The sequence below is a fragment of the Nymphaea colorata genome, chromosome 1, assembly GCF_008831285.2.
Source record: "Nymphaea colorata isolate Beijing-Zhang1983 chromosome 1, ASM883128v2, whole genome shotgun sequence".
Classification (NCBI taxonomy): Eukaryota; Viridiplantae; Streptophyta; class Magnoliopsida; order Nymphaeales; family Nymphaeaceae; genus Nymphaea; species Nymphaea colorata.
This window is the reverse complement of record NC_045138.2, coordinates 9,195,357-9,339,535: the sequence shown is the minus strand read 5'-3', so window position 1 is coordinate 9,339,535 and position 144,179 is coordinate 9,195,357. Positions and strand designations below refer to the sequence as shown.

Here is a 144,179-nt window from a genome sequence, read left to right as displayed (position 1 = left end):
TCGTATTCGTAGGACTTTTTCTTCACAAGTAGGACCTGAGATTAGCCAGCTCAAGCTTGATTCAACTCAAAAAACTTGAGCTTGAGCTTGAGCTCGGCTCAAACTTGAGTCAAGCTCCTTATAATATGATGGAGCTTGACTCGACTACATAAAATCAAGCCCGAACTTGACTCGTTTAACCCATTTAACTCATTTAGGCGTTAACTCGTGTAAGCATTAACTCGTTTAATTCATGTAAGCGTTAACTCATTAAATCGTGTAAGCATTAACTCATATAAGATATGAAAATTTGTTTTTGCTCTCAAAGTTAAAACCAGTGATTCAGTGAACCGGTTTTGGCAAATATTATAGAGTACCAGTGTGAATCGAGTTTGAGTTTCAGGAACACAACTCATTTATACTCTACACAAATCGCACCTCGTGGTGGCGACGATTACAAATACACATATAAACAGACATATACCAATTATTGACAGCAGGACTATTGGAAAATATTGCAAAGCTAACATTAATATAGATATAAATTATGTAATTTATTTTGTGAAAATGGGAAGATGCATTACCCAATTATCTTGCATAATAAGTCCTTATGAAGTTAACAATTATAATCTTGGGTACTAAGTTCTTATGAATCTGATTTTTTTTCCTCATCCAAAACTGACCAAACTCAGATTTCATAATTTGAATCTGATCTAAATCTATTTTTTTCATCATAATCTGAACATGAAATCAGATGTCACAACAAGAATCCAACCCGAATCCTATTTTTATATTCATATATGAATTTGAATCTGAATCCATATTTTGAACTGAATCTGGCTGATTTACAAACTGTTAAGAGCATTGAATATAGAATTTTTATTTAAATTAAGTCCCGTCTGGTTCTGATCGCATACTTTCATGTATTGGAATGTGAATCTGAATTCGACTGGTTATTTTTATATAACTAAATCTGAATCTGGTCAGATATTTATGCATATTTGAATCTAAATCTAATCGGATGTCATTTCTTAATTTCAAATCCTATCTAATTTTTTAGTTGATTAGTAAATTTCTTTTCTTCATGCAAATGTTTTTGGAGCAGTTAGCTTGGACAGTCAATTCAAATCAGACATATCGACTTAGGTTGATATATCGACTTAGGTTCATGCTTTCCCACTCCAACTGACATGTCTCACCATTATAAACAGGGGACTAGTCCATTTGTGTGTGTCAAGTGGATAGAGCTGTAAAACGAGTTGAGCCAACTCAAGCTCGACACAAATTTGCTCTGTTAAGCTCAAGCTTAACTCAAAACTCACAATTATAAACCAGTCAAGTTTGGGTTTCATAAAATTGATTTCATTGAACTTGAGTAAACCATTTATCTATGCATTGAAGAACTGACCTCAGAATGGTGACAATTTGTCCCTGTGGAACTTGTCTTGCATAAGTTGTTCTTCCTCATGCTAAGTCAATAAATCAAATACCCAAGTTACCCCCAGCCAAATTACCCAAGTTTGAAAGAGGAAAAGATGCCCTTAAGATCTTCGATGAATCTCGACTTGGTGGTGTTCGTACGACGTGAACGGAGCAGGCTTCACCAATTTCTGCTTTGATAATAAGAATATCACCATCAAGCTCTCCTCAGATAAAACAGAGAAATAGCTCAAAGCGCACCCAAAAAAAAAAACCACCTCATTACAGTCCGACAGCCCCTAATTCTGCTTCCTCCCTCTTTCCTCCGCTGGAGACGCTCTTTTGCCATCTTAAATCACAGAAGAAGCCAAAGCCTTTGAACAGAAGCAAATATGACTGCCTGAGTTTGTGACTCAGTGAAGGGTTGAGAGAACCTGCTGTCCAGCTGAACCTGTAGGCTGAGAACAGGAGCTGCCGAGAGGAGATTTCTGGATATGATTTGTGAGGATCTGCAATGGGCTCGTCACTGACATCCGCAGCAGAGAAATTCAGTCGACCCTAAGGAATTTGCTGGAGACAAAAGTGTATCAGGCTGCAGAGAGGAAGGCCGGCACTGATTTGTTGTCTGAAGATTATTCCAATTCCAGGTGTCTGAAGAACCTCTCTACAAAAGACTGGACTTTTTGGAGTCAATGGAAGGAAAAGATTGGACTTTTTGGAGTCAATGGAAGGAAGCAGTCGATTTTCCTCTCTCGTTTTGCTCTGATACCATGAGAAAAGAGAAGAAAACCGAGAAAGAGTGAAAGATAAAGCTGGAGAGAACTTGTTTTTATTGATTCCTTTGACCAACATATATAGTAAAAAAAAAGGTTATGGTTTACAAGATTTTTGGTATACATGATCATGATAATACACAATTTCTAGCTCTAAAAAAGGTAAAGGCTGCTTCCCAATTACAATTTGGAAGAAATTAAATAAAGGCACAATGGATATTTCAATTTGTTTCTTTAAGTTGTCAGTGCCACACGACTTTCTTCCTCTTGCTATTATATGGTGAATGCCTCATCGATTTTAATTGGTCTAAAATTCTGTTTATGCTGAAATAGATAAATGTTCATTTTTTTTGGGTTCTCAAAAAAAATTTAGTCTGCATAACAATAACAGATTTTGACAAGAGATCTGATCCCTTTTTTCTTGACACTTGCTTTATCACCCACGATTTGCATGATTTTCTTACCTAAAATGGTCTGGCCTGTTCTCTATATATTGAGAGTCCATCTTCTGTCAAGAACATCAGAGAATGAATAAAGAGAAAGCTCCCTTTCCGGTGGATGTAGGCATCAAGATGCCCAACCACAACCAGGTACATGCTTCAGCTTTTTTTTTCCATGTTTTAACACTTCTTCCATAGGAGGCCGGTAGTGTGTGCATGCATTTGCTTAGTTATATCTGCACTAGCATATGTGATATGTGGTTCTAATAGTTCATTCTCACACCTATGTGGTTGCAGTTTGCACACGGGAAGGAGCTACGACTGGTGCCTCAAAGGAACAAGCCCAAGGTATGGTTTAAGAAAACACTGTTGTTACTAGGCCTACTGAAGCATGATAACCATTCATACTTCGCGACAAATTATGAAACTGGTGACGTTTTCAAAAAATTGATTCGTGCCTTCTGCATTTGGGCAGGTCAGCAGACCTAAGGTGAGCACTCAAGGATTAAGCACACCTGAAGGAGTGATGCCAAGCGAAGAGGAAAAGAAGATAATGCCTCAGACGGAGGAATTCGAGGCCATGGTGGATGCGGTTATCAATCCCAATGCTGATGTGGCCTGCAACAAGCGAAGGCTACCCGTCTTTGTGGCTCTAACGAATCCCACTCGAAGGAAGTTTTGGCTTAAAGGAGCGTCTAAGCCTTATCAGGAACATTAGCTTGACCAACATCACCTTACCAACTCGAACTCCTCTTTTGAGTCTCACCACTCCTTCCTCCCTTTCTCTTATACGTTTTCTGTATTCATTTATTGTTTTTGACAATTTTTGCAAAATCATTTACAATTTGCCACAAAATTATATGTTTTCTCTCTCTTTCTACCTCTTTATATCTAGATATCATGCCTTTCCATGTAACGTAAGCAAAAGAATTGGAACTGCCTCGTCATTCACTTGGTACGATGGATAGACTTTAAATGTCATTTTCCATCCTGATGGCATGTCTAATTGAACCATTAAAAAAAAAACATATATGGGAAAAAATTTAATCTCTGATTAAGAAATAACATCCAACTGGATTCAGATAAGATTCTGATGTATATAAATATCAGATCGGATACACATTTAGTTAAGTAATTACTCATATCCAAAAGGGCACAATCCAAATATGGAACCATTTCTCAATGTTCACAAGCTCCGGCATGCTGGTACGTACCCAATTTTGGGTATTGCTGGGCCGCTGGCAAAAGTTGAAGTTATTCGGCTACCTGCTCATTAAGAACAACGTGAACAGTTGTCACCCATACCCTTGGAGAAGTTGGGAGGACTCGAGAGAACGACCGACCTTGTTTTTTTTGGAAATCGATGGACCTAAATACAAAAATAAAAATGAAAAATATTTGAAATAAAATATATTATTAACCATCTGTCGGTTTCGAGCTCAGAAACAAGTGAAAAAAAAAGTCATATCCAAATTTGAATCTGAAATCAGGTTCCACAATCTGAATCTGATCTGAATGTATTTTTTTCCTCATCCAAAATCAGATTTCAAAATTTGAATCTGATCTAAATCCATTTTTTTCTCATCCTAATCTGATCAGAATCCGATCTGAATCCTATTTTTATATTTGAATCTGAATCCAAGATTTTGAACTGAATCTCACTAATTTACAAAATATAAGAGCATTGAATATAGAATATTATTTAAAACTAAGTCCGATCTGGGTCTGATTGGATATTTTTGTGTTCCTGAATCTGAATCAATTGGACATTTGTATAACTGAATCCATATCGGATTGGATATTTATGCATATTTAAATTCACTTTGGTTATCATGAGTTCAGTGTACCCTCCCAGATTTTGAGAAATGCAAATTAACTTACTCTTTGGCAGTCGAGAAAAAGAAAAAGAAAATCACTTTGTCCCTTTCAAAAATTTTTAAAAACAAAATGGCTTTAGGGACAGCTGTTGGAGTGTTGAGTCTGATCCATACTTGATAGCCTTCCCTAATTTCTGTAAGGGTATTTATGTAATTTTTTATTTTGTGGAAATAGCTTTGTTCAGCGTTTTAGCTTGTACTTTGTAATTTTTTTCTCATAGTGGAAATAGCTTTGTGTGGACGTAAAAAAACGTTGTTTTCAAACCACGTAAAATCTTTGTGTGTTCTTACTATGTCTTTCTTTTCTTCTGATTCTATTTTCTTACTATGTCTTTCTTTTCTTCTGATTCTATTTTCTTACTATGTCTTTCTTTTCTTCTGATTCTATTTTCTTGGTGTGTTAAGAAAGTGAGAGAGAAAGAGAGAGCCAAGTTTCTAACAACAGTTGGTCCTAGAGTGTTTGTTGGTCATCTTCTGAAGGAAAGCAATGGTACTGCAACTGAAAGATCAGCTGCTTGGAATGATCTGTTGGTGATGATCATGGAGATAGGGCTGTCATGTTCAAGGGAGTCTACAATTGTAAGAATGGACATGAAGGAGGTAGACGCCAGACTTAAAAGGATACGACAAAAGGCTTCTTCTTTTGAAAAATGACAAAAAATAAACAAATTCTTTTTCATTTTTCTAAAATAAATAGGGTTGTTTAAATATTTTTGCTCCTGGCTCATTTCTTTTCCCAATGCCTTGTCAGAAGAACTTTCTTTGTTTCATCCCCATCTTCATCCTCATCCAAAATTAGGTTTCATTATTTGAATCTGATCTAAATCCATTTTTTTCTCATCCTAATCTGAACCTGAAATTAGATGTCACAATCAGAATCTGACCCGAATCCTCTTTTTATATTTGAATCTGAATCCAAAATTTTGAACTCAATCTGGCTGATTTACAAAATATAAAAGCATGAATATAGAATTTTATTTAAAACTAAGTCTGCTCTGGGTCTGATTGGATATTTTTGTGTATCTGAATCTGAATCTGAATCTGAATTCAATTGGATATTTTTGTATAACTGAATCCGTATCGGATCAGATATTTATGCATATTTGAATCTGAATCTAATTGGATGTCATTTCTTAATTTCAAATCCTATCTGATTTTTTTTAATTGATTACTAAATTTCTTTTCTTCATCCCAATTTTTTGGAGCAGTTTGCTTGGATATCCATTACAAATCAGACATATTGACATCCTTAGGTCAAAGCTTCCCCACCCCAGCTGACATGTTCACCATTATAAATAGGGGACAAGTCCATTTGTGTGTGTGAAGTGGATAGAGTTGTAAAACGAGTCGAGCCAACTCAAGCTCGACTTGACTTTGCTCTGTTAAGCTCGAGCTTAACTCAAAACTCGTGATTATAAATACATCGAGTTCAAGTACATAAACTTGATTTTATTAAACTAGAGTAAACCATTTATCTAGGTTTTTTTTTGTAATTTCAAACTTAGAACCAAAGAAAGAAATCAAGTCAAATGATGAGTTGGTAAACAAGCTTAAACGAGTCGAGCTCGAGCTGTGGCTTGGTCTACCGAATCGAGTTAAAGCTAACTTTATATATCAAAACTCGAGCTCGAGCGAAGCTGAACGACATCATTTTTTACTCGGCTCATATATAACCCTGCAAGTGTATCAAGTGTGTGCAGAAGTGGTGTGAGGTGCCTGTATCGTGAAAGATCTCACGGCATGAGCAAGTGTTAATGATCCACTACTGTATAGAGAAATGTAAACTTAATCATTGGCATTTTAGAAAAAAAAATCAATTTGTCTTCTGTAAACATTTATAAAAACATTATGGCCTGTGACAATCGGTCCTTGGATTGTTTGTTTACACCGGATGTTCTAAAAACAAAATTTAGACTTGGTCGCGTGCTTGTTTGAGGAGATGTAATTGTATTTTCTGAACTTCATCCATTCCATCTATTATTTGTTTGGGTCGGATTGGGGGTTTATAACGCCCTATCTAGGACAAGGTATTAGCGTGCATAAGAACTTTGGTCTGATCCGTATTGGTATGTCAAAAATTGAATAAAGCGGAAACAAAATAAGAGAGTTTGAGTGTCACAGACGTTCATTTTGGCATCTGCTTACACCCTCATATGCTGGATAAAGGTGTCTCAAAAGGTGAATTTTGAGACCATTCATCCATGAATGCTATAATAGACTACCAAATTAAAGAGAAGACTTCCAATTGGGCTCTCATCCAGTGGCGGAGTAATGTTGTAGGCACACCGGCCCATCAAATTTACTTTTTTTGCATATAAGTGCCCCTTAAAGATTGAAATTTAAACTTTGAGTGTTCTTTAAAGGTTGAAGTTTAAAGACAAAAATTCTGACTCCACTCTGAGATGGAGTGCTAACTTGTAATCAATCCCCTTTAAGGCTGACTGGGAATGCGATCAATCCCCTATTGGCTTGGATTATGTTTTCATTCTTCATTCTTGGGTGGCTTCTTCCTACATCATGCCTATTGTTTCCATCGTCGAAATCGAAAGACTCAACCAGTACCAGGGCTTCCTGTGTTTTGGGGGTCTCTCTTACACAATTTGTTTGGATTATTGTTTTTATCCTCTGATGAACTTGTGTTCTTCCTCGTTGCCCTTATCGTCTCCTACTAGGAAACAACTAGGCCCATATATAGGAGACAAAAATTAAGAACTTTTGCATTGGAACATTTCAATCAGTCATTGATTTGAAAACTTTGGTCAATAAATTGGTTGTGACAATATTTTGCAAAAAAAAAGAAAAAAAGAAATTCTGGAAATTTCTGCAAATCCATGGAAAAGTCGAAATTTTGATCTTTTTCTATATGCTTAAGTTTTCCAAACGTCACATTACTAGCAATTGTTAAAAATTTTGGTTTTTTGAAAGTTTATTAAGTAAAAAGCTTAAATAATTATATTTATCTGTTCTAACTATGACTGGATTTCCAAATTGATTGGATTCCTTGAAACTTTTGGTGGCCTATCAATTCAGAGTTTTAGATTTACTGTCTTACCTCTTCTTATCACTTTGGAAAGTCCCTACATTATTTGCAGCAGTGAAGTCTTTTTTTTAGTGAAATAAAATGTGATCAGATTGAAGCTTTCAATCGTCAAATTTCTAGGTCATGTACATTTGGCATCGTCCAGACTCTGCATGACATCTAACAATAAGAGATGGCATGAATGAAGTTGACATTCTTATTGACTTTTGTCAAATTTCCGTTCCTTTGTTCGACTGTTTGAATTTACATGCTTTAACCAAGGTTCATCACTTGATTACTAAACCAAATAAGAAGTGAAACAGGATTTATAAAAAAGAACTAGCATTTCTACTGTTAACAGCCTCTGCCTGGAGTTCGTCAAAAATTTATAATCTGCTATTTTTTAAATACAAAATCACCCTCTATATATATATATATATATATATATATATATATATATATATATATATATATATATATATATATATATATATATATATCAAAGTTACAAATAATATCACGGAGTTTTAAACGGCAAGGTTATTCTCGGGTATAATACGGCGAGCTTGAAAAAAATAAAAAAATAAGAAAAATACGGTAAATTTTTAAAAAAATTTAAAAACTAAAAATGAGCAAAAAATAAAATAAGTTAGAAACTAGTAACACAAACATGAAAAGATAAACAGATTTGCAACAAATAAAAAATAGAAAATGAAAAAAAAAACAGTTTGGCATTAAAAAAAACTGAAAAAAATGAAGAAAGTGAAAAAAGTGACAAAATGAAAAAAAAACGTTAAAAATGGGTTAAAACGTATTTTTCCATTTTTAACGTTTTTTTCAAAAGAATGCTGTTTTAATGGTTTTAAAAGGCCACTTAATTTATTGCATTTTTTTCGAGTTTTCTTTTTAAAAACGTGTTTTCTATGACTGATATATATATATATATATATATATATATATATATATATATGTATGTATGTATGTATGTATGTATATACATATATGTATGTATGTATGTACATACATATATGTATATACATACATACATACATACATACATATATATATATATATATATATATATATATATATAGAGAGAGAGAGAGAGAGAGAGAGAGAGAGGGGAACAGACACACACACGTACATACACACATACGTATACGATAGTGATTTAAATTATGATTATCTAGGAAAGTTTCTTATTAGCTATCTCTATTGTATGACACTTGCAGAACAATAGGGAATAATTTGAGGGGTTTGTATCTTTTGTTATTTATTGTCTTTCTGGTGTCCAGGATTGGAGTTGGGAGAAGGGATATTAATGTATCAGATTCAAATAGGATACATCTTGAACTATATCTGTTTTTTAGATATTAACATATCCATATTCAAATTCTGATTCGAATACAAACAATGGATCTAAAATCCAATATCACAATCTGAGTTTGAATTTTGAATCAATTCTGGCTCATTTTCAAAATGTAAGAGCATTTGAATATAAGATTTTTATTTAAACTTAAATCCCATCCATATCTGAATCTGAATCCAAATCCAGTTGGATATATATGTACATCCAAATATGAATCAGGATCCAGTCAGATGTCATTTCTTAAACCCGAATCCGATCCAATTTCTTAATTGGCTTGCATCAGCTACTTATCTTCCATAGGTATATATGATTTTGATATTTTTAGAGTCTTATGTGAAATAATTGCTTATTTGTGTGCTTTAGCTTATGGATGCTGGATTTTTGTCATTCCAGTAACATAAGGATCCAAATACTGGAATCTGTATGTGATGGTCAGATCAACTCAGTGATTAATTATCATCTATAATCTCTATGACCAATCACCAGGTTTGATTACTTGCTTGAAGCAAGATATGAGCATCAGAAATATATTTGAAGCATACTAATTGCGTGATTGAATTTTTATACTCATGTACAGGCCTGAATGTGACAAACAACATTCAGGAAGCAGTTTGATAAAATTGAAATCCATTTAATTGATTAAAACATCAATAAAATTTGTTACTAAACATTGCCAAAAGAAAGCTCATTAGGTTCACGTTCTTTTGTTGCTATGATTTTCGATTGTTGGTTTTTTGGCTTTTGCCTAAATCTTTAAGCTATGTTAATGCTTTGAGATATGACCAGTGACTACTAAAATTCCACAATATCTAACAAGATATTGTATATCAAGCCAAGATTGTTAGTAGTAAGTTAGACAGACCCACAGTTACTACACACACCAGGGACGGAGGGAGGGGTGCCGGCAGGGGCCTTGGCCCCCCACCATCAAATTTTAAAAAAGTCAAACATTGATATGTAAATTTCATAAATTTTAGTCTAACTGATATAAAAAAATTGAAAAGTCCTATTTGGGCCCCTGTTAAAATTTTGAAACTATAGTTGGGTTCTGATACACATTCTAACATATACAGCACTCATATGCTTGTGCAAGTAATGTTGAGTACTGGTTATGCTATAAGTCGCCTAAGAAATGATTATCAAATAATATGCGTTTTGGCTCCTTCAGTCTTATGTCAGGTAATTCTGTGTGTTTTGGCTTGTTTCCTTTTGTGTGCTTTTATGGGTTGAGTCAATTCTAGGCAAAACATCATTGTGAATATCAACATTAATCTGCTGACCTTTCTCCGTTGCACAGATTGATTTTGCTTATCAAATGCAGGGGACTTAGTCCGCAGCATGCTGTTCATGCAACATAAATTCTGCTTTTGACTAACAAGGTAAGACAATAAAATGGCAGAGAGCATTTCTTTCACTTCTGTTTTAAATTTGGTGGTGATTCTGCGGTTGACTGTTGAATGTTTCTTTCTTGGTCCTGATCAAGCAGTAACAGGATGCATTACCTGCCTCAAATTAATCCCAAAGTTCTTTAATGAATTCAAAAGTTCCAGCATAACTAAGCAACCATTTCCAAACTTGGTTGCAGTGTTAAATTTCCATAGAATAGATGTTTGATCCATGCAAATGCCAACAAAATTCTGTTTTTATCTTAGTTTTTGAATTTTGGAGACACGTAAATGGTAGTCATGGCTATAACTAGCTGCTCAATATATGTGAACTCTGCCCAACTTCCAGGCCTGAGGGGTTGCAATTTGTCATCTGTATCTGCTTTATACAATCACCATGACGTGTGAGCTGTAGCCCTTTATCAATAAACAAGGAACCAAACTAAAGATTAGAGCTTCTTTAATGTGATGTTAGGTGTGGTAGTCTGGTCAAAGAACACCAAAGAACTCGATGGCCAATTAAATTCCTCAAAGCAAACCCCTTTTCTACTGTACCAGGGTTTCCTCTCTTACAGAATACGTTTGGATTGTTCTTTTTCTCCTCTGATGAATTTGTGTTCTTGATCCTTGCCCTTATCGTCTGATACTTGGAAACAACTAGGCCCATATATAGGAAATAAAAATTAAGAACCTTTGCATGGGAACATTTCAATCAGTCTTTCAGATTTGAAATTTTGATTGTTTTCCTACATTCTTAATTTTCCAAACGTCATTTCTGTAGTGAAATAAAATGTGATCAGATTGGAGCTTTCAATCGTAAATTTCAAGGTCATGTACATTTCGTATCATCGAGACTTTGCATAAGACATCTAACAATAAGAGATGACATGAATAAATCAGCTAATGAACTGCATATCTTAAAAATTGACCTGGCAAATTCTGCATAGCTAGAAGACATTCTTAGTGACTTCTGTCAAAATTTTGTTCCTTTTTTCGACTGTTTAAATTTACCTGCTTTGACCAATTGATCAGTTGATTACTAAGCCAAATAAGAAGTGAAACAGGATTTATAAAAAAGAACTAGCATTTATACTGTACTTTAAAAAAAATGATGCTGGTGCTCATGAAAAGCAAGTGATATCGCTTGTTGTTTTCCACACTCGGTGTCTACAGCACGGCCTCATATCACATCAATGGGACTTTTTCTAATTTGCAGGACTTATTATTTCCACATCCAGCAACTTAGTTGGCACTCAAGATTACATCAACAAGACTTTTTCTTCACAACCCTTTTCTTCACAACCCTTAAAAACATATTTCCTTGCCAGTTTTCAACATAGTCATATTTGTAGGACTTTTTCTTCACAAGTAGGACCTGAGATTAGCCAGCTCTAGCTTGATTCAACTAAAAAAACTTGAGCTTGAGCTCGGCCCTAACTTGCGTCAAGCTCCTTATAACATGATCGAGCTTGACTCGACTACATAAAATCAAGTCAAGTTACACGAGTGAATGCTTGATTTAAACAAGTCAAGTGAGTTAAACGAGTTGATGTTGAGCTTGATTTTGTGTAGTCGACTCAAGCTCGAGCTTGCTATAAGGAGTTTGACTCAAGCTCAACCTTGACCACAAAATGTTTGAGCCGAGTCTAGCGTCGTACAGCCCTACCAACAGGCCCGGTCTACTAAATGCAGTGCAGGCCATTCAATTGAAAAACCCAAAAGAAAAAAAGCTAAAAAACTGGCAAGAGGATAAGAGAAGGCAAGAAGAGAAGAACATGACATTGGAAATATGTGTTGGGATTTCTCCCCATAACGCATATACAAAACCAAACGCATATACCCTAAAACAGGATCATGCTCATGCTAAATCATTGAATCAAACATAACCTTAAACTTAAAGCGGAAGCGTACCTGAATCCATCTGATCTGGTGCACGGAAAGATCGCAGTAGGGTCTTCCAGGGTACGTGCGGCGCGCTTGAGGTCTCTCTCAGATGGGGAAGAGGAAAACCCTAGAAACCAATGTTTCAGGCAACCATTGCACGACCCCAGGGACCACTACCATTATATAATAAGGACAATTACGGATTCAACCCATCAAAGAGTCCGTAATTGCATACTGGTATCTATACATTCTAAAATTATCCCATACCATCTAAAATGACGTAATATCCCAAAATGCAATCACTTAAGCGGATATTTACGTTAAGACAGCCATAATGTCTGAAATTCCTCATAGACATATGTCGGCCCACCAAATGATCTTACAATCTCCCACTTGGGCCAAATATGTCTTAATACATTCAGACATTACACAAAACCTTAAGAGCTTATAACTGCTATCTTATTAAAAGTCATTTCACCAATCTCGTCCATGATCATATCAACACAGAACCAAAGCGGCTTTCGCTATATCAAAAGTTAGCTAAACCTTCAATGATCACAAATGTTAACATAACCAATGACATAGATCTGATATGGATGTATAGCATGAGAATTACATGCGATGTGATTACAACATGTCTATTCTCAACTGGTCCAACTTTAAAACAACCTTATGGAGATCAAAACATAAACACAGAATGGAACCGAAGAACTTTAAACTTTATTCTGCAGAAAACTGAATATGTGTCTATATATCAGAGCAAACAAAATACAAACTCCCACTAAACCAGCACATCATCCAAAGATAACACCCTGATACGAACAACATGTTCGTGAAAGACCTTATGTGTTAAACCCTTGGCAAGCGGATCCACAATCATAGAGTTTGTCCCAATATGCTCCAAAGACACCTGACCATTCTGTATCCCCTCTTTAACAGCCCAAAAACTTAATGTCGATGTGCTTCGACTTTGACAAACTGTGGCTGTTATAAGAGTACATGACTGCTGAATTATTGTCACACAACAACCTTAGTTGTCTTTTTATACCATACATAATATGCAGCCTCGTGACAAAAATTCTGCAATCACAAAACCTGATTGAATGCCATTATCTTGGTACCCAGCAAAGTCAGAATTTAAATACCCAATGATCTCCCACTGGTCTGACTTTCTGTATGTGAGCATAAAATTTTATGTTCTTTTTTAAGTACATCAAAACTCTTTTGGCTGCTTTCCAATGACTCATACCAGGATCACTTAAGTATCTGCCTAACATTCCAATGATAAATGCAATATCCAAACGAGTGCAAACCTGAACATACATAAGGCTTCCCACAACAGACAAATAGGGAATCATTTCCATTTCTTTAGATTCGATTTTACTTTTAGGGCACTGTTTGAGACTAAACTTGTCTCCTTTAGCAACTGGAGTCTTTCATGGTTTACAATCCTTCATGTCATATCGCTGAAGCACCTTATCAATGTAGACCTTTTGTAATAATCCAAGAATACCCCGAGAACGATCTCAAAATATTTTGGATCCCTAATACAAAAGATGAACAACCAAGATCTTTCATGTCAAATTGTGTTGACAAAAATTCTTAGTTTCATGCAATATGCCCACATCATTACTATTCAGCAATATATCATTGACATATAAAATCAGAAAGATAAATTTGCCCCACTGAAGTTTTGGTATACACATTCATCAACCATATTAGTTTCGAAACCAAATAAAACTATAATTTAATGAAATTTGTAATACCATTGACTGAAAAGTTTGCTTTAGTCCATATATGGATTTTCTTAGTGACATCTCTACTTAATTTTCTTGAAGTTGTTGAGTTTGTTCTTCAGTATGGAGATCGACATCATTGCCTTCTTCTGATTAGAGTGGACTCAGGTCCCTCTTCAAAAGCAATGCTTCTAACCTGATCACCTCCCCAAACTCAATATCCTCAAAGAAATGGGCATTTCCCTTTTAAAGAAAGACTTACTGAATGGATTATAAAACTTATAACCCCTTAATGTTTGTTCATTTTCCCTTTATACATACAATGCAAACATTAAAGTCTACAAAATCAAAGGGAATCAAGAATTCTATTCGCCATAAGCCTTTTATTCTCTTTTCAGAGATTTGTCCTAAACGCCAATGCCATAACATAGCAGAATTCTCTTTGACTAATTTCTTTTAGTACCACTAAACGTAACATGCAAGGTTTCATGATATGAAGCAACCGTATCAAGCAAATAGAGGTTATAGCAACTACACAAAGAACCAGTAGCAATCAAATTTGAATGCAGAAACAACTTAAATTTATTTCCTTTAAATGAACAATAATAACCAAATTTGTCCAGTAAAGAAATAAAAAACAAATTCCATCTAAAAGACGGTACTACATAAGTTTCTGTCAAATTCAAAAACAACCAGTCTTTAACAATAACCCAAAAAATCTGCTATGGCTTCAATCTTCGCATTCATGTCATCGCCCTCATAGATGAATCTTTCAGCATCAATTGACGTCTGACAATTTAGGCAGTCCTGCACAAAAGACACTTATGTGAGTAGTAGCTACCGAATCAACCCACAAGTGCCTTGGTACTGAAATTAAATTAACCTTAGAACAAACCCAACGTAAGAATCGTACCTTTCTTTTCACGCCATGCGTGATACTTAGTACAATCCTTCTTCATATGACCTTCATCCTTGCAAAAGAAGCAGCTTGATTTGCCTTCCTTATGCTTCTTTTGTTTCTTGATGGATGCGTGATCAACTGCAATTTCTTTAGCCGTCTTTCTTTTCTTACTTTTAGGCGTAGTAGCCAAGTGAGCACTTTCTATCCTATCATGCTTCAATATTTCCTCTTCTTCCACACAGTGCGAAATGAGCTCATTAAGAGTCCATTTCTCCTTCTGACAGTTATAACTAACTTTAAATTGTCCAAACTGTGGTGGAAGAAAAAGAAGAACCATATGCACTATAAAGTCTTCAGGTAACCTCAGACCTAGTGCCTGTAATTTTGAAGCAAGATGAGACATTTCCATAATGTGCTCCCGTATGTTCTCATTTCCTTTAAACCTCAGCGTCACAAGTTTACTCAAAAGAGTGCTTGTTTCAGCCTTTTCATTTTTAGCAAAACGTTTTTCAATCTCTTCAAGGAACGCCTTGGGACTAGCCTTTTCAGTAATAGAGCCCCTAAAATTTTCTGGGATTGATCTCTTCATGATCATTAGACACATGCGGTTTGAGCGTTTCCACCGTTCAAAGTACCGCTTATCCTCATGGGAACTTTGATCTGTTGGATGAGGTGGGCACGACTCCCTAAATGCAAGGTCAAGATCCATACAACCCAGAACAATCATGACAGTTTCTTTCCAGTCCTTAAAATTTGAACCATTTAACTCAGGAACCTTACTCAAATTTGCAGATACCATAGAAGCAGAACTCACTATACAAAGAACAACAAAAATACCAAACATGCTCACAATCAATACATGTACAAAGATGAAATAACAAATATAAATGAATTTAAACACAATGGCCCAAAACCCATCACAAGGTACCGGTGCAACGCTAATATCCAATCTTTAGATTGAAATACTAACTGCAAGTGGTATTCTTGGTCAACAATGAATATAAATAATTAACCCTGTCAAACAACGAGCCTATCTTTGGATTGACTCGCTATTCACATGGAAACCTGAAAAATTATCACATATTCATTGCCCTGTATACTTGAACCTGACCAAACAACAATCCTCCTTTGGGCTGATCATTGTTCGCATGGATCAAGTATACTATCATCTAATGTTTAAAACAAGCAATAATCCAAACATTCATCTAAAGTACACCCATGATTTTAATAACATGCAAAACATGATACATGAATTAAAATTTACATACAGAATTTGTCATTCATAAACCAAATTACCATACATGTATGCCTTACATTAAATTCAAAACCAAAATGATTCAATGAAATGGGCCCAAAAGAGTCCAAAATTTATAAACCGGTATCATAATCGTGCTTAAGAGGGGTCAAGAACTACTGAATCGGCCTTAAAATAGCCCGTATCGTTCTTAAACTACAACAAAAGCACCCACATGCTCCTAAATAGGGCTGAACTGGTCTAAAAATTGGACGAACCATTCAAAATTACACCGTATTGGTTCCAAAACCCAATGAACCAGTTAAAAAATGGCAAAAATAGGTTAAAAAACTGAATGAACCGGTCCTGAAAGCCCTGAATCGGTTCAAAAACTGAATGAACCGGTCCCAAAATGATCCGAATCGGATCTGAAAGGTCTGAACCGGTCTGAATCGGATCGAATCGGTTCTGAATCGTATTGAACCGGTCTAAAACCGAATGAACCGGTTCGAGTCTTTTCCAAAACCGGTTTAAAAAATGAACCGATTTACTTAAACCAAATGGATACGGGGCTCGGGTGCGAGGCGGCAAAATCTTTTTTTTTTTTTTTTTAAACACGGTGGATCCGGATCGGATCTGTCACGACCCGACCCGGGCCGACCCGCCCACTCGACCGCGCGAGCGGTCGCGGGCGTCGCCTCCGCCGCTTCGCCTGCCGAACGGCAGGCGGGCGGTGAATCTCCACCGGCAGGCCACCCAACACCGTGGGTGGCCACCGGCGGATGCCGCCAGCGTCGCCGGACGTCGGCCGCCACGATGGCGGATCGACGCCCGCCGGAAACAGACCGATTCTGGCCGGTTTCCCCCCATCGACTTTCTGCCCCTTTGCTCGTCTTGGGCGGCTGAAAACGGCAGCCAGAAAGTCGCCGGCAGGCCACCCAACAGCGTGGGTGGTTTCCGGCGGGTCGCGCTAGGACGCGGACGTCGAGCCATCGCCTAAGGGCCGGCCGACGCCTACCTGACCGCCGGAAAACGATGCCCTAGCCTGAATCCCCTTTGTCCGTTCCTGTTCCTTCGCCTTACGGTTGCATCTGAGGCATACAGGGCACCGCAGGCCACCCACAGCGTGGGTGTCCGCCGTTGGGGTTTCCTCACGACTGTCGGAAGCCTGCATCGCCTACCAGCGATGGACGCCCGCCGATCCGGCCATCCCCTTGCCCATGCCTCGTCCTCCTGATGCTGCAACGGAAGGCCGACGGCTTCCGGTGCACACCCTCAACCCAATTTTTTTTTTTTTTATGAAAACAATAATTGCAGCCGAAGAACAGGGATGAACCCAACGGGAAGACGCACAAAATCATCCAAAAATTCAACGATTTAACGAAGAACATAGGCTCTGATACCAAATGTTGGGATTTCTCCCCATAACGCATATACAAAACCAAACGTATATACCCTAAAACAGGATCATGCTCATGCTAAATCATTGAATCAAACATAACCTTAAACTTAAAGCGGAAGCGTACCTGAATCCATCTGATCTGGTGCACGGGAAGATCGCTGCAGGATCTTCCAGGGTACGTGCGGCGTGCTTGAGGTCTCTCTCAGATGGGGAAGAGGAAAACCCTAGAAACCAATGTTTCAGGCAACCATTGCACGACCCCAGGGACCACTACCATTATATAATAAGGACAATTACGGATTCAACCCATCAAAGAGTCCGTAATTGCATACTAGTATCTATACATTCTAAAATTACCCCATACCATCTAAAATGACGTAATATCTCAAAATGCAATCACTTAAGCGGATATTTACGTTAAGACAGCCATAATGTCTGAAATTCCTCATAGACATATGTCGGCCCACCAAATGATCCTACAATATGTTGTTAAGGGTTGTGAAGAAAAAGTCTTGTTGATGTAATCTTGTGTGCCAAGCAAGGTGCTGGATGTGGAATTAAAAAAAGTCCCATTGATGTGATCTGCGGCGATCTGTGGTCATGCCGTAGACAGTGAGTGTGGAAAACAACAAGCGATATCACTTACTTTTCATGAGCAGCAGGCTTAGGACTCTTCCAACAACTTGAATTTAACAAAAAAAAAAACGCAAATACTTCTGGAAGAGAAGATACAAAAGCAGCTTGATAATTGTTCAAGGCGATAAGATTATTTAAGTAAATACATTCCAGTTGCAAACCCTAAGTTCTCTTTCTTAGGGAGGGATGCTTTCCTTGTAAGGGTTCAAAGTGAGGACGAACTCAGGGTAGTTTTTAGAAGGGGAGAATGGAAATTGGGTGGAAGAGTGATGGTTGGCAGCAAATGGGATCCAAGATGCTCTTTTATCGATTGAGGAGAATATGGGAGTGCCAATCTGGATTAGGGTTCCTAAATTGCCAGTATTTTTATGGAATTGACGCACTTTCCAAGCTATTGCCAGAGCGCTATAGGGAGAACCTATGGCAGATGACATCCATACTCAATCGACGTCAAACTGAGGCAGGAAAAAGTGGACACAGAGTCCACTACTAGGCATCCAGTGTCGTCCTTCATTACGAACAACCACAACCCCTTTCCATTACAACAATAACGACTCTCACTCTTACATTCAAAATGTTAGTGTCTATTGTATGCCTGTGTTTAAAATCTGATAGTAGCAAAGGCAAGAAAGGTAGCGCAGAGTGGTGATTGAAGGAGTGACGGTCGAAAAAAGGGGGCAGCGAAAGAAGCTCTGCACTCCGGTTCTCAATGCATGGAATAAAATACATATAAAAATATATATTATATATATTTTTGTCAAATTTTGGAAAATTGAATGGAATAAAATATATAAAAATTAATGATGAATAAAAATTTTATTTAGCTTGAACCAGTCAAGCTCGGTAAATCTCTTCTCGAGATTGAAGCGCCATCCTCTTGTGAAACCCAAGAACTAGTCTCCATATATTCCAATACAAACAACGTACGCCCACATGTTCCCTACCTTATTTTTGAAGAAATCAAACATTCAATGCTGCCTGATGGTCTGATCGTTGTGTCATAAGAACCAGTTTCTAAATCAAGTCGACAATGTATGCTGCCAATTTGGTGAACCGGCCAATTCAATAATGTAAATGATTTCGATGCAAATCAGCAAAAAAAAAAGGGAAAAATGAATGGAAGAATATAAAAACTAATTAAGAATAAAAATATTTTTATATCTATTAAGAAGTGCATAAGGAAACACCAGGTCGAGTTGACCACGGAACAGAAGGTCGAGAAGGGTATAGACGAAATTGACGATGATATCTGGTTTTGTTCTGCTTCCTTGCAGACCGATTCCTTCATGGAAGATAGGATGGAAGAGCAAAGAGGTGATCATCGTTGCAGAAGTGAAAGTCCCTAGCCAGCAGTTAAAGTTTGGAGTCATATTCACATAAAAACGTTGCTTTTAGTAAATTATACACAATTCAGTTGCCAAATTAAGATCTCATGAATTTGATCATATCTAAACAAATATTCTGATCATAAGACTTTGTTCCATGATATTGTGATCCCGTGGATGGTAAGACTTTGTTCCTTTGGTTGTCTGTTTGCTCTTTGATCTCGAACGATCAGATCATCGCTCATCCTAGCCTTCACTTTACTTCTAACTTTTCTATTCTCAAGTGATCCAAGAAGCTCGGTGGGCAAACCTCTGATCAGATACCAAAGGTTGTTCAGTTTTGAAATCTCTCCTATCTTAGACGTAAGGTAGAAACCTTGAAACTCATCCTGGACAATTCCTTGGAAAGTGCTCAATTAATTAGTAAATCCAGATTAACTCAGCTCATCATTTGAAATATTCCTCCGCAAACCTCTCAGAAATGAAATAAGTTGTTGCCTTTGCCGACAACTGCAGGCATCTTTGTCGGCGCATGATTCATTCTTCCGTGCAGAAAACCTTGACCACACAATGCCCAAAAAGCCAACGCATAAACGATTGACCTGAAAAAGATCTGAACCGAAGCACAAATAACTCGCAAAGCTTGCTTGGCTTTGTGAGTGACAAAGTAAGGAAAGAGAATATGACGTTGGAATCTTCTAATATCTTCAAAGTGTTGACGTTCCAAACCCATGGGCTTCATATGCTGCACGCTTCAGTTGTCCCAATTGAAAGGCTAGCAGACAATGTTGAAGGCACATTTCACTTTATTATTTTAAAATATATTTTATATTAAAAAATTTATTTATCATTTAATTTTTTTTTTGTTATAAATAAGACCGGATGGGGCCGAACCACCGGGCCCGACTAGGCCCGGTACCAGGTACCTGGTGGTGACCCGGCCCGACGCCCAGGTCTACTATGAGGAGATAGCCTTTTAAAAGTCAAACAGATGGCATGTGTATAATAGACTGTAATAAGATACATTAAGATATGAACCAAACGTCTTAACACTGTGTTTCATGAATTTGTGACACATTTATAAACGGATAGGTATGAACCAACAGTTTACGTGCCCATCTTTTTCGAATGAGTCCAATATTAATGGGGATTTGTTAAGGTCAACATCTTATCAATGAAATTAGAAGTTGGTAGTCCGAACCTTTCGGGCACAAGCTGCGCCATCGATCGGCTTGTTCTCGGTTAAGGATTAGATGAGCTGCAAAGTGGGGGCCTTGCTAGCAGTAAATGACCTTGACTTGGTCTGGTCACTCGTTCTCATCAACAAACAGGAATGTGACAAATCGCACCTCGTGGTGGCAAGCGATGATTATAAATACACATATAAACAGACATATACCAATTATTGACAGCAGGACTATTGGAAAATATTGCAAAGCTAACATTAATATAGATATAAATTATGTAATTTATTTCGTGAAAATGGGAAGATGCATTACCCAATTATCTTGCATAATAAGTCCTTATGAAGTTAACAATTATAATCTTGGGTACTAAGTTCTTATGAATCTGATTTTTTCCCTCATCCAAAACTGACCAAACTCAGATTTCATAATTTGAATCTGATCTAAATCCATTTTTTTCATCATATCTGAATATGAAATCAGATGTCACAATAAGAATCCAACCCGAATCCTATTTTTATATTCATATATGAATTTGAATCTGAATCCATATTTTAAACTGAATCCGGCTGATTTACAATCTGTTAAGAGCATTGAATATAGAATTTTTATTTAAATTATGTCCCGTCTGGTTCTGATCGGATACTTTCGTGTATTGGAATGTGAATCTGAATTCGGCTGGATATTTTTATATAACTAAATCTGAATCCGTTCAGATATTTATGCATATTTGAGTCTAAATTTAATCGAATGTCATTTCTTAATTTCAAATCCTATCTGATTTTTTAGCTGATTAGTAATGTTCTTTTTTTCATGCAAATGTTTTTGGAGCAGTTAGCTTGGACAGTCAATTCAAATCAGACATATCGACTTAGGTTGAAGCTTCCCCACTCAACTGACATGTTTCACCATTACAAACAGGGGACGAGTCCATTTGTGTGTGTCAAGTGGATAGAGCTGTAAAACGAGTCAAGCCAACTCAAGCTCGACTCAAATTTGCTTTGTTAAGCTCAAGCTTAACTCAAAACTCACGATTATAAACAAGTCAAGTTTGGGTTTCATAAAATTGATTTGATTGAACTTGAGTAAACCATTTATCTATGCATTGAAGAACTGACCTCAGAATGGTGACAATTTGTCCCTGTGGAACTTGTCTTGCATAAGTTGTTCTTCGTCATGCTAAGTCAATAAATCGAATACCCAAGTTACCCCCAGCACTCAAGTCAATGGTCCGCGTGCCAAATTACCCAAGTTTGAAAGAGGAAAAGATGCCCTTAAGATCTTCGATGAATCTCAACTCGGTGGTGTTTGTACGACTCGAACAGAGCAGGCTTCACGAATTTCTGCTTTGATAATAAGAATATCACCATCAAGCACTCCTTAGAGAAAACAGAGAAACAGCTCAAAGCGTGCCCAAAAAAAAAAAACCACCTCATTACAGTCCGACAGCCCCTAATTCTGTTTCCTCCCTCTTTCCTCCGCTGGAGACACTCTTTTGCCGTCTTAAATCAGAGAAGAAGGTAAAGCCTTTGAACAGAAGCAAATATGACTGCCTGAGTTTGTGACTCAGTGAAGGGTTGAGAGAACCTGCTATCCAGCTGAACCTGTAAGCTGAGAACAGGAGCTGCCGAGAGGAGATTTCTGGATATGATTCGTGAGGATCTGCAATGGCTCGTCACTGACATCCGCAGCAGAGAAATTCAGTCGACCCTGAGAAATTTGCTGGAGACGAAGGTGTATCAGGCTGCAGAGAGGATGGCCGGCACTGATTTGTTGTCTGAAGATTATTCCAATTCCAGGTGTCTGAAGAACCTCTCTACAAAAGATTGGATTTTTTGGAGTCAACCGAAGGGAGCAGTCGATTTTCCTCTCCCGTTTTGCTCTGATACCATGGGAAAAGAGAAGAAAACAGAGAAAGCATGAAAGATAAAGCCGGAGAGAACTTGTTTTTATTGATTCCATTGACCAACATATATAGTAAAAAAAAAGGTTATGGCTTACAAGATCTTTTGGTATACATGATCATGATAATACACAATTTCTATCTCTAAAACAGCTAAAGGCTGCTTCCCAATTACAATTTGGAAGAAATTAAATAAAGGCACAATGAATATTTCAATTTGTTTCTTTAAGTTGTCAGTGCCACACCACTTTCTTCCTCTTGCTATTATATGGTGAATGTCTCATCGACTTTTTGGGTGCACCTGAGTCAAACCTACTTGGATTGCGTTTTGGAAATTGACTAAGTGAGTTTGACCAGCTTAGTTATTGCATTTCGGAAATTGACTCCTCTTTAAAGAGGATCTGGTTAAAGAAGAGAGAGAGACATCAATGTCTCTCTTTTCCTAGGTTTCTCATTCATTTCTCCTTGAAATAACTTTTCTTCATCTAATTAATAGAAAATATATTTTTCTTTTAAATGGGGGAGGGTGTGACCCCTGGAGGGCTCTTGACCTCACGGGCTAGGTGGAGCCCACATGTGGGTTCCAAGTAGCATTCTAGACTGAATTAGAGTCAATTCTTGGATTTAAGTCAAAATTTGAATTTTGCAATTGGATTTGGATTTCAAATGACATTTACAATTGGATTCGGATTTCAAATGACTTTTGCACATAGTTTGGACTCGTAATCCTGCATTGGGATTTGTGTCATGGGTTAAATTGAATCTACATTGTTCTTCTGATTCGAAATTAGCTTTGAAATTATAATTTTTCACAATTCTTTTGTAAAATTTTGATATCGCTTCAGTTCTGATGTAGAAAAACTTGGGGTGTTAACAAGTACAAAGCATTGATGCTACGAAAGGAGTTCATCATAGTCTTCATACGGATGTGATCAAGCTTTTTTGTAAATCGATTTCCTTTAATGCTGATTGGGAATGCATTCAACCCCCTGAGATTCTGTTTCAGGGTCGGCTTCGATTATGATTTCATTCCTCATTCTTTTGTATGCTCTCTTCTACTTCTTCCTACTTCATTCCTATTGTTTCCATTGTCGCAATCGAAAAACTCAACCTATACCAGGGCTTCTTGTGTTGTGGGGGTCTATCTTACTGAATATGTTTGGATTATTCTTTTTCTCCTCTGATGAACTTGTGTTCTTGATCATTGCCCTTATCGTCTCATACTTGGAAACAACTAGAACCACAAATATCAGAGACAAAGATTAAGAACTTTTGCATTGGAACATTTCAATCAGTCTTTGGGGTTTGAAAACTTTGTTCAATAATTTGGTTGTGACAATATTTTACAAAAAAAAAAAGAAAAGAAAAGAAATTCTGGAAATTTCTGCAAATCCATGGAAAAGTTGAAATTTTGATCTTTTTCCTGCATTCTTAAGTTTTCCAAACGTCACATTATTAGCAAGTGTTAAAAATTTTAGTTTGTTGAAAGTTTAGTAAGTAAAAAGTTTAATAATTATATTTTTCTGTTACAACTATGACTGCAATTCCAAATTGATGGGATTCCTTGAAACTTTTGGTGGCCTATCAATTCAGAGTTTTAGATTTAGTGTCTTAGCCCTTCTTATCACTTTCGAACAAATCCCTATATTATTTGCAGCAGTGAAGTCTTTTTTCTTTAGTGAAATAAAATGTGATCAGATTGGATCTTTCATTCGTCAAATTTCAAGATCATGTACGTTTTGCATCGTCCAGACTTACCGTATGACATCTAACAATAAGAGAAGGCATGAATACATCAGCTGATGAACTGCATATCTGAAAAATTCACCTGGCAAATGCATAGCTTGAAGACATTCTTATTGACTTCTGCCAAATTTTCCTTCCTTTCTTCGGCTGTTTAAATTTATGTGCTTTCACCATGGTTGATCAGTTGATTACTAAGCCAAATAAGAAGTGAAACAGGTTTTATAAAAAAGAACAAGCATTTCTACTGTTAACTTAAAAAAAGAAAGAAAAATCTTAAAAGTTAGAGGGAAATAAGATAAATGAGTAAGTGATAACGCAAGATAAGCAACAACTAAAAATTACAGAATGGTAACAAGCAATTTGACATTTAGAAAATATGAAAAATACCAAAAATGAAAAAGACAGGAAAACCACCTTTTTTATTTTAGCAATTTTTTCAAAAAAGATTATTTTTCTGCCGTTCTATTTAGCAGACTTATTTTTTGTGTTTTATTATTGTTTTTTCAAAAAAAAAAAGATGTGTTTTTTATATTATTTTTACTACCTAATTTTGGTTGTCATCTATCACAACCTATATGTAAGTGCCGGTTCTCATCATTCATGAAAACGTTGCTTGATTAGTGCAGTATGGGGAGCCATTAACAGAATCGGGCTGATTCTGGTAACACTAATATCGATGATCTGATCTTTGGTAATAGCTCTATTGTAAATGTCCAATAGGTAGGGCTGCATAATGATCCGAGCCGACTCGGGCTTGACATAAACTCGCTCAAAAAAGCTCAACTTGTGCTCAACTCCTTTATAAATGAGTCGAGTTCGATGTTACAATTATACTCGAAACGATAAATGACTCAAGTTCGAGTTTTTGGAACTTGGCTCATTTATACTAGATTTGACTGACTCGCACCGGTATTCTATATAATATTGCAAAAACCGGTTCACCAAATCACTGGTTTAAACTTTAAACTTTGAGGGTAAAAACAAATTTTCACAAGTTAACATGACCTTAACACTTACACGAGTTAATGCTTACATGAGTTAACGCCTAAACAAGTTAAATGGGTTAAACGAGTTGATGTTGAGCTCGATTTTGTGTGGTCGAGTCAAACTCGAGCTTGCTATAAGGAGTCCGACTTGAGTTTGAGCCGAGCTTGAACTTGAGCTCAAGTTTTTTGAGCCCAGTCGAGCGGTGATGTGCAGCCCTACCAACAGGACCGGTCTACTAAATGTAATGTAGGCCGTTCGATTGAAAAACCCAAAAGAAAAAGGTTAGAAAACTGGCAAGAAGATAAGAGAAGGCAAGAAGAGAAGGGAACATGACATTGGAAATATGTTGTTAAGGGCTGTGAAGAAAAGTCTTGTTGATGTAGTCTTGCGTGCCAACTAAGGTGCTGGATGTGGAAATAAGAAGTCCTATGAATTAGAAAAAGTCCCATTGATGTGATATGCAGCCGTGCCGTAGACACCGAATATGGAAAACAACAAGCGATATCACTTACTTTTCATGAGCACCAACTTAGGACCCTTCCAACAACATCAATTTAACAAAAAAAACCGTGAATATTTTATGGAAGAGAAGATACAAAAGCAGCTTGATAATTGTTCATGGCGATAACATTATTTAGGTAAATACATTCCTTAGCAATCTTAATTAAATTGTGTATCTTAATCAGTAAAACTGGTTTCTGAATCGAGTCAACAATATTTGTTTTCAATTTCGTGGACCAGTCAATTCAAGAAAAGCCCCCCTTGATGTTATCAGTTGTGCCAAAGGCGCTGAGTGTGGAAATAACAAACGATTTCCTTCTTTTTGCTCTTGGACTTTAGTCTTCCAACAATTTGAATTAAACAAAAAAAGACGAATTTTTCTGGAAGAGAATCTATAGAAGTGCAATTATTTGTAAAACACACAGGCTTGGGACAAAGAAGATCAGTGGAAGTAAATCAGCCTCTTCGATGTGTCGACCAATCCAGTGATCTAGACAATTTAGTTGTGAATCAGCACAAAATATTAAAAAAAGAATTTATTGGAAAATAAATAAACAATGTATAAAAGCTAATAAAAAACATTGTTTTAAAAAAAAAACATGTGAACTGGATCAAACTGATTTAGCATAGATTTGAATGAACCTGCTGACTCAAGCAAATATTTCAAGCTAATTGGATAACATAGTCTGATTGGCAAAAACGGTTGAGTGATAAAATCTTTGGTGTTGGAGTGTGGAGCATGATCCATACTTGATAAAAGCATAGATTTGAAGCCAATATTTCAAACTAATCTGATGAGATAGTTTGAGTATCAAGAACAGCGGGTTGAGTGATAAAATCCATGGTCCGTCCACTAAAAACAGCGTACTCAACACGATCCCATCCCTGCTTCAGAGTAGCTGCATTTTTCAAAAGAAAAAGCATTAAATGTGTGAAAAATAAGTCAGCCTAATAAGAAGACAAAAACTGCCGTTTCATTTTTGAAAAAAAAATGCCATAGCAAAAAAACGCGTTTTTCTGCATCATTCTCATTTTTCCTTTTTTTTCACTTTAGGCATTTTTTCACTCTTTTTTATTGTCAAACTGCTTGTTTCCACTTTCTAATTCTTATTTATTTATTATCTATTTTTTAAATGTTGCCTTATTAGTTTATCATTTATTTGATTTTTCTCGGACTTTTAAGTTTTTTTAATGTTTTCTAAAAATGTACCATATTTTTCCATTATTTTTATCTTTTTTCTAAGCTCGTCGTTGAGAAAAACCTCTCCATTTAAAAGGCAAAACCAATCTTTGTGAACATGGTCGAAGCCCAAGCTTTGGGAATCTTAAAAAAAAAAGTTCAAATTGACAACTTTGATTTGGGACTGAATGGAGTGGAAAACTGGTAAATGAAAATAAGATATGGGTGGCCAAGAAAAAGCCTCGTTGATGTAACCATTAGTCGTGCGGCTGGATTTGGAATTTGTGAAGCAATATGTTCCAAAGCAGTAGACCTGAGTCATCTTCAATTTCTAAAGAAACGCACAAATTTTCTAGAAGTGAATCCATACATAAATTAAAGACCTAGCTTCTTCTTCTGTTCATGCTTGTTTTGCATAGAAAATTGGACAGGCATGGCAACCACCGGCCAGTCACCTCAGCCGCTTGCATTTCTTTTGTGTTTATCCTCCTTCACCTTGATTATGGTTCTTGGCCAAGAGGAGGTGCCCTCAGCCCTTGTTTCTCTGAGCAATGTGACTGACCAATTCACATTGCTGTCTTTCAAATCCCTTGGCACTAAAGACACTTATAGTGTGTTATCAAATTGGAATTCCAATATCTCCTTCTGTGAGCGGAATGGAGTTTCATGCGGTCATGGTTCACACAGGGTCGTTGCTCTGAACCTCTCTGAAAAGGCACTCGAAGGTACTATCTCCCCATACATCAGCAATCTCTCCTTCTTACAGGTTATTGATCTCTCGAATGACAGTTTCCATGGTCACATTCTCGTTGATTTTAGCTGTCTCCATCTGTTAGAAAATCTTTCTATAAGAAAAAACAATTTTGAGGGGTTGATCCCACAAACACTATGCCATTGTCGAGGTCTCTAAAAACTCTCAGCTGGAGATAACCAATTCTATGGAAGTATCCCAAAGTTTCTAGGCAGTTTGTCAGAAATCAAGCTCTTAAACATTCAAGGTAATAGGCTCACCGGCACCATTCCAGTTGCTTTGCCTAATCTCACAAAAACTGGAGTTGTTTAGTACCGGGCGGAATCACATACAGGGGAACATTCCTCCTGAGTTGCGAAGCCTAACCCTTGATGGCCTTTAGCATGCAAATGAACAATCTCACTCGTACACTACCTGAGAGCTTGTTTAACCTATCTGTGCTTTTCAGTTCAATCAACTAACAGGGCATCTCCCTAAATATGCTGGCTGCTTCCTGCCCAATCTCCAAGGACTCTATATGGGTCAAAACAATTTTGATGGCCCTCTCCCAGCTTCTCTTTCTAATGCTACAAGACTTCAACATCTTACTGCAGAAGACAATAAATTGAGTGGTCTGATACCATTAGAATTAGGTAGTTTGTCACAACTCAGGCAGCTTTGCCTTTGGGGAAATATGTTGACCAATGTCCCTGGCAACCGTGAGCTCTCCATTCACACATCCTTCACCAACTGTCGACTGCTAGAGGAAGTTGATCTATCAAAAAACCTTTTGAACGACATTCTTCCTACCTCTATTGGAAACCTGACAACCATCTTGTGGAATCTTGAACTTAACTCTAATCACATTGATGGTACTATCCCATTAGCCCTGGACAACTTGACCAAGTTAATTGCCTTAGGTTTGAGTTCCAACAAAATAAAAGGGCTCATTCCACCAAATGTAGGACAGATGCACAGCTTACGGGTGTTATTTCTTGACAATAATGCATTAGAAGGCCCAATCCCACTATCAATCTACCAGCCGCATGTATGTTTTTTATATTCAACACAACATGCTAATTGGGTCAATTTCAAGCTCTATAAACAATCTCACTAGTTTGCAAAGGCTGGATCTAAGCTCAAACAATTTGTCATCAACACTACCACCTCACCTTTGTGAGTTGAAGGACTTGTTGGAGCTATACTTTCAAGGCAACTCTTTCACTGGTCACCTGCCTCTAGGTCTCGGGAATTTTGCCATGACGATCAACATGGATATCTCTGTGAATAAGTTGAGTGGAGAGCTTCCTTAATTATTATCAAAGATCCAAATGCTAAATTATTTGAACCTCTCTCACAACACATTTGATGGTTACATTCCTCAAGAACTTGATCACATGGTAAACATTGAAGTTATTGGCCTTTCCCACAACAAGCTTTGAGGTGAAATACCAAAATCATTGGAGAAACTTCAACACATCCACATCTTGAACTTGTCCTTCATTTGTTGGAAGGAGAGCTTCCAAGTGGTGGAAAGTTTGCAAACCTTTCTACTGAGTTGTTCCTAGAGAACTATACACTATGTGAAGCTCCCAAATTCGATGTGCCATTGTGCTTAGACAAAACAGAGAGGCAAAGTAAGAGCAATGCGGCTAGGGTCATTGCCGCTTGTGCAATTGGAGGATCAACACTTGAGGTCATTGTTTGCACACTCATTGGTATCTCATGCTATAGAAAGAAGGGGTTGTCAAAGCGTTCTGACGACATTGAAAGATTACGAGGAATTACACTCTCAGTGATTTCTTACAGAGAGTTATTGCATGTGACGAGCAACTTCAGTAATGCAAATTTTGTTGGGAATGGAACCTTTGGTTCAGTGTACAAAGGAATTCTAGGAGATGGAACGACAATGGCTGTTAAGGTCCTTAATTTGCTATTTGAGGGAGCATCTAAAAGTTTTGACATTGAGTGCACTGTCATGCGCCAAATCAGGCACTGAAATCTCATTAAAGTCATTACGACTTGCTCTAATAGAGATTTCAAGGGTTTAGTTCTCCAATACATGCCCCATGGAAGCCTAGAAGTCTGTCTACATTCAAGTGGCCATCACTTGAATCTCTTTCAGAGACTGGATACCATGATTGATGTGGCTTCTGCTCTAGAATATCTTCACCATGGTTACTCGGAGACTATAGTTCATTGTGATCTGAAGCCAAGTAATGTGCTACTAGAGCATACATCAGCGATTTTGGCATAGCAAAGATTCTAGCTGGTCAGAATTCTTATACTCTTACTGCCACTCATGGAACCACCAGATACATTGCGCCAGGTACATACTATCTCTTATTTTTTTTGTCTTTTTATAAATTTTGTCTCTCAAAGTGTCAGTAATTGCTTGAACCATTTCATGAATCAACGTGGCAAGGCTTTGAGTTCTGGTAAATACCTTTCTACCTAATGGCTAACAATCGACACTATTAAATGATTCACTCAATTTAGGAGCCATTTAGGAGAACCTTGGAATAGGTCACAGGAGAATTAGAAGCAAAATAAGTTTTATTAGGCATTTATGTTGTGAAATCACTGTGCCATACAATTAATGAGTCTCAACAAATCTCATGTGCCTCATAGAAAAAATCTGGATACATGTTTGAATTCTTTTAAGAGCACTTGAATATCACATACATAGGTAGGACTTCAGTTCTAAATCAAAATCTTGTATTCTTTTTTAGATGTATATATGAGAATAGAACAAGAGAAAGGCAGGATTGGATGTTCAATTGATCTTAACTCCATTTAAACTTTGGTAATTTTGTACCAATATATTTAAACTTGAACCTAATTCCTGAGCCTATCTTTTGATCATGACACCTTTTGACACTTTTCTTCCAACTTTTGTGTATTAAAAAGGGATAAACAATCAAACACTTTAATTGGCTGTTAAAGGCGTTTAAGGCTGGAAGCAAAACATATATATTTATCCTATGACGAAGTGAAGTGTAAGTTTCAAAATGAATTTGGCAAAATTACAAAAGGACAAAAACTGAAGAAGAACAACTAGTTAAAATGTTAAGTACTAAAGAAGAATGTCAAATTTATGGCGGACGAAATTTGATTTTACCCACAAATTTCTAAAGTTTAACCATACAACAATTATCTGCAATCTGGTAGCATTGACTTTTCCTATTTATATACTAGGCCACCTAATTAACAATAATCGTTTGAGTCCAAACCTTGATGTGGATGTTCCCTTTAGGTTTTAGCTTGAAGTTGGATCCTGTACTCTATCACAAGTTCTTCTTCCACATGCTAAGGCAACAGATCGTAAATGATCAGGTGCCAGATAACAGTAAGTGCGTCCACATGACAAAGTCGGAAGACAAAAGAATGCCCTGCCAAATTAAAATATGCTGCAGTCTTTATTTTAAAGAAGGTTTTGGAAACATTAAACTCTCTAAATCACTTTTCACCTTAATTCACCGTGAGCTAGCTTCAGGCCCCCTGATCTGCTTTTGCATTGAGCATCCCAGGACGGATTTTATATCTTCGTACATACATACATTATACATACTGTGAGACCATGATATGAACAACAATAATTGAACCTTTGGGTCACAAAAAGCAGGGTTATTTATTAATCCTCTTAAGTCTGTAATTATTTCTTTTCACGTAGATGAGCCCACTTCTAGTTGATTTGTTCATTACTTGGGATGGACATAAAAGAAGGTCAATCTCCTCGCAACTTATTTGGGTTTGCCTTTTTTTCAAGGAAACTTCAGAAGTGACTATTAAGCTGAACTTGAAGGGAAGTTACTAAGAAATTATCATTCCAGAAGTGTCGTTCCAATGCAAACTCTACTGGGGTGTAGGGTCCCCTCCCTTTTATTACGAAAGGAAAAATAAATAGAGCTACCATAAAGAAGCAAAAAAACGTAAGGAAACCCTCAAGTAGACTGCAGAAGGCAGTAGGAAGCCAAAACAATGAAAAAGAGAACTTTAAAGATTACCATCTTAAAGAATATACCGGAATAGGGGAAAAAAGCACATCCCTCAAAACAACCTTTCGTTCCAAACCCCATCCCTGGAAGGCTCCCATACCTTCTATTCTACGATGGCCAACTGTCTTTTTCAGCTTTTGCTCCTCCACCCATGCAGTAGGTGCTGAGATAAAGCAAACTCTCTGGCCTGGACAGAGAAATTTATTATAGACAACTCCCAAAAATTCCTCTGCAAACCATGCAAGATGACTCACTGCAATGTGGAGCGCCTTTCTCCTTATCCCCTTTTCTCTAGAACGCATAACAATGGCCACTTTCTTTAATCCATTCCGATAAAAGCATATGGATTCTACCACCATATCCACATTGGAGAGCACTTTTCCTTGATCTGGTCCAATACCTGACCAAGACCACGGTCCCATCTCTTGTTTATGCTTTTGCATTTATCCTGCATTTTCAGTCATCAAACAGGAATCCGTCCGGAGATTATAAAATATATCCCTTTCAGAATTAGTATGCACCCTCTCATTTCAAGAAATGGTCAGGCCGTCTACTTCTTCTTGATCTACTTATAGAAGACAAAAGCCCCCAACCCCAATTGTCCATCCCCTACATGCCATTGAATTTGATGAGTAATTGCCTGCTATCTATCCAGGATACCTTTCCAGCTCTATGACATATTTCAACTCTACAAAAGCAGATCATAAAGTGGTTCCTGACATAGAGCTTTTAGCAAGATATAGAAGACAGGCAGAATTAAATGACCACAAATTGACAAAATCTGCTCCCCCTTCAGCCACAGGACCACACAATTGATGCCAGCTGATGGCAAGAAGTCTCTTACTTCCTTCTCGGTCTCCCTAGAAAAAACATGCACATATTCTTGAGATATCTCCTACAACAGAATTTGGAATCATAAAACATATCACCCTAAAATATGACTGCTCTACCCGAGAGAGAGAGCAATCTGCTTTTCCATAGCGCCAGTTTCTTCAGGATGTTTCCCCTTAAATGATCACAAGATTGAACACCGAGAGGGCCCATGAACAATGGCGCCCCTAAATAGGAGATAGGTAAAGACGCCTCCTTGCAACCCAAAATATACTCACACTCAACAACCATTGATGCCTCCACATGAACAGCTACAAAACAAGACTTTGAGTGGTTTATTTCCAAACCTGCATTTATCACAAAATCAGCAAACACTGTTTTGATTGTTGGGACAGAATCCTTTTCAGCAGCTGAACACAACATTATATCATCAGCAAAGAAGGAAGCAGGGTAGATTAAATTCTGTCCAATAATTCTCGGTACCTTTGAAGATTGAAGATTTCTAGCAAGGATCTCCATCACAGAAATAAACAGAAAAGGAGAGATATGGTCACCTTGACAAGCTCCACGTTGGGCAGTGAACAATCATCCTCCCTACCATTTAACACAACTGCATATGATGGCGTCCTCACACATAAAAGAACACCATTTACCCAATGCTCTGAAAAGTTCAATCGAAGGAGAGAATGTCTCAAAAAATTCCACTTCGCTCTATCGTACGCCTTCTTTAAAAATCCAACTTCATCAGTAGGGAACCCTCTCTACCTCTTTCCATACTATCGACCAACTCATGAACATTCAAAATCTGGCTTTGAATGTGTCTTTTAGCAACAAAAGCTCCTTGCTCCTCATCTATAATCCTGCACATAATAGCCTACATACAAGACACCATCAATTTTGTAATAATCATATACAGAATATTACAAAGAGCTATATAGGCTGCATGTCGCGCAAGTTCTTAGCACCTGTGAATTTAGGAACCAGTGAAATATGGGTTTTTACTTATCCTGAAAACCATTTTCTCAGATTTGAAGAAATATGCAATGGCAAGATATATGTCGTCTCCAATTAATGACCAAAATTTTTCAAAAAAAAAAAAAAAGGAAATTGTGAACATTTCTTAAAATCCATGGGAATGTGGAAATTTAGGTCTTTGTCCTAGGTTCTTAAGTTTTCGAAACGTAACATTATTTCTTATATATATATATATATATGTATTGTACATTACATGTGGCTGAGGTAACCGACTGGTGGGGGCCATCCATGCATGAACTGGAATTAAAGGTCTTTAATTTATATATAAATTCTCTTTTAGAAAATCTGTCATTTACTTTCTCAAAATGTAGAAGACTCTGTTGGAGCTTTGCTAGAAATCTAGATAGCGCACAAACGAAAATGCAGAAATCGAAAGAGACATTTATGATTCATGTGTTTCATAAAGGGCAGAAGAAGAACCTGTAGAGGCGACTGCCGACTGAATGTCGGCGGCTGTGGGAAGAACGGCTACAGTCCCCATAGAGTCGTTTCCCAACGGCATTGGCGGCGGCAGTGGCGGCGGCGGCAATGGGTTTCTCTCCTCAGCCATAGCAGCGCAGTGATGGGGACAGGCAATTCACGTATGGCTAAGGGGACCGATTACCTAGACGGAAAAAACTTGATGTGTCTCACACCATCACAAGACACGAGTATTTATACTTAGGGTCCGAAACGGATATGGACCCGTATCGACGCAGGACTATCCAGATGGGGAAATCCCAACAATCTTCCACTAGTCCAAGTTGATATCAAGGGTAAACAAAATGAATGGATTAGCCTTAAAATTCATTCCAAGGTCCCACCTTGTTGTCTTACAAAACTTCTCAACAAACAAATGAGAATACAAAATAAATAGACAACAAACTTAATGAGAATTAACAAACTGTATGTGATCACATTCATAAATGTTTGCATAATAGTATGTTTACATTGAACTGCACAAACCCATCCTCTTAACATGTTCAAAGAACATACCAAATGCTAGCACTTTAATAAGAGGATCTGTCCTTTCCTTAACAACAAAATATTTAAGTTTCATATGCTTACAAGAAGTACTACTTTTGTTGTTGTTGGAAAATGACACTGCAGCTTCATTATCACAATGAACCTTAAGTGGTCTCTCAATAGATTCCACTATCTTGAGCTGTGAAATGAAATTTTTTATCCAAATTGCCTGTGATGTAGTCTCATATAATGCAATGAATTCTGCTTCCATGGTGTGAGCAGCAGTCACAGTATGCTTTTTGCTCCCCCATGAGATGGCACCTCCTGATAGAAGGAAAACAAAACCAGTAGTAGACTTTCTACTATCGGTACATCCTTCAAGATCGGCATTAGAATAGCCAATCACTTCTAAATGGTCCACCTTGCTCAATATGTAATTTTTTGTCCCTTGCAAGTACCGCATGACTCTCTTTACGGCCTTCCAATGTGCCATGCCTGGATTAGATTGAAATCTACAAAGCATGCCAACAGCAAAGGAAATTTCATGCCTAGTACAAATTTGCGCATACTGCAAGCTGCCAACCGCAGATGCATATGGAATGTTAATCATTTGTGCCTTTTCAAATTCGTCTTTTGGACAATGATTTAGACTCAATTTATCTCCTTTAGCTATGGGTGCCGAAATAGGAGAACAATTCTCCATCCCATATCTTTTAAGAACTTTATTGATGTATGCTGATTGGGAGAGACTTAAAACACATTTAGATCTGTCTCGACGAATCTCAATGCCGAGAACAAATGAAGCCTCACCCATGTCCTTCATCTCAAAATGAGATGTGAGAAAAAGTTTGGTTTCTGTTAGTAATTGAAGATCATTTGAAGCAAGCAAAATGTCATCCACATATAAAGTCAAAATTATGAACTTACTCTCACATGTCTTAAGATACACATTGATCAATAATGTTTTCTGTAAACCCAAAAGTCGTAATGACTTCGAAAAACTTAATGTACCATTGACGTGAGGCCTGTTTAAGTCCATAAATCGCTTTATTAAGCTTGCAAACCAAATGATCTTTACCACTTTCAGAAAACCCTTGAGGTTGATCCATATATACCTCTTCATCCAAATTACCATTCAAGAAAGCCGTTTTCACATCCATCTGATGTAGCTCTAAGTCAAAATGAGCTACAAGTGCAAGGACAATCTTCATTGACTCTTTAGCACATGTCTTATTATAGTCAACGCCCTCCATTTGTGTGAATCCTTTAGCAACCAATCTTGCATTGTATTTCTCTATGTTGCCTTTAGAGTCCCTCTTGGTCTTATAGACTCATTTACACCCTACGGGTTTTACTCCTTCAGACAATGACACAAGGCTCCATGTCTGGTTTTTAGCCATAGAGTCAAGTTCTTCTTTCATGGCATTAATCGAGTGCCTATATTGTTTGCTTTCAACGGCTTCAATGAATGTGAAAGGATCATCATTAACATCTATGAAATCACTAGGCTCTTGTAGGTATACTACATAGTCTGATGATATGGCAGATCTCCTGGCCCTTGTAGATCTACGAACAGGTAATTGATCATTTTCAATTTGTATGTCCACATCCTGTTCGTGTTCATCAGTATGATCTACACTTAATTCATTTGGATCTGATGCATTGCCTGTATGATTTACATTCATGTCATCCTGGTAGACAACATAATCATACACATTTGTATTCTCTTTATCAGGTCTACTTTCAGTATCATGTATTTCCTCAAAATTGAGGTTTTGTAATGCATCTAACCCAAATGAGCCATCTTCCAAGAACTTAGCCATATCTGTTTCCACAATATGTGGTGTATGAGATGGACAATAAAACCTATAGCCTTTCGATCTTTTTGGATAACCAATAAAGAAACCACTGGTTGTTTTAGGTTCAAAGGCTTTTATGTAGGGGTTATACAATTTAGCTTCAGCAGGACATCCCCATATGTGCATATAAGAAAGAGAATGTTTCCTACCTGTCCATAACTCGTAAGGAGTTGAGGGAACGGCCTTAGTAGAAACCCTATTCTGGATATGCATTGTTGTCCTGAGAGCTTCACCCCACAAGGTTAGAGGGAGAGTAGAGTAATTTAACATAACTCGAACCATTTCTTTAAGTGTACGATTTTTTCTTTCAGCAACACCATTTTGGTAGGCGCTGCCTGGCATAGTGTATTGAGGCACAATGCCTTCTTCCTTTAGAAATCGTGCTAATGGTCCCTTCCTTTGTCCCATCTCAGTGAACCTACCAAAATATTCACCACCTCTATCTGATCTAACTATCTTGATAACATCACCGGTTTGTTTCTCTACTTCTTTTTTATAGTCTTTGAAAACTTGACACACATCGAATTTTTCAAAGATTAAGTAGAGATACAAATACCAAGAATAGTCATCTATAAAGGTGACGAAATACTTTTCGCATGTGTAACAATGAAGGAAAGGTTCACAAACATCTGTGTGAACAATTCCTAACTTTTCAGTACATCGCTCGGCACCTTCTTTATATATGTTAGTTTGCTTTGCCTTTATGCAATCTACACATATGTCGTTATCTGTAAAATCAAGAGATCGTAAGATCCCTTCATTTATGAGTCTCCTTATTCTCTTTTTAGAGATATGACCCAAACGGTGGTGCCATAGCATGTATGAATCATCCTTTATGGTACTACGCTTATTGCTAATTATATTATGACTAGAAACCAACGATTCAGGAGATTGGATCTTCACATTCAACTTGTATAAACCATAACATAAAATAGCAGAACCAATTTCAACAAGATCTTTATAAATCAACATTTTTGAATTTTCAAACTTTAAACAGAAATCAAATTTGTCCAGTCTTGATACAGAAATTAAGTTTCTACTATATGATGGGACAAAGAAAACATCATGAAGATCCAAAACAAAGCCAGTATCAAGCCTAATCTGGCATTCTCCTACAGCTTTCACATGTGAGCGCATTTTGTTTCCTAAGAAAATGCTCCTCTCATGTAGTGTTGGTTCCCTTTTGCTCATAAAGCCCTGTAAATTATTGACAATATGCACAGTAGCACCAGAGTCAATCCACCAGCTATTAATAGGAACATGAAACTTATTATTTTCAAATAAAACAAATGACATGTTACATTTTTTCTCTAACCAATTCTTGTACTTGATGCAGTCTCACTTCTTATGCCCTTTTTTCTTACAAAAGAAACACTTTATAGGGGCTAAGTTAGTCTGCGCAGTTTGGGAAACAGTTTGTCCTGTTGACTTCTTTTTGACACTCCTTTTCATTGAACTTTCTTTATGCCAAGTTTACCAGCCTCAGAGTGAGAAACCATATGTGCACTTTGCAACTTCTTACCCTTTATTCTTTCATCCTATTCAACACACTTGGACATCAATTCATTGAATGTCCATTCAGTATTATGTGTGTTGTAACTGATCTTAAAAGGAGTATATTCAGTTGGTAAAGAGGTCAAAGTAAAGAATATCAAGAATGATTCAGAAATAGTCAACTTCATGTCATTCAATTGAGAAGCAATGTTCCTCATTTCTAACATATGTTGGCGAATGTTAGCCCCTCCTTGATATTTCATAGATATTAACTTTGACATTATGGTACTAGCTCTAGCTTTATGAGAATTGACAAACTGAGCCTCAACTGCATCCAAGAACTCTCTCACCGATCTACAAGGTGGGATAGCACCACGTATGTTCTTAGCGACCCTTGATTACAAAAGCAACAAGCTTAGTTGGTTAGAATGCTCCCACTTGTCAAAATACACTATTTCATTATGTGTACTTTCTTGTGTAAGAGGTGGTGGCTCAGGTCGCCTCAAAGCCATGTCCAGATCCATATACCCCAATGTAAACACAACATTTTCTTTCCATTCAGCATAATTTGAATCATCAAGTAAATAGATAGAATTTGAGCCATTAAAATAAATAGATCCAGGCACTGCAGATGACAAAAGACATCCATAAGTTGACATGCATTATATGAGACAAACCATATGGAACAGTAAATCAAATAAAAGGCTCTTTATGTTTACTATTTCCAAGACAAATACAAGGGGTCATTAGGATACTACTTTGGTAATATACCTAATACGTACATGTATTTCGTCTTAACTTTATTTAGTAAAACTAAGAAATGTAAATCCAAACTATAGTTAAGCATAACACATTTGAGTGCAAAATGACAGGACTATGTAAGGATCTATTTTCCTATTTTACTCTACTTATTCTCCTGAACATAACACACTACCTTTGAGTAATTATGCTACTTCAAATGAGAATAAGTACAACATGAAACACTAATATGCCTTTAAATCATGCGTAGTCACTTTATGCTACTTCAAATGAGAATAAGTACAACATGAAACACTAATGTGCCTTTAAATCATGCGTAGTCACTTTGGTGAGGTATAACATGATTTAATTAATCATAGGCTCCTTACATTAGCGTTATCGTACAACTTTATGATCATGCAATAAAATTTAACCTTAGCATAATCCTAAACAAAACATGATACAAAAATATAATATGTCACAATAACACATTTAAAATGAAATACACGAATCACATGAATCATTTCTGCATAATCAACTTAATACCATCTAAATTATTCATTAAAGCTCCATAAAACATAATGAATCGGTCCCGTATCGATCTAAAATGATCGAACCAATCCATTAATCACCTTAAATGGGCATAAAAATACATATACCAGCTTCCTCTAGCTTAGAACCGGTCTCGTATCAGTCCTAAATGGACCGAACCAGTGGAAAACTAGATGAACCGATACCAAAAGGAAAAGAACCGGTCTGAAACAACTCTGAATCGGTTCAAAAGGGCTCGAACCGGTTCTGAAACGGAATGAACCAGTCTTAAAATCAACTGAACCGGTCCATAAAAGATCTGAATCGGTTCCAAAATGTCTGAACCGATCCCAAGAGGTCCGAATCGGTTATGAAACGGATCGAATCGGTTCTAAAACGGACCGCTCGGTTCTGTTTATGGAATCAGATTGAATGGATAAGGATCGTGTCCAACCGGACCCGACCCGATCCGAAACATTGAAATCAAAGCGGGCGGAAGAGCTGGCGCAATGAGATTTTTTTTTTTTTTAAACTTTTATGGATCCGAGTCGGGTCAGGACTGACCCGATCCGGGTCCGACCCGCCTCCCCGCTTCCGCCCGACCGACTCCCGCTGGACCTAGCGAGTGGTTTCAGGCTACGCAAACCGCCGCTCGCCTGCAACGGCAGGGAACGGCGGAATCGCCTCCGACGAGCCTCCAAGGGCTATGGGTGGGAGCCGACGGGTGGGATGCCGTCGTCCGACGACAGGGAAGTTCCCAGAGGGAGAGAAGCGGAGGTGGGTGCCGGAATCAAACGAAATAAAAAAAAAAACCATTCTCTGTATGTCGGTGGTTGAAAACGGCAGCGAGGAGAAAATGGACAACCGGCAGGGCTTCGTACGACTTGGGTGGGAATCGATGGGTCGCACTGTGCCGTCCGGCGACGGCGAACCCGCCGGTGGCCTCCCTTCCAGCAGTCGTCCTTCAACAGAAGCCAACGCCTTCCGTCTTCCCTTCCTTTCCCTTTGTCGGGCGGCTGAAACAGCGCCGAAAAAAAAGCCCACCGACAAGCCACCCAACGGCGTGGGTGGCCACCGGCGGGTCGCACCAGGATGGGAAGGTTTGGCCGTCGCCTAATGGCCGGCCGACGCCTGCCTAACGGCCGGAAACGTCGCCCGGTGCCCTCTTCCATGTTTCTACCCTCTTCCTTTTTGAGTGAAAACAATATGGAAAGGGAAACACGCAGTGGAAGCGTGGTGTGGGCCCATAACCCATTGTTGGAACTTTGATAGAAATCTAGATAGCGCACAAACGAAAATGCAGAAATCGAAAGAGACATTCATGATTCATGTGTTTCATAAAGGGCGGAAGAAGAACCTGTAGAGGCGACCGCCGACTGAGTGGGAAGAACGGCTACAGTCCCCATAGAGTCGTTTACCAACGGCATTGGCGGCAGCGGTGGCGGCGACGGCAATGGGTTTCTCTCCTCAGCCATAGCAGCCCAATGATGGGGACAGACAATTCACGTATGGCTAAGGGGACCGATTACCCAGACGGTAAAAACTTGATGTGTCTCACACCATCAGAAGACACAAGTATTTATACTTAGGGTCCGAAACGGATATGGACCCATATCGACGTAGGACTATCCAGATGGGAAAATCCCAACAGACTCAACTACTCCTTGGAAACGTGACACATTGCTTCACATTCCCAAATCCAGTGGCACGGTTGTTCTTGGTAGCCCCTAACTTATTTCCCTATACCACTTTTCAAGTTTATTCAATCTCAAATCAAAAGCTGTCAATTGAACCTTTTTTTTCTATATGCCCAAATTAGGTTTCGACCATAGTCATGAATATCATATTTATTTTTTAAACAGCAAGGTTTTTTATATATAATACAGCAACCTTAAAAAAATAAAAATATGGTAATTTAAAAAAAAAAAAAATGTTTGGGGCAAATAAGATAAATGTGAAATTGAAAAGACAACAGAAAAAAGAGAGAGTAAATAAGCAACAAATGCAATTGAAAAATAGAAACAAACAATTTGACATTTAAAAACAGGAGAAAAAGAGAAAATGAGGAAAAACACGTTTTTTGTTTTGCCATTTTTTTAAAACTTATTTTTCATGTTTTTAACAAGGATTTTATAAAAAAAAAACCTTGTATTTTTTTAAACTTAACTAAGACTAATTTTTATATTTTTCGATTTATTTTTCTGGAAGAAAATTTGAGTTTTTAATTTTTTTTGTTTTTTGCTGATTTGCATCTAAATCTTTTGGATTATTGGATTGGCCGGTTCACCAAATTGGCAGCATTGTCGATTTGACCCAGAGAAACAATTTTTCCTAATTAAGATAGCCTCGGTGCTTCTCATTACACAAAATTAAAGGCCTATGAACTTAATAGCTTTATTTGAAGCTAGCTAGCTTTTCACAAACTAAAGAGCAATATCCAAAGATGCGATGATCAAAAGTGATCTGCGATTGGTCATGCAATGGCGAGAAAACTCATTCTAATTATATATGTGTCTTTTTTAGAGTAGCAGGGGTGGGGGTCTTAGCCCCACCTCAAAAAATATATATATATATATGTAAATTTTAAAAATTTCACTTGTTTTGTATAAAAATTAGAAAAATAATATTTCAGCCTAGTCAAAATTTAAAAACTTTAATTAAGCCTCCTCAACAATTTCTCGCTCTGCCTCTCCTTGGACGCACTCTGTCCAATCAGCGATTATTCATTGCAGGAACAAAGATATCTTTGTCCTTGTTGTGAACAACAAAAGGGTGAGGACATGAGGTTGTCAAAACAGAAAGACGTTTGGTCCGATCAGGACGTCGGTGGAAAGCTGAACAATTGCTTTATCGGGTTGACAAAATTGCTCCAAACTTTTTATGCTTCTTGGTAACCCCTTTTTGTTATTTTATTATTTTTTATGTGTCCCTATATATTCCTTCTCTCTATTTTTGGTTCAATAAAAGGGTCACACACAGAAATATTCAAGATGGTCCTGATCCCTTTGTTGTAAAAACTCATGTTTGAATCAAATAGACAATGCTGCCAATTGGGTGAACGGGCCAATCTAATAATCTAAATGATTTAAATCAGCAAAAAAACTTAATTAATTCAAATTTTAAGCAAAATGAATGGAAAAATATCTATGAAAATTAATTAAAAATAAAAATTTTATCTAGCCTATCTTTTTTTTTTCATACGTTTCAAACTTACAATGAAGGAAATAAATCAGATCAAATGGGGAGTTGGCAACATATGAGTCGGCAACATATGAGCCGCCTTGAGCTGAAGTTGACCGAGCTGAAGCTTGAGCTCGTCTCCCAGTGGGCAGCCCGAGAACTAGTACCCATATATTGTAATACAAACAAGCCCGATGGTCCCTACGTTATTTTTTGGAGCAATCAAACATTCAAGACTGCCTCATGGTCTGATCACTGTGTTGTAAGAACCGATATCTGAATCGAGTCTACAATGTATGCTGCCAATTTGGTGGATCGGCCAATTCAATAATGTAAATGATTTAGATGCCAATAAAAGAAAATTGGAGAAAATGAATGGAAGAATATAAAAACTAATTAAGAATATATTTTTTTTTGTATCTATTAAGAAATGCAGAAGGATACACCAGGTCGAGTTGATGTACCACCAAATGGAAGCATTTATTGGAAATGATTTCTCGGCCCAATCCAGCCGATTCAGGTGACATCGGTGGTAATGTATATAACTCAGTTGTAAATGTCCAGTAAATGTTCGTACATTTAACTATGTGTAGTCTCTTTCTAAGGTCCAAACAAAAAGACATAAAATTGAAGAACGTACAGCTAATTAAAATGACAAGTACTAAACAACAATGTCAATTTATGGTGGATGACAGTTTACTTTTAGCAACAAATTTCTACATTTTATTCATACCTAGCATCTGACAGCATTGACATTTCTTGTATGTGTGTGTATATATATGAGACCACGTAATTAAAAATAATAATTTGAGTTTAAACCATGATTTAGATATTCCCTTTAGGTTTGAGCTTGAACTTGGATCTTCTACTCTAGCATGTATTGACCAACAACATCTTCACCTTAGACACGGTGCCTTGAAAGAAAGGAATGAAGCTTTCACAAAAACAAGTTTGAGTATGATGAAATTACAAAAATACACTTTCCTTATTGGATCGCACTGGAACATTGGACTCCCATTCTGATTCACTTATGAATGCGCATGACCAATCTAAACCTGTTTGCTCCAAATTTTTGCACCAAAAATGAATCCAAAATCAGGTCAAGTGGTAGTTGAACTCAGTAAATCCATTTACATACCTAATCAAAGTGGATTCGCAAAACCAAATTAATGATGTTTCATGACGTTGGTCAGGTCAACAAAGGGATTTGGGTCGAAGTCCAACCAGACCGAGTCTGAGATCCAGAATGTTGAATTCCTAGTACCACCAGGAAGCATCTGACAACTTACAAAAATACACCTAACTTTTGTTATTATAAAAACAGCACCGTTGTTCCATGATAAATAAAATATATATAAACTTAGTACCCTTCAAACGAACATGTACGCTCACCTAATAATTATATAATTAAGTTAAAAGCAACATTAATTTTAATTTTTTATGATTTCATGCATTAATAACAGGGCATAATTGGTGGGGACATAGTTAACCACATACGTATGTTATTTGGTGTTGTCACAGTGGCCGATAATGGAAATTAATGAGCTAATTGATTTGTTTATATAGAAAGTACTTTTAGTCTTTTCATCTTAATAATTATACGTAAGCTATTATTCACTAGCAGAAGTTTACTTTTAATCATCAGTGCAAATATTTTGTATTTCTTCTCATCCCCATATATTTAGATAAATTTTGAAATGTTCCCATCAACTTATTTGAAAAAATAAGTGTCTTCACCGTTTATATTAACATAAAACCACGAGGATATACACCTTGCCATCTCACATTAAACAATAATAAATACACAAAATCATCTAACTACAAGAAGGTCCAAACATTGACAAGTTATGATATTTGGTAATCCATGGACAAGAATTTTGGAAGTGGAATGGAGGGAGGAAGGGTGTTCGAAAAGGGCGGACCTTCTCGGGTTTCTGATAATCGATATCTCCCTGGTAAATCCTCAACGACAAGATTGTGGGTGCAAATCTGTGGCTCTCATCATTAAGATTCAGAAGTGGATATTGAGGAACTCTCAATTCAAGATGGCTTCAAGAGTTTTGGAAAAGATGAAGCAGCCCTTTCGTTGGACTGTGATTGGCTGTTTCATTGGAGACATATAGAAGAAGATCATTGTTTATGCTAGCATTGCTAATGATCTGATAAGTCCATGAAGAGAATTTGCAAACCTTAAGTTCTCTTTCTTAGGAAGGGATGCTTTCTTGTAAGGGTTCACAGTGTGGACGAACTCAGGGTAGTTTTTAGAAGGGGAGAATGGAAACTGGGTGGAAGAGTGATGATTGCCAGCAGATGGGATCTAAGATGCTCCTTTCCTTATCGATTGAGGAGAATATAAGAGTGCCAATCTGGATTAGGGTTCCTAATTTGCCAGTATTTTATGGAATCGATGCACTTTGCAATCTATTGCCAGAGTGCTATGGGGAAAACCGATGGAAGATGACATCCATACTCAATCGATGTCAAGCATGGGCTTGCAGAATTTGTGTGTAGGTAGCAATGGATTTCAATCCAAAATCCGAGGTTGAATTGAAATTGGAAGAGGGAGAAATTGTTATTCAAGAAACCAACTATGTGAGTAATATTAAAATTTCCTCCCATTGCAAAGCAAATATATATTCATATGGCAAGTCGGTGTAGAGTTAATCAATTGGTGGTTTCTTTTCAAGAGGGTGTGGCAAAGAAAGATGGGTGGAAGGAATTGGAAATTATCATTATGTCAGGAGAGGTAAGGAGTGGCAGGGAGAGAATAAGAAAAAAAAATTGGGAAAAAATGAGGAGTTAATAAAGGAGAGACCCAGATCAAAAGGAGAACCAGAATTGGGGGATAACAAGTTTTGGTTTCTCCATAGGCAGATGGAAGTTGAAAAGGAACGTTAGACCCAGAAAGATTGGAATGCAGAGATTGATTGACAGGAGACCAGCAATTGCTGGGAAGATAGAGCAGGAGATGGAGAATCAATTGATAACAAAAAGAATCGAAGGCGAGAACCATGAGTCCTCATCAGGTTTGATTCTTTCTCCTCCATTAAAAAATAAATTTTAGCATTCTCGTTGTTTGGATGGAATGAAAACTATCAAAGAAATGATTGGTTTGGAGAGTGAGGTGATGGTGAACGACTCACCACCAGGTTTGTCAAAAAGAGAAAATGGGAGGACAGCTGGTAAGGAAGGGAAGGCGATTGTTGACACTTCCACATGGGGGAACATGATTCCAGAGTACTGAGGATACGGCCGAGGCAGGAAAAGGGGAAGACACTCGATTAGTGACACATCCAACACTGTGTGTTGGTTTGGCCTTTCATTAGGAACAACCACAATCCCTTTCCATTACAAACAACAACGACTCTCACTCTCTCCTTGTCGAAAATGACCCTTGTCTTTAAAATGTTAGTGTCTATTGTATGCCTGTGTTTAAAATCTGATAGTAGTAAAGGCAAGAGAAGTAGCGCAGAGTGGTGATTGAAGGAGTGACGGTCGAAAAAAGGAGGCAGCAAAAGAAGCTCTGCACTCTGGTTCTCAATGCATGGTAAGTTCACTAGAGTTCACACCATCGATCGCCTGTCTCTCTCTTGATCTCTCCATAGATTTCTTTCTGCCTCTCTCTCTCTCTCATTTACATTGCCTATGTCTCTCTTCATCTCTCCATCTCTGCTGCGTTGAATTGAACCAGAAAATCAAGTTTTTTCTTGCTGAAAGTCAAGAGTGGCAGCTGGAATTTTAGAAATTTAAACTGTGGGCAATATATTTAAATTTGGAAATTTAAACTGTGGGCATGATTTCATCAAAATCCAACCTAATGTGGATCAATTTCTGTTGAGTCTGGTTTCCAAATCATCCTAGACACAGCCTTAATATGTTTCTGCACAAAAGCTCCATTTTTTTAACAAAAAAGCTCATATTTTGCATCAAAAATCAGAAATTGCTACTGGAAAATGGGAAGAAAATGTCCAGCATAGATGGCAGTGAATTTGAACAGAATCTGATTGATTTCCAACTGTTTTTTTTGTAAAATTTGATTGACTTCTTTAAATCTATCATATAACCTTTATTGAACAATCAGATGGACAGAATCATGGTGCCTAGGTGGGTGAGAAGGAACCCCATAGATACATCTGCCATACCAGCATCTCCTGGATTGATTGTGGACTCATGAGTAGCTTGGGCAATAAGGTTCTCTCTCTCTCTCTCCCTCCCTCTGTGTGTGTGTGTGTGTGTGTGTGTGAGTGTGTGAGGAAGTTCTCCGTTGCTTTTCTTTTTTTTCTTTCAATAAACTATGAAACAGCTAGGCCTAATTTTTCCTTTCTTTTTAAAATTTGCTTTGCTTTTAACTGGCTTCCTGTGTTATACAAATTCTCTGAATTTGACCAACTACTAATAAAGCAATATTATCAGAACATTTGTTCCCTTGATCTTCTACTTTGTGCATGTCTTTTCTTATCCTTTCCTGTTCATTCATTTAATCCAAATTATGCTCCTGAAATGTTATCGAGCAAAGTATATTAACTTCCTGATTTCCAAGGCTTTAGTTTTCATCATTTTTTCAGGATCTCTCTCTTTCTAATGCAAAAGAGGAATGAAAATTTGTAGCCAACTGTAAATGTGGCTGATGGAATCTATCTTGATAAGGAGACCACCGACTATTGAACTTCCTTTTTCATTCTATGCTTGCGATGGACAAGAAACGTGTCTTCACAAAGTTGTTTCATAACAATGATATTTTTTGTTTTAACACAATTACATTGAGTTGTATATCCAACGTGATTTTTACTGATGCAAATGTAATTAAAGTTTACAATATTTACAAGCATATCATACAGGTCTGTATTAAATGCAATAGATATTATTTTAGAGCATGATCTAAGAAGCACAGTAATGTTACTATTGTTTGCTACTCTCTCTCTCTCCTTTTGTATACAATGGCCTAGAAACTGTCTTTCATATAATCAATCATCCTAAGAAGAAGGATGACCATTTTTTTTTATTGAACTGATGTTATGAACGCAACTTTGAACATTTGTGTTGTGCGCACCGGGTAGCTGTTTTAATTGCATGAAATTTTTAGTCATGGTTGGAAATTTCTCGTACTGATTTGAATAGGATCTTCTGAACCTGCAACTCTCTTTTGTGGCCTCGAAGTTGAGGCTTGCCCACTCCAGATTTGAATAGGATCTTCTGAACCTGCAACTCTCTTTCGTGGCCGCAAAGTTGAGGCTTGCCCACTCCAGTGCTGCCCAGCAAGCTTGTGGCTCCACTAGTGGCAAGAAGCCGGCTCTAGGGGCTTATCTCGACAGGAATGGATGCTCTCTAGGGCAGGACATATGCTATTGTGGACCATGTTTCATTTCAGCGTTTTTAGTACTTGCGGTGAAGGGAGAGCAGCGGCATCCTTGTCCCACTTATGTTTGGCCGAGGGCTGGCCGTGGTCCGGCATTTTCCTTGAAACTTTTGGCGGCCTATCAATTCAGAGTTTTAGATTTAGTGTCTTAGCTCTTCTTATCATTCTGAAAGTCCCTATATTACTTGCATCAGTGAAATCTTTTTTCCATATTGAAATAAAATGTGATAGATTGGAGCTTCCAATCATCAAATTTAAAGATCATGTACATTTCACATCATCCAGACTTTGCATATGACATCTAACAATAATAGATGCCATGAATAAACATGACTTTCTTAAGGACTTCTGTTCGACAGTTTAAATTTACATGCTTTGACCAAGGTTGATCAGTTGATTACTAAGCTAAATATGAAGTGAAACTGGATTTATTAAGAAGAACTAGCATTTACACTGTTAACAGCCTCTGCCATGAATTCGTAAAAATTCATAATCTGCTATTTTTTAATACAAAATCTGCCCTATATATAATATATATATATATAACAACATGGAGTTTTAAACGGCAAGGTTATTCTTGAGTATAATAGGGCGAGCTTGAAAAACATGGAAAAAATACAGTAAATTTTTAAAAGTTTAAAAGTTTTAAAAAACTAAAAATGAGTGAAAAATAAAATAAGAGAGAAACTAGTAACACAAACATGAAAAGATAAATAGATTTGCAACAAATAAAAAATACAAAATGAAAAAAAAAATGTAGCATTAAAAAATTTTGAAAAAAATGAAAAAAGTGAAAAAACACAAAAAAACGTTACAAACGGGTTAAACGTATTTTTTTCATTTTTAACGTTCTTTAAAAAAAAAATGCTGTCTTTCTGGAGTCATGTGATTGGAGTTGGGAGTAGGGATGTTATTGTATCAGATTCGAATGAGATAAATCTTGAACTATATCTGTTGTTTTTTATATTCACATATCCACATTCAAATTCTGATTCAAATACAAACAATGAATCTAAAATCGAATATCACAATCTGAATTTGAATTTTGAATCAACTCTGGCTGATTTTCAAATGTAAGAGCACTTGAATATAAGATTTTTATTTAAAATTAAATCTATTCTGGATCTGAATCTGAATCCAAATTCAATTGGATATATATGTACATCCAAATCTGAATCTGAATCCAGTCAGATGTCATTTCTTAATCTGAATCCAATCCAATTTCTTAATCGGATATTAAATTTTTTTCCATATCCGTTATTTCTTGAACTGGTTTGGTTAGATATCCAATTGAACTCACATACATTGACAGCCCTAATTTGGGGGGAATTGGCTCTATATGACTCTTTGGCTATCATTGACCATGTCGATTCAATGACAAATTCTAAAGTTCTCTTTGTTGAACTTTGAGAGGTTATTTTTCATTTTAATTTTCCATGCTTTCTAACTTGATTTTCTATATGCCAACGATAACAGTATGTAACTGTTCTATATAGCAGTCCCAAAAATTAGGCAGATTTATGTAATATTATGTTACAACATTCCATGAATCTGTCCTAAATATCGTGGCAGATACATATAACAGTAATGTCCTGTTGTGATTACCAGACGACCCCCAGTTCCTGCTTTGTTCCTAGAGCTTCTAGCCTGAATCTTTGATCATGGATTCTTTCACTTAGATAACACGTTTAAGATGCCTATTTTGATGTTGGTGGTTGTTGGCTTGCATCATCTACTTATCTTCCACAAGTATATATGATTGTGATAGTTTTACAGTGTTACGTGAAATAGTTGCTTATTTGTGTGCTTTAACGTATTGATGCTGGATTTTTGTGATTGTATTCTGTATGACCAATCACCAGGTTTGATTACTCCCTTGAAGCAAGATATGAGCATCAGAAATATATGTGAAGCATACTAATTGTGCGATTGAATTTTTATACTTATGTACAGGCCTGAATGTGACAAACAACATTTAGGAAGCACTTTGATAAAATTGAAATCCATTTAATTGATTAAACATCAATAAAATATGTTACAAAACATTGCAAAAAAAAAGCTCAGTAAGTTCATGTTCTTTTGTTGCTATGGTTTTTCGGGTTTTGCCTAAACCATTAAGGTATGTTAATGCTTCAAGACATGACACCAGTGACTTTTAAAATTCCACAATATCTAACAAGACATTATATATCAAGCCAAAATTGTTAGTAGTAAGTTAGACAGACCCACAATTACTACACACCAGGAATGGAGGCAGGGGTGTCAAATTTTAAAAACTTCAAACGTTGATATGTAAATTTCATAATTTTAGTTTAACTTATAAAAAAATTTTGAAAAATCCTATTTTGGCCTCTGTTAAAATTTTGAAACTATAGTTGGGTTCTGACACACATTCTAACATATACAGCACTGATATGCTTGTGCAAGTAATGTTGATCTTATTTTTCTTGTGAATTTAAATATTTGAGTACTGGTTATGCTATAAGTCGCCTAAGAAATGATTGTCAAATAACATGCTTTTTGGCTTCTTCAGTCTTACGTAGAAACTAATCTATCTTTTTATCCACTTTAACCGCTAACGTGTTTCTGTGTGTTTTGGCTTGTTTCCTTTTGTGTGCTTTTGAAGGATTGGGTCAATTCTTCGGAAACATCAGTGCGAATACTAGCATTAATCTGCTGATCTTTCTGCATTGCACGGATTGATTTTGCTTAACAAATGCAGGGGACCTAATCCCCAGCAACATAAATTCTGCTTTTGACTAACAAGGTAACACAATAAAGTGACAGAGAGCATTTCTTTCACTTCTGTTTTGAGAAATTTGGTGGTGGTTCTGTCGTCCACTGCTGAATGTTTGTTTCTTGGTCCTGATCAAGCAGCAACTGGATGCTTTACATGCCTCAAATTAATCCCGAAGTTCTTTCATGAACTCAAAAGTTCCATCATAACCGAGAAACCATTTCTACACTAGGTATTATGCATAACCAACAACTTGGTTGAACTGTTAAATTTCCACGGAATTGATGTTTATCCATGCAAATGCCAACGAAATTCTGTTTCTATCTAAGTTTTTGAATTTTTGAGATACGTGAATGGTAGTCATGGCTATAACTAGCTGCTTAATATATATATATATATATATGTATATATATATATATATAAAGATAAAGATAGCAACTTTTTAAGAAAATATTAAAAACACGGGAAAACCACGTTTTTTGTTTTGATATTCTTTTCAAAAAAATTATCTTTTTGCCGTTATATACGGCGGACTTATTTTTCGTGTTTTATCACTGTTTTTTAAAAGAAAAAATATGCATTTTTTATGATTATATTTACTACCTAATTTTGGTTGTCATCTCTCACAACCTATATGTAAGTGGTGGTTCTCGTCAGTCATGAAAATGTTTTCAACTACTACGTTGAATAGTCATCGATGAACTGCCAACCTACACCATGAAAGGAGGCCCCACAATATAATAATACTACTACTATTATTATTATAAATTCAAAATGAACGGTGGTAGTCTAGGGAGATGATTTCATATTTTTAAAGGTATAATTAATTAAAAATATTCGATTGATATGATTTAAAAGTAACACAAATTGACAAAATAAAATACAATAAATCAAACCTGTTTCAGTGCTGCTCAGTTGATGAAAGTAGAATTGTGACGGTAACCACAATATTTGCGCCAATAATGAAATATTGTCTCAGACTTTCTTTTGAAGAAATCACCACCTTGAGCTAAGAGACTTTGTCACACATTTGAGGAAATTTGAATTCCAACAACTGGGATTGTTGAATAGTTGAGCAAGGACTGGATCAGATTAGCTAGAAATATTATTGGCTTGAATTGGCTGGTTGCTTCAAGTCTTCGCTAAGTCAATTTGATCCAGTCTACCTGTTTCTTTTTGTAAAAAAATTGTTTTAGTTAGCTTTTTATACTGTTTAAGAGAATATAATTTTTCATATTTTATGCTGATTCACAAAGAAGTCATTGAAATCATCGGATCGGCCCACAACATGGAAGTTGCTTGGCAACTTCATACACTCGTTTCAAAAGCGCATTTTCACAATGTCACAATCTGACCATGAAGCCTAGCTGTGTTGAGTGTCCATTGATTCAAAAATCAGATAGGAAGTTAATCGTTGATGAATGAGATCGAAGGTGGTCAACTCGGCGTGTTGTTTCATTATGCATTTCTTACTAGTTATAAAAGCTTTTTTCTTTATTATTAATCAATTTTAAAATTCTTTAGTTCATTTTTCTGAAAGAAAATTTGAATTTTTAAATTTTGTTCTTTTGCTGATTTGCGTCTAAATCCTTTAGATTATATATTATATATACAAAATTATATTATACATTGTGCGGGATCTTATTTTACTGTAACGCTGAAACTTAGATGATATTTAAAATTACAATAACTTTAAAGTTTGTAAGTCATGTTTTTCATATTATTCTTTTTGCAATTTCATGTTCACCTATTTCCTTTTTTAAAACCATATAAAAACTAACGAAAAATCTGGATTATAAAACGCCCCTTAGAGCTATTTTCTTTTTCATTAAATACGAAATGATGTTTTATTGTATTTTGGTACTTCTTATTTGTTAGGGAAGGAGCTGAGGTAATTATAAGGAACAACTATTGGACAGGCAGAGTCATGGTAGTGAAAAAAATTGAGGGCTATAATGGAGGCTGTGAAGGCTGAAAGGCTGTAGGATGCTATACAAGCAGCCGTCATTTACACGACAGCAACGATAGTTGGGCGTGGGATGTGGAGGGCATGTGGGGGCACAAAATGTTGGGCATTTGATAATCATATTAATAACTCTCATTCTCTCTCTCTCTCGCTATATATATATATATATATATATATATATATATATATATATATATATATATATATATATATATATATATATATATATATATATATATATATATATATATATATATATATATATATATATATACACAAGTGGGACATGAGCGTAATTAACTATGACCCAATCAGAACGCGTGACTTTATGGAGTTAGCGCTGTCAACGGGTTGGATCTGGCCCAGATCATTAAATCTGAATATTGAAAAATAAAAAAGATATAAGTTAGATTGGGTCTCGATTTGGATTAACACAAATAAATCAGATCCAACTCGGATATCAGAAAATTTGGACTCCTTAAAAACCAAGAACTGGCCATCGTGGACCGTGTGTTTGCGACCTTTGAAAATTCAGCTTTTGAAACGAGTGGATGAAGTTACTGACCAACTTCCATGTGCTGGTTGATCTGGTGATATAAATGTTTTGATTGTGAATCAGCACAAAATATAAAAATTAAATTCTTTTAAAAAATAAATAAACAACCTATAAAAGATAATAAAAAACACTAGTTTTTTTTAAAACAGATGGACTAGATCAAATTGATTTAGGATAGATTTGAACGAACCAGCCAATTTAAGCAAATTTTTGGAGAAAAGAAATGCCACGCCAAAGAAACGCTTCTTACCTTTTTTTTGTTTTTTCCCTTTTTTTCATTTTAGATATTTTTTCATACTTTTTTATTGCTAATCTGCTCGTTTCCAACTTATAATTTTTATTTGTTTCCCATCTATTTATTTTTTTTAATTTCACGCCATTCATCTTATTTTCCCTTAACTTTAAAGTTTCACTCAATTTTTTTTAACATTTACCACACTTTTCTTGTTTTCTCCTTGCTAACCATATTATATGATAGAAAAACCTCACCATTTAAAAGATAGACAGCATACCTATGACCATGGTTGCAACCAGTTCGGGATATCTAGGGAAAAAAGAAGTTCAATTGGCAACTTTGATTTGGGACTGAATAGACTTGAAAGTGGTAAAGGGAAACAAGAAAGAGTCTCATTGATGTAATCATTAGCCGTGCCCTCAATTTGGAAATATGAAGCAATGCATTCCAAAGTAGTTAAGACCCGAGCCTTCTACCACTTGGAAAAAGAAAAGGACAATTTTTCTAGAAGAGAATCTGTACATAAATTGAGGACCTTGAATTCCTGCACATGCATGTACTGCTTAACAAGTTGGACGGGCATGGCTACCACCGGTCGGTCACCTCAACTGCTCGTCTTTCTATTGTGTTTCTCCTCCTTCACCTTGGTTGTGGTTCTTGGCCAAAGGGAGGTGACCTCAGCCCTTGTTTCTCTGAGCAACGTGACAGATCAATTTGCATTGCTGTCTTTCAAATCCCTTGTCATTAAAGACCCTTATAACGTGTTATCAAATTGGAATTCCAACATCTCTTTCTGCGACTGGAATGGAGTTTCATGCAGTCATGGTTCACAAAGGGTAGTTGCTCTGAACCTCTTTGGAAAGGCACTTGAAGGTACCCTCTCTCCATATATCAACAATCTCTCCTTCTTACAGTTTCTTGATCTTACAAATGACAGTTTCCATGGTCATCTTCCCATTGATTTTAGTCTCCTCCCTCAGTTAGAAAATCTTTCTATAGGAAAAAACAATCTTGAGGGGTTGATCCCACAAACACTGAGCCATTGTCAAGGTCTCCAAATACTGTCAGCACAAGATAACCAATTCTATGGAAGCATCCCGGAGTTCATAGGCAGTTTGCTGGAACTCAAGCGCATAAACATTTATGGTAACAGGCTCATAGGAACCATTCCAGTCACTTTTCCCAACCTTTCAGAACTGGAGTACCTTAATATTGGTCAAAATCATATGCACGGGAACATTCCTTCCGAGTTGGGAAGCATAACCCGCTTGACATTGTTTAGTGTGGAAATGAACAATCTCACTGGTACATTACCTGAGAGCTTGTTTAACCTATCCGCTCTTCAGACTATGAGTTTCTTGTCCAATCATCTAACAGGGCATCTCCCTAAAGATCTTGGATGCTGCCTGCCTAATCTCCAACAACTCTACTTGGGTGCAAACAACTTCGATGGCCCTTTTTCACTTTCTTTTTCGAATGCTACTAGTCTCCAAACTCTTACTGTAGAAGACAATGAATTTATTGGTCCTATACCATTAGAATTAGGTAGTTTGACACAACTTTGTAGGCTCTCTCTTTGGGGAAATATGTTCACCAATACCCCTGGCAGCCGTGAGCTTTCCATTCTCACATCCTTGACCAAGTGTCGAATGTTAGAAGAAATTAATCTCGAATGAAACCTTCTAAACGGTATTCTTCCGGCCTCCATTGGAAACCTCACAACCACCTTGTGGTGCGTTGTCCTTCCCTTTAATGAGATTGAAGGTACTATACCATTAGCATTAACCAATTTAACCAAGTTAATTTCCTTAGATTTGAGATTCAACAAAATAGAAGGGCTCATTCCACAAAATATAGGATCAATGAACAGGTTACAGGCCTTAGGTCTTTATGGCAATGCATTGGAAGGCTCAATTCCAGACTCACTTTACCAGTTGGTCCACATGTATATTTTTCAAATTCAATACAACATGCTAATTAGGTCAATTTCAAGCTCTATAAACAATCTCACCAGTTTGCAAGGGCTGGATCTAAGCTCAAACAATTTTTCATCAACTCTACCGCCTGGTCTTTGTGAGTTGAAGGACTTGATGATTCTACACTTGCATGACAACTCTTTTGGTGGTCACCTCCATCTGAATCTCGGAAATTTAGCCATGATGGACAACATTGATATCTCTGCAAAAAAGCTGAGTGGAGAGTTGCCTGCATCATTATCAAAGCTCTAAGTTCTTGAATATTTGAATCTCTCTTGCAACACATTTGATGGTCACATTCCTGAACAACTTGATCACATGCTAAGCCTTGACACTATTGACCTTTCCCACAACAAGCTTTCCGGTGAGATACCAAAATCATTGGAGAAACTTCAACACATCCAGGCCTTGGACTTGTCCTTCAATCTATTGGAAGGAGAGATAACAAGAGGTGGAAAGTTTGCAAACCTTTCTGCTGAGTCGTTCCTAGGGAACCATGCACTATGTGGAGCTCCCAAATTCCATGTCCCATTGTGCTTAGACAAAACATAGAGGCAAAGTAAGAGCAATGCGGCTAGAGTCATTGCTGCTTGCGTAATTGGAGGCTCAGCACTTTGGTCACTGTTTGCACACTCATTGGTATCTCATGCTATAGAAAGAGGGAGTTGTCAAAACGTCCTGATGACATTGAAAGATTATGAGGAATTACACTCCCAACGATTTTTTACAGAGAGCTATTGCATGCAATGAGCAATGCAAACTTTCTTGGGAGTGGAAGCTTTGGTTCAGTGTACAATGGAATTCTAACAGATGGAACGACAGTGGCTGTTAAGATCCTTAATTTGTTATTTGGGGGAGCATCTAAAAGGTTTGACATCGAGTGCACAGTCATGTGCCAAATCAAGCACTGAAACCTCGTGAAAGTCATTACGTCTTGCTCTAGTAGAGATTTCAAGGCTTTAGTTCTCCAATACAAAGCCCCTTGGCGGCCTAGAAGTTTGTCTACATTCAGGTGACTATCACTTGAATCTCTTTCAGAGATTGGATATCATGATTGATGTGGCTTGTGCTCCAGAATGTCTTCACCTTGGTTACTCAGACACTATAGTACATTGTGATCTGATGCCAAGTAATGTGCTTCTAGATCAGAAGATGACAGCATACGTCAGTGATTTTGGCATTGCAAAGATTCTAGTTGGGCAGAATTCTTCCACTCTTACAGCCACTCTCGGAACCACCCGATACATTGCACCAGGTACGTACTATCTCTTTTTTTTTCTTTTTATAAATTTTGTGTCCCTCAAAGTGTGAGTATAATTGCTTGAGCTGTTTCTTGAGTCAATGTGGCCTGGCTTTGAGTTCTCACATGTGTGTGTGCATATGTGAATACTCTCTCTTTCTCTTCAATAATGCTCTCATGGAAGAAGAGGAAGAGAAGGTGGGATCGCATGGGAGGGGCTGGAGAGGTCATGAGGTAAAGAGACGTAAAGAGAGAGTGGGTGGGTTTGCCAGTCCTAGTGGACTCTCCGTCCCTCTCTCTCTCTTTCTATATATATATATACATATATATATATATATATATATATATATATATATATATATATATATATATATATATATATATATATATTCATTTATTTATAAATCAGCTGACTAAGCTTTTTTTAATTTTGTATTGTTTAAAACACTGAAAAAAAATGCATTGATGATAGTCACTGCTTTGGTTACAGTTTTTAGTGTTAAGACTCGTTTTAGGGTAAATAAGAAAAAGAGTCATCAGTAACATAGGTAGCCGACTGATTTCAATTATATATATATATAATTTGGTCCTGACTTACGTGCTTTAGCTAACTATACTCTTATGTGATTTGCAATATAATTTCAATAAATATACTAATTGATGTGCAAACACCCATGATCTATCTAATCATCTTGATTTGGTAGTTCACACATAAAGACATGCACAAATGGTTCCTAGCTCAATAATGTAAAGGTCATTGATCAACTATTTTACATGCATACATGTTTGAATTCTTTTAAGAATAGGACTTCAGTTCTAAATCAAAATCTTGTATTCTTTTTTAGATGTATATATGAGAACACAACAAGAGAAAGGCAGGATTGGAGGTTCAATTGCTCTTTGTATGTAAATCTTGGTCCATGTGGGACTAACTTTTAACATGTTACGATGGAAATACTTGTGCATGAAAAAAACCTCATAACCAATATGAAATATATTGAATACTTGAAAGATTGCGATGAAAAACCATTGAAAGGAAAACCTCGCTGCAAACCTTGAACAAAAATTCAAGTTACAATGGACAAACCAATTATAGAAAACCTCGTAACTAAAGATCAAGAAAAACCACATATAGTGGAAGCAAACTGACGGTCTCATAACGAAGTGGGAGATGTTGGATATGGATAGTGGCCCTGAGCCCTATCATTCATCTCGTAACTGCAAGGGGGCTCACTTGCAGTTACGAGCTTTAATTTTCTCCTAAAATCTCTCACTCACTGTAACCGCTTGCTGGGCTAAGGGAAAACTTATGAGGTGGCACTATATATGCCCAGCTATTCTTTGATCTACGGTTACATGTCGATCGCCCTAAATCAGAGCCTCATAGAAGCAAACCCGAAAATCAATTGCTCTCTTGCTTTTTTCCTCTCTTGCTCACAGGTCTTGTGCATGCTTCAGTCGCTGCTGGTGGTGAACCTGCTGCACAGAAGAGAGTCGATCGGCAAACGTCAGACACCATTCCGCTGCAAAGAAACCAACAGTTTTCCTTCTCACTTTGTCGCTCACCACCACTTGTAGGGCCACCTGCTCAAGCTTCATGTGCACATATTGGGTTGTATATTACAACCACGAGGAGCCATTAACTGGTTTACTTTTTATTGGTAATAACTAATAAGAGTGAAGATGCAATGACACTAACTAGTTGTGCTCTAGGCAAGCCACTATTGGACATGAACCCAATCTATTGGACACAAACCCGGTCTACGAACACAGTCTTCACGCATGTAAGCAGTCGAGAAACTGTGTCCCTCTTGAGATCACCGCATGTTGCCCTCATTTGACCATTTCACGTGATCATGCTTATTTCTGTCATACTTTTCATTTTATGATCGCATGTACATCCGATTGCTTTGACATTTAATGTGTGAAGCTAAGGTAGACTACCATTAAATGAAGATGGAGCTCCAATATACGTCAGTAAAGTATGTCCGCATATGATTCGTTCAATTGTCGATTGCAGGTTTACATCATCACTCCTCACGGTTCACCATCTTGATGAGAGAAGGCATGATAGTTTTGAATGCAAAACATTGGTTTTTACGTTGTTTATAATTAATGTCGTATGTTTCACAAAGTTCATCTCTATTGTGGACGGACGAGGTTGTTTTTTCTACTGGTGCGATGGCAAAGCAGACTGCCATTAATTGAAATAGAAAAGGTTCGATCAGACTTTATTAAGGGATCAGATACAACAAATTGAAATGAGCTGAGCCCCAACAAATGGATCAGTAATGTTGTACACATTCTCAAAATTGTTCGTCCTCAACTTCTTCCAACACTTAAAACTTCTTACAGGTTGTACACAATGCATTAGAGTTGATACAACAATAATTTGAGAATTATATGTGCTGCTACTCAGTCTATTCATCATGGTATGTGGCTTCTGAATTTGTCTGTTATTCACATATATATCATCTGCTATGTTCATGTATATATCATGTGTTGTTGTATTGTATAAAGTGCAGTCTGCCCGTCGCCCTTTGGCTCTAGTTTTCCACTTATTAAAATGATGATTCGCTGCAGCCCAAACCTTTTCAGGACATTTGAATTTGTCTGTGGCCATGTGATTGATAAACATAACAACTAAATTATGTATGTGGTCACTATAACATTGTTTTACTTTATTTTCTATGGATCATCCTCCCTACCTTGTGTTAGAGTCAAACAATTGGGTATAGTGGAACAAAACACTATTATGTTGTCTCTTGATAGGATTATGTACCGCATTTTCAAAAGCAGATTTGTTTGGATATTGTGGCTTATGTGAAATCAAAGGCGGTTAAGGAACAGGAGAAAACATGAATGTACATGAAGAAAGGATCATAGGGTAAATGTGAGAAAAGTATATATTTATATCAGCAGAATGAACAATATCTAATGTGAATATAGCATTTATTTGTACGGTACTATGTATGCATCCATTATACAATCAAAAGCAATTGATTATGTTGTGGTTCTTTGAGCAACACTGTGTGACACCAATATGCATGACAAATCTTTTTATTTTGGTTGTTTGCAAACAACTAATAACTATAAAAATAGCACAATGCAAAGTGCGGTCTGTATGCATCTATTGCACTATTCAATGCTATTGATTTTGTTGTGGTTCTTTGTGTGATACTATGTGTGACACCAATATGCACGCCAAACCCGTTTATTTTGGTGTGGTTCTTTGTGTGACAAACAACTAACTCATTAAACAATCTTGAAGTTTTTTGAATTGGTTATAAAAATTTTAAACATTTTGATTTTGTATGAATTGTCGAGCGATCTCTGTGTGACGCCAAATAATCGCAACTCTTTGATTCTTTAGTGAATCGTCGAGCGATACTATATGTGACACTACCATGCACGCGAGTCCCATTGATTATAGACTGATTCGTTGGGCGATCCTATGTGTGGCACCACTATACATGTCAATTTGATTGCATGCTATTTGATCTTCTTCATGTTGATGTGTGGGATCCCAATCGAATTACTAGTAAGTCTAGATTTTGATATTGTTTTGTCATATGTACTCTCTATACTTGGGTTTTTCTCTTAAAAAAAAGTTGAAGTCATATGTACTCTCTATAACATTATTATTGAAATAAAACCCAATCCATATTTTTATTAAAAAAATTCATCCACCTTAATGAAATTTTACTTTAAAAATGACATTTCTCCACAGTTTACATGCCCCCATACATAAAATAAAATGAGTGAAAATATCACCAATTTTTAAATGTGGCTTGTTCTCTAATACTTCATACTAATTTAGGTGCATATTTTTTGAGATATGTGATTGTCACTGTTTGTTACTTTGTCAAATATTAACTCTCACTTTCTATTGACAACCAGGTTCCTATTAAACTTATATACCCTTATCGACCCTTGTTTTCAGTTGCTCTTAAAGTGCTTGGATGCACGTGCTTTGTTTACATTTTTGGACCTACACATGATAAATTGGCTGCTCAAGCAATTTAGTATATCTCTATTGACTATTCTAAAAATCGTAAAGGTTACATATGTTTTGGTCCATCAACTCAAAAAGAATATTCTTTGAGTCTCAATTTTATTACAATTCCTCTCCTACTTCTACTAATAGTACAATCATTTGACGCATTACCTATCTCTGCAATCCCATTGGAGTCATTCTCATGTGAGTCTTCTTCTCGTGTCACCAATTTTCTTGATCCTCTACAACTCTACACATGTCGACAGGACCCCTCTCATGATCATCCTCTAACCTATTCTCAAGAGATAAGTACATCTAAGGTGACTGTGCCTAGTCTACCTAAGCCCACTACACATATTTTGAATATCTGTCAAGACTTATTGCTCTTCACAAAGGCAATCAATAATTTGCTTTGCATCTCATATCTCAATTTGTATCTATTGACTATGTTGTTATAGTATGCAATAGTTTTTTCATGCCCTAACAACCAATACAGTTCTCACTTGTTATCAACAGGCTGTATTAGATACTAAGTGGAGACGAACTATGCAAGATGAGATGGATGTCTTCATCCAATGAGGCACCTAGGAACTAGTTGATACTACTGTTGATTGTAATATTGTTAACTCTAAATGAGTATTCAAAGTGAAATATTATTATTATGGTTTTATGAAAGGATACAGAGCTAAGTCAATTACCAAGGGCTACACTTAAACATATGGTTTTGATTCCTTTGCAACATTTTTTTCCTATAGTACAGTTGGAAACAATTCATTTTTCCATCTCAATGGTTATATATCATGACTAGCACATGTATCGCAAATAATGCATTTTTTTATGATGATCTCAATAAAATTGTCTATATGCATAGCCACCTAATGTTAAACAATAGGTGGAACGTGGAATAGTGTGCAAACTAATGAATGTTATATATGAACTCAAGCAAAGTCATCGTGTGTGGTTCCACAATTTTTTTTGAAGTGGTCTTAAAGTGTGGATTTAAGAGATCCCCTCTTGATAATTTTTTGTTTATCAAGAAGAATTCTGAGGTATAACCATTTTAGCAGTCTATGTTGGCAACTTTCATAAAAAATTTCTAATACAATGTTCTTCAACTATGATATTTCTTGGTAACTATCCTAATGAAAATATGTTATTGATTTGTTGTAGGATAACGAGATGCTAAAAGCTAAACCGCTCATTATGTCTATGAATTTACACACACATCTTCATAATGACCTATAATGACCTATCAAAATTAATAGATCCACAGTCATACAGATCTCTCATTGGTAAGCTCCACTAAATGACCATGATAAGACCAAACATTAGCTCTACAATAGATAGAAGTTAAGTTCATGAAAAAGCCCAAGAAAGTTCACTAAAATATAGCATTAATGATAATCAAATATTTGAAATCATCTGCACGTAGAGGACTTTTGTTTACAAATAGTAATTCATTGGAAGTGGAAGTCTACAATGATGCAAACTATGCAAGATTCGAACAATAAGTATACCACGTTTATTTGTGAAAGACAACATTATATCCTCCAAAATAAAAAAACAATGCATGGTGCCTAGATCTGATACACAGTCTTGAGTATAAAGCTATGGTTCAAGTGGTTGCCTAAATGATTTGAACTAACTCCATGCTAATTAGCTTAAGTGTGTCATTTTCTCTTCTTATGATGATGTACTGTATCAATAGAACCACCTACATTACAAACAATATCATTTTTCATGAAAAAACAACACATATTAAAGTGGACTGCCACTACATGTAAAACCTTATTTAAAAAAAACCAGACACCATCCATGTATCATGTAAGATCAAAGCTGCCCTTAAACTTTTTGTTATTTTACATTCATGTTACTTATAAGGCTTTACCGCAGCCTTTATCTCTTCATTGTAAAAATTACGGTTGATTGATGCTAATCTTTCTCTCACAAAGACTGCCAGCTGTAAAGGTTTTCAAAAGGAAAAAAAAAAAAAAGGTCATGTGACAGACGATAAAAGATTTATTTGTTAAAAGCACATAAATATAGAAAGAGGGAGAGAGAGAGAAAGCCTTGTGAGGAAGCATTCGTCAACTTAGTGAGAAACCAAACTCCATCCCTAAAGTGCCGCCCAGTACTAGAGGGTAAGCACTGAGTAACAATGGGCATTTCAACAGTAATATGTGCAAATACACATCAGAAAGAGGATCATCAAACTCATCAATCCACTTAAACGTAGACGTTTGAATTTTTAAATCCTCGTATAATGATATAAGTTGTGAAACAATTTACAAGAAAGGTCGTGGTTTCCGTACTAGAACAATTCACCTTGAGCTTGTAAAATTTTACATATAGTTTCTGGTGTAAACATAGAAAATAAAAATATCAGCTAAGAAACAGGAAATCAACTTACTGGTGTAAACATAGAAAATAAAAATATCAGTTGCAAATTTACATTTTTTAATCCTTCAACGGAGTCATATACCCCTCTTGCATTTTGACCTCATTTCTCTGTAGTCTGTAGATGTTTGCTAGGCATTCGATGACAGACTCAGTCAACATCTCCGCAATTGTCCATATCAACTCCTTTTCAGGTAACCGGTCAAGACTGGAGAAAACAAAACTTCCATAAGAAAAAGACAAACTAAAAAGCCCCTATCTCTCTCTCTCTCTCTCAACAGAGACACTTCCTCACACCCTTTAAAATTGCTTATCAGAGGCTCAACTAGGCCCATACTAATGTTTGAGGCCAGCCTGATATTTTTCAGGTTGGCCTTCCCAAACGTGATCTCAGCATGGGAAGGAATCTAAGAAAACAGTCCATTTAGCTGCTTATGGGTGAATGCATGACTAAACAATTCATTGAGTTTAATACCGTTGCTTCTTACAATGAAGGATTCAGCATCCACGGCTCTGCAGCCATCAGAGCCATTGGTCGTAGACCCAACACTTGGAACCTTCACATGATACACTAAACTTCTACATGCACCTAAGCTAGACAAAATCGGAGATCTGATTCACAAGCATATAACAAAGAACGATGGTTAGGAAGACACAAAGAGCATCATAGATCATAATAATTCTCATGCTTCTATGGAAAATAATTTGAATCCTATCCTAAGACTAATTACTGGAGGAGGTAGGAATGCATTCCATAAAAAAGACATGACCAATTTACCATGATAAAATAGGCATACCTCTTAAAATGAGCAGGCATAGGTGAATGAGATAATCAAGAAAAAATAAGGACCACAGACGTAATCACACGGGGTGCTCCTGAACTCAAAGCGGTAAAACCCTGTCAAGGACCAGTGGCACTCTCAACATATTCCATGGCCTTCCTCTTCACATATTCTACCCGTTCTTCATCGCCGCAAGATTTCTCATAGCAAAGGTACTTCTTAAAAAGAGACTGCAATCATCAGAACAGAGAAAAAAGTCAATAAGTTAATAATGACGAGTACATACTTCTTTGTACTCCCAAGACTACATATTAAAGACCTTCATCTTCTTTGGAGGAAGACTCAAACTGGTTGCTCTCTCAAACAGTGCCCGTATTAGTTCTTGATCTTTCAAGCGTATCTCCTAGTAGAAAAACAAAGGCAGAAGAAGTAATAATGCCATCAAAATGGACATAGATAGCGCATGACATAGCTTATGAAACAAAAATTATTTACGTACATGATCAAGATATACATTCCACAGGTCAATTCGCTTTGGATATGTTCTCAAAATTTTCTCAAACATTGAACGGCCTCTATCAGGTAAACCATGCTTGAATTCAAGCATAGCAGCCTGCGAGATAAATTTGATGTGCTTCCACTGGCCAAGACTTAAAATTGCACGATTTACAACAGCCTGAGCTTCACCTTTGCCCTGCTTCAAGAGGGTCTCTATATATCTCAACCAGACCTAATGGTTCACCAAAAGATTAGGCCCTTCACACATACATTGATGAGAAGAGGAAAGAAGAGAATTTAAGACTACCTTGCATGAAGTCCGGAATTTCTTTGTCATTCCATTTAGAAGCTCATTTGCCAACTCTTGTTGCCCAGTTCTTTCATATGTCCCTAACAAAGCCAAATGCAACTTTTTGGAATCACAAGACTGGCATGCCCTCTCAAAAATCTTCTCAACAGCTTCCTGAATAAAAGACAATGCATAAGAAAGTATACTTAAGGCAGGAAAACGGAAAAAGATAAGGTGTATGCACATCTCATACTTTGCGAGGAATGCCATATTCATTCTCTAAATTGAGATATGCGATCCATACGTTCAGCTTTTCTCCTTCCACTCTCATGTTTATTGTTGCCAAAGCACTTGCAAGAGGGAAGACAAATAAAAGAAAGAAATAAGGATGAACCCAGCGAAGATAAAATGAGGCTAAACTTACTAAACCTTAAGTCGAGAGAGGTGTTGCTAAATGAGCCTTAAATCACGGATGCATTAACTTATCCTAATAGATGATGCATGTTTTTCTGTTTTTTCAGAATAACAATTAGTAATTTCGGTTTTTATATTGAAATAGCCACATCATATATATATATATATATATATATATATATATATATATATATATATATATATATATATATACACACACACACACATATAAAATCAGCCTATTCAAATCATATTGCACCAGCACCCTTAAAAGTTTAAACTGACAGGGTGTGATAAGATACCATAAACCTACAACATACCGCTCTGCAACAGATCTAGCCTTTGGGACATCACGAAGTGATAGCATAAAAGCCATGTACTTAATCCATAAGTAACTGCTATTAGGAGAGCTCCTAACTAGTTTTTCAAAGTCATCAACACTTGTAGGAGCTGCATCTTCATTAAGAAGCTTATCCTCAGCAGCCTTAATTTGAAGCTCTCTGAAAAAGATAGAAATATCATTTAGTTAAAAAGAAAAGTGACCATAGGTTGATACATGCAGCTAACATTATGTTTTAAATTATTCAAATACAGAAAATAAGGCAACCTCTCTACTTTGGCTTTTCTCTTCAAACGTCTCTTTTCAGCTGCACAGCTTTCTGCAACTGTTTTGGTGATGCCGGAGTCATCAAAGTCAACTACTTGATGCCCCAAGCCAAGTTCCTCATCATCAAAAGTGACTTCAAGTGGGAGAACCGAAGCCCTTGACTTGATTTGAGAAGGAATCAACAGATCATTGGTTACATTGTCATCTACAGCCACTTCATCAGCAGTCATACTGCCATTCTTTTCCATAAAGATATTAGAAACATCATTAGCTGCAGCATTATCAGCAATCTTTTTTCCAATGCCATTAGCTTTCGGTGTAATGGTATGATGGCCACCTAGGCAAGAAGTCTTCATTCCAAGAGATACTCTGCCTTGTTCAACATTTATCTGGTTGTAAGGTAGGACAAGCTCACATATCAGGAAACAAAATAAGATGCACATAAGGAAAAAACCTTACCAACATTTTTTTTCATAAATAAGAATTCAAGCCGATCACAGTTAGATTCGGCTGTATTGGACCTGAAACAGCATGACAGGCCAGATGGGGAGAAGTGAAGACAAAACAATGGTGGTTCTGGCCCACCGGGTCCACCAAACCAGCAGTAGGTTTGTTATCATCAGCCTTAAAAAACCTGAGACAGCTAATTTGAACTGGTAAACCATTGGTTATTTCAAAGCCAAGCCATATGCAGTACTGGTACATGACCATAGGGTTCTTTCAGTGAAAGCATTACCAATGGACACAACTATCTTGACTCAAGGAAATACAACTGAAAACTTTTACCTTCAAAATTTTTGCCATAACTTTCTCTCCTGCACAATATCTGGCCTCTAGACTATCTCTATGTTCATCAGGAACCTCAGATACATGGCACAGACCAACCTAATCAAGAATGTGGAATGTGAATTGCTGGTAAAAGAAATAAGAGAGAAAGAGAGAGAGACTAGAACAAAACATACCGTATTGGTATGGTCAATTGTGATGAATAAACCATATGGTTCAACCCTCCTTATCTTGCCAGAGATGATATTTCCAGCCTTAAAACTTTGCATGTCAATAATATTAATATCTGGTGTTACCCTTGGTAGTTTTGTTCTCAAAGATACATCAACCCTCTTGGACAATGGCTCCACAGAAAGGACCCTAGTAAACCGAAATTAACATTACTGTCAGAAACTTTTTTTTATCAAGTCATCAGACTATTGAGAAACTTACCTTCCATGTACTAATTTCCCAACAGGAAATCCTTTTTCAGGGGCTTCAATATATTCATCCGATAAATTAGACAGAAGGATCCTTGCATCAATCTTCCGCGATAGTGTAATGAAGCATCCCTTTTCCGTTACAACTTTTACGTAACCCTAGTACAAAAGAAATGTGACATAGAAAAAGATCATTGAACAGTCTCAAGGCAAGGATGATCATACATATTTTCGTCCTATAGGTGATACAGACTAAAACAACAGATAACCTACTAAAGTTACATAAGAACTATAACTGTGAACAACAGATATCACAATTCAATATCTTCCTAACTCCTAACTGGAAACCTAAAGAATATACTGAGCAATCTAGTCACAGAACTGACATGGTGATTATAATGTTTAATCTACCTAAACTCAAATTCATCATCTGCCCTGGCCTCTGTTAGGCGCATCATGTATAGATGGATGAATGTGGAACATTGAAATCTACAATTTCAAAAAGGAAAAAAAGAGAACCAAAATCTGATGAACTGATCAGATTCAATAAAGGTTTTAAGGCTAATGTCTTAACTTTGTCAGCATAAAATATGATGTAAACACTAGATTTCCATGATTTGTTTTATTCCATCATGTTTAACATTCTCCATTCATCCATGCAGTTAGGTTTTTTAAAAGATAAACTATTTGGAGTATGATGGATAACCAAATCAATATATAGGACACACATGTGCATGTGCACTTTCTCACACACACACACATGAATATATACGTGGATTTGTGTGCCCTTGGTGCTCCAAATGAAAACATAAATCGATGCATGGCATTTTGAGTCCTACACAAATAAGAACCTTGAAGCACATCATATCAAGGTGTTAAAAATCAAAGGCATCAAAAACCACGACTAGCACACGATGCATCAACACTTGATGGGTTGAAAGATCATTATGATTTGGTCTCGCAAAAATATGACCACAAGAATTAACTGGAAGAAGAAAACTTTTCTAAACCAATCTACAGGAGGCACAAAAAAAAAAACTGGGGGAACACCATTCAGTTTCTATATGGATCTAATAATCTAAGCATGAAATAAAATATATTTCTGCTTTGTCACTATGTCCGTATAAAATAGTTCAGTCACAGAATAAGGTTATACTTCTAATCACCAATGTAATAGATACATGCAATGCATAATATGAATAAATAATCATCTTCACATAATAGTTTTACACCTTCAAAAAGCAGACAAAAAAAATCAACTACTAAAGAAATGTTTCACACCTTTACTTCCATGTTAGGATACAAGTCATCAGACTTTGTAAAGCGCTTAGAGGAGGAGCTGCACATCAGATAAAACCAAATTATGCATTCTAATAACTACCACTGGTTGAAGTTTGAAGGAATAAAAGTGTGTGTTGTACAAAAAAAAAAGGTGAGGATTCCAACATGACCCACACATAGTAGTAACAGCGTTTCACAACCTAAATGTCCAAAACACTTCAAAAAACCAGCAGCCTTTTTTGTACTAACCACAGAAAATCAAAGTCCTTATCAGACCAATTTCATTAGAAAAATATATATATTTATATAAAAATGGTTCATACCTCCAGCATGACACACATGGTAATATACTTTGGCAGACCAATTCAACTGGAGAAGGTACACATTTACATAAAAGGATGGTCATACTTCTGGTATGATGCACACATGGAAATAGTAGAGTTTCATAACCTGAGTGACCAAGATGGTTTAGAAAACATCACTGCAGGATTTTTTCTTTTGCACTAACTATAAACTGGCATTATGGTAAGCATTGTCACAAATATCGTTCTCGGGTTTTTATCGGCGACGTTTTTTCTCGGGTATTTTTTGACAAAGCTGTTCCGACAAAAATGCAGGTCATCACTCATCACTTCTCAAACGCTCACACGCCAAACACAGCTTCCTCACTTATCAAACCCTCGCTTCTCACACGAAAGGTAAAGTTAATAATAAACCCTATTCACTAAAAGTTATAATCAAGTACCCTTTTTGCCATTAAAATAAATCAGTTCCAAAAATACCCTTTGTTTTTTTGCTTTTAACATGTTGTGGCCTTTTTTAGCAAAAGAATTCATAACGTGCAGTTTTTAGAAATTAAAAAAGTGGAAGAACATATAAACAGCACAGAAATTAAGTGGCGAAAAAAATGTGATTTTATTACGATAAATATTTTTGGCGGATATTTTCAAAATATCACAATTTTTTTGTGCTTTTTTCATTTCTCCCCTTTCTAACGTTTATGTCACGATATTTTTGAAAATACCATGATATCTGTGACACTGACGGTAAGCAATATATATCCATTATGGGTTTGGAATGCACAAAACAAAAACGATTGTTTAAAGCTATGTTGTTAGGGACTTGTCTAGGCGTGGACTAAGCATGAGTCCACACCTGTCGCCTAAGTCCACCATTTAGGCAACGGTATATGTGTTGGCGCATAAGCTGGCCTAGGCGCCAACACGCCTAATCCATGGGAAAGTGAAAAGTCACTTCCCTTTCAATTAAAGTTTCTTAATGAGTATATATTGTTATCTACTTTATTTGTATTGATTACACATTTTTATGTATTGTTATATGTATACATTAGTATGGTTATATTACATAGTTATATCATATAATAATATGTATTATTGTAATACATATATATATTATAATACATGTTATGTGCTATGTCACATAGGTATGGGTACCGGTGCCGGTGCCGGTGCGGGTACGAGTACGAATCATTTACAAAAAACTTGGGTACGGGGGTACGGCCGTACACACACATATATATATGTCAAGATTTTACAGAATCACTGAATCAGTCACTATTAGCCACCCTTTTGTTTTGAAAGTCAAAACAAAGGCATTATCTAATTCCACAGGAACAACATGAATTTACAGTGAAAACTCACTAAACATCCCCAAAGTCCCAAACAGTGACGATTTTTACAGAATAACTTTGGCAAAATTTCCCAAAATTGAACACGTTGTAAATAACACACAAAAGGAAACAAAATTTGTATTGGACATGTTGTAAATAACACACATAAAAGAACCGCCTCAACCGATGAGAAAACAAGCAATACCAAAATGTCAGATAAATATAAAAACAAATCTTATACAGGAAAAAACAGGAACGGAGGCGGCATTTATAGCATCTCCAAGACAGATGAGGAAATGACGAAAAACTGAACTACGTGCTTTAAGAAGTGAAGATCTCGACGGTGGAAAGACGTCTGCCGGCACCAGACAAATGGAAAGAAGAGCGCATTAACAGAAAATAGAAGAAATCGGCAAACGAAAGCAAATACCGTCCGACGTCACCGCCGTTCGTCCACCCAACTCGATGGTCGCTACCGTTCGTCCACCCAAGTCGCCGGTCGCCCCAGATGCTTCCTCTCGTTCGTGAAATGGGTAGAAGGAAGATGTCAAGGGGTTTAGGGTTTTCTTCGACCAATTTAACGTTAGGTAATTTTTAAAAGTTAAAAACTTAAAATCGTTAAAATAAAAAATGGACATCTTTGGACTCGCTCAAAGTTGACTGAGTCCAAAAGTGGACCGATTTAAACCCGGGTACGTTGACCATACCCGATACGCGTTGACCGAATTATTGGCGTACCCACGAGCGTACCGGTACCCGTACCATGCAGGTACTCGTGTGACATAGGTTATATATATATATATATATATATATATTGTTATGTACAGTCTGTTATACTTGTTATATAGTGTTGCATCAACCTATTATATGTATATAATTATATATTGTTAACCTGTTATATAATATGTAATATTGTGCATTTAATGAGTAATGTTAAACTTGTTCTATTGATTTAGCATATCCAATGAAGTCAACAATTAATTTTTTATTGTTTAAGTTGATTATACTTGTTATAATACTACTCTCCACATTTCAAACATTAGTAATAGTTAGTCAAAATAACTTGACAAATTAACATAACTAAAAAAATTTAAAAAAAAAAATTGATCACCCTTTTTGCCTAGGCTCGCCTAGGTGCTAGGCTCTGTGTAGCACCCAGGCCAGGCCCGGGCACCTTGACAACATAGGTTTAAAGCCACATAGGATGACTTAGAATTCTCACACACACACACATTGTACTTACAGATCAACAGTTCCTCCTCCCAAGTTAATTGCCTGACTGTTGATAAAGGAATCCCGTAAAGAAAGATCAACATAAAAAGCTCCATTTGCAGAACGTCCAACCTCTAAGACCCTACATCTGACAAACTGTCCTTTACTGTAGCCATCTATGGGGTTAGACACCCATGAATCTGTGACTTCTGTAAAATGCACTTTCCCAAATACATGAGGACTGATTTGAATGACCAAACCTCCAACACCAGGAAGTACTTCAGTTATCTTCCCACCAATGATATCGCCTTCTCGAATACGCCCAAACAAATCCTGATTCATATCTGATCCACCTCTTTTATCATCCAGCTGCCTGACCACATCTGTTAATCCTAACCGCAACCTGCGCTTATCTTTGTTTATACTCAGAATGTAGCAAGATAATGGCTGTCCTGGTCTAAACCGCTTCTGAAACTCTTGAAGCTCAGAGGGATCAGTAGAAGTATCCAGTACAAACAAATCACCCTTTACAAGCCGCGAGATTGCTAAACGAGCCCATTCATCACCGACGTTAATGACATAACCAATCACATGTTGGCCATTAGAAAAGTCAAAATCTTCACGTGAGTTCTCATCAGATGTCTCCACCTTTCCTGCAAGTAAACAAGAAAGAATAAGTCAAAAAACAGGTGAAGAAGACTATACCAGATGACTAAGTACCACCTCAAAAAAGCAAAATCAAATACAGAAGTAATGAAGCATTTACATTGATTAAGCACCACACAAGGTTCTACAACCATGTGGCAGGAATAGAGCATTCAGATAAAAATTTATCTATAAGAAATGCCATTATGATGACAAAGAGCTTTTTCAAAAAAATCAAAATAAAGGGATTAAAACAATATGCCGAATACATTTCTAACCCTAAATGGTGTACACAAGGCTATCAAAACAATCTTATCTCACAAAATGATCACTACAACTTTTGGATGAACAAATAGAAGGCAAAACTAAAGAAAGTGAAGAATGAGTTTCTCATCAGATCATGAAGGCAAAGTCAAATAATGAGAGAGGAAACACATACATGCAAGTTTCTATAGAGAAAAGAAAACACATAATGCAACAGAAAATGCAAGTGCATGACTGTACACATAATATATGCACACATACTATATCAGGAAAGGCCATCAGTAAAAGGAATATAAACAGATGCATAAAAATAAAAAACATTTACCAGAAAGCACGGAAGGTCTAACAGATAGTTCCCAGGTATAACTCTTTGCAGTATCCTTGGGTTTTGAAGCCTTTGCAATAATCTTGGCCATCAATGTTTGCCCAATTCTAAATTTACTAAATGGATTTAAGTCAAATGGCTGATGATCATCATGATCACATACCTGTCACCAAGAAGTCAGTACACAGGGTGAAGATGAGTAGACTGCAACAAAGCAATCCCAACAATATATAAGGACCCATTGAAGAGAAAATGCACTCACTTCTGTGATATATATTCTCCCATGAAGACCAAGACTGAATTTTGTAAGTATTTCAGAAGCTCTTATATCAGTAATCTGCAGACACATGACAGAAGTAAAAAATACTACTTTCACTGATAAAAATTGTATCTAGAATTACTTCAATACCTAAGACAAACAATCAGGAAAAATTTCCAAGGGAAATTTTCCTTTTGTATAAAGCTTTAATTTCCTGAAACAATACTAAGAAAAAAGCAACCTCCTGATTAAGGAGATATATGATTTATACCAGTCGGAGCATGAAAAATTGTTAAACGAATACTAATCTAAGAAACTAAGTTGATACAGCAACACAAACCTCAGCTCCAACAATCGAACCAACCGAAAGCAAAGTTCTTTTTCTATCCTTCTTAGAGGAAGAACATTTCACTTGTTCGCTCAATGATTTTAGCAGCAAGAGCAGCCTGCCAGATGGTGGACTTGGAAGCATGCCAATTGTAGCAACAACCCTGGAACAAGTAAATTAACTTTAATATAGCATGATTTCTTAGAAGAGAATCGTCAGCACATCTATAGGAATTTCCAAAATCACAATTATCAAGAATCGGTCGTCTACCATTTTCGTAATGAAACCAACATAGTGTTTAGGAAAAAATATCTAAAGATAGACATGACACCATGATCCAGAGTTCTGAACAAATTTACCATCTTCTAACACAAAAACTTTCACAAGTTAAATCATGTGCTGGCATGAATATCAAAATAAAAGCTTTTCTTTGATATTAGTACAGAAAAAATAGGGGAAGAAGATAAAATAGGTCAAAAAATGGGCCTCAGATCATGGATAATTAAAGAAATTTTACCAATCATAAAAAGAAGATTAGCTACAATATTGGAACCAGAAATTTTGACCCTCTCAATATCATTCTGTACCATTTCTACTAAAAGATCAACATAACAGCTAGAAAGCCGGTGATTATGTTCTGAAGCCTGGATGTTGTTGCCAATTTCATTGAAGAAATTTAGGAAAACCATACCCCATAAATACCTAGACGTTTGGCCTAATTAAGAGCTTATTTCTTCCTTTCTTTTGGTGATTGCTTCCGTTTCTTAATGTTCATCAATACAATAGGATGTCATAGGTAATAAAGAATGGACTTTTATGAAGAGTGTTGAATTAGAAGAGTTTATGTTTCTAGGTGGTTCTTTGCAATATTTAATAGTTAGGTCTCTTTAAACATTCCTCTATTTTCTATTGATGTCTTTGTAAATCTCTCTTCAACCCTAATCTCTTTATTTTAGGGGGTTAGTGAATGAAGTTACGTTTTCTCTCTCTATGGCTGCCGGCTGAAACATGGTATCAGAGCCGGCGATCTCCACCCTTCTCCACCGGCGGCTGTCGTGATTTTCCGGCGACCCTTCTCATCTTCCTCTTCCATCTCTTCCCACTTCTTCTCTTCCTCTATCATTCCTTTCTATCTTCTCTCTGCTGATCGAAAGATAGTGAAGCGGCGTGAAAGGGGAACCTAATCACATGTGAAAGGTATTTGTGATTAGGTCCCCAACGTGGATGTAGTCGAGCGTAAGCAACTGCGTGGGAGTTGCAGTGGAAAGTTGTAAGTCAGATCTAGCTTCGTGGATGAATAGCAGCACATGGACTCCATTATTATTCAGATCTAAGCTCATGGGAAGCGTAGCTGCATGTGGATTCAGTTTAGATCTGGGCTCGTGGAAGATTAAATGCACGTGGACCATATTCTTATCATATTTTTGATAACTGTGGAAAAGTGGCTGCAAGTGGAGTGTTGCACATTGGGTATATTTTTTTATCAGATTGAATGTCTGTTTTATAATCTGGTGAACTGATTTGGAACAACAAAGTTTTTTTTATATGCATATGTGGATACGTAGAAGCCTGGTGGACTGTCTTGAACAGCAAGTTCATATATTCCTGTTCATTTATTGATTGTTGTGATTGGTGGACTGATTTGAACAACAAAAATTTTTTTTATATGCATATGTGGATACTTAGAAGCCTGGTGGCCTGTTTTGAACAAGAAGTTCGTATATTCTTGTTCATTTATTGATTGTTGTGATTGGTGGACTGATTTACTGAGCAGCAAGTTCACAGAAATTCTTTTTAAGGACTGCTTTTGGTGCAAGAATATATATATATATATATATATATATATATATATATATATATCTGCTGTCTAAGTTTTCTCAAGTTGATTGTTGCACGCTATTCTCTTGATTGTATCATAGTGCAACCAGATTAAGATCACATTGTCAAGTCGTGCACTATGGCCGCTGAAGGCAAGACAGAGACACAATATAAGCATAAGAACACAGCAATCTCTTTTCTTATGGCTCTACTGTAAAGTTATATATATATATATATATATATATATATATATATATATATATATATATATATATATATATATATATATCTGCTGTCTAAGTTTTCTCAAGTTGATTGCTGCACGCTATTCTCTTGATTGTATCATAGTGCAACCAGATTAAGATCACATTGTCAAGTCGTGCACTATGGCCGCTGAAGGCAAGACAGAGACACAATATGAGCATAAGAACACAGCAATCTCTTTTCTTATGGCTCTACTGTAAAGTTAGATGCTCCTAAGTTGGAAGACAGATGTTGTGATAAGCTTGGTCGTCCTTCCGCTATACCCCTAGGAAAAGGTGTTGCATCTAAGCAGGGCAAGTATTCATTACAGTCTCCTATTGGATCTATCCAGGTAGCTTCATCAATAGTAGAGGGGTCTTTACCTTCTTTCAATCCTGAGACTCTGGCTGTGAGTATCAACAAGTCAGAGTATGAGGAGTTCTTAGCACACACATCTACTCAACTAGCGGCCTCTATAGTTATGATAGACAATGCTATGTCCGTTGATACTACTCCACATGATACATGTACTACTTGGATTATTGAGTCAGGAGCATCGAGACACTTTTGTAGTAAGCCTTCTATGTTTATCGTGCTACACTCATTACCTCAGACACGTCATGTGAAACTTGCAGATGGTAGATGGTCTCCTATTATGGGTTATGGAGATATTAAGATTTCTCAGTCTATGACAATTCCTAATGTGTTATATGCTCCTAAGTTTCCCACTAATCTTTTATCAGTTGGACAATTGATTAATGATTTACATTGTCGTGTTACATTTGACTCTGGTGTATGTTCATTTCAGGACTTGCAAACTGGGAAGTCGATTGGTGGAGGCTATGAGAAAGGAGGCATCTACTGTCTGTCTGATTCTGTGGGTATTGCAGTCATCTCGACTTCTTCATTGTCCTCCTCCTTCTAGTGGCATCTCAGACTTGGTCATCCATCTGTCTCCAAGCTCCATCACCTACTTCCTCATCAATCAGTTCCACAGTCGTTCCAGTGTGAGGCCTATCAACTTGGCAAGCAAACCCGTAGCAGTTTTTCATTGAGTCTTAATCCGTCCAATTGTAGACTATTTGATCTTCTTCATTCATATGTACTCTCAAGAATCTTATTATTGAAATAAAGACCCAGTTTGGTATTCTTGTTAAAAGCGTTCGTACTGATAATGCTCTTGAGTTCAAGGCATCTATCTTAATGAAATTTTACTCTAATAATGGCATTTCTCCTCAGTTTACTTGTCCCCATACCTCCCAACAAAATGGAGTAGGTGAGCGGAAACATCGCCAACTTTTAAATGTGGCACGCTCCCTAATGCTTCATACTAATCTACCTGCATATTTTTTGGGAGATGCTATCCCCACTGCCTGTTACTTGACCAACCGTTTACCCTCATCCTCCATTGACAACAAGGTTCCCATTAAAGTTGTGTACCCACAACGATCCTTGTTTCCAATAGCTCCCAAAGTATTGGTTGTACATGCTTCGTTCACATACTTTGACCCACACGTGATAAATTGGGTGCCCAAGCCATTAAGTGTATCTTTATTGGCTACTCCAGAAATCATAAAGGTTACAAATGCTTTGACGCCTTGACTCAAAAGGATTATATTAGTGCGGATGTGACATTCTTTGAGTCTCAACCTTATTATAGTTCTCCACCTACCTCTACTGAGATGCCATTGTCATCTTACCCACTACCTATTCCTCCTATTCCTTAGGAGCTATGTCACACGGATACGGGTACGGGTATCCTATGGATACGGGTACGGGTACGGGGACACGGCATTTTCCAAATTTTAGGATACGCGGATACGACGAATATTATATTCAAAAAAATTAAAAATGATAATAAAGAAAGTCTCAAACAAAACATTGTTCATCACCAATCTCAAAAGTGATAACTGCTAAGACATAAGCAAGAAAGTCTCAAACAAAGTGGCTGTGCAATAGACGCAGCTGATCCAGAACCTCCAGAACCACAACTTGTAGGTTGAGACTGAGACACTGTTTTTCCTTTCCTCGCCATACTACATTAAACATATAATGAACATAAACATGCAGTTACAAAACATATAATGAACATAAAACGTCTGAAATAAAACAGCCGAGGAAATATGCATACTATCATGTTATAAACTTCTAAAATTAACATTTTATATGTTAATGCCATCTAGATTGCATGCTAGAAGCCAATAGAATCATTAATTTCCCAACAACAGCCGAGTTCATCTATAATATCTAGCTGCGATCGACTATGTAGCTGAACCTGCTACATATCTAGCATCATCAACAACAACGAAGGCTACATATCTAGCATCATCAACAACAACGAAGGCTACATATCTAGCATCATCAACAACAACGAAGGCAAAATCCCCAAATCGGCAAAATCCCCAAATCCCAAAATCAAACAAAAAAAAGAAAATATCGCACATAGCAGTGAAGAATAGGATCCTTAACCATCCAATCTTCAAACCAAAACATCCCAAAATCGGTAAGAAATACCCAATCTAAAAAATCCCCAAATGAAAGTTGAAACCCTAACTTCTAATGTCGAAAATAATAGATAAAACACTTACCTGTCTGTCGCCGGCTGCCGCCGGACGCCACCAGATGTCGCCGTCGCCGTCGCCCGCCATTGCCGAACTGTGCTGCCGTGGAAGTCGTCGAGGTAAGGAAAGTCGACTGTCGGAGGGTAAAGTCGCGTAAAGAGAAAACGACGGTTTAAAAGAAAATCGGGTTGGTTTGGATCGGGTCTGACCCAGACCCGATCCAAAACGTATCCTGCGGTGTCCCCGTGTCGGGATCCCCGTGTCGGCGTGTCGACGCCGGTACTTGACCTTCCCAGCCGTATCCGTGTGACATAGCTTAGGAGTCATTCCCTTACGAGTCTCCTTCTGGGCACTCTCCCAATGTAGTGTCAAAGTTTCGTGATCCTCCGCTGGTCTACACACGTCGACAAGACCCTTCTCATGATCCTTCCCCAACTGCTTCTCAGAAGGTAAGTACATCTGAAGTGAGTATACCTAGTCCATCTGATCTCTGTCAGGACTTACCTATTGCTCTTCGTACAGGCAAGCGACAATGTACTCTGCATCCTATATCTCATTTTGTTTCTACTGACAGTGTTGGTAAAAGTATGCAACAGTTTATTCAAGCTCTGGCGGCCCATGCAGTTCCTACTTGTCACCAACAGGCCTTATTAGATACCGAATTGAGACAAACTATGCAAGAAGAGATGGATGCATTAGTTCAGCGAGACACTTGGGAACTTGTTGATCCTCCTCCTGGTTGTGAGATTGTTGGCTCCAAGTGGGTATTAACAGTGAAATATAATTCTGATGGTTCTACGGAAAGATACAAAGCTCGGTTGGTTGCCAAGGGCTACACGCAGACTTACGGGATTGATTTCTTCGAGACTTTCTCTCCTGTTGCTCGGTTGGTGACCATTCGTCTTATCATCTCTGTGGTTGTACACCATGACTAGCACATGTATCAGCTTGATGTCAAAAATGCTTTTTTGTACGGTGATCTCGATGAGACAGAGGGAGTGTGGAAAAGTGTGCAAACTGAAGAAAGCTATTTATAGACTTAAGCAGAGTCCTCGTGCTTGGTTTCACAAGTTCTCTGAGGTAGTCTCAAACTGTGGCTTTGCGAGATCCCCTCTTGATCATTCTCTATTTATCAAGAAGAATTCCAGGGGTATGACCGTTCTAGTGGTTTATGTTAATGATATTATCCTGACAGGTGACTCCGATCAAGAAATTTCTGATACAAAGTTGTTCCTTCAAAAACACTTTGTGACGAAAGATCTTGGTCAACTACGATATTTCTTGGGAATAGAGGTGGCTCGCAACAGGGAAGGTGTAGTTCTCGCTCAACGAAAGTATGTTCTGGATTTATTGCAAGACACCGGGATGCTATGAGCTAAACCAGCCAATCTACCTATGAATCCACGCATACATCTTTATGATGACCAATCAGAATTAGTCGATGCTCGATAATACAGGTCTCTTATTGGAAAGCTCCTCTATGTTACTGTGACCAAACCAGACATTAGTTTTGCAGTGGGGAAACTAAATCAATTTATGGAAAGATCCAGGAAAGTTCATTGAGATGTTGCTTTAATGGTGGTCAAATATCTGAAATCATCTCCTGACAAAGGACTTTTGTTCACAAAATGCAAGACCCTGGAAGTGGAAGCCTATAGTGATGCTGACTATGTTGGCTCAGTCGAAGACAGGAAATCTACCACAGGATTCTGTGTATTTGTGGGAAGCAACCTTATATCCTGGAGAAGCAAAAAGCAAGGTGTGGTGTCAAGATCTAGTGCACAATCTGAATACAGAGCTATGGCTCAAACTGTCGCTAAAATGACTTGGGCTAAATCCATGTTATCTAGCCTAAGTGTGTCGATTCTGCTTCCCATGAAGATGTATTGTGACAATCGAGCAGCCACATACATTGCGAATAATCCAGTTTTCCATGAGAGAACTAAACATATTGAACTGGACTGCCATTACATTCGGGATCTCGTTCAAGGAGGAACCATAACCACCATTCATGTATCATCGGAAGATCAAGCTGCAGATGTCTTCACTAAGGCTCTTCCTATTGGTGACTCTTCTAGATGTTGTGACAAGCTATGCTCCAGCTTGAGGGGGAGTGTTGAATTAGAAGAGTTTATGTTTCTAGGTGGTTCTTTGCAATATTTAATAATTAGGAGGTCTCTTTAAACATTCCTCTATTTTCTATTGATGTCTTTGTAAATCTCTCTTCAACCCTAAACTCTTTATTATGGAGATTAGGGTTAGTGAATGAAGTTACGTTTTCTCTCTCTAAGGCTGCCGGCTGTAACAAAGAGGAAGAAGGGATTGATGCTATATAAAGAGAACAGATGACTCATAGGTAACAGTATGGACTTTTATGAAGAGGAAGAGGAGGATTAATGTTATAAATGAGAACAGGTGCCTTAAGACAATGAATTATACATTAATCTACTTTTCACACTTACCTTCTTTTCCAACGTTTTTCTAGAGAAAAAACGAACTTCCATTCAATATCCCAAAAAGGTTCAATTATAAAAACCAGATAACTACGTTTATGAAAATGAGAATATATATATATATGTATATATATATATATATATATATATATATATATTATCTTATGATAGTTCTAAATTATTGTGTATTTCTCAATTAGTACTAGAAAGCAATAGGTAGTTGCGCCATCAACTATATCAACAGAATATGGATCTATTGGTTGTTGTCACGACAGAAGTGACATGGATACAGTTATAGATTATTGTGTATTTCGAAAAATGCCACGCTGCACCCACACTTGCAAAAGAGTAAATTACACAATTCCTAGTTTAGTATCATTAAAAGAAAAAAACTCACCAGCAAGCATGTGGAAGATCTAATTTTGTGCTCCAATTTTACATAGAGGACAAACTCATGGTTATAAGTATTACATTTTTTCGTTAGATAAGAGTTGTAATTTCTGTAGTTTACACCAAAATTGCATAATATAATGTGTATCATTGTTAGCATTGTCATTTTTCATTTTTTTGTGTTCTTTTGCATGACAGCTGTGATCCATCAAATTTTTTGTGATGTGAACCTAGAGGACCTCGATTTACAAGGGATTAGTTGGTCCAATCATTCCTTCTTTCGAGGGACTTTATGATAATGAAAATGGCAATGATGCTGGTGATCGATTGTATCCATTAATTATTACAACGATAGCTCATTTACATAAAAAGTTTTAACTTATGAATTGTGATGATATTCTCTCATAAACAATCCTTTGCCATACATTCATGTGTGTCTTATTCTGGATTTTGCTTGGCATTTGAATACAAGGTTCAGTCATTTGGTCATGTATTCAGTGGCATTATTTTTTCTTAATTCATTAAATTGACATTCAGCAATGTTTTTTCATGAGCATAATATCATTTACTTCTTGTTGCTTGTTCTCAATTGCTTTCAACTTAATTATGTACATATAGTTTCTCCCCCTATCCATGACCATCCTCACAACACTAGGATTAGGGAAAGGCAGAGACCTGAAAAGCCAGTCTCAAAATTGGACTAATTTTGCTCATTTCCCATAGATGCATACACACACCCAGTTGGACCAGAACCTTCACCCTTGTGACATAAATCCGCTTTGTCTTAAAACTGCTGCTCTTGGCAGAGATAAATAAGAGTGACTAGCAGAGGAGTATGATATTTCACGATTGAAGCAATCCATTTCACAAACACTCATGCATACCCTGCCCTAACTTCACAAAAAGTTCTGGAGCACTATCAGAATCTATTTTTACTTCAACAAGGAAAATTTGTAGGGTATGATATGCTTGTAGGAGGTACAGAAAAATAGATATATTTATTAGGTGAATATTATCAAATAGATTTATTTGGTGAATATCATGCACAGGAAAATTTGTTACCAGCATGGGATCTGAGGGTCTTTGCTTTCCCATCCTGAGGTTGCCAAGAGATCCAAAGAACAGAGAACAAAGACAGCCTCGAGAGAGGCCGCATTTGTGTTAAGAAGGAACAAACACTCCACCAAACATGGAGCACCGTTTCAGGATTCCATGGGATGCATGGAATGCATGTGAGACAATTCTATTTATCCATTATCAGACAACCTCCTAGGCTGTGTTTGAGTGGGAGAGGAAACAGTCTTGACTTCTGAGAAACACATGCCCCCTACAGCAAAAATGCATCCTTCAATGGATATCCAACTTTTTCTGTTGTGCCCATGGGAGTGCTGCAGAAAATGCAGAGGAGATATTGTGTGATGCCTGCCCCCACCTATCCCCACACCCTTGTAGTCAGAAATTTTTAGTTTATTTTCTAGTAAATGACAGAAAGCAAACATAAGCATTTTTTTATTTCTGTAGAAAGTAGGAAAAAACTGGATGAAATGATCTTAACGTGGAAAACCCTCGACTCGAGGGATAAGAAACCACGATAGGGAATACCTAGCGCTCACTAGCAGCCAGACACTCTCTTACTAAAATTTTATTCACACTGAAAACTAACCACGATAGGGAATACCTGGCGCTCACTAGCAGCCAGACACTCTTACTAAAATTTTATTCACACACTGAAAATTGAGAGTTACAAAGACTTAAGTAAGGTCCAACTAGGGCTACAACCTGGACCGGGTCCAGGTCCAGACCCAGTTCCAAGACCCTTCAATAAATACTTCAACACTCACCCTCAAGTTGGGCATACATATCAAACATGACCAACTTGGATACGTTTTTCTCAAACAGGGTCGAAGGTAAGGCCTTAGTCAGAACATCAACAGTTTGGTCCTCAGACTTAATGTATGGCAGAACCAACTCTTTCGCATCAATTCTCTCTCGGATGAAGTAACGATCAATCTCAACATGTTTTATTTGGTCATGTAACACAGGGTTGTTGGCCAAGTTGATCGCTGACTTGTTATCACAATACATGTTCATTGACCCTTCAATCTATATCAATATCAGTCAACAACACTTTCAGGCTTTCAGCCACAGTAGTTCAGACACTCCCACAACAAAAGCTCTGTATTCAGCTTCTGCACTAGAGCGGGAACAAACATCTTGCCTCTTACTCCTCCATACCATGAGATTCCCCCTCATGGTAAATATAGTACCCTGAGGTTGATCTCCTAGTATCAACACAGTCTGCTCAATCAGCATCAGAATACCTTCGATCTCGAGAGGCCCTTGCTTCACATATAGGAGCCCCTTGTCAGGGCTCCTCTTCAAGTAACATAAGATCCTGTCAACTGCCTTCAGGTGAGCATCAGTTGGAGCATGCATGAACTTACTCATAACGTTCACAGCAAAGGTGATATCAGGTCTATTAAGAGCGAGATAGATCAACTTCCCTACCAGATGTTGATACCTCACCTTGGCCTCTTCACAAAGAGGTTCTCCAACTTTAATACAGAGTTTGTGCCTAGTATCTAGAGGAGTAGAAGCCGGTCTACATCCTAGTTTTCCAATCTCCTTCAGTAAGTCTAAAGTTTACTTTCGTTGATTTAACACAAGGCTCGTACCAGATCTAGCGATTTCAATACCAAGAAAATATCTCAGCTTGCCAAGGTCCTTGAGATCAAGCTCAACGGCCAATAACTTCTTTAATCTTGCTATTTAGTCTTCATCATCTCCTGTAACAATCAGATCATCAACAAAGACTAACAACAGAGTAACTCTCTGTTCTTCTCTCCACAAAGAGTGTATGATCTTCATTACCTTGATTATACTCATGTCGTCTCATAACTTGTCTAAGACGTTCAAACCATGCTCGAGGAGATTGTTTAAGTCCATACAAAGCCTTTCTCAGATTGCAACATCTTCCTGGTTCCTCATATCTTGGGGGCATACACAACACATATACACATCTTCCTCAAGGTCGCCATTCAAAAAGGCATTCTTGACATCAAATTGATACATCTTCCATTCTCTTATCACAGCCAAAGAGATAATAACTCTGATGGTCTTCATCTTAGGAACAGGAGCAAAAGTCTCTAAATAGTCGATTCCATATTTCTGATTGAATCCTTTGGCAACGAGGTGAGCTTTGTACCTATCCACACTCACGCCTGTCTTGTACTTAATGGTGTAAACCCATTTGGATCCGACCAGATGAGCTCCTTCGGGGACCTTTACCACTTCCCATGTTTCATTCATATTCAAAGCTTCCATCTCTTTTCGCATTGCATGGGTCCACTTAGAATCACTCTGAGCCTCAGCAACAGTCCGGGGAATTACAGCCAAAGAAAGAGATGATATAAAACATTTGTAATCCTTGCTCAGTTTAGAATATGATATGAAGTTACCAATAGGGTGTTGAGTACATGACCTCACAACCTTCCTTAAGGCAATGGGTAGCTCTTCATTAGAAACTTTTGTCTGGAACTCCTTTTCAACTAACTCCTCCAAGGCATGACTTGGGTCATCCAGGGAAGATGTAACATTGGGATTGGGAGTAGCGTTCTTTCCACCCATAGGTAGTCTTTGGCGAGAGTAAACCTGCCCAAACAAATGTTTACGTTCCTCCACAATCCTAGCACCACAGTCTTCATCCTTTTCATGTTCCAGAACATCTGTGACTTAACTCTCTTCACGTTTGTAATCCAGAAAATCTGTTATTTGAATTTCTTGACTTGAAGAATACTCTTCCCTTGTCATATACTTCTCCCCCTGAAGAGGATTCTCACCAAAATAACAGACATGTTCAAAAGTAACATCATTGGTGACATATACACAACCAGTAGAGGGATCAAGACACTTATACTCTATGTCACATAGGTACGGGTACGGGTGCGGGTGCGAGTACGGGCACAGACCATTTTCAAAAAACTTGGGTGCAGGGGTACGGCCGTACACACACATGCACATATATATATGTGTCAAAAAATTTCAAACAAAATAATACATTCACACATATATATATCAAAAAATTACAAACAGAATAACATATTTATAAATCATGATCCAAAATTTATCAGCCTTGATTCTCAAATACATCAACTTTCTTGATTCTCATTCTCTTCAGTCACATAATTAACATACAAAATACATCAACTTTCTTGAATCTCATCCTCCTCAGTTACATCATCAAGATTAGAAGGAGAAACAGGTTCTGTAAGGTCCATATTAAGAGCATGCAAATCATGTTCCCCTTCAAGGTCCACGTCAATGTCCTTTGGATTAACATCCCAATACTTGGATGATCTTGAACTACAAGTTGCAACAAAATCAAAATATAATTTAACTTTTAAGTTAATATTATCTTTAAACAACCAACATAATATACAAATGTAATTATGTATACATACCGAAGATACAAAAAGAAAGAAATACCTGTAAGCATCTGAAGTACGTGAAAGTAGGCGTAGGTTGGAGTGGACATAAACTAAATCTTCTGTTCGCTTACTGGTTAGCTTATTTCTCTTGATATTGTGAATTTGAGAATAAGTGCTCCAATTTCTTTCACAACATGAAGAGGTTGCAGGTTGAGATAATAACTTCAATGCAAGTTGCTGGAGATTTGGTGTCGCTGCTCCAAAACATAACCACCAATTAACAGGATCTTCTTCATATCTTGCCATTGCAGCTTGTACTGAATCACTTCTTCCACCAGAGAAGCTCGCAAACTCACTATTTATTATCTTCAACCGATGAGAATCAGAATATAGTCTTCCCAAACATATCTCCCTATTTTTTGATATTTTTGGATCTCGATTAGGAGGAACACGACCAGTGCCTCCTGCCAACCATGTTTGTCCATAATATTTGGGATTTAAGGAGTGTGTCATACAATGCAAAAGGTTATTGCTTCTATTCCATCTTCTTACTAAAATTTTATGCACATGAACGAAAAACTTAAAATCATCAAGTGCAACATTCTTCTTCTCCTGTCTAAAAATGATGTTTTGAATTTTTTCAATCATGTTATCCCACATATCATAAACTCTATGAAGCATGGGCCCTTCTTTGTCAACTTCTCTCAACATCTGCCAAATAGGCTCTGTAAACTGCAGAAAATATGAAATCTTATCCCACCATTCATCTTCTAAAATACATTTTTTAATTTGTTGAGCCTTCACAATGTCATCACTCCGATAGGGAATACCTGGCGCTCACTAGCAGCCAGACACTCTCTTACTAAAATTTTATTCACACACTGAAAACTGAGAGTTACAAAGACTTAAATAAAGCCCAATGAGGGCTACAACCTGGACCGGGTCCAGGTCCAGACCCGGTTCCAAGACCCGTCAATAGATACTTCAACTCTATAGTAGCAAATGTAGAAGTACTGGCAGTCTGGTTCCTCTTTGCCATGTTGAAGGGTCATGCATGAAGTCCTAGTTGTGATCGCCAAAGTTTTTTGTAATTTCATCTCTCATATGGATGGCTACACCAAACTGACACTGTTTGCTTAACTAAGGCAGCACATATCTTACAGTATGATTCAAAAAGGATGCCACCCCAAGTCTTGTCAAGTGCAGCTTGAGTGCAGCATCAGACAACTCGTTTTACTTTGTATTGGATCATGGATGAAATCATAGTTTGTTAATCATTAATTGCTATTTTCTATACTAGTGAAACATTTATTGCTAGTTTTACTCTTTTTAGACAACTCATATATATATATATATATATATATATATATATATATAGTCACACTACACACACGCCCAACCTCACTGCATCTGCCCCTACATTCTTTTTTCTTCTTTTTTTTTTTTGGAAAAATGTTGCACTTGCAATGATACCTGTTTGACGCAGATTCTATGTCATCCCGTAGTGCTGAAACGACAACTACTCATGCTTTGTCAAGATCAAAAAACAAGAAAATACAGGAGATCACCACTCAGAAATACAAAAGAATATCCCATGAAGGCATTGAACCCTATACTTCATACCATGCTCAGCATCCTGAGATGGTTCAAAAGGGGGGAAAACATCTGTGGTAGAACCTTGTGCAAGATTACATGCATTTACTTTCACAAGTGATACTGGAAAACCACAGGGCCAACATTTTTTTTGTTTTGTTTAGGTATCTTGTGATGAGGAATCATGGGAACGTATAACAGGATCACTTTGTAAGTCACTCTAATAGCAAACAAGATTATAGATGATTGACATAAAAATTTAGAGAAGATGGCTCCATTTTTTTTAGGTCCTGAACAGCGGTACCTACCTTGCACCTTCAACATATTTTTTCCGTGAAAATTTCTGTGTGTTATAATCACTTGAAAGTGCATATCCTATAGCATGTCCATGTTCAGGCAAAGAAAGAACCTGTATGAGAAGCATAAAAATGTAAGAATTTAATCTATTGAATAATCTTCAAAATACTAAATCAGATCCAGAATGCAGGAAAAAGAAAAGGAGAAGCGGTACTTGCCAAATAATTATCTTTGATTAACTCCACAACTGCATTAACTGTGTCACCGAATATAACATCCTTACCTAGGCCTCTTGGACGTTTCTGATTTCACAAGTACAATCAGCCATAGAATGAGCAAAGGAATTACTGATACAGTCAATATGTGTGCATGAGCAACTGGTGAAACATTGTTGACAACTAATGCAACTAATGCCTCCTCAAGGCAGCAGTCTAGACAAACCACTCATCCTCAATTCATAAAAGCAAATGATATGGCCCTTACATTATACAGTCTTTAGTAAGAACTTCAACACTCTGCGGACTAAAGGACTAACCTTGGAACGTGAGTGCCCAAATGCTTTTCTTTGGTATTCTTCAATTAAACTATGCTTCAATGACAGGTCAACAATGTTATCAACCTTTGAAATATCAATAACCAAAGCTTTCACAGTAGAGCCAACTCCCACATTATTACCATCTACTGCAAGACACAGGTTTCGTATCTATTAGAAGAAGAAATTACATTATTCAAGGCCACTAAATCAAACAAGAACTTACATTGATAGTTTGTGATAAACCCAACTAAATCAGGATATTTTTTGAAGCTTACAACTACACCAAATTCTTTTAGCCCCTGCACTTCAGCCTCAACCATGCTTCCCACCACAAAAGAATCCATCCACTTCATATCAGAACCTTCAGGTTCTGACTGTTGTAGCATTGCAATCTAGCCAAAAAGTTAACAATGTCAAATACATGATACACCAGGGTGATAATCGCAATTAAAAAAAAGTGTGCTCAATTAAAAGTTGAATCGAAAAGAAACAACTACGTTTTACGGAATCTTCATTTTCAAAGATACATTCTGCATGCAGCAGCTTCTGAGTACCACATTTTTCAATCAAGAAGAGCTGAACAATATCAATATATGCAACTACAATATTTACAAAACCTTACTTTTGGTAAGCTACCATCCTCTATTTCTAAAGTATTCAAGAATGCTATACATCAAATTATACTGATGTAAGAACCAAAACTTTATCTTGGCCTCTTGGGAACATTCTATGCAAAAAATACTACCAAAACTGTTCAAAGAGTTTGATGGTAATGAACAGAGATGCAGAAATCAAAGTAACACAGTTAATTGTACAATAATAGTAGTATTAACAAAACAATGTGGTTCTCATGCTCTTCACAATTTGAACTATTGATCCACAGATCATCAACAATTCTCCAATGGTGCTAGCAATTTTTATGTCCTTGAGACAAGTAATTGCAGAGATGCCCACTGAATCTACCATCTGCTGAATTTTGAATCAATAGAGTGGTTGACTAAGACCACCAATACAGTATCATGGGAGGAACTCAGCAGATTTTGTGCCACTTATGTTGATTGAACCCAAAAATTTCGACGACCAAGAGATGAAGATTATACCTAGCATGCTTTTGAAGGCTAACAAATAGAATCACAATGCTGGTCCGCATGGTAATCAAATGTCCAATCCACCTTGGATGATTAGAGGAAAAAAAAACATCTTCATTGCCACTTACCAGCCCACCTATTGGCATGGCAAGTAGGAAAGATTTTTTCATACAAATGACTTTTCATTTGCAAATGCTATTCATACTTCTCAGCACTCACAACTCAAAAGGCAATGGAACTTCCCATTTTGAATTCAAGTCATTAGTTTAAGATCTATGTCACATGGGCAGACACTGTTGTGGGGCATTTTAACAAATACATATATTCATTCTTATATTCATAAAATGTAAATTAGTAAACAAAAAAATACCAAAAAGACCCAAGAAAGAAAATACGTCTGTCATGTCTAAGCCATGTTGTGCACATGCGTGTCAACACTGGTGCAGGGCCGTTTGAAGGCATGATCATATTACATAGTTCAGGATCATGATCATTACCAAACTTCCAGCACTCTCCACCAGCATGCTTATAAGTTAGAACATTATAAGTATTTTATAAAGGAGCTTTGTGTTGGGAAGTGTACACACAGACACCACACATTATGACAATCTTCAAATAGCCAACAGTCCAGGAACAGAAATAAATAAAACCTTCCACAATACAAATTGAAAGAACATAAATACTGACAAGGGACTCTAAACTAGGCGCTAGATAATGAAAAGAAAGAGATATATCCCCTTTAACATTCCGAAGAAACACCAAGCCAACACTGATGTGTACTACCCTTAGTACAACTCTAAAAAAGCAGAGACAGGGATCTTGAGATTCCATCTTGCATTTCTTTTCGTATCAGACAATGGTAATGGCACATATCTTCTATGACAACAGTGCAATCATAAGAAAAAAAATTGCACCAAGAACGCTCTTGGTTTTTGAGTAAGCTGTAAGGTTTCTTCATCGTTTGAATAAACTTGAGATCAGTAGGAAACACATGTAAAGCTAATTATTTCAATGAAAACTGATTCTGGAGAAAATGCAGTGACCGTAGTGGCGTAGTCACAAAACATAGTTCTCAATTCTTATTGGTAAGGTTGCTCTCAGGCATTAATGATAAATTTTCTTCTTAGGAAAATCTTGGGAATTTAAAAAATTTTGAAATATACATATAATAGCAAACTTAGCAAATTATAAGCTTTCAAAGAATTTTCTCAAAAAAATGATACATTTTATTATTAAAATATTAAAAAACTAAAAAAACGTTTAGAATATACTCAATAAACGTTTTTTAAAAGATATCTACAAAAAAATTGCAAGACAGTGAGACACTAACATTGCAACGACTTCTGTTTTTTCTTTGTTGGTGGCATTTTCCTTAAGTTTCATTAACTGTTTTTTTAAACTGTCCTATGCTTCTAAGTTGCCCCATCATCAACATATATCAATCACCCAACTGTCATTCCAAGTTCACCAAAAAAAGAAAACAACTGCAGTATGAACAATACTACTATAGAAGACATAATGGACTGTCATACAATATCAAACAGTAAAGAAGAGAAACCAAATGAATTGGATTACTAGAACTGCATTGAAAGAACAAATGTCAACCTCATCCTCCATATGAAAGTATTCCTCCATGAATGATGCATCTGATGAATAACATGATGATTGTTTCAGTGAGACTTTTACTCTCCTAGATTCAGCATTAACCTGAAATATGAATTAACTATGAGCACATGAGACAGAGGCGCTGACAAATCTGGAAAAAAAAAAGTAACCTCAAGAACATGACTTCGAACTGATTGTCCAATGCAAAAGCATTCAGTCACGCTGCCACCATGGTCATCAAGTGCCTTCAAGGCAAAGACAAGTTAATCCTCAATCTGAAAGAGGAACAGAGAGAAAAAAAAATCAAAATGATCGTAGATACTTACATTCTTTTTCGAAGCAAATCCAGTCATGTGACCAAGATAGCGGACAAAGCAACCATTCTCAATTACATTGCAAATGTAGCCCTAGTTTCACAGACCAATAGATAATAACAACAACAGTGATAATCAATCATGAATTTACACCATTGCAAAACAAAAGCCACATAATTATTGAAAACATAAAAGAAAGTATATCTACTACATTCTCACATGTATGACAGAACCAGATTGAACTTGAGAGATGTCAGATGGAATTTGATCAGCAGATGAAATCAGGGAACGCTTTGCGGAAAGAAGCATTCTCTTTGAGTCCTTATCTGAATAAAACAAGAGAAGATTTTAGTAAAAAAGAAAAGATTAGATGGATATCTCAGAGTAAAAGGCAATTGTTATGTGCCGATACTATCATTTGTCACACTCTGTGGTTTCAAAATGATCAATCTGTGATTCATTGATAAAATCTCAGAAATTAATCAATAGAAAAAAAAGACTACGAAATCATGAGTTTCCCACTATCTATTTACAAAAAACATTATCAAATATTTGCAATTTTTTAAAAAAATTAACATTCGCAAGTTTCTAAAATTTTAAAAGAAAAACACTACATGTTATATATATATATATATATATATATATATATATATATATATATATATATATATATATATATATATATATATATATTCTTTCAAAGGAAAAACAATCAAGAAAGGAGGAGCAGAGTAAGAAAAAAAGAAGGAAAACAATTTTGAGTATGCGGTGCGGCATTTAACATTACTGAAACATGGAGAAGAGGAAAGAAGAAAGGAAGAGATTAATGAAGGACAAAAATAAGAGGGAAAAACAAATTCGGCATCCAGTGCCAAGCGCAGCTGACTGTTATAGAGAAAAGAGGAAGTAAGAAGGGAAGAAAGGGAGGAAAAGAGAAGAAGGAAAAAGGAGCAGCAAAGAGAAGGAATGCAAAGAAAAAAAAAAGAATGAAGGAGAAAAAAAGGAAAAGGAAAAAGCTAGAGGGAAACAAGATGTTTCTGCAGAAAAGGACACAAAAATACCGAAAGAACATATTACGTTTATTTCTTGGATCTTCTAATGAAGATTCTTTAAATTTTCCATTTGATAAAGATGAAAAAAGCAAAAATAGAAGAACCTTGCACAAAAACCCAAGAAACCGCATTCATGAAAATGGTCACCCTAGTCAACAACTAGCATGAGACTTTGATGAAAGCTAGTTGGTTGAAAACTAACTAGCGCAACCAGTTAGATACATTGATCGAATAGTCTCGATTTTAACTAGATGAGCAAATAATGCAGCAATTATCATTGATCAAGAAGCAAATCCGTAAGGCACACAAGTCCTGGTTTGATTGCTCATGCATTGAAACAGTTAAAGCCTCATAAGCTCCTAGAATTATTGGTTCCAGAAGGAAAAGACTTTTGTGTATGCAGTAGGAAGATGCAGCAACTGACTGCAACATGGAGGAAGGGGAAAGAAGAAAGGAAAAAAGAAGAAGAAAAAATGTGCATCAGTGCCAGGTGCAGCTGACTGTAATAGAGAGAGGAGAAAGGAAGGAAAACAGGAGATGGAAGAGAAAACAGGAGCAAGAAAGAAAGCAAAAGTAAGGAAAGGAAGAAAGAAAGAAGAAATCCAGAGGAAATGAAGAATATTTTATATTTATTTTATTTTCTCTAGTTATTAAGATTAAGTTTTCGTTCTGAAAATTATCAGATTTTTTGAGAAAAAGAAAACTTCAAATAAGAAAATCTGTGAACAGCCAAGAACAAAGATTTGTGACAATCTATGTTACATAGGAGCAGTGGCGGCCGTACGGGTTCCAGAACAACCATGGGTGCATGGCACTTTGAAAAAATTGGGGAACAAAGACACTGACATACACATATCCACACATGCGTATATATATTAACAAAAAATATGCTTTTAAGCAAACAAAAAAATATAACAAGTTCTATTAAAGAAAACTAAAATCACCAGAAAATCCTGCTGAAGAGTGAGCTACACCACAGTGAACATGAACAGCCCTTTAGTGTTTGTTAATGGCTCTTCATTCTATTGTATATACATGATGGTTTAAAAGAAAACTTAATTAGTGGACAAAAATGGACTTCGTCAACTTTGACCAAGTCTAAAAAACGATGGATACAGTCGTGGCTGCATTGACTGCAACCGACACAGGTTTGACTTTGTCCAGGCCATGTCAAAGGGAGTACCCGTACCCATGTTGTACCCGTGTCAACACAGGTACTTCACCTAAACAAAGGAACCCATGTGACAGAGGTGACAATGGCAAAGAACTAGTCAGGTTAGTCAACAACTAACCTCTAGCTTTAATACCCAGCTATTTGGCCTACAGACCAGTCGGCCGAGAACCAACTACCATGGCTACTTAGACACAATAACGAACCAGTCAAGTCTTTTACTAGAAACAAGAAAAATGAATGCAGCAGTTGCCACTGATCAAAAAGGAAATCTAAGGCACCAAATTTTTGACTTCTTTGCTTGTAGGAAGCAAAAGCTACTCCCTCCCATTCCAGGTGAATTGAAACAGTTCAGACTTGTAAGTTCCAGTATGTATTATTGGCAATTTGGCATCTGTTAAGTTTCTATATATGGATCGGGTCACCCAAACCCGACCCATTTGATCCACACGCCCAACAAATCATGGGCGGTGGCATACTTGTAAATCTTATTGTTATTTTGTGTATTTTATAATGTACCATAAATCGTGCTTAGTATATAATGATAACAAGAGGCAAACGTCATTTGTTGTTGCTCTCTTTCATCTCTCTCTCTTGCTTGGACGTGCAGCCCACTTCTCTCTTCCTCCTCTTGCATCTAACTTCATTTGATGGTTTGGTATTAGATATCAAAATCTTACATGGTATCAGAGCAGGTTTTGCCACTAAGAATGTTCGGTACGAATCTCTAATTTCTGCCCTAATCTTTGTTTCTTTTATGCCCTAATCCTCAAATCTCTATTTTCTTCCCTAATCCCCAAATTCTGCCCTAACCCTAATCCCCAAATTTCTGCCCTAACCCTACCATCTGCCCTAATTTATGCGAGAGGTGAAGAATGCTGCAGGGCAAGCTCAAGAGACCATTGCAGAAATCAATCCTGAATATGAGATGTGGATGGCTCATGATCAATCTCTTGTTGCTTATATCACCTCCACACTATCAAAGGAAGTTTTGGCGGGTGTTGATGATGATCTTTCAGCACTTGAGTTGTGGAATGTACTTGCTACCACGTATTCTCAAGTATCAGAAGCGAGATTTCTACAACTCAAGAGCCAATTTCAGGATATTAAGCGACGCACACGTTCAGTCTTGGAATATATACAAAAGATCAAAAATGTCAGCGATCAGCTTGCCATCATAGAGCATCCAGTCAGTGACAAGGACAAGGTACAGCATGCTTTGAGTGGATTGGGGCCAGAAACTGTCACTACTTGTCCACGTAGATCAGAACGTGAGCGGCAGCCTATTGATAGATGGGTAAGTTATGGTAATTTCTCTTTCGATTTTCAGCTTTTCATGACAAAATTGAACAAAAAGGTGGAGCCATAATGCTATGAGCAAACGTGCAAAAGCAAACATTGGATCGAGGCCATGAATGAAGAAATGGCTGCCTTAAATGAATGTCAAACATGGGAGATTGTTCCTCGTCCAAATGGTAAGAATGTGGTGGGCTCAAAATGGGTTTACAAACTCAAGTATAAACCTGATGGAAGCATTGATAAATATAAGGCTCGACTCGTGGCTAGAGGCTTCACTCAGCAGTACAGGGAAGATTATGATGAGACCTTCAGTCCAGTCATCAAGATGGGAACGATCCGAGTTATCATCTCTCTTGTTGTCTCATATGGTTGGAATTTATATCAGTTGGATGTTAAAAAGGTTTTTCTAAATGGGTTTCTAAAGAAAGAAGTTTATATGGAACAACCTCCAGGATATGTTTCCAATGATCTAACCAAATGGGTGTGCAAATTACAAAAATCAATGTATGGGCTTAAGCAAGCATCTCGTTCATGGTTCGCTAGATTTTCCCTCCATATACAACAGGCTGGTTTCTTCAAAAGTTCACTTATCATTCCTTATTCATCTATCATTCAGGTGAAGTTACCACTTGGCTACTTATATATGTAGATGACATAGTTCAAACTGGAAACTCTTCATGTCATATATCCCATGTTAAGGAGGTATTGCAACAAGAATTTAAGATGAAGGATCTCAGCGAGCTACGGTATTTCTTGGGTGTTGAGCTTGATAGAAAAGGTAGCACAGCATAAATACACTCTTGATATTTTGGATAGGGCAGGTATGACAAGTTGCAAGCCCATAAATACACCTAATGTTCTCAACACAAAATTATATGCATCTGATGGGATTGATGCCTACCCAAATCCTAGTTTCTATCGGAGTATAGTTGGCAAGTTGCAATATCTCACTTTTACACGCCCAGACATAGTATAGGTTGTGAATCAAGTCTCTCGGTTTATGCATGCACCCAAAGAAGGGCATATGGATGTTACCAAACGTATTTTGCGTTATCTTAAGGCTACTCTTGGGGATGGACTCATCTACACAAGACAGTCAACTGTTTGGCCACAACATTTCCACTTATACTGATGCAGATTGGGCATGTGATCCAAACGATAGACGACCAGTTTCGATTATTGTCTCTTCCTTGATTCCAACCTTATTTGTTGGAGTAGCAGGAAACAGCGTGCAGTTGTCAGATCTAGCATCGAGGCAAAATATAGGGCAATGGCTATAGGCAATGTTATAAAAGGCGTAGCGTATCGCGTATCGGTCGGGCCGACCTATACTTGTATCGTAACATATTATAAACGTAGCGTAGCGTATCGTAAAATTAATTTTTTAATTTTAAAACATATTTAAAAATCAGAAAAAATAGAGAAAAATTATTAAAAATCTGAAAAAATTAACAAAAAATCATAATCAAGAAAAATGTATTCAAATATAAAAAAGATCTTCATACATAAGGAACATTCATGTGTATCAACAACACATTCAAAAATAAGAAATTAGATATTCAAAATAACATAATAAGCATTCATCACAATTTTAAACTTGAAAATTTTATAGAATCTTAAGACTTAGAGTCTTAGGACTTGGAGTTTTAGGACTTAGATTACAACACAATTTTATAAGTTCAAAACATATAGCTATCATCTTTCATGATTTAACGATAATATCTCCCAAATCGATGAATCCTTGGTTACTTTTTATAAAAATGTGCAAAACCTCTCCCTCATACGTCTCTTCAAGTCTTTAGATACAAGAAGAGAGAGAGGGAGGAGTGTTTAAACTTTAAAAAATAAAAAATTTTGTGTTTTAACCAGTATCGTAATATCGAATACGTATCGTATAGGTCAAAGTGATCTATACGATACGTATCGTACGATACGGATAACATTGGCTACAGGCACAGCTAAAGCTTCATGGTTACGTCATCTGCTTGGGGAACTTTCTCTTCCCATTGCTCAGTCATCTCTATTTTGTGACAACCAAAGCGCGATCAAGATTGCCTTCAATTCTGTTCTACATAATCGCACTAAGGATATAGAGATTGATCAACACTTCATTCGCCAAAAGGTTGCGAAAGACAAGATTGTTCCCACTTATATATCCACGTCTGAACAAGTGGTTGATCTTTTTACCATGGGACTCACAGGGCACCATTTCTGGGAATTGAAGAACAAGTTGCGCATGATCAAACCCTATGCACAACTTGAGGGGGGCGGTTAAGTTTGTACATATGGATCAGGTAACCCAGACCCGACCCATTTGATCCACACGCCCAACACATCAATGAGTGATGGCATACTTGTAAATCTTATTGCTATTTTGTGTATTTTATGACGTACCGTAAATCGTGATTAGTATATAATGATAACAAGAGGCATACGTCATTTGTTGCTGCTCTCTTTCATCTCTCTCTTGCTTGGACATGCAGCCCACTTCTCTCTTCCTCCTCTTGCATCTAAACTTCATGCGGTGGTTTGGTATTAGAAATCAAAATCTTACAGCATCTTCTTCATTTGTTGGCTTTTCACAGCCAAAGAAAGCACCAAAAAAGTCATGCAACAATAAAAGAGCATAACCTGAACTTCTCGTTCCAGGATGACTATGCACCTTCACTTGTACTATCATATATGTACAAGGTCACCGATAATTTCCACATATAAAAAATACAGCAACAAATAGAATAGCCTTTTAGCCTCAATTAAGTTAATTTTTCAACCTCTATATTAAGATAAGAAACTGAAAGTCTGAGAAAGCTAAAAGCAGGCAACAGACTCATAATGAAAGACAGCTGTCACGTGATTCAAAAGTTTAGATTGACAGGAAACATAGAAAAATGCTTTGCTGACTCATTTTGCAGCAAAAGTGGCCTTTTTTCTGGAAAAAGAAAAAGCATAATCAAGTGAAACTTTTGCATGCATTTAAAAATTGACTTTTCCTTTAGTAAAGCAAGCAGGGGAATAGAACAGGAACATAAGAAGACAAACTTAAGAAACCTCCTGAGAAAAATCTTAATTTTGAAAGAAACCTCCTGAGAAAAATCTTAATTTTGAAAGACCAATCTCATTTCTGCTGGGAGAATAAGGTTAGCATACCTAAAACAAGAAGCTTCTTGAATTCATATCCAGGTTTTATGAGAGCCTTCAGTCGACTGCCATGGCCTATACATATACAAGAAGAAAAGCACAAAACATAAGCACAAGAATAGTCTACAACATTTTCCAGTTTTCACAAGTTAAGAAACATCTTTAACCAGCTAGTACATACTAAGGTGATCAGCTAAGTGTTCCATTGCAATGGTTCCTTTTAGATCTGATTTTCCATTCACATGTACTATAATAGCAGAAGGAGATAATTGCCCAACAACTCCAGAGACAATGCTACCCAACTCAGGAATATCAACCATAATTCTCCTGCAACAATACCACCAAAATTAAAATTATCCAGAACTAAGTAGTACACAGAAGAATGACTGACTTGAGAAGTTCTCTAGCTAGTGGAAGCCTCCACCATGTACAAACAACTCTTGCAAACACACCAATGCAATGGAACCCTGAATATTTCCCATTTACTTAGGAAAACGAACAGCGGTACATGAGAATGAGATCAGATTTTCTACTGACCATTTATAAGTAGTTTTTACTTTTAGTACAGTGCAATTTTTGTTGGTAACCACCATAAGGACACTGTCATCTAGGGCCATAGAGGATAACTGGGGACATACACCCATTCCTGGACCACATTTTTCAAACATTGTAAAGACAAAATAAAACGTATGCCATACTCCTGATATTCATCACTTCCCCAGTCATATGCCTATCATATCTTCAACTTCATGGACCTCTAACACCAGTGATCCTTTTCAAAAATTACCAAGTAAATCTCGTATTATGTCAAAGCAAAGGTGCCTCAAAGGGACTGAAGCCACATTACTATTGGTCGCATTGGAAAAGTAAACAACAGAGAGTTTGAAGCCTTCCAGTAATTACAGAAAATAACGACATTATACTGGACAAGTATTTAGAGAAGGTAAAACTTCATCCCCAAAGGTTGCAAGAACTACACATGCAACGGCTAATAATTTTTATTTTTTACAATACGTGACAAAGTTGTAATTTTGATTCCCATAAAAATTATTTATGAAGTCAAACTATAATAGAACAAGAAGGCAAAAATGTGAGGCCTTGCTCCAAAAGATCCAACAATATTTCAAGTAGATAAAATCCTAGACTTCCAAACCTTTCAGAAGACATTTTAAAGCTGAGGTTGATTCTTCGAGAAGCAGGGTTAGCACTTAATATTCTGCACTTTACAACTTGACCAACATGATAACAAGAGTCAATCTCGCTTTGATTGATCCCAAGCTCAGATCTGATAGAGAACAAAAATTTTAAAGGATATCAATTCAACTAAGCAAACATAGTGAATCAAAACAAAAGCATAGAAAAACATAACAGAGAAGCATTAAATGTTAAACCTCAGAAAAAAGTGAACAAGCATTCACATACACAAATACATAAGTACATACATACACAAATAAATTATATATATGGGTGTTTCAGTGTGGATTCTTAGGTTATGTAATCTCCAAATGCAACATCCACTGCATCCAGCACCTCAAGCACTTTTTTAAAATATAATCAGTTAGACTATAATATCTGAACTTTTTTTTTGTCTGATTGAATTTTATGAGTTCATGAAGCTAAATTGATTCTAAAGTAACTCCAGAATCTGGCCTGTCCATCAGATATTTTATTATCTAGAAACTTACACTTCTGGATATGAAAAATGCATTCATACAGTTGGATTCACAAAAGAAAAATTTAAAAAGAACTTCAAAAATTCTGAAAACAGTTGTGTGTGTGTATATTTTGCTTGATCTGATTCATAATAGCTGTTGATAATTTAAGGAAAAGAAAAGTTAGACTTGATTCAACGTTGTTGCATATGATCAGATTGACATTGAGGAGGCATCTATAGCTATAGTCATTGATTGTGATTGCATAGATTTGCTTATCAATTCAGAGATCATATTGTTACGGAAAACTACTTTCCACAAAAACTATTGATGACAAAGTATGAGATTTTTGTGGAAACATACTCCTCAGTAACAGCTTCAGTCAGGGTTGTATGATCATACAATATGTATTATATTGATGAAGGAAATTAACACCGATAGACCACCGTATCTAGATGAAGTGCTTTTTTACACATATACTGAATTGCTAATATGCTTCAGTTATTTGTTCATCATTATAGCTTGCAACTTAAGGAATCTTATTGTCCTGTGTCTATCTCTAGCTCTACTTGATAAACACTGATTTTGTAATAAATAAGAAATGCTTTTAAATGTTTACATTTGTTCGCTCAATGATAACCTAGCTTGGGATCGTACAAAATGTCACATGGTTACATGCTTAAACTTTAGAACAACAAAACTAATCCAAGTTGTCCAATAAATATTACCAACTATGAGCATGTATATAGACTATCCCTACATGAAATTTGGCAGAAAAGCAATTAAAATAATTCAACAGATGCATTTTTTATTTCCTTACATATGGGTAAAACCTTGAACTCCATTATAAAATCTCACAAGGCATCCATGTTTTTCAATTTTTGCGATCCATCCATGTGTAACCATGCCTTCAGTAGCATCAATGTACGAGGCAACAATACTAAGTTTTGATTTAACCTGAAACAAAGATTACTGACCACTAAATAGCAGGAGAAAGTTTATCAACAAAAGAACTAATGTTACCAAAAAGACAATGTTAAAGTGAAAATGTATGACTGCAAAAACAAACACATAAATAAGTGCTTCGATCTAAAAACAGATAGCTTAAAGAAATTTAATATGTAGATTTTAAACCAGGTACACCCATCGGATTCCACAAAGGGTTTCGAAGTGCTCAGAAGAAATTATCAAACAGCTAAATATCTCATAGAGAATATCCTACCATTGAAACATGAAAATATCAGAAGACAGTAGCGCGTGAATTGTCCTTTTCTTTAATAGAGATACAACTTCTGCGAACTGATTACAAAATTATTCATTAGCCTTTTTTAAGGTTTCATGAGGAGAAGAAGATATCCTGATTAAATTATGGTTGCACTTTTATACGGGTGAGAGAATGTGCTAAAAGACAAAACAGTTTACTAAAGCCCTAATGGCTGGTCACAGAAATACCTCCGAATATATGTTTATGCATACAGGTTAAAACAAGCATTTTGTGATGCACTATTACACTTATTGTACAAGAATAAACTCATTCTAGCTACATGACATAAAAACTCAGGAGCATTAGCTACAATAATGACTGCAATTCATGGTTGCAAGTACTTTTGCGTCTAGGTGATCATGAGGGATGAGCACAACCAGTAGGGCTCCAGAATCCAAACTTTTAACCAAAGAGATGAAGGAAGACATTAATTTAGTTTGTCAAATATTCATAACCATTGGTTCGTAAAATATGTGCTTCTAAAGCTATGTCACACGGGTACTCCTCTTAAGGAGGAGTGGTACGGGCACCGGTACGCCCGTGGGTGCGCCTCTAATGCGGTCAACGCGGTACCGAGTACGGTCAACGTACCCGGGTTCAATTTCGGTCGTCAAGACTCCACCAAACAGCCACTCTTGGCTCATGAGTGCCGCCAAGCCTGCTATAGATACACTTAGAACAGAAAAATAGCATTATAGGCCACAATGCTATGTTTCTGTTCTAACTGTTATGTTTTTTTTATCATTAAAATGATTAAATCAGTAATTTTTGGCTGCAGCCTGCACCGAATTTTACTGTTTTACAGTTTGACTTGTTTAGCATGTTCTATTTACCTGTTTAGCATTTCCTCTTTAACCATGGCTTGAGTTGGGACTTGTTTATCAAGAAAGCTGAAATATTTGTATGTTAATTACTTCCACACTGTGTTTTGGATCATGATTTATGAACCGTGCCGTACCCCTGCACCTAAATTTTTTGAAAATGGTCTGTACCCGTACCCGCACCGGTACCCATACCGGCACCCATACCTGTACCTATGTGACATAGTTCTAAAGGGATTATAGTTTATACATTTCCAATTTCAGCTCTATAAAGTTGGCACCAATTTGTGTATGACATCACCACTCTACTTTGGCATGATTCACTTTAGCAACATAATTTTCAGAAGACAGAAATAGACAGGCAAAAATAGCATCTGTCCAGGGCTGCTGGCAGCAGGTAATTTCCTTACAATCATTTTGATAAATCATAAATACATATGCTTGAACCCTATAAACTCTTGACCAACGCATTTTTTAAGCTATACAGACCCCTCCAATGTTATCTGTATCGTACGATACGCGAAAACGATACGATACATGTTTTGTACACGATACGCATGCGTATCGCACGCGTATCACCCATATCGTGCGATACGGGAAACGTATCGTACGATACGGGCGATACACACGCGTATCGTACGATACGGGGTTAAAATGAAGTGGTCACTTCGTGTGCTTCGAGTATCTACGTAGAGGCACCTCATCTCGACTATGCTCCAGATCTGCAGGGGATTCCACAGTTGAAGACTCATGATCTGTACTGAAGCATGGAGGTGGAACCTGAGGCAGGAACATGACGGGTTTGGTCCTGCTCGGTATCAGATAGATAGTGGGTCATATGATTATGGCATCTAGGTAGATGTAGGAGGGACTATAATAAAACTGAAACTTAAAAAATGTGACATCTGCATTGATATACTGCTTTTGAGTCAAGTGGTCAAAGCATTTATAACCTTTATGTTTCTGGAGTAGCCAATAAAGATACACTTAATTATTTGAGCAGCCAATTTATCACGTGTAAGTCCAAGGATGTGAACAAAGCATATGCAACCAAATATTTTGGGAGCTATTGAAAACAACAGTCGTTGTGGGTGCACAGGTTTAATGGGAACATGGTTGTCAATGGAGGATGAGGGTAAACGGTTGGTCAAGTAACAGCCAGTGAGGATGACATCTCCCCAAAAAATATGAAGATAAATGAATATGAAGCATTAGGAAACACGTCACATTAAAAGTTGTCGATGTTTTCGCTCAACTACTCCATTTTGCTGGGAGGAATGGAAACAAGTAAACTGAGGCGGAATGCCATTATCAGGCTAAAATTTCAATAAGATAGACGCCTTGAACTCAAGAGTGTTATCAATGCGAATGCTTTTGCCAAAAATACCAAACTAGATCTTTATTTCAATAATAAGGTTCTTGAGAATACATACGACTTCAGACCTTTATTTCAAAAGGAAAAGCCAAGTGACTCGAGAATAATCATCAACAATAACAAGGAAATAACAAAATCTATACCTACTAGCAACTCTGCTACGACCCCACACATCAACAAGAAGAAGATCAAATAGTCCAGAACTAATACGGGCGTCCTTGCCAAGTTGACAGATTTCACACTGGAACGATTCTTGTACTGATAGATGAAGAAGTAGGTGATGGAGCTTGGAGACAGATGAATAACCTAGTCTGAGATGCCACTGGAAGGAGGACAATGAAGAAATCGAGGAGACTGCAATACCCACAAAATTAGACAGGATGTAGATGCTCCCTTTCAAAAAATCTCATATGTGTTTCACAGAGGTATAATTTGCAAAAGTAGAGATAATTTGTGGTTGCACACTATTCATGATTCATGACATTACAATATTATTTTCCTTCGATGAACTATATTTTCCACTATTTACCACAGGCTCATTTTCTTCTATAACATGTTCTTTCTTATGCCCAATCCCAGACATCATAAACACACGGGACTAAATCTCATAATTAGATTCATCTACCTTTCCAGTAGAGCCATAAGAAAAGGGATTGTTTGTGTTCTTATGCTCATACTACATCGTTGTCTTGCCTTCATCAGCCATAGTGCGAGAATAGACAATATGACCTTGATCTTGTTGCACTTTGATAAAATCAATAGTATAGCGCACAGCAATCAACTTGAGAGAACTTAGGCAGCAGAATTTTTTTCCAGCATCAATAACAGTCCTTAAAATAATATCTATTAACTTGTTGTTCAGTAAATCAGTCCACCAATCACAGCAATCAACTTTAGAGGATCTAAGCAGCAAACTTTTTTTTTAGCATCAATAAATGTACCCAAAAATATATATATTTAAACTTGTTGTTCCAATCAGTCCACGAAATTTCCACGTAGTAGGCTTACTAGAATCTACGTATGCATATAAGACGTTCAATATGATAAGAATATACCCAACTTGCAGCCACTTTTCCACAGTCAGCCAAAAAAAAATCTGATAAGAATATGGTCCACGTGCAGCTACTCTTCCACGAGCCCAGTTCTGACTTAGAACTTTCATATGCAACTCACACAGTTCCTCACGCTCCACTACATCCACGTTGGGAACCTAATCACACATACCTCTCACGTGTGATTAGGTTCCCCTTCCACGCTACTCCCCATCTCCCGATCAATAGAGAGAAGAGAGAAAGGAAGGGTAGAGGAATAAAAAAGGTGGGAAGAGATGGGAGAGAGAAGAGGAGAAGAGGTAGCCAGAAAGTCACGTCACCCGCTAGCAAAGAAGGGTGGAGATCGCCGGCTCTAATACCACATTACAGCCGGCAGTCTTAGAGAGAGAAAAACATCTTATTTGCTAACCTTAATCTCAATAAAAAATAGATTAGGGCAGAGATAGAGACTTACAAATAACATCAACCAAAAATAGAGAAATGTTTAAAGAGAACTCCTAACTATTAAATATTGCAAAGGACCACCTAGAAACTTAAAGTCTTCTAATTCAACAGTATTGTTACTATTGTATACTTATATATATACTTATTATGTATACTATTATGTATTGTTAGTCTTTTTTATTACATTATGTCATCCTTTTAAGTACAGATGGACTAAAGCTTTCTTGAGGATTTACATTGCCTCTTCTAGAGATTAGAATTTTTTTTTTTTGTAGTAGATTACATTTAATGAGTAATGTTAAACTTCTTCTATTGATTTTGCATATTCAATGAAGTCAACAATTAATTTTTTATTGTTTAAGTTGATTATGCTTGTTATATGACTACTCTCCGCATTTCAAATATTAGAAATAGTTAATCAAAATAACTTGCCATATTAACGTAACTAAAAAATATATTTTAGTCGCCCTTTTTGCCTAGGCGCCAGGCGCTGCGTGAGGGCCTTGACAACATAGGATATACATAAATAAACTACCCAATACTTTTTTTATGCAAAAGAAAATTGGTAGCCTTAATGATGTCAATGAAAGGAAAACAGAAAACTGAAGATATAATTTTCAGGAAGGCCATTTACTGGGCATGACAAGAATACCAACAGAGGACTCTGCAATTTTAACATATAAACCAGAAAGAAATAACCCAATCTTGTTTTCCTTAACTGATTAAGCTCCTAAAATTATTAAAAAGAAAAAACCACAAAAAGAATACTAGGAAAAAATGATTCAGTAATGACTTAACCCAAAGGAAGAATAACAAAATGAAAATATTTCTGAAAGAAACAAACGAAATTGTGTATTTTCTGTGCTTATGGAATAATTGTAATTTAGTACAATAATCCTTCATTTATTATAAAGACCTGCTCTTTCTGAGATAAAATATATTTTTTCTCAATTAGCACAACAATGTTAGTAATTCATGACATAAACTATGTACAAACAATGTTATCCAACATTTCAAGTAGAGAAGAACCTTGTATTGGAACAAAATCCAAATACCCATGCACAAAAACCTCCATTATATTTAAATAGAGAAGAATTTTATCTACAGATAACAGTTTTCCATATCCATAGTAATAAAACATCAGAGGAAAAAAAATTAAGCAGCAGATGTAGTGGTCACATACAAGAGTTCTTTTATGTGTAACCGTAATGCGCTTTGATTTGCCTCCGAGGACCCGGAATACTAGATCCACCCCAACCTAAACATAAGGGACAATTCACTCAGATACATTAGCAAAGAGACAGACCATCATAAGGGTCAGAAAATAATGTTTGACAGGTCAATACCAAAAACAAATATTGAACAACTCATAGTCAAATTGAATAGACCACCTTAAATTTCTTGGGGGGCTTTGCAAGACTATGTTCTGACATATGTTGGAGAGGACAAAGTGCCTTTAAACCTCCTAAAAACTGAATTACCGCAGCATCCACTTCAATCTTAATGACCTTTCCCCTGACCACCATACCAGGTTTGACATCAGCATGGGTGAAATAAGACTCTTCAAATGCAGATGCCTGCCAGACAGTCAAATCAGCAAGTTAATGTGGCAGCAACACGAGAACATGGTTTCTAGCACATGAAAAACAAAATAACAGTGAAGTCAAGCACAGAAAATTATGGTACAACCAAAGTATGATGCAAACTTCATATCAAGGCAATTTGCAGCACCTTCGATAAATCGTCCATTATACATGTTAGAGAGGTATGACAAACCAAGGTGAAATCAGCTCCAACAAAGAAGGTAAGGATAAACAATAAAGGAATCAACCTTAACAGCACATATGGCTAACCCTTCCATCTGTCTGAAATCAAGAACACGAACACGAACCACATTCCCTTCCTTGAATTTCGTCTCCAACTTAAAACCTTCCTCATCAGTTGCATCGGATGTCTACAAAGTGCAAAGGCAGCTTTTGTTCATGTGCAATCGATTAAACGAAAGAAGAGGGAGAACGTAATAATTTGATGAATGATGATGCAAAGTAGGACCATCGATGCATAACTCTCCATCTCTGACCACTGAGAGTCTTAGAAACCAAATGCAGCATAACGTACTTCTATCATTGAATAAAAAGGATATGTTCCTAAATAACTAATTTTCAAGTTTACATGTGTTTTTCTCGACAGACCAGAAATTAACAGTTCAGAATGTTCTATATTGTAAAAGTTTAGATGCTTTCACATTCTAAAGTGCAAGTACAAGCATTGAAATACCAGAGTGTAAAATGTATTTCCACTAAGTATACAATAATTATATGGACATTATGATCCCTAAAACATTAATAATCTAACCCCTTTTCATAGAAACAGTAAAATTGATATGATAATGATCCTGAAAACTAAGTTATCAGAATCAAAGTAGGACACAAGTCATTCAAGGCCCTAAAAAGACAGGGAACAGACAATCTGAGTCAGTCCAAGTCGAATGATTATGCACACACAAATATATATATATATATATATATATATATATATATATATATATATATATATATATATATTTGTGTGTGTGCATAATCATATATAAAAATAAGTACAGAAACACATACATTTATTCAAAGAATGTGCATACATAGTCATACATAAGGGATTAGTTGACTGATGAACAACTCTGACTAAGTTAGTAGTCTGACCAATTAACCACTGGTCAGTGTAAACTAGTGTACACAGACAGGACGCAGACAGGACGCACACAGACATGCAGACACTCATACTCAAATAAATGCATACCTTGACATACGCAGGTGTATGAATAGGACTAGAAGAAACCTCAAGCAAAAGCCCGGATCTCCCATCAATCCTTATAATGCGTGCATCTTCATAAACATCTCCAGCTCTAACATGCTGATTAAATAGAGAATGCACTCTAGATCAGGGATAACAATCAAAGGACTTGTAATTTTAACCAATAGATCATGAAACATCATTATAAATGCCAAAAAAGCATAGGAAAATGATTTACATCCAGCAACCATATGCCGGAGAATTCTTAACAAGTCCATGAACCAAACAATATGTAAACTAGATTCTAGCAAAGAAGCTTACTGAAGGGGGAAGATGGCCTTGTAAAAGGTGTGGATTCATGGTAAGTCCAACAGCTCTAGTGATGGGGTCAATGAACAAAATCCGAGCTCTCACCTACAGCAAACCAAATTTTGTGGTTTAGGACCACCAGTGAGCACTTCAGGATGAAGGTCGTAGAAGTAATCAAATAAAAATTTCGACAGAATATGTAAACAATCACTACGGAAAAAAGAGTACTCAGATGCAACAGATGTTACAGCAGATACCACTCAAGTAACTGATGAACCCAAATTCAGATCTCTGTACAAAAATATTTGTTGACGCATTAATAAACAGTGTATATATCTCAAAACAAAATGAATCATCTAAGTTGTTTAGATAAAATTGCTGATACAATTTTATCTGATTTGCAATAAAACAGTGCATCCAAACTTCTCATGCTCGCTTGTCTTTGAAACTTGTGCTTAGTAAAAAATAAAATATGACAATGCAATGCATTAATTTATAGCACAAAATGGATACAAAATTTTGATTTGTGTATCTCTGTACGCAAAAGTCGAATTGCAAAGTGCAAACCATATCCATTACACATGGCTATATACATCTAAGTTGCATAGGCAATGCATGTTCAATTAACACCTTCCACCATGTTCTTTCCAAATATTCCTGATACTAAACCTTCGGAAATGGCTTTAATAGTTAAAAGCTCGTCCAAATTATCCAAGATTCAAGAGTAAAGCAAATACAGGCTTTCTCATGATAGTCTATGCACTAGGGCAAACTTACTTGCATCTCTAAATAGCCTGACTGCCATGCTTGTGCATGCGCTTGTAAGTATCCTTTGTAAAACAATCAATCCATGAGAAATTTCCTCCATAATAAATGGATATTCATATAACTAAGAGTTATAGAATTTGTCATGTCATCCATATAGGAATTAATAGGCAAACATAAAAGTTTCTTTCATACCCCTCTTCGTGTCAACTTCACATGGCCAACAAAGTGGAACAATCAAGTACTTACATCCAAAGATACAAATTTACACCCTTATTGGATTAGAAAGTACATTGATATAAAACACAAACTAGATTAATCTACTCATAATGTCAGATTAGAAAATGGGTCTACCCAATTATGCTCTGAATCATCACTTGATTCATGACTCAATCAACTTTCTTGGACAAAATAAACCAGTCTCAATCAGGAGAAAAGGATTTTTAATTTTTTATATGACAAAATCCATCTGCACAGTATCTGTTAACCTAAAGTGCATATTGTTCTCCAAGATTCAGAAAAGTTGTTTTTGAAAGTGTTGAAATTAGAGGAGTTTATGTTTCTACGTGGTTCTTTGTAATATTAAAGAATTATAAGATCTCTTTAATATTTTCTTTATTTTAGATTGATGTACTCTGTAAATGTCCTTTCTACTAATCTCTTTATAATAGAGATTAGGGTTAGTGAATAAATTAGGTTTTCTCTCCCCAACTCTCACGTCTTCAACGCTTTCTCTCTCTCTCCACGTCTTAAGGCTGCAACATGGTATCAGAGCCACGGACGTGACTGCCGACGTGAAGCAAACAGCCGATGACAGGCAGGGGACGTCCATGCATCTGGCGACGTGAAGCAAACAGCCGGCGACCCTCCTTTTCCTTTCAGGCTTTATCTCTTCTACCTCCTCCATCTCCTTCCCCTTCCTCTGTCTCTTTCTCCTTCACCTCTCGCCTGTTATAGTTGACAGATTTCCAGCAACGGAACAGTGTGGAGGAGTCTATTCACGCTAGGAGATATGCGTGAATAGACTCCAGCCGTGGATTTTCAGAAGTATATATATTATCGCAGCTGTGTGGGAGTCTGCACTGATTACTCGCTTATGGTTTGATATGTTCTATGATCAAAGCAGCCAAGCGGAGGACTGCTCTCTAGGATTTCTGTGGCAGTTTATGTTGACTATTTTATCTGTTGTCGTTATTCATGATTTGTGAAAGATAATCTGTGGTACAGGAGCGTTAGATGCATAAATAGACAAGTTGTTGGTCGGAGCAAATAATACAAGCAGTGGGGATTCGTTTTCAGTTGTGGGCTTGCTGTTAGCAGCATTTTTTGTCTTCCGATTGCTGTTTTCTTTGTCGTGGGGTTGCTGTCAACTGTTGGACAGCAGTTTGGTTGTTGCTGGGCATCTAACGTTGCCGTGTGGAACATTTGTTCTTGTTGATCAGTCTCTTTTTCAATAGATATATATATATATTATCTTGCTGGTGGTGGTTGATCTCTTGTGGACAGATTTATGATGGCAGAAAATCCAAAAATTGACTTTTGCCATGAGGTTAAGAGTGGAGGAAATCCATTCTCTTATGGTTCTACTGTAAAGTTAAATAGATCTAACTATGAGATTTGGTCTCGTGTGTTTATGATGTCTGTGATTGGACATCAGAAGGAGCATGTTATAGAAGAAAATGAGTCTGTTGAAAAGAGTGGAAAATATGGTTTATGGAATGAAGATAATAATATTGTCATGTCGTGGATCATGAATAGTGTGCTACCATAGATTGCATCAACTATTGCATACTATACCTCGGCCAAACAAATGTGGGATTTCTTGAAACAAACTTACTCAAATGACAAGAATGTTAGCAAGATATTGCAGGTGGAGGAAGAATTACTTAATTTGCAACAAGGTGACCAAAGTCTTGCTCAGTACTTCGCTTCCCTCAAGTCCATCCATGAACGACTTAAAGCATTACGTCCCCCATGTCCAACATGTCATAAGACTCATGGTGAACAGTCTATGGTTGTGAAGTTTCTACAAGGCCTCTCCCCTGAATATGCAGTAGCAAATGCTCAGATGCTGACTGGAGTAGAAATCCCTGACTAAGCTGAAGCCTACAACAGACTCAGTCGTCTTGCTGTGACCCTTTCTCAGTCATCTAGTGATATCCATGTCTCTGCCTTGGTAGCCTCAGGAGGTCGTGGACGCAGTTCATTCAGGGGGAGAGGCATAGGTCGAGGGTCAAGAGCAGGTCGGGGGAGATTTTTGTGCACCTATTGTGGAAAAATAGGACATTTAGAAGACAGATGTTGGGATAAACATGGTCGTCCTTCGCCTGCATCCCTAGGAAGAAATGTTGCATCTAAGCAGGGCAAGAATTCTTTACAGTCTCCTATTGGGTCTGTTCAGGTAGCTTCAGCCTTCATCAGTTGTAGATGGGTCTTTATCTCCTTCTCACCCTGAGACAGTGACTATGAGTATCAACAAGTCAGAGTATGAGGACTTCCTAGCACACAGATCTATTCAGTCTTCGGCCTCTACAGTCATGATAGACAGTGCTATGTCTGTTGATACTGTCCCACATGATACAGGTACAATTTGGATTATTGATTCAGGAGCATCGAGACACTTTTGTAGTAGACCTTCCATGTTTACTGTGCTACACTCATTACCTCAGTCACATCATGTGAAACTTGCATATGATAGATGGTCACCTATTATGGGTTATGGTGATATCAAGATTTCTCAGTCCATCACTATTCCTAATGTGTTATATACTCCTAAGTTTCCAACAAATTTGTTATCGGTTGGACAATTGATTAATGACTTACATTATCATGTTACGTTTGACGTTTATGTTCATTTTAGGACTTGCAAACTTGGAAGACGATTGGTGGAGACTCTGATAATGGCATTTGTCCTCAGTTTACTTGTCCTCATACCTCCCAACAAAATGGAGTAGCTGAGCATAAACATCACCAACTCTTAAATGTGGTTCGTTCTCTAATGCTTCATACTAATTTACTTGCATACTTTTGGGAGATGTCATACTCACTGCCTGTTATTTAACCAACCGTTTACCCTCATCCTCCATTGACAACAAGGTAACCATTAAACTTGTGCATCCCCAACGACCCTTATTTCCAATGGCTCCCAAAGTATTTGGTTGCACATGCTTTGTTCATATACTTGGACCCACACGTGATAAATTGGGTGTCGAAGCCATTAAGTGTATCTTTATAGGCTTCTCCAGAAACCATAAAGGCTACAAATGCTTTGATCCATTGACTCAAAAGGAGTATATCAATGCGGATGTCATACTCTTCGAGTCTCAGCCTTATTATAGCTCATCTCCCATTCTTACTGAGATGCCACAATCACCAGACCCACTACCTATTCCTCCTATTCCTTTGGAGTCATTCTCGTTTGAATCTCCTTCTACAGACTCTCCGGCTGTAGTGTCCAAGTTTCGTGATCCTCCGCTGGTCTACACACGACGACAGGACCCTTCTCATGATCCTTCGCCAACCGCTTCTCAGGAGGTAAGTTCATCTGAAGTAAGTATCCCTAGTCCATCTGATCCCTGTGAAGACTTACCCATCGCTCTTCGCAAAGGCAGGCGACAATGTACTTTGCATCTTATATCTCATTTTGTGTCTACTGACGGTGTTGGCAAAAGTATACAACAGTTCATTCAAGCTCTGGCTGCTCATACAGTTCCTACAAGTCACCAGCAGGCTTTATTAGATACCCAATGGAGACAAGCTACGCAAGATGAGATTGATGCTTTAGTTCAACGAGGCACCTAGGAACTTGTTGATCCTCCTTCTCATTGTGACATTGTTGTTCTTGTTGAAGGTTATTCGTATACAGGTCTAGATCTGGACCCGATCCAGTATGTCCTTATTAGGGCATACTTATAGCATTGTAACCCTAATCTTTAATGTTAATGAAATCTTAGAGAGAGAGAGTCTGGCGGCTAGTGGGCACCGGCTCTTCCTCATCCGTGGTTTTTTTCCCTCTAGTTGAGGGTTTTTTCCACGTTACATCGTGATCGTTGTTTCCTTCCTCTCCTTGTTCGTGTTTCTACATGGTATCAGAGCCGTGAAGTTCCGGTGTTACTGGTTGGTCATTTGTCTTTTGTTCGTGTTGGAGGAGGATTCGCCCGACACTGTTCATCGCCTGGCACTGTTCATCGACTCGCCCAGCACTGTTCATCGTCTCGCCTGGCGCTGTTCATCGCACGCGCCTGACACCTGCGCCCGGTGCTTGTGCCCGACGCTCGTGCCCGAACTTCGTCTGTCGCTCCCGACGCCTCAGCCCAGCGACGACCTGCTCAACGCCGCTCAAGTTCCGGCCGCCTTAGCCCAGTGACGACCCTCTCTTCCGTTTTCTGTCAACCGACGCATCGCCCAGCGCCACCCGTTTTCCGGCGATCTAGCGCCGCCCTCTGCTTCCGCCTGGATCTGCAACCCACCCAGCGCCGCTCTTCCTCTTCCTCTGCCTCTGCCTCCGCCTGGTTCCGACGGTCTGTCTCCGCCTGGTTCTGTCAACCCGCCCAGCACCGCTCTCTCGGTGTTCCGGCACCGCCCTCTTGCTGTCTCTACCGCCGGTGAGGTTTCCACGTTCTCCTCTGGTTTGTCCGTTGCCTGCTCCTTGCCTATCTGCTATTTTTTGTGATGTGTTGTGCTGCTGCTTCCTGTCTCCTTTGTTGCCGAGACTTGCTTCCTGTCGCTGCCCTTGCTGTCGACCGGACATCGCCCTTTGGTATTCCGCCGGTGCCTCTCGTGTTTTACCGCCACCCGTGCCCGTTGCTAGACTGGTCTGTGATTATGGCAGCTTCTTCCTCGTCAACCGTCAACACAAATCAAACTGAAATCGGGGCTTTTAGAACTGAGAATGTTCCCATGCAAGTTATCACTCTTCGCCTTACAAAGGAGAACTATTTCTCGTGGTCGCCTGCTATGACTATGGGGATTGTTGGTCGTGGTCGGATGGCCTATATCGACGGGAGCAACCGCGAACCAGCAAGAACAAGTGGTGTGTGACATACTTGGTTTCTTGAGGATAATCAAGTGAAAACTTGGATTGTCAACTCCGTCTCCGCCGATATTTAGCCCCTTATCCTTCGGAAGAAGACTGCTAGAGACATGTGGGTGGTCCTAAAGCAAATGTATGGCCAAAAGAAAACGGCAATTTGTACTTACCAAGTAATGAAGACAGTCTATGGCATTCGACATGGGAACTCTTCTGTTGCAAAGTACTATGGGGCTTTGAAAGCCAAGTGGGAAGAGCTTGACTATCATTCTGATATTCCTTGGCATTGTCCCCAAGACAGGGTGTTCCTCTTTTTAGCAGGTTTATGTTGCTCATGAATGGGAAAACAGGGTGTTCCTCTTTTTAGTAGGTTTAAATGATGAGTTTGAAGGTGTTAGAAGCCAGATTCTGAATTCAGGAGAGGTGTCCAGTATTGAAGATGTGTACTGTGTTGAAGCGGAAGAACAGAGAAAGCTTGTTACAAATGAGGGGAACAGAGAACTTGTGCCCTATCATGAGAGATCCGCTCTTGTGAGTCGTGGTTCTGGCGACCCGTCTAGATCCCTTCGCCGGTGCACTCACTGCAAGAAGACTGGTCACACCGTGGATTATTGTTGGGATCTTCATCCAGAGAAGAAGGGAAACAAAGGGAGGTCTTCTATTGAGAGGACGCCTGTGTCTGAGGTGCAAACATCCAGTGGAGAAAAAGTCTCCATTTCTGCTGACCAGCTTCGTGAACTGAGGGCCTACTTGGGTCGAATCGATGTCAACCAGGCCGCGACACCTGATGAGACAAAGGCTAATCAAGCTCTTGCAGTTATTGGCGATACAGGTAATTCTTCTGTGGGGGAATGGATTGTCGATAGTGGTGCCAATCACCACATGACAGGTAACCGAAAATTGTTTCATGAATATAAGTTATCTTCGAAAAGAGAACGAGTTTCTCTCGCAGATGGTTCATCTACTGTTGTGGCAGGCGAAGGGACTCTGTCCTTGTTGGATAAATTTCATGTGCGGGGAGCATTACATGTTCCCCAGTTTCCCTTAAATCTCTTGTCAGTTAGTAAACTTACTAAAGAGCTGAACTGTGAACTTATTTTTTGTGTCGACCGTTGTGTTTTGTAGAACTTGGTGACAGGGAAGAGGATTGGGATTGGTTTGGCGTCTGATGGCCTATACCGTCTTCCCATACATGTGGCTACAGCTCTTATGACAGCGATTAGCAAGATAGAAAAACAAGAGAAGATTGTCTTCAGTCTTTTTTGTACTGGCATGAACGTTTTGGGCATTTACTTTTTGGGATTTTGAAACAGTTGTTTCCCGATTTGTGTTCTTCTTTGAACTTGTCGTTGATTTCTTGTGATGTGTGTCAGTTTGCCAAACATGTGAGGGCTTTGTACCATGTTTCTACTAGTTGTGTTAATGAAGCTTTTTCTTTGATTCACTCGGATGTGTGGGGGCCTTTAGGAATTCATACCCGTCAAGGTTTTCAGTATTTTATCACTTTTATTGATGATTATTCTCGGGCTACCTTTGTGTACTTGTTAAAAGATCGCAGTGAGGTTCCTCATATCATAGAGACTTTCATCCTTCTTGTACACACTCAATATGGTGGCAATATTAAAACCTTCAGGTCCGATAATGCCCGTGAGTATATGTGTCAGTCTGTTGAGGATTTTCTTCGACAAAGGGAGATTGTTCATGAGACTTCTTGTAGTTATACCCCTCCACAAAATGGAGTGGCTGAAGGAAAAATCGCCAGCTCCTTAATGTCACCAGGGCCCTTCTGTTTCAGACAAATCTTCCCAAACACTATTGGGGTGATGTTGTCCTCACTAGTGCGTATCTCATCAATCGCATGCCAAGTCGTGTTCTGAATGGTCGGACTCCCCATTCATTACTTCCTGGCAGTCGTCCACCATTTCTACTTCATCGTGTTTTTGGCTGTGTGTGTTTTATACATAATCACAACCCCAATATAAAAAAACTTGATCCCAGGTCTATCAAAGGTGTATTTGTTGGGTATTCTCCTACTCAAAAAGGATACAGGTGTATTGTGTATTGACCCCCTCACTGGTAGAGTTTATGTTACGAGGGATGTTACCTTCTTGGAACATGCCACTTACTTTGGCGAGAATCCTCTTCAGGGGGAGAAGTCTGTGGTTAGGGAAGAGTATTCTCAGAGTCAGGAACTCCAATTTACAGATTTTTTGGACTACAGGAAAGCAGAACCTCTCACTGTTGTTGATGTGGCTGAGAAGGAGGAAGGTTGTGACACTGGTATTGAGAAGGAAGGCAATCGTTTGGTTGCACAGGTCTACTCTAGACGAGGTGCTCGGACAGAGGATGTGACTTGTGGTGCGAGATCTACTACCAATCCCAATGTCACTCCTTCCTTGGATGAACCAAGTCCTACCTTGAAGACTCAAGATGAAGGTGAGAAGAAAAATGAAGATCTTCCCATTGCCCTGAGAAAGGGTGTCAGGTCATGTACTCAACACCCTATTGGTAATTTTGTATCTTATTCCAGACTTGGCAAGGATTACAAGTGTTTTGTTTCTTCTCTTTCCTTGGTTTTGATTCTCAGGACCGTTGCTGAAGCTCAAAGTGATTCCAAGTGGGCTGATGTTATGGAAGAAGAAATGGAAGCCTTGAGAAGAAACATGACATGGGAAGTTGTGAAGATTCCTGAGACGGCTCACCTAGTTGGATCCAAATGGGTGTCTACCATCAAGTACAAACCAGATGGAAGTGTTGAAAGGTATAAAGCTCGCCTTGTGGCCAAGGGGTTTAGCCAAAAATATGGGATTGACTACTTGGAGACCTTTGCTCCTGTTGCGAAAATGAAGACAGTTAGAGTTGTTATATCCCTAGCCGTGATGAAGGAGTGGAAAATGTACCAACTAGATGTTAAGAATGCCTTCCTCAATGGTGACCTCGAAGAAGAAGTCTATATGCATATGCCTCCAGGATATGAAGAACCGAAGAAGTGCTGTAAGCTGAAAAAGGCCTTATATGGCCTCAAGCAGTCACCCAGAGCATGGTTCGAACGACTGAGACGAGTAATGCAACATCATGGGTACAAACAAGGGAATGGAGATCACTCTATTTGTGAAGAAAAAAGAGGGCAGGGTCACTCTTCTACTTGTTTATGTGGATGACATGATAGTCACAGGAAATGAAGAGGAGGAGATCATCAAGTTAAAAGGGTTACCAGCTACCGAATTTGACCTCAAGGATCTTGGCAAGCTGAGGTATTTCCTTGGTATTGAGATTGCTAGATCTAGCAATGGCCTTGTGCTAAACCAAAGGAAATACACATTAGACCTGTTGGAAGAGACTGGTAAATTGGGGTGTAGACCTGCTTCTACCCCACTTGACACAGGACACAAGTTGAGACTTAGAGATGGAGAGCTGCTCGGTTAAGAAGTTAAGGGAAGATATCAACGTCTGGTTGGGAAGTTGATCTATCTTACTCTCACGAGACCAGATATTAACTTTGCAGTGAATGTATTGAGTCAATTTATGCATGCACCTACTGATGCACATCTAAAGGTTGTGGACAGAGTTTTATGTTATTTGAAGAGAAATCCTGGCAAGGGACTCTTGTATGTGAAACAAGAGACTGTTGAGATCGAGGGGTATTCTGATGCAGACTGGGCAGGTTGTGCTGATACTAGACGGTCTACTACAGGGTACTGTGTCTACTTATGAGGAAACCTTGTAGTATGGAGGAGTAAGAGACAGGATGTATGTTCTCGGTCTAGTGCAGAGGCAGAATATAGAGCCGTTGCTATGGGAGTGTCAGAGTTACTATGGTTGACAATATTGTTGATTGATATTGGAATAGAGATTGAAGGACCTATGAAGATGTACTGTGACAACAAGTCTGCCATCAACTTAGCCAACAACTCTGTTCTACATCACAGAACAAAGCATGTTGAAATTGATCGTCACTTCATCCGTGAAAGGATTGATGCTAAAGAGTTGATCTTACCTTACATGAAGTCTGAAGACCAAACCGCTGACGTTCTGACGAAAGCTCTATCTTCAACTTCATTTGAGAGAAATGTATCCAAGTTGGGCATCTTTGATATGTATGCCCAACTTGAGGGGGAGTGTTGAAGGTTATTGGTATACGGGTCCAGATCTGGACCCGATCCAGTATGTCCTTATTAGGGCATACTTATAGCATTGTAACCCTAATCTTTAATGTTAATGAAATCTTAGAGAGAGAGAGTCTGGCGGCTAGTGGGCACCGGCTCCTCCTCATCCGCAGTTTTTTTCCCTCTGGTTGAGGGTTTTTTCCACGTTACATCGTGATCGTTGTTTCCTTCCTCTCCTTGTTCGTGTTTCTACAGTTCTAAGTGGGTATTCACAGTGAAATATAATTCTAATGGTTCTATGGAACGATACAAAGCTCAGTTGGTTGCTGAGGGCTACACGCAGACCTACGGTGTGGATTTCTTTGAGACCTTCTCTCCGGTTGCTTAGTTTTGGAACCATTTGTCTTATCATTTCTGTGGCTGTACACCATGACTGGCACATGTATCAGCTTGATGTCAAAAATGTCTTTTTGTATGGTGATCTCAATGAGACTGTCTATATGCAACAACCACTAGGGTTTGAACGACAGGAGGAGTGTGGCAAAGTGTGCAAGCTGAAGAAAGCTTTTTATGGACTCAAGCAGAGTCCTCGTGCATGGTTTCACAAGTTCTCTGAGGTAGTCTCGAAGTGTGTGGCTTTGTGAGATCTCTTCTTGATCATTCTCTATTTATCAAGAAGGCTTTCAGGGGTATAACAGTTCTAGTGGTTTATGTTGATGATATTATCCTAACAGGTGACTCTGATCAAGAAATTTCTCATGCAAAGTTGTTTCTTCAAAAACACTTTGTGACGAAAGATCTTGGTCCATTACGATATTTCTTGGGAATAGAAGTTGCTCGCAATAGGGATGGTGTGGTTCTCTCTCAACGGAAGTATGTTCTTGATTTATTGCAGGACACAGGGATGCTAGGAGCTAAACCAGCTAATTTACCTATGAATCCACGTATACACCTTCATGATGACCAAACAGAATTAGTGGATTCTCGAACCTACAGGTCCCTTATTGGAAAACTACTCTATGTTACTGTGACAAGACCATACATTAGATTTGCAGTGGGAAAGCTAAGTCAATTTATGGAAAAACCCAAGAAAGTTCATTGGGATGTTGCCTTGATGGTGGTTAAATATCTGAAATCGTCTCCTGGCAAAGGCCTTTTTGTTCACAAAAGGCAAGACCCTGAAAGTGGAAGCCTATAGTGATGCCGACTATGCTGGCTCAATCGAAGACAGGAAGTCTACCACAGGATTTTGTGTATTTGTGGGAGGCAACGTCATATCATGGAGAAGCAAAAAACAAGGCGTAGTGTCAAGATCTAGTGCAGAATCCGAATACAGAACTATGGCTCAAACTGCAGCAGAAATGACTTGGGCTAGATCCATGTTATCTAGCCTAAGTGTGTCGATTCCACTTCCTATGAAGATGTATTGTGACAATCGAGCAGCCACATACATTGCAAACAATCTAGTTTTCCACGAGAGAACCAAACATATTGAAGTTAACTGCCATTACATTCGGGATCTCGTTCAAGCAGGAACCATTGCCAGTATTCATGTTCCTTTAGAAGATCAAGTTGCGGATGTTTTCACCAAAGCTCTCCCTATTGGTGATTTCTCTAAATGTTGTGGCAAGCTTGAGGGGGAGTGTTGAAATTAGAGGAGTTTATGTTTCTAGGTGGTTCTTTGTAATATTAAAGAGTTATAAGATCTCTTTAATATTTTCTTTATTTTAGATTGATGTACTCTGTAAATCTCCTTTCTACCCTAATCTCTTTATAATAGAGATTAGGGTTAGTGAATAGATTACGTTTTCTCTCCCCAACTCTCACGTCTTCAACGCTTTCTCTCTCTCTCCACGTCGCAAGGCTGCAACAGAAAGAATATTGGGCATCATTTGCATGTCAGCAAGCCAAATTTATGTTCCTCCACAGGGATATATTATTGGCCAAACATTCATAAATTGGAGAAAGTGAATTGTGTAAAGCAACATACCTCAACCGAACTTTTCCCCATTTGCAACACAGTATTACCAGGATGATTTGAACAAGACAAAAAAGCTAATTATTATACATGAAGCACTACCAGAATCAACACACATGAGTTTTTTTTTAATATTCCAACTTAAAATGTTATTGTATTTTCAGGAGTCCTGTCTAACACGGGCACTGCTATTTAAGAGCAGTAGTACAAACTCGGGTGTGTCCCAGTACGTGTTTAACCGTACCGGATATGGTCAACGTACCTGAGTACGTATCGTTATTTTTCAGACTCTGTCAAAGTTAACAGTGTCCAAAATCATTCTTAAATTAGGTTTTTTCTTTATGTTTAAACAGAACACAAGGCCCGTCGAGGGCCCTTCGTATTGCCCTCAACAGCAGCGCCAGAAGAAAACTGGTGACTTGTGCTGCTCCATCCATCCATGTCCAGCACCCGTTCGAGTTTTCCAACGAAAAGAGACGTCTAGGGCGAAGGGCCACACAGCTATTGTGGTATTCCAACTTCTCCGACTTCTCCAAAGCCTGATTTGGGCTTTTTTTTTTTCTGTTGAAGCTTCAGCTTTTAAGCTTCCTGTTTATCCGGCAGCCACTCCCATCGTCTGACAGTGTATCCCATCATCTAACGGCAGGTTTTTTCCGGCAACCTCTCTTTTACATTTTATCATGTTTTCATAAAATAACTGAGCATCTGTCCCTTTCCTCGTCTCAAGTTTGAACTGCTCCGTCCAAGTTCAAACAACAATTATGAGAACAGCTGCCGATTTGGGCTTTTTTTGCCCTTCATACTAGTGCTGGTCTGCTGGAGATGACTGACTGGGAATCATTGGTGAAGCCTGAATGCTTACACCAATGATTCCTTACCGTGGTTTATTCCTTGTGCTAAGTTTGCAAATATATTTATAGTCGTTAGTACACATATATTTTATAGTCTAACGTACATACATATATTTGATATTAGTTTCATTTAATTGTGTTTGATATTAGACGCATGTGGTGTTTACTTGTTTATGTTGAATCATTGATATTATACATTTTCATTGTTTTTCCGTACCCCCACACCCAAGGTTTTTGAAAAAATGGTTCGTACTCATACACCTGCACCCACACCCATACCCGTACCTATGTGACATAACACTAACCTGAGGCCCTAGAACCACACCAGACTTTCATTATCTTACACTAAAAATTAAACTTTTGCTTTTTTAGTTTTTTTTTCCTTTTTTTCTAAGCTCATGGTATCCAGCAATGTTGCAATAAAATACTACAGCCTAGTTATATGTTCATACATGAAGACAAGTGAGAGAGAGAGGGAGAGACTCACCCTCATACCAATGTGATACATATCTTTCCAGGAAGATTTGAGGAAGAGATTTTCCAAGTTAAAAATATCAACCTGCGAATATTCAATAGATAAGAACTAATAGCCATGTCTACATAATTCAACCAGAATTGATACCAGAGGACACAATTTTTTATACTTAGAAACATAGTGCAAATAATTGAAATAATTGAACGACATACTGGTTTGTCCACTCACAGTTCCTGTAAAATACGTTAGAAATGATACAAGAACCCCATTTGCCAGAACTGATTTCAAATGAGCCTCAACCAACATGCCAGGAAATAATAGATCGACTGAGAGGCCTCTATACTCCTTAGTCTGTAGGAAAAGAATCGAATAAAGCAATCAACCAACAGAAGTAACAATCTTCAAAACTGTGACTCAAAAAGAGAGTAAACTAAGTATAGCATCTAAATAAGGGCAACAGTTAGCCCATAATACTACATGCACATAGAACATATAGATGCAGAGCTGATACTCCTGACAGAAATTGATAAACAGCCACCAGCGAAGAAGAAGTGTTCCTCTATTTTTAAGTATAGCATCCAACTAAGTGCAACAGTTATTTCAAAGGATAGTACATGCACATAAACATGTGGATGCATAGTTGCCACTCCAGACAGCAAACAGTGAAACCACCAACCAGAGAAGAAGCATTCCTCCATCTATTAACATGGTTAAACATCTTCCTCTTTCTATTTTTCTCAAACAACATGGGCTTTTGCAGAAAGAGGTAAGGGGCATAATCACAAAGTCCTAGATCTTTCAATCTAGTAAATAAAAGGACATCATGACTTGCAGATCAGATGCATCAAGATTGAAACGATCCAAGACATTCACCTGCACCAAGGTTGTCTAGCATCCATATGTTAAAAGTAAAAAGTAAAAAAGATCTCAAAGGTTATCTAAAGCAAATAACCCATGGAGACACATAAATGCACAGGACAAACAGGGTTCAAGAGAAACAGACTTACTAAATTTATGCATAAATAGTTTAGAGATGGTTTGAATGAAACGACTTTCCGAACTTTATCAACATTTGAAACCACAACTTGCAAAAGTTGTCCCTTTCCAATGCTATTATCTCCTTTCTCTGTAGCAACATAAGTAGCAACGTTGTCACATTAATATTTCCAACTTCTTCTGCTATCCATACAAGAGACTCATAATTCATTCAAGTTTCAACATTGTCAAAGGAATTTCATAATATAGCCTAATTACATGGAAAATATCAAAACCATGAGGTGTCAATAAAGGAACTGTCGAAACAATGAAACCACAATGGCACGAACATTAGCACACCTAAACACGCCAGCACAGTTCCTTTGGACGTTGTCAGAATTGATCTGAATTAGCTGATTTGGATCGAGTGGGTGGCTAATCAATTCATTTGATCGCTGATTCAAGGATGCCACATATCACCTTTTAACCATCTTTTTTAATAATTTTAAATTCTCTTTTTATTTTTAACTGAATTGTATATATTTTTCATTTTTTATAAATGATTTCTTTAATGTTTCTGGCTGATTCATAATCAATTCAGCTGAATTGATGAATCAGCTAATTCACCAATCGGCCACCCTGCCAATTCAGTTCAGGAACCAATTTTTACAACACCTGTTGCTTTTCAAATACAAGGTTTCCAAAAATATAGTTGTGTATCTCTTGCCACATAAGGAAAAAATATCGTTGGAACCCTTTAAAACTACGTGTATATTTCACTTTCATTAAATAAGGAACAGAAAATATTCTCTCTCTCTCTCTCTCTCTCTCTCTCTCTCTCTCTCTCTCTCTCTCATATTAAATGGAGCAAAAGAAGGATAGGTAGGCAGCTCTACTTAACGTAAAAATCTGAACAGACCCCAACCTTTCCCGTCCTCCCATGTGTCACATTTTATAGTCACGTCCAAGTGTCTAATTCTTCAAATGTTGTCTAATATTCTGTACACTTGTCCACTGTCCATGCAATGTAGTATATAGCACATATCCATGTACTCACAAGTCAGATCTTATTTTCTATAATCTTTTGGCACGTGTACATCTCACAGTAGTTGCAACATTTGGTTCATATCCGAAAATGTTTGAAAAATCTCAGCATAGTGCAAAACACACTCACAGGAGAAACAATATTGTAGACACAATAATATTTTAATTTGCCTGCTCTTTTCACTAAGCTGACTCTTGGATGGTTTTATTCTGTACAATGAACTAATTTTAATTGAGTTCTAAAGGTTGGTGAAAATGTAAAAATAAAGTTTGACAGTCATTCATCTAATAATAATTCCACAAAATTGTTGAAAGTGTATGCCTTAGAGTCCAAATCACATGCCCCAAGACAAATAGGCCTGTGAATTTTTCTGAAAGAAGACTTGCATTCATATTATCATATGATTTTATCTAATTTAGGCTGGGTTTGTTTGAAGCTTCCTCTCTCTTCTTTTGTGTTTGTTTGTTTCATTATGAGATGCAACAGGGTTTTGGCAAATTTTCTTTGGGCACTTCTTGTTCAGAGAAATCTCTAGTCTGATATTCATTATTCAATCATGTACATCAATAGTTTTGTTGTCCCAAAGGTTTTCCAATGGAGTTGGCTTTCAGTAGAGAATTTTTTTTTCATTTTTATTAATTTAAATAGTTCCAATTCATGAGTTTTTTTTTTACACCTCTAAGAGGATTAGACTACTGTTTGGTCATGGTACTCCAATAATCAGTAGAAATGAGTTTCGGAACACCAGATGGACAGATGAGGCGCATGCAAAGGTGAGAACATCAAAACTTCCACTAGTCGGCTTTACTCGGACATTTCTATAGGTGGCAGGAGAGAAAGTTGATCAATTAAGAAGGCATAACCATGATCTGACCAATGTAGGGCAACTGAAGTAACCGGAAATTGTTGTTTAAAAGTTTGTTTTTAAACAAGAGTTGCTACTTTACTATATGAAAAATTAAGTGGTTTTTCACGACTAAGTTTAAACTTAGGCAGTTATTCATGACTTTCTCAATTATAAAAAGAAAAAAGCACGAGTACACACACCCCCGCAGCCCCGCTGCATATCATGATATTTTACAAATATTATCAACTGGCATTGAAATAGTGACAATACAGCAGAAGTGAACATTCATGACTATGATTCAATGTAATGATACATGAAATAGGAACACTAACAAATAAAAGTAAAGCATATACGAGTAAGAGAAAAAACAATTTTCAAAGACAAAAAGTAAAGCATATACGAGTAAGAGAAAAAACAATTTTCAAAGACATTCACCATTTCCATCTGATCGTGGTAGAAATCCAGAAAATGATGATGATCCAAGATGAAGAATATATCCATGATCTTCGATGCTCTTGACATTAGCATTTATCACCTGTAAGGGTCAACAAGGTTAACCTTGTCCATGGATCCAACAATGAATAAAGTGACAGAGATTAATAAAAAAAAAAAACAGATATGCAAGAATATGAAGATTGTTGACAACATATAACTTCACATATCAGAGGGCGAATTGCCTATATATCATAGAGACAGCACAACTGATAAGTTACACCCAATGTTAAATTTTTAAAGCAACTAACTATGAGATTAAACATTTCTCTCTTTTTCAAGTCATGCAGGATAAAACTTGTTTAGGATTGTCAATAAGGAAATGCACAATGCAAAAAGAAGGCCTTTCAATGTTCAAAACATTTCAAATTAGAATGTGATGAGCTGCAATCTAAGTCCAAATGGTACGTGGGTTATGCCCACATACCAGTACCAATACGGCAGTATGTCAATGCTGGTATGGCGGTACAGTGGTGGTACGTTTGGATCAGTTCCGGGTTAGAACTGGTCCAGACCTTTTTTTCTTACATTTTAACCATATTTTTGTTAGTTTATTTATATTTTATGAGATTATATGTAGAAATTATGAGAGGGACTATTAAAAATTGGTTTAATGATGTGTTTTTATATTATATTATATATATATATATATATATACATTTTTTTTTTTTGCCGTACCCCATACCAAGATTTTCTAGAATTGTCTTCTGTACCTGCTTCCACGTACTCGTACCCATACCAGTGACATAGGCTGCAATTGTTTTCAATTGCAAGCTCATTAACACTCCTAGTGTTCTCAACACAAAATTGAATGCCGAGTGATTCATACTCAAATTCTAGTTTTTATCGGAGTATAGTTGGCATGTTGCAATATCTCACATTTACAACCCCAAACATAGTGTATGCAGTAAATTAAGTCTTTCAATTTATGCGCGCACCCACAGAAGGACATACGGATGCTATTAAACGTATTTTCGCAATCTTAAGGCTACTCTCGGAGATGGACTCATCTACACATGGAAGTCAACCGTTTTGGATGAACACATTATTTCCACTTATACAGATACAGATTGGGCACGCGACCCAGATGACAGACGGTCAGTTTCAGGTTATTGTATCTTCCTTGACTCTAACCTTGTTTGTTGGAGCAGCAGAAGAAGACGCGTAGTTGCCAGATCAAACATGATCAGAATATAAGGTCATGGCTGTCGGGACAGCAGAAGCTTCATGGTTGCATCACCTTCTTGGAGAACTCTCCCTTCCTATTGCTCGGTCATCTCTATTTTGTGATAACCAAAGTGCCATCAAAATTATTTTCAATCTTATCTTGCACAATTGCACTAAGCATATAGAGATTGATCAACATTTTATTCGCCAGAGCCCAAAAGGTTAAGGAGCGCGAAATTATTCCTACTTATATACTCATATCTCAACAAGTGGTTGATCTATTTACCAAGGGTCTCACAGGGCATCATTTCTAGGGCACCAGTTCTGGGAACTGAAAAACAAGTTGTACATGATCAAACCTTATGCACAACTTGAGGGGGGCTGTTAAGTTAAGGTTTGGGTTTAGGTCGAGTCAAGTCCGACCCATTTTCACCACACACCTAAAGCACATGGGCTGTGACAAACTTGTAATATCTATTATTCTTTTGGGTATTTTATTTGTAACTATTAAGTGTGATTAGTTCTAAGTAAATCAAAGGGGCGGGTGCTAACCCTAAGGCCCTTCTTTTCTTCTCTTTCCTCATACAAACTTGTTCTCTCCTCTTCCTCTCGTGTCTTCTTTAATTCCATCTGGTGGTGACATAAATCTTACAGAGGGAAGAGGGCATAAATGACTAGAATCATGACTCTGGTTTTAAGAAGTTTAAATTGATACACTCCTGCTGCCATATTCACAGTCTTGACAAAAATGACCATCATGACAATTGAGAACAATGAAGTGCAGACTATCACAATAATAATGCACACCCCAAAATTAGAAACATGGATTTGATTTGATTCTATGAGGATTCATGATAGCAGGACAAAGATTCATACATGGAACTGGATCAACTTCACACAGGTGTTGTGTTTTTGGTAACGCACCAAGATTTGCACCCACACATAATCAACAAGTCGGGTGCAGTCAGCAGCACCCAACTATTTTCATCAAATCTAGACGCACACTTGACTCATGTGAAATACGAGTCAGGTGCGGTCAAACCGCGTCATGGATATTTTGGTCATTTTTTGGTTTTTTTTACTTTTATTCATGTGAAACTCGATTTAGGGCACGATCGACCGTGCCCTTCTAGCTGCTCTCTCTCCGTCCACTGCTCTCCCCCGTCTTCTACCTCCACCGCCGGCATCCTCTGTGTCCGGTGTCCGCTGCTCTCTCCATCCACCGGCAGCATCCTCTCCGTCCAACATCCGCTACTCTCTCTCTCCGTCCACTGCTCTCTCCCGTTTCTACCTCCACCGGAGGCATCCTCTCCGTCCGGTGTCTGCTGCTCTCTCCATCCACCGGCGGCATCCTCTCCGTCCAACATCCGTTGCTCTCTCTCCGTCTTCTACCTCCACCAATGGCATCCTCTCCGTCCGACGTCTGCTACTCTCTCTCTCTGTCTTCTACCTCCATCAGCAACATCCACTTTGTCTGGCGTCCGTTGCTCTCTCGTCGTCTTGTACCTCCACCGATGGCATACACTGCTCTCTCTCCGTCTTCTCCCTCCACCGGCGGTCCTTATCTTCAACACTAACTTTGAGATCAGGTCAGAACCTCTTGTCCCTTCCTAACTTTCTACTACAAAGAATTATTGATTATCTTGCTTCTGCTAAGCATCATGGGAAAAATTGGGGACCCTATGTAGCTTCATCTCATAGAAATTTTGATTTCATTTTTTTACACTTGATCGTTTCTATGAGCTTGAAAACAATGGCTTACATTGGCTATGATATATGGCTGGCTCGTTGCTTATGATGTGGCGCTAGGTGCTTTTGTCTTTGTTAATTCAGTTTTTAAGAGAACATTGTTTTATGTGTTAGAACTTTTCAGTTATATCCCACATGTACTACAGCTTATGATGTGCCGCTTGATGCGCATTTTCTCATGAGTATTAGAGCCATCAAAAACGCAATCTATTTCTTTTGATAGCATATGTCATTGTTTTGTGTCTGCATTATACTGCCTCATCCTGATGAACTTGATATTCAACATTCACTCAGATGCATGGCATAAAAATAACAAAATTTACTAATATTGTTAGATATGTGAATGCAGCCCTGAAGGCAGATCCTTCTCTTGTTGACATGTTGTGAATCATATCTTAGTCTTTAGCTATTGGTTTTGTAAAGGATTAGCCACCATGTCATAGGTAGATACAAATTCTAAAACGGCTATCCTTTCTAATACAATATCACAGGGGCGGAGGGAGGGGGGGCCCGCCTGGGCCATGGCCCGAGTGAGCGCAGGAAAAAAGTTTTTTTATTGGCCCGACTCATTGCTCCTCTTGGTCCGACCCGCGCACCGTTTGGCCCGCCCTTGAAAAAATCCTGGTTCTGCCCCTGCAATATCATGTATACAACTTACATTTACCATCTATTTGTATAGTTTTACTATGAAATTTCTGGTTCTTTTGATCTACTTTTGTCATCTAACTGTCACAGTAGACAATTATGAGTGACGTTACATGAAGAACTACTTTTAATGCTCAAAAAACTTTTCTTACATTCTTGTGTAGCCGGTGTGTAACTTATAAGTTATTAAACGTTGTTAATTTGTTATATTTGAAATTTTTCATTTTGAAGGTAGAAGATGGCAGACAAAAGGAATATAAGTCGTTTCGGATTCTCCTGCAGTAGGTTCTTCATCTAGTGTGAATGATATTAATGCCTCAAGGTCATCTTCACAACCTGGTGAAGCATATGCAAATGAAGAACAACCACTATGGAAAGAAATCAAAGCGGTCACAAAAGATGTAAGCAATGGTGGTGGAAATGTGTGTTTTGTATGTGGATATTGTCAAGTTACATTTATAAGATCTTACACAAGAGTTAAGGCACATTTGTTGAAATTGTCAGGTTTTGAAATTCGAGCATGTAAAAGTGTTTCTACAGAAAAAGCTCGAGAGTTGAAGAAGTTGCAAGACCGTGCTAGTGCAATCCACAACAACAAGAAAACAAGTAATATTAGGACAAATACTAGCATGCCTCCTAAGAGTATTGATAGAAAAAGAAAGACTATAGAGACATGTTTTGATTTATCTAGCGGCTGCTAAGTTTTTCTATTCTAGCTGCATTCCTTTCAATGTAGCTATAAATTCATATTGGAAAAAGTATATTATTATGCTTGCAAATGGCAAATTATCAGGATTTGTATCTCCCAGTTCAGAAAGGTTGCAAACAGCACTTCTTAGGGATGAAAGAGTGAGGTTGATTAAAGTTTAGAAAGAAAAAAGCTTAAACAGAACACGACTGGTGCATCAATTGTTTCTGATGGGTGGACAAACATTCAAAGATGTCCACTAATTAATTTTATTGTCATTGCACGTGATGAACCAATATTTTTGAAGGCAGTTGATGCATTTGAAGAATATAAAGATGCTGAATATTTGAAGCAATTATTTGTAGAAGCCATCAAGGATGTTGGTCCTGATAAAATTGTGCAGCTCATTACAGACAATGTAGCTGTAAGCAGAAGTGTTGGACTTCATTTGAGGTATGATTTTCCACATATTTTTTGAACCCTATGTGTTGCACATACTTTGAATTTAGCACTGAAGGACATATGTAATTCTCCAAGTCAAGATGCAGATCCTAAGGGACATGAGCTATTCTCATGGATTCAAGAGATTGAAAAAGATGCAAGAAATATTAGAAATTTCATCGTCAACAACCAACATGCATTGTCTCTTTTTGGTAATTATTCTTATTTGAGATTGTTAAGTTACAAAGACACGATTTGCTTCAATAATTGTCATGCTGAAAAGCATTCAAAGAGTGCGGGATGCAGTCATTCAAATGGTGCAGTCATTCAAATGGTGGCTAGTAGAGAGTAGCAATGTTATCTGTATCGTACAATACGGACGCGTATCGTACGATACGTATCGTATAGGGCGAAGAAACTTATATGCTACGTGCTCGATACGCGTGCGTATCGTACGCGCATCGCACTTATCGTGCAATACGGGGGCCGAATCACACGTATCGTACGATACGCCCCCGTATCGCACAATACAGGGGGAAAATAAAAAAGGGGTCGTCTGGTCCCTTTTTAGCATGTTATTTTAAAATCGATGTTCCTCTCTCTCTCTTTTCTTGTTTGTAAACACTGCAAGAGATGTGGGAGGGAGAGATTTTCTCCGTTTGCATCAAGTTTTGCCGGTGAAGAAGCTTTCTTTCTCATTGTGGGGAGTCTAGGGACGGTGGGAAGCTTGGAGAAAGAGGGTTTTTTATTTTTCCAACAGCATAAAGATAAGAAATAACTCATTTTCGCCGTTGAATCGTTCATTTCTCTTATTTCCTACATTTATTTGTATGTTTTTACTTGTTTTGTGAAGATATAATGTCGGATCTTGCATGGAAATGATGTGAAAGGGTGAATCCCAAAGATAGGTTAAAAGTTAAGTGCAATTATTGTAAGCAAATCATATCAGAAGGGATCTCTCACTTTAAAAACCATATAGCTGGTACACACACCGATGTGGCTCAATGCAATGGCTCCCTAGAGAACCCATTGCCAGCCTATGTAAGGCACCAATGTTTGGAGCTTATTAATGTCGTGAAAGCGAGCAGGATAGAAAAGGAAATGCAGGATGTAGATGTAGGATATGGGGACCCATATGAAGAGGAAGAAAGCGAAGGTGAAAATGTTGAGCTCGAAGAAGATGTTGGTGTCAGTTTGGGAACAGCTAAAGAGAAAGACATCATGCATATAGGTGGTTCTTCTTCAACTGCAACCAAAAAAAGAAGAGGTGCGAGTACAGTTTTACGAGGACGTGGCAGGAGTGGGAGTCGTACTAGTGGTGGTAGAGTAACTATTATGTAGTGGAGTAATAGTCTGGTTCGATCAAGAATTTTTTTCCCAATTATACTGTTGCTAGTACTCAGGCTGAGATTCGTACAACCATGTGTTGAAAGGATATTGTTGAAGCAGCAGATGAAACCATAGGAAGGCAGTTCAATGACACATCCATTCCCTTCAATGCAACAAACTCTTTTCATTTTCAGGCTATAGCAGATGCAATTGCTACTGTAGGCCGAGGGTATAAAAATAAAATGCCCTATTCTTAATAATGTAGTTAGAGATGTCAAGGCATATTGTGATTAACTGAAATTGAGCTGAAAACAGACAGGATGCAATGTAATGGCTGATGGGTGGACAGACATCAAAAACAGAACATTGGTAAACTTCCTTGTATGCTGCCCTTTGGTACAATGTTCTTAAAATCTGTTGATTTTTCTAATACTCCTAATACTACTAATGTTTTGTTTGAGGTTTTTGATAAAGTTATACAAGAAATTGGGGCTCAAAATGTTGTGCAATTTATCACTGATAATGCAGAAAAGTATAAAGCTGCAGGTGAAATGATAGCAGCACGATATAGGACATTTTATTGGAGCCCACGTGTTGTGCTTCAGGATCATGGTGAAAATGATGATATGAAGTTTCCAGTTCAAAGATGCCAAGAAATCACGAAGTTTATTTATAATCATACTTATTTCTTGAATTTGATAAGGAAATTCACAAATAGCGTAGAATTGATTCGACCTGCACAAACACGGTTTGCTACAAATGTTTTGACTGTGCAAGGTATAGTCAAGCAAAGAAATCCTCTCAGGCAGACGTTTTCAAGTGATGATTGGGCTACACATCAACATGCCTATAAAATAAAGGCTACGACAGTTGTGGATACCATATTCAATGCTGACTTTTGGGAATCATGTGTGAACTTATTGAAGATTTGTGTACCTCTAGTGAAAGTCCTCAAATTAGTTAATAGTGAAGATATTCTATTGGATATTTATATGAGGCTATGGACAAAGCAAATGAGACCATTAGAGATAATATGAAGGGAAAAAAGAAGTTGTACATGCCTATATAGAAGATTATAGATGAAAGGTGGTCTGGACAACTTCATCGCCCACTTCATGCAGCAGCTTACTCCCTAAATTCTTGTATTAGATTTCTTCTCAATTTTAAGAAAGACAGAGAGGTCGAATATGGCATATTGGATTGTATTGAGGTATTAGTAAGTGATTATAAAGAACAAGAAGTTACCCATATGTCGAACAACAAATATGATACTAGTTTTGGTACCATGGGAAGAGACACAACAATGAGATGTAGATCTATTAGAAAAAAGGACTTTATACTTTTTTATAGTTCTTTCATTTGTTCTTTATGTTTTTTACTTGTTTTTTCGGATTTTTTTGAAATTTTTATTATTTTTTCAATTTTTTATGATTTTTTAATATTTTTTAAAAATTAAAAATTAATTTTACGAGACAGCATATAGGTCGGCCCGACCAATACGCGATACCCTACGCCAGTGATAGCATTGGAGAGTAGAGCTTTTATCGGATTGAAGTTGAGGCTAAAGCTCATTATTAAAAACATTAATGTGGATGATAAATGGTGGAATAAAATTGCAAGTTTTTTTTATTTTACAGAGTCAATTTGTTGAAAGTTGTTGTTAAAACTTGCTTTGAGATTCCTATCAAAGCCTGTTACATCGTCCTGTTGTGAAAGACATTGGAGCATATGTGGTCAAATATACAACATAAAAAATTTAAAATGAACAAGCTCACTAGCCAACGTGCAAAGGACTTGGTTTATGTGCATTCTCATTTACGTCTTCTTTCAAAGAAAGAAAAAGAATACATGTATTTCCTTATTATGTTGTTTAGCTTTGCTCATTTTCTTATGTTGTATTAGATTTCTTATATTTTTGTGGTCAATATTTTTTATTGTTTAACTTTCATCTTTAATAAAATGCAGTTGTGGATCATCTCAATATTGGGATGTAAATCCAGATGAATTTGATTTCGATGGAAAACGTAATTTATATGTTGCTAACATGGGTTTAGCTGATCCTGATATTCCTTCTGAGGAGTTTGATGATGATGATATCGTTGAAAGCATTGAAGAAAATCAAGATATTGATGGAACTAGGATGCCACTCTGATTGATGATGGATGAAGTATGAACTGTGAACTCAAAACTAGAGTATATTTCTTGTTGAATTGATGATTGACAATGATATCATGATTTGCAAATTGTAATTTTGATTTTTTTATTTGATAATCTTGTGGTTTATAGACAATATTTTGCCATATTACATATACATATATGTAAAGACCCTCACCGTACCGCGGCGCCTAAATTTTTTGAGATGTGCAACACCAACACCCGTACCCCGCACCTATGTGACATAGAACTGGATACATCGGAAACCTAAAATTCAAGGTGTTCTATAGTTTTGAACGCAATTATGGATGTCTCCATCAAACCTATAAGAATATGACATACATTAGTAAAAAGAAAGCAAGTCAAATGCAGGAAAAATCATCCTACAATAAGGAAAAGATATCTTACAAGAAATGATAGGTTAATAGTATAACTCCTAGAAAATACAACCTATAACAGGAAGTTGAAGCCTCAAACCATCTGCTCGTCCAAAATCATACCTAGTAAAGCAGTCAAAATAATCCAAAAACTTTTGAAGGCCTTCCATGTGTTTTCAAAGAATATAACTGCATACGGTTTTACAAGAGGCAACTGTAACTAGTAGAAATGCAAAATTAATAGGAAATTACAAATGCAGGCTTTTACTTTCAGTTGCACTTTGACAACAGATATGGGTACAAACTCATTTTGAAGCCACTGATGTGGTCTACCGAATTGCACATTTCAGGCCATAAAAATTAACCTCTAGGGCGATGACCAACTAGTATGTTTGGAAGCCGTAAGCTGCCATGCCCCGCAACCATATACAGCATTGCCTATAAGAGAATGCTATTTGAGCTGCATGAATCAGTCAGCACACATATGTCCCATGTGGCTCACAAAAATGAACACAAGACAACTAAAAAAATTCATGATACAGACACTATTATCCCGAAGTACAATCAGTTTTTCAAGAAGCAAAACTTCGCTAGCACCATGTAATGAAACCTAGCAATATTTTCCTATATAATTCTCAGACTGTCAAGAGTCCAGTTTCATCTTAAAATGTATTAAGAAAAGCTTTAACAAGATTAAATGATTACTATAACGTTTGTGGGTGTTGGTTATGGTAGCATACCATTCCTTCTTGCACCAAGTCCAACGTAAGCCCCTTTTGCAGTAAGGAAAGGCGTAAAGATAGCAAAATTCTTTTCTTCTCCTTTCCGTCATGATGCTCTACGTCCAAAACGATACAAGGAACAAGTTGCCCTACAATAAATACACTGAGAAGGGTGCCGCTGCTAGCTTCCTGCAAAAGGAGCAAATCAACATGCATCATGAAAAAGACAAAAACACTAAACGAAACACAGAGTCCTCGAATCTCTGTAAATTGAGAACAAATCTTCATTAACTTCCGTTACATTTTTCCGCTGACGAGCAGTTTTATTGGATGAGATTTCATTCAACTTGTTTTCTGCCAGCAAGTCGGATGCTTCTTCGGCTCTGACGTACCCCCTTAATCCACCAGGAAGAGACACAACAAGGTCTTTGGGATTCACTTCCGAGATAACGCCCAGCATCTTCATTCCAGGCAAGACGTTCTGTTTCATATAAGAAGCAAAACAGACGATGAATTCCATTGCAGGGAATGAGCGGGACAGAAACAAAACAGCTTATTTCTCCGGTTACCTTGATAGTAATCTTATTCGCAAGCCGTGGCAGTTTCCCCGCGAAGCCTTCTCCGAAAAGAGAACCGAGGTCATCGTCTTCGAATGAAGTCTTTCTTGGGCGTTTCCTTTTTCCCAAATTCTCCCTCGTTCTCTCTTCCGTCTCAAACTCTGCCTCTGCTTCCGTCCGTGCTTGCTCCACCTCAACCCGACTCAGAACCCCACCGCCTCCTGGAAGAAGAAGAAGAAGAACAACAACAACAACAACGCAGTTTAGGTACAAGTAAGAGATACGTGAAGCTGGGAGTAGAAAAAGGCCACAAAACCTCGAGGGAAGTCGGGAGCTTCATCATCTTCCGTGCCGATCTGGATATTCGGCTTAGAAGCGCCATCAGGGGTGCCACGGGAAGGGTCAGACGCCTTCCTCTTCGTAAATTTCTTTGCCGCCATTGTTCCTTCTATGACCGATCTGCGTTGCACTGAGAGGAAGGAAGGAAGGGAGAGAGAACTGGGGTTTAAAAACCAAAAAAACGTAACCACGTTTTTGTGTAGTGGCGTAGGGTTTTAGGAGGAAAACTGGAATAGTCCAGTATTTTACGAAAGAAAGGGTCGTTTTTAGTGAAATAACAAAAAGAGGTTCCTCTCATTGAGGAGTACAGCTAAAAAAAAAAACGAAGTGGGTTCTATAGATTTCGATCTACTTAAAAGTCGGTGCAAATACGAAGATGTCCTGAGAAAATGCACGAATAAAAAGAAAATGAAGCCAATAAATGCTTTAAAAAACCAGAGTTAGTGCAGACGTGTGTCAAAAATGTCGAACTGTAAAACCAAAAAAGTTTTTTGTTTCAATTTTCTATGAGGCCGTTGTTAGCAGTAATCAATAGGTAGTAAGTCGTATGCAACTCCATCAGCAGCTTTTTCATTGAGCAGTTTGTGCCCAATGCCGTTTTGATTCCCACAACCAAGATATACCAACGCCAGAGAAATGAGGACTTCCCGTCTCCATGATTCGTAGCAGAAACGCCGAACAACTATTATGACCCCCACGGGTTAGATATATGCCGGAGTGCCTAGCTTAGGCAGAAGAAGGCTGGGCCGTCTGCTTTCAGGAGAAGAGCATGGATAGGAGATGAGAGAGAAGTTGGGAATGTGTTATGGGCCAGATTCCAGGTCCGCAGCCAGTGGAGGCTGAGCCAGCAGAATCCAGTCACCGAGGGCACAAGGCCTCGGATTTTTGGCACAGTCTCTATAGAGACTGATAGAAGATTCCAATGAGGCTAAGGGTGCCTCTGACCTAATTGCAGGACTCACTGAACTAGATAAGTCTGAACCTATTACGAGTTCGGTTTTCTCGAGCCCTTGAGACGTTCTTAGACCGAAGGCCTTAAGCTAACGGCTAAGACATTCAGACTTAGCCCTTAAACTAAATCCGAAGTGCATGCGGCAACCTGCACAAGGTCCCCACCCTGAGCTCACAAGGCTCAGGGGCTTTATCTTTAGTTCTCGCACTGGGCGCTAAGCGCCGTTTTTGCTTTATGCACTCTTTTTAACTTAGTCGATTTGCGGTTTTGAATAAGCGACCTAGGCAAGGCAGGTTGTGCCTTGCGCTTTGTGTAAATGGTAAGGGTAGAGAGTCCAGTTCGGGTTGTGAACTAGACTCAATTAGGCATTGTATATAAACAACTGGATCTATGTACAATGGATGCTTTTTGGAATAGAATTGAGCCATTTGGGCGTTTCCTCTCTTTCTCCTCACTCGAGGTGTCTCTCTCTCATTCTCGTCTCCCACCTTCTTCCCGAACGCAAGAAGGTGTCTTCTCCCTCCTCGCGTCCCCTACCACCACGGCACTCTCATTCTCCCAAAGACCTTGAAGATCTGGCGTCTTCATAGGCAAAGGCACAAGGTAGACGGCTATAGGCGGGTTCTCTCCATCGGCAGTGAACTCCCCTCCAGTCCACGAATTTACCCCATACGAACTTCATCAAATCGGGATCCGGTGCCTTCTCCTTAAGCACGAAGGAGTTGAAAGGCCGGCTCTTGCATAGGGAAGGGTGGAGGCGTTGGCATCCCCAGCGACTTCATCAACTACGGCCAAGGTTAGTACCCTCGATTTATGAGTCTACTCCAAGAGTTGTGTTGTGATCGTTCTAGGGAGGAATTCCATCGGCTTCCTAGGTCTCCTCTCCGCATACCCGAGAGTAGATTTACAGCTTGTCGGTGAAGTCTGTCTTAGAAGGTTACTTACATGTCTTGGGGAAGCTTGCCAATCTTTGGGCACAACCTAGCCACATTTCCTCAGGGTTTACCAGAGGAAGAGTCATAAAAATCATAAGAGAAAGGTTCGGCCTCCTCCCCTTAACATCTCGGTGCAGCAAACTAGAAACACAGAAAAGAAGAAGCTCTGGTCGAGATTTGGTTGCAGAAAATAGGCCATTGGATTCGCCTCAAACAGAAGTTCCAAATATCTAAATTTAAGCGGATTCCGACGGCTAAAGCGAGTTCCGGCCGCACACCGGAAAAATCTTTATTTCCGATCGCCGTTGCACATTCTGGCGACCCTCATTTATCCCGACGGAAGAATACCCATCTACCCTCCTTCCTCTGAAGAATCAATCAATTCCAGCAAGGGTAAAGCGGACATTTGGACGAAGGATCGCAGCCAGCACCGTCTGCCTTGTGCGATATTCCATCCTCGGACGCCGGCTAATTCAAGTAAGTGCCACTTGTCTTCATCCTCCCTGTCGGTTCCAACACGTGTCATCCATCCAGCCAGTTGCCCTAACTCGTCTCCCTGCTAGCTCCAGGTGTCCTCACCCGAGATCAACCTTGGATCTCGGGCTCCAACATTTTAGGAAGTCCCCCTAGTCGCCGCATCTCCTTTCCTAACTCTTAGACTCTTTTCACGTCAACCCTGGTCGCCCTCTAGCCAGCACCCTCCATCGTGCCAAGTGTCACAATCCGAGTAACCTCATCCCCACATCCCCAGCCAGCTATTCTTCCACGCATCCAGCTTGGGCCCACGCGGCAGCCACATCAGCGCCCACGCGGTTTGGTCCCATCCCTTCACGCGTCTTCCCTCCTCCAATTTAGGTAAGCCATATCGCACCCAGATTCTATCCCTTTTTTGCATCTCCCTTGATCCCGCCCAGCTCTCCTTTAGATTGTGTAGCCCTTCATCCCCACCACGTGTCATCATCCCATCCACGAGTATCCCCGAGTGAGATTAAGCCTGAGATTTGGGGTCTTGCCTCCCGAATTCTATTGATCTCTTGGTGATTCCCTCCCTATCGTTTAGGAAAGGCATCCACTCGTTCTCTTATCGCTAGGACATCCCCTAGCGTCCTCTGTCATTGCCCTTCATCTTGCCACGTGGCAAGAATCAAGCGCACCATCTTGGCACAGCCAGCCAAGCCCTACCCCACCTAGCTAGCTAGCCTCGCGTGCTGCCCCCCTTTCCCTAGGAATCCCTTCTATCACGCCTTAGTCCTAAGCCGCCGTCTTCCACCTTACCTTAGACGAATTAGGCATCATTGACCAACACCTATTCCCATCTCATTTCTAAGTCCAACCCTAGCTGACTCGAGCCTACCTCGAGCGACCCCCTCTTGACCTACTTGACCCAAACCCACTAAGCTGGATCCACTAGTTAGCCACCTTGTAGTCAAACCTCTACCCCATTTGGTCAACGGAGACCACCAACCCTTGAGCATAGGCTCAACCCAGTCTAGCCCGACTAGACCCACCAGCCTACCTATAGCGCCCTGCCAACCGAAGCCAACCCCGACCTTAGTTAGGTCTAGGTCAGCCGGATACGTCCGGCCCGCTCCTCGGCCTGCTCCTCTTCCGTCAGCATCAACCTAACGCGCGTGGCCGAGCCACCTCCCAAAGGAAGGCAGGTAGGCATTACCGCTTCCTGGCTTCAGCCCTCCTCTTCACTTCAGCGGCACTCCAGGTCATCCCCCACAGCGATAGGCGGTCGCTATCCTCGACATTCCAGGCGGCGTCCTAGCCAGCGGCATCTGAGACAGGCTGCGCCCGCATTTGGTGCAAGGCAACAGGCGGCTGCCGACCCCGGGACTGTCCACGCCGGCACTCTTTGCCCTCGCAGGCGCTCCGTGGAGGCTCTCCCCAGCCGGATTTCTAGAACCGTAAGCTGCTTTACCCGGTGTCTTGGCATTCACCCTGAGGTCTCTATCCGGCAACGCCAAGGCTCTCCTTGGCCGGTAACGGTAACGATCTTAACCCCCTTGTAGAATCGGGGAAGGTTTACTTTCTTGCATTGTTTTAGGGAGCATCTTAGTTTGAATTCTGCATTTGTTTTAGCCTGAGCACTTTCCCCCATCCTCTCTGCGGTACCTCGGAGGCACTATTGCCGAAGACACGACCGCAAGGACTTGACCAACCTACTTCGGATTGGGCGTGGTTTGGCCGATAGTGAATGGTTTGCATGGCTTGTGAGTGAGTTGTGAGAGTTCAAAACACTTGTATCGCTCGCGACTTGTAAGGCTTCATCATCCTCGTAGCCCATTGTAGTAGGCTGACCTTAGTTAGGAATTTGGAAAAGGGATTTCCCGCACTTGTATTCCAACCTACTGGGGATTTGAGTCGGGGTCCTGTCCGGCCGGGTAGACTCTTGTAGTTAATTTGTTTAGGGTTTTCGATTTTAGAATAGGCCTCAAGAAGATCTTGGGAAGGTAGGACTTCATTGGTTCGGGCTTTTCTAGGCCAACCGGTGGTGGGTCCTAACAGAAGGACAGGGAGAAAAGGAGAGGTCCAAGAGCATAATAGGGTTACAAATACATACCTGTAGATGGCGATGAAGTCCAGCGCTGCTGCGAAGGAAGCATGTGTCCGCAACTACAGAGGTCGGAGAACACAAGGTGCAGCTGCGACCGCCTTGTTGAGGCGTAACGGACGAAGAGAAAATATAACCACGAAAGTGCGAGTAAGGGCTACTAGGCATGGTGATCTTCCGGCCCGACCCGAAGTCGGCTTGCGTCGTGATCTGCTCGCAGTCCAGACCCGCCCGGCTTGGCCAGGTTATAATAAAAAAACATGTAAAATATGTTATACAATAATTAACAACGTAATGAATGTGTGCATGTATAATTAATAAAGGTATATATTTATATATAGTGAAACTGAAATCAAACAGTTAGACGACTTTTTTAATATTTTACGATGTCAAAAACTTTGGAAAATGTTATGTTCTGTGCTTAATGTAGAAGTGGAATGTACCATTGGTGATAGTGTTTTGCATCGTAAAATATAATAAAGGTCATCTGGCACATGGATTCATAAACCACAAAATTAACTTGGCAATAACCCAAACAAACGTGGAGTCAACCCCAAAACAATTCGTCTTGGGAATACCTTTTATGCACAACAAATGTTTATTAAATCAGATTGTCACGACAACACCTTCCATGATACGTCAATTACATGATCAAGTTATACACATAATGCAAGATAGAACAGTTGTAGTTACTATCACTAGTACCTTGTGTGAATAGTTCAAATGCACTATCAACTTAATAAAAAAAATCTAACCATTCGTTGTTTTAACAACTGACATTCACATTATGAACAACAAAAACTGGAAAAACAAGATTGAGATAACAGTGTTAACTGAAATAACAACTAACTTAACAAGTATCCAAGTAAAAACAATATAGAAACATTGAAATCTGCATATTAACAAAAATTACAACAAATTGCCTTATCATTGCAAAAACAAATCAGGGTTCTTACTATTGTTGTTTTCATTAGAAGTCGGCAAGTCGCCTTTTTTTTTAGGTCATCCATATATTAGTGAAATTCATCTTGTTTACTTGTCTATTCACATTTTCTGACTATCTAGAGGTCGTACATTCAAGGGAATGAATATGTTGGATATTTTAATGGATACATCATTACACCTTATAAAAGGAAAAACGATTGATTGGACACAAGGGGCAAGACATGGGCATCAAATGCTAATTAATACAAATCCAACTCAATCATCGTATCTCACTTATTTGTCTTATGTATTGCATAAACAATAAAAGATGTGGTGAATTTCATAGTGCATCCATTAGAAAACAAAAAGCTAATTTAGCCTGTCTTTTTGGTATTTGGCACCAGCAACAAAAAAGAAACATCTTTCATTTTATCCATGGCCAAAATAGTCCCTATCAAATTAAATGTAAGGATCAAATTTAGATAAGTAAACACTCAATTTGCTCAGAATTTTGTCATTAATCATCTCTGATAGTCAGCTACATTAATCGGGACCGAAATAGACTGAATTTGGCATAAAAAACGTTCGGACTCCACTGAAAATGAAGAACAATACGCACAACAATTAAATTGCTATCGATTTAGTGCATCAATCTAGAAAGTTTAGTTGCGAACTGACTCACTGTCCAAGGATTAATCATTCAGGATTGATCCGCCATTCGAAAACATGATTGGATTCACAGATTGAGGGTCAAAACCGTAGGAATGCGTCGCAGGCTCACCGTGTGTCGCACCCAAGAATGATTAGATTGACTTTGCACACAAGCGTCACAAATTTGCTCGAGCTTGAGCTCGATGGATTTGTTTGGAAGTCAGGAGTCGATCGACATCGTCTGATCGAGATTTCATTCAGAGTTTGCTAAATGGAGTCGAAAATAGGAAAATGTCCAGCAGTCGTAGTTCGATGCTCCGCGTGGATTTTGTGAAGCGATCGTCCTTGGATCAGTTGGGATTTGATCAGAAGTTCTTACCCGATCGTTGCAGCACAATTTGGAGTCGATCCACGCATCGCAAATTTGACAAAGATCCGACCGTGGAATTGGGCTTGAATAGTCGGGAAGATGGAGGATGTTTTTGCCGGTGGAATGGAGCATAAGTCGTGTCTGTCGTGCCTATAGGAGGTCAGAATCTGGGAGAGAACCACACCCTCAGAATTTGTAGTGTCGTGGGTGTTCATCGTCACAGTGTACAAGGTTGATCGCTGGAAGAAGAACCACGTCTGCTGGACAATGAACAGGAAGGATTGAGATCATGCCTTTCTGAATAATCACATTGAAAATTTGCAATCATGATCAGCTATAGTCGCCCATCGAAGAACCACGTCGTCGAACTCAGATCGCCAAAATTCCTCAGACATAATTTTCATTGAAAAACCACATAAAGGTGCACTCCAGTGGGTTGGAAGAAATTCGTGATAACCATGGTGACTGCATTACTAAATCTGTTCCAAATATTGTTCAAAAGATGTAGACGAAGAAGAAAATGCATAGGTTTTATACCCACGCAAAATTGGGTCGATCGGCTAAATCGATCAGGTCTGACTCGAACGAGCTCAATCGAGTCACTCACTCGTAGTGGGTTGTTTCCTCAACTGAACCGGTTTAGCGAGTTGAGACTCGTGACTCAGGTTGAGGCGCCGTCTCAAACAATATGCTTTGCTCCTCGGCGGTGTCCAGGTCCCCTCTCTTGCGCAGAGGGTGTCTGTTATGGGCCTACCCCCGCGCGGCCATGATGGCTGAAGGTAGCCCGTATCCACGCTGTTTGAGGCCGAGGTGTTGGCCGCCTTTCATCATTCATCAGGGCCGTCTGTGTGTTAGGGAGGTTATAACGCCACATGGCCACTCTCTATGGCCTCTCAGCATGCAAGGGAGGCTATCCAGGCAGGAGTTCTACCCCTCCGAGAAGGGCGCCAGTCATGTGAGGCTGAGAGCCGATGCGAGAACCTCGAGCGCATCGCACCCTGTAGCGCCAGATCAGGACGAGAGGGGCCGAGGAATGTTGGCCAGGGCTGGCAGTGCCAGCGCCGAAGATGGCCCGTCGTGGCCGAAGGTGGCGTCGGGAGACGCGGGCCAGCAAACGCCGAGAGAGAGTCAAGCACGGGCCAGCAAACGCCGAGAGAGAGTCGAGCGCGGGCCTTATGCGCCGCGCAGGAAAGGAGCCCATTGTGAATGGAGGTATTATTTTCTGTGAGGCTAACCTTTCTTGTAGCAGGGTCAGAGACGAGCCAGGGACGAGTGGAACCAAGGAGTTGAGCTTCCCTTCGCACGAAGGACAAACGCCATTGGAGGACGCTCAGCCCACACGAACGCGAGAGGAGGAGTCCACCCTGGCCGAGACGGGGTGAAGGAGTTACCCCTACCGAGCAGCACAGCCACACCCAGCCCATGGAGTGGGTGATGTAGTTTTGACTTTGTTGACTGACTCACACGGTTGGATTCAACCATATATGCTTTATGTGTATTATGTTTGAGTTTATGATTCTTTGGTTGTACAGGACCAGACCGTCCTGAGTCACTCAAGCAATATAAGCTTGAGCCTCTTCGTGTACAGGGATACCTTGAATCATCGAACGTTTTTATGTTATGTGATTTTCCTTCACTTTCTCTCTCCTGCACCCACGAGGGTTTCTGCTTCGTTTTCCTCCAGTGAGGTTTCTTCCCCTTCTTCACCCGACGGACACACTGGATCTTCTGGTGATGTGGATCTTCACCAGTGGACTCGTGTGCCTCCTATTCTTCTCTCTCGACTTCACTCTTCTTCTTCTGCTTCGTCCATGAGTAAGGGTTCTTCTCTGCTTCTTCCCTTTTACTTCTCGTCTTCTTCACCTCCACTTGATCCACTGCCTTTCCGACCCCCTTGACGTTGGACGAATTGCTCCGTGGTTCTGAGCCATCCCTAGCGTTGAGGCTTGTCATCCGCCCGATCAACCCCCTTTCCCTATGCCTGCGACTCCACAGTAACCCCTCCAGCTACTGAACCGTTGGCACGCAGGTTCCTCACCGTCTGAATTCATCCCATCTCCACTCCACCAGACCTTCCAGCTTTATCCGCAACTCCTGTATCCTTCCACAATCGTCCAACGCGTTTCAAACCTCTGGAACATGGTCTTTTGTGTTTGTTCTCCCCTGCATTTGAAAAAGGAGCTATCGGCAGAGCAGAGGAGCACAAGGATTTAACTTCGGATCGCCCGGCTGAGTGGAATTCTGGGTAGTGACCGCATCCAGGCCGCCTTCGGCAGCGGGGACCCACCAGTGTCTGACTACATTCTCCTTGAGCGCCATCCATAGTCGGCCTTGCTAGCTCCTGGTTGGTGCTGCCACGCTCGTTGGTCGTAGTGTGTGGCTCCCCTGTGGTGCTGAATGGAATTCGCGGTCATGTCTGACCGCCTCTGCTAGAGCATAGCCGATTGTCCATCGATAGGGACCATGGCCATTGGCCGACATGTGCTCAGATTGGTGTAGTGTCTCCCGCAACCTCTCAGCTACGTCGACAAGGGGGCCCCTTGTGTTCAGCATGATGCGACCACACTCTCAAGTGTGCCCAAACATCTCTCAGCTACAAGGGCTTCTCGTGAAAGCCATGCACTTGGAATGATGCCGACCATGGTTGGGCGCCTCTTGGCTATGACTACCTGGCGCCTCGGCCATGCTTGGCCAAAACGAAGGGCCCAAGGCCTTGCATGATCCTACCATGGTTGAACGACATCATGGGAGGTTGCTCCCAAGCGACGCCCGCTCTACCAAGAGACACAACTAGGATAGATGCCCGTCCGGCGGCAAGTGCAGCGCTCTATGGCCCTGGTGGTCGTGCACTGTGCCTTCAGGGCTTGGCCTTAGCCAAAGGTTTCCTGGGCAGAGACTGATAGTCTTTGGCCAAACCTACGGTAAAATGAGATAGACGTCCTGGCCAAACCCCTCTGTTGCTTTGTCTTGAACTACACGGTAGGGCTAAGAGACTGATACGAGCCTACTTAGAGCCCATACTTAACACATTGGCACCTCCGCTGGAGGCGCTCATATTTGTTGTGAGGCTAACCTTTGTGTTCATGAGTTTTGCGAAGAACAAACGAGAGCAACTTCGAGCAAGGGTAAAAACTCTAGGAAGGTTAACTTTTGTAGTTTCTCTCTAAAGTTTACGGCTAAGGCGTTTTCTAGCGGAGTTGATGAAAAACGTAGGGAGGCTAAACTCCCAAAAGTGTCTAAGGCATTCTCGCGTGAAGGCGGTGTTTTCTCTTGTGAGGTTAAGAACGCGAGGTTCGAAGAAGACCTAGGTTACCTTGACCTAGGAGACCTAGACCCATCATGTCTAGGTGCGGAAGACCTAGGCATGCTTGGCCTAGAGGACGAAGGCCTAAGCACACCTACCTAGATGAAGAAGACCCGGGCACACCTAACGTAGAGGGTGAAGACCCAGGCGACTCTAGCCTAGAAGAAGGTGGGCTCGGCATGAAGAGGAGCGATGGACCACCTAGTGCAACCATGGACCAGCGTGATGAGAGACAAGTTGATCCGAATCTAGCAAGATACAAGAAGAAGATCCGAAGGACAGCCATAAGGGGATCCGAGATCCAAGAAGGATCCACACGCATGAGATGAAAGACGGGTCCAAGATCCAAGAACATGAGATTGAAGACTTCATTTGGGATCCGGGAGGAGCATCCAAGACTATTTTATTATTTTGTTTAAGTCATTTAATTCATGCACCGTTTCTCTTTTATTTGAGTCGGTTTTTGTAAGTCTCATACCGAGACAAGTTAGGAACCGGTTCGGCCTATGTCTATAAAGGCACGAAACCGAGACGATGTTCATTATTCGAATGCATATTGATTTTGAATGAAGTGAGAGAAGCTCTCTCTTCCTCCCTCGTGGAGTTCTTTGGTCCTTAGGGCGTGGCTTCCATTGAAGCACTACACAACAATACTCACCAAGCCGTGAGATTACTGGAGGTTTTCCATCCATTAATGGTTGCCGGTAGCCATTAAAGAAGAAGATCAACATCGAACCCGAACCAAGGAGTCCTTGGGTGGTCGGCTGTGCATTTTCTTTGATCACGAAGGGATTTTGAGGCAGCTGCTCCATAGGGAGGCGAAGAAGACGACGTGCCGTGGTTCTGCCCGCCGGTTCTTCATCAATGACATCCGGCGAGACGTTCATCCTAAAGCTAAGTATTCCACCTTCCTAAGTACTTAGTGGAGGAGTTCTCGGTTTCGCCTTACCCACGACATCAACGAAGGTTCAGATCTTGCATTCGAGAGTAACATCTCGTCTAACTGGATTGGGACCAGCGGCATCGAGTGGAGAGGAAGATTTAGTCTTGGAGGCATCACGAGAAGGAAAGGAAGCATCCAGCTGGTCCCTAGACCAACAGCCTAAATTCTGATTCTTCTCTAGTAAATCCTGGCTAGATAATGCGTTCTACATCCCCCATTTGAAGATATGATCTATTGAGGAAAGGTTGTGGGACGAGGAAGGAGGAGAAGAGAAGAAAAGAAGGCAAGTCGCAGAATCCAAAAGAGGAAACGCGCAAAGGCGGAGCCTCTCGGTTTTCTGAAGGAGGCAATAGCAGAAGCTTTTAATCACAGGACCATATCTGACTATCCGTTGGGAGTTAGAGAGCGTACAATATACCGTTGGAAAGATCTCGACGTCCTCTACAAGATACTCAAATTTTGTGGTAAAAAAGAGATCGGTAAGGCACTCAAATCCTAGGAGAAGGCGATTCTCAGATTTCTGAAGGGAGCGCCAGAAATCATCACTGATAAAATAGCTATATCTGGAGATCCACTGAGAGTTTCACGGTGTTCTATAGCTTGTTGGAAAGATGTTGGCCTCAGCTACAACATACCTAAATTTCAGCTTGATCGAACTAGGGCGCTCTGGGAAAATCTACCGTGGAAGTTCACTGTTTCCA

The 144,179-nt window shown here is 38.3% G+C and overlaps 1 protein-coding gene and 1 long non-coding RNA gene across 3 annotated transcripts; one reads left to right on the top strand and one right to left on the bottom strand.

The window, feature by feature from the left end:
* The first annotated feature begins 44,992 nt into the window (after positions 1-44,992).
* Positions 44,993-47,036, top strand: LOC116245941 (uncharacterized). Its single transcript, XR_004170623.2, has 3 exons — positions 44,993-45,768; positions 46,303-46,412; positions 46,787-47,036. It is a non-coding gene; the product is annotated as an uncharacterized LOC116245941 (long non-coding RNA).
* A 15,429-nt stretch (positions 47,037-62,465) lies between these two features.
* On the bottom strand, positions 62,466-133,016 carry LOC116254417 (rRNA biogenesis protein RRP5). 2 transcript variants are annotated; one of them, XM_031629809.2, is made up of 42 exons: positions 132,817-133,016; positions 132,513-132,721; positions 132,245-132,424; positions 131,962-132,132; positions 122,615-122,714; positions 120,320-120,438; positions 119,541-119,663; positions 119,325-119,396; positions 106,121-106,213; positions 105,806-105,919; positions 104,844-104,966; positions 104,404-104,589; positions 104,196-104,270; positions 98,877-99,013; positions 97,558-97,689; positions 96,586-96,731; positions 96,414-96,479; positions 89,964-90,070; positions 89,757-89,837; positions 89,601-89,675; positions 89,431-89,532; positions 86,961-87,129; positions 86,738-86,883; positions 86,421-86,504; positions 86,214-86,314; positions 72,433-72,583; positions 72,096-72,170; positions 71,834-71,996; positions 70,631-71,252; positions 67,758-67,815; positions 66,490-66,635; positions 66,234-66,417; positions 66,058-66,156; positions 65,272-65,660; positions 64,985-65,164; positions 64,504-64,600; positions 64,269-64,424; positions 63,963-64,193; positions 63,783-63,866; positions 63,479-63,693; positions 62,737-62,889; positions 62,466-62,639 (listed from the first exon to the last, which is right to left on the bottom strand). In XM_031629809.2, the coding sequence occupies exons 1-40, from the start codon at positions 132,938-132,940 to the stop codon at positions 63,583-63,585; spliced, it is 5,781 nt and encodes a 1,926-aa protein (XP_031485669.1). In that variant the 5' UTR covers positions 132,941-133,016; the 3' UTR covers positions 62,466-62,639; positions 62,737-62,889; positions 63,479-63,582. The 2 variants fall into 2 exon arrangements, with proteins under 2 accessions (XP_031485669.1, XP_031485662.1); XM_031629802.2 differs by having other exon boundaries at positions 62,466-62,889.
* Positions 133,017-144,179: the final 11,163 nt, after the last annotated feature.

Bases quoted from the DNA above. Each gene is read 5' to 3' on its own strand.
- LOC116254417 (XM_031629802.2), bottom strand. From the start codon at position 132,940: ATGGCGGCAAAGAAATTTACGAAGAGGAAGGCGTCTGACCCTTCCCGT. The intron at 99,014-104,195 runs GTATGTGACCAC...TCTTTGTTTCAG, and splicing joins TTACACATAAAAGAACTCTT to GTTAAATCAAAACTTAGTAT. The intron at 89,838-89,963 runs GTGAGAATGTAG...CTGTGAAACTAG, and splicing joins AATCTGGTTCTGTCATACAT to GGCTACATTTGCAATGTAAT.